General features: G+C 51.7%; 6 protein-coding genes across 11 annotated transcripts; 3 read left to right on the forward strand and 3 right to left on the reverse strand.

Annotated features, from left to right (window-relative positions):
• Positions 1-9,348: 9,348 nt before the first annotated feature.
• Mmp15 (matrix metallopeptidase 15) lies at positions 9,349-31,056 on the reverse strand. The gene is made up of 10 exons (XM_052728372.1): positions 30,304-31,056; positions 18,610-18,758; positions 17,717-17,842; positions 15,961-16,268; positions 15,481-15,642; positions 14,445-14,698; positions 13,924-14,062; positions 12,289-12,439; positions 12,024-12,139; positions 9,349-11,070 (listed from the first exon to the last, which is right to left on the reverse strand). The coding sequence occupies exons 1-10, from the start codon at positions 30,451-30,453 to the stop codon at positions 10,655-10,657; spliced, it is 1,971 nt and encodes a 656-aa protein (XP_052584332.1). The 5' UTR covers positions 30,454-31,056; the 3' UTR covers positions 9,349-10,654.
• A 4,632-nt stretch (positions 31,057-35,688) lies between these two features.
• Usb1 (U6 snRNA biogenesis phosphodiesterase 1) lies at positions 35,689-49,786 on the reverse strand. 5 transcript variants are annotated; one of them, XM_052727320.1, is made up of 7 exons: positions 49,565-49,786; positions 48,509-48,675; positions 45,583-45,766; positions 40,903-40,956; positions 39,752-39,857; positions 37,944-38,027; positions 35,689-36,687 (listed from the first exon to the last, which is right to left on the reverse strand). In XM_052727320.1, exons 1-7 carry the CDS (start codon positions 49,672-49,674, stop codon positions 36,583-36,585), a joined length of 810 nt encoding a protein of 269 aa, XP_052583280.1. In that variant the 5' UTR covers positions 49,675-49,786; the 3' UTR covers positions 35,689-36,582. The 5 variants fall into 5 exon arrangements, with proteins under 5 accessions (XP_052583280.1, XP_052583279.1, XP_052583278.1 ...); XM_052727319.1 differs by having other exon boundaries at positions 49,547-49,786; XM_052727318.1 differs by having other exon boundaries at positions 35,689-38,027.
• A 15-nt stretch (positions 49,787-49,801) lies between these two features.
• On the forward strand, positions 49,802-58,108 carry Znf319 (zinc finger protein 319). The gene is made up of 2 exons (XM_052727314.1): positions 49,802-49,849; positions 52,323-58,108. Exon 2 carries the CDS (start codon positions 52,576-52,578, stop codon positions 54,319-54,321), a length of 1,746 nt encoding a protein of 581 aa, XP_052583274.1. The 5' UTR covers positions 49,802-49,849; positions 52,323-52,575; the 3' UTR covers positions 54,322-58,108.
• On the forward strand, positions 49,856-86,754 carry LOC128103185 (cyclic nucleotide-gated cation channel beta-1-like). Of its 2 annotated transcripts, none has more exons than XM_052727315.1 (13): positions 49,856-50,524; positions 74,051-74,271; positions 78,239-78,314; positions 78,584-78,650; positions 79,359-79,467; positions 79,613-79,658; positions 80,279-80,324; positions 81,589-81,664; positions 82,295-82,334; positions 82,715-82,862; positions 84,220-84,295; positions 85,516-85,552; positions 86,276-86,754. In XM_052727315.1, exons 2-13 carry the CDS (start codon positions 74,059-74,061, stop codon positions 86,299-86,301), a joined length of 960 nt encoding a protein of 319 aa, XP_052583275.1. In that variant the 5' UTR covers positions 49,856-50,524; positions 74,051-74,058; the 3' UTR covers positions 86,302-86,754. The 2 variants fall into 2 exon arrangements, with proteins under 2 accessions (XP_052583275.1, XP_052583276.1); XM_052727316.1 differs by having other exon boundaries at positions 79,616-79,658.
• Positions 60,876-65,914, reverse strand: Tepp (testis, prostate and placenta expressed). The gene is made up of 7 exons (XM_052727322.1): positions 65,692-65,914; positions 62,940-63,001; positions 62,527-62,701; positions 62,214-62,275; positions 62,043-62,107; positions 61,835-61,867; positions 60,876-61,015 (listed from the first exon to the last, which is right to left on the reverse strand). Exons 1-7 carry the CDS (start codon positions 65,912-65,914, stop codon positions 60,985-60,987), a joined length of 651 nt encoding a protein of 216 aa, XP_052583282.1. The 3' UTR covers positions 60,876-60,984.
• Positions 86,755-94,298: 7,544 nt separating the features above from the next.
• LOC128103182 (cyclic nucleotide-gated cation channel beta-1-like) lies at positions 94,299-136,968 on the forward strand. Its single transcript, XM_052727313.1, has 21 exons — positions 94,299-94,560; positions 97,679-97,766; positions 98,144-98,201; positions 100,095-100,362; positions 105,575-105,737; positions 108,019-108,126; positions 109,652-109,809; positions 111,379-111,534; positions 112,631-112,839; positions 115,016-115,066; positions 115,502-115,588; positions 116,453-116,517; positions 117,301-117,423; positions 122,196-122,337; positions 122,983-123,142; positions 123,975-124,072; positions 124,165-124,248; positions 126,959-127,077; positions 127,575-127,721; positions 132,490-132,709; positions 135,423-136,968. The coding sequence occupies exons 4-21, from the start codon at positions 100,140-100,142 to the stop codon at positions 135,729-135,731; spliced, it is 2,622 nt and encodes an 873-aa protein (XP_052583273.1). The 5' UTR covers positions 94,299-94,560; positions 97,679-97,766; positions 98,144-98,201; positions 100,095-100,139; the 3' UTR covers positions 135,732-136,968.
• The last annotated feature ends 1,907 nt before the right edge of the window (positions 136,969-138,875 follow it).

Below are 138,875 nucleotides of genomic sequence, written 5' to 3' on the forward strand. Positions count from 1 at the left end.
CTTCTCTCCAGTCCCCAAGCCCAGCCCAGTTTCTTACTAACTTCTAATCTACTATTTGAATTTGCTTACTCTAAGGAATTCATACAATTCTGCCCTTCCATATGGGGCTCATTTTACTCAGCATGATGTTTTCAAGGTTTACTGATGTTGGAGCATGGCTGAGAATTCCACCCCCTTTATGGCAAAATATTCTGTTCCTTGGTAAGACAGATCTCATTGTGTTTGACTGCCTGTTGAGGGACATATGGGTGGCCTTCATCTTCTGGCTGCTTCTGGCCTGTGCTTTTGAGTCTTAGAAACAGGCAGAAGAGCTAAGCCCAGTCTGGGGCACAACTGGCTGTAGAACCTTTAGGAGGTTACCCAACCCCCCTCTTGGCTTGCTGGCTACCATGAACACATTTCCACCAGGATAGAGCAGTATAGACGGCTGCATGGTTGAAACCTGGAGCCTTGGTGGCAGTCTTGCCTAGTGTGCAGGCCACGTGGGGTTTGTGGATGCTCCTTGACTGCTCCACAACTCAGTGGTGCCTCTGGCTTCTAATCTAGGGCCATGAGTCCTGTTCTGCTTCCTCGGGTTCCCCAGACTCAGAATTCATTTCAGGGGCTGCATCTGTGCCCGGAGGAACAGCTGGAATAGCTTTATGAGTAGAGAAGTTGTGGTTCTCCTTTGCTCTCACTTCCTTTGCTCACATGTTTGAGATTCTTCTGGCTCTTAAGTTGTGTTCATTTTCGGTACTGTAGAGTGCACGTCTTTATACATATAAATTCCATCATGTATTAGTGCTGTGGGACAATCTTTTTGTACACTATGAATATGTATTATTCTCATTGGTTAATAAAAAGCTGATTGGCCAATAGCTGGGCAGGAAGAGCTTGAGCAGGAGAGCCAGACTAGGAGAATTCTGGGAAGAGGAAGGGCAGAGTCAGAGAGCTGCCGGCAAACACAGAGAAGCAAGATGAGAATGCTGTACTAGGAAAAGGTACCAAATCACATGGCTAAGCATAGATAAGAATTATGGGTTAATTTAAGTGAAAGAGTTAGCTAGTAACAAGCCTGAGCTATTGGCCGATCATTTATAAATAATACTAAGCCTCTGTGTTGGTTATTTGGGAGCAGGTGGTTGGGACAGGAAAACTTCACCTACATATTAGTTCCTTCATTGATGGACAGTTGGTTTGCTTGCAATATTTAATTTTCCCAATCAGTACTACTATGAATATCCAATACTTGCCTTTTCATGAATATATGCATGTATTTTGTTGAATAAAGCTGCTGGGCATGTGGTATCTCTATGTTTAGTTTGGACAAACGATGCCAATGGTTTTCTGATGTTATAACGTTTCTTTTTGGTTTGTATTGGTTTATTTTGTTCTGTTTCCATGCTGAAGATAGAAAGAAGAGCCTTATATACGTTAGGTGAGTGCTCTACCACTGAGTGATGGTCCCAGATTTTCAAAGTCATACTGTTTCAGTCCTCATCACCGCTATATGAGAGTTCAGGTTTCCCTGAACCATGTCAACACTTAGTATTGTCATTATTAGCACTTTAGCCACTCTGGTAGATTGGTTGCTATGGTATTGTGTTATCTTAATTTCTCTTTGCCTGACAGCTAGTCTTTGAAGGTGGACTTGTTTTCATCTTTTTATTGGTTTCTGAGAATTTGTTTCCAAGTAAAGTAATGGCCAAGTGATCTATGAGTGTTTTTCTGAGGGCCTTTTTTTTTTTTTTGTCTGTTTTGCAGAATTACATATGCAGTTTTGCTAACTAGTCTTTTCTCCAGGAGCCTTGCTCTTCCTTGTTTCAGGGACACCTGGTGAGTGGACATGGTCATTCCTAGGTACTTTCGAAAGCACTCTTTGCAGATTTGCTCACAGTGTCTGCTTGATAAATCACAGCCCTGGGGAAAAAATGACTAAATCTGAATTAAATACCTTCACCTCCTTTCTCTCCCTAAGGAGTTCTGCTGGGTGACTGCCACCAGCACCCAAATTAGAAATTGTTGAGGTCATTTCAGGCTATTGTGCCTTCTTCAAATAGTTACTTCCTTGTTTGAAATAAAGGAACCAGGAAACATCAGGTAAAAGCAGTGCTTGTATGAGAACTTGGGCAGACAGGGACTCCCCCCTTCTCCAAGGAATTGTTTTGGAGAGGAAAAAAAAAAAACAAAAACTTGCCTAGTATTCCAGTATGGGGGTCAGGGGAGACTAGAAATGCCCCGATACTAAATACCCTAATTCTATACTCTAATTTGGTCATAGCCATCCAATAGATGACTGAAGAATCATTTAAAAACAAGACGAGGGGCTGGAGAGATGGCTGAGTAGCAAGGAGCACTTGCTGCTCTTGTAGAGGACCCGGGTTCAGTTCCCAGCACATGATAGTTTATAAACATCCATAACTCCAGCTCCAGAGGGTCTGCTTACCCTCTCCTGACATCTGCCAGCACCAGGAGCACAGGCAAGCAAGACACTCATCACGTGCACAAACCTAAAAAAAAGACATGAAATGTTTCTGAAAAAATAAGACAAGGCAAACTTATTCAGGAGAATACAGACTGTAGAGGGGAAAAGAAAAATCCCCAATCAGGGATGGGGCAGATCAGCGTGCCATGTGGATACGTCTCTTTCTTGTAATACACATAATCTATCTGAATGGACCAGCCAGAGGTGAGAAGGGGGTGGTCCTACAGGGAGAGGACAGTGGGATTCCTTTGCAAACTATCTAGATCATTCAAAACATTGAAACATCCACGTGCATTTATTATTTAAAAAACTAATTAAAAATGGAAAACTTTGAGATACAGAAGTGGAGAATAAAGTTATCCTCCCAAGAAATTTGTCAGTCATCTCCCCTGGGCCCTTCACTGTCACCTCCAAAGCCACTCACACTTCTAAGTCAGGCATGCTCAGGAGGCCAAGGCAGGAGGGTCCTAAGTTTGAAGCCAGCCTGGGCCACACAGTAAGATCTTCTCTCCAAAAGAACCCTGAAGCGGACCAAACAAGAAAATCACTTTTCTCCCTGCCTCCCTACTTTTGGGGTGTTCCAAGGTGAAGAGCTAGTCACGGGGTGGGGATGTCTCCTTTGGGGCTTTCCTGTCACTGTGAGGACACATATATGGCAAACCCCAGGCTGACCTCTCTGTGGAGCACAGTAAGCCTGGAAGCTCGTAACTTTTCCAGAAGGTCTTGGTGCTTTCTCTTTTTACAAACCATTATTTAAAAGGGAGTGGCGTGGGGGAGTGGAGGCCAGAGGACAACTTGCAGAAGTCGGTTCTCACCTTCCCTCAGGTGAGTTCCAAGGACCTTTCGGCTTGGTAGCAAGTGCCTCTAACTGATGAGCCATTTCTTTTCTGTTTGTTTGTTTGTTGTTGTTGTTGTTGTTGTTTTCTTTTTCTTTTTTGTTTTTGTTGTTTCGAGACAGGGATTCTCTGTGTAGTTTTGGTGCCTGTCCTGGATCTTGCTCTGTAGACCAGGCTGGCCTTGAACTCACAGAGATCTCCCTGGCTCTGCCTCCTGAGTGTCGGGATTAAAGGCGTGCGCCACCACCGCCTGGCCTGATGAGCCATTTCTCCAGCCCCTAAAACATGCTTTTTTTTTTTTTTTCTTTTTGGATAGAGTTTCTTTGTGTAGCCTTGGCTGTCCTAGAACTAGCTCTGTAGACCAGGCTGGCCTTGAATTTACAGAGATCCGCCTGCCTCTGCCTCCCGAGTGCTGGGATTAAAGGCATGCACCACCACCTCCCAGCTAAAACATGTTTTCTTAGTCAGTAGAAAAACAAGAATACAATCCAGACTGGGTTATATTTCTTTTTACATCAACATAGCCACAAAATTAAATTTTTTGTGTGTGGTAGTTTGAATGATAATGGCCCTCATAGGCTCATATACTTGAATGCTTGGTCATTAGGGAGTGGTACTACTTGAGAGGGATTAGGAGGTGTGGTCTTATTGGAGGAAGTGGGTCACTGGGGGTGGGCTTTGGGGGTTTCAAATGCTCAAGCCAGGCCCAGAGTTTTTCTCTTCCTGTTGCCTGCAGATCCGGATGTAGAACTCTCAGCTACTTCTCCAGCACTGCGTCTGCCTGCACGCTGCCATGCTCCCCACCATGACGCACTCAATCTCTGAAATGGCAAACTCCAATTAAATGCTTTCCTTTATGAGTTGTCATGGCTGTGGTGTCTCTTCACAGTAATAGAACACAAAGACAGTGTGTGTGTGTGTAGTGTGTGTTACATGCTTATCGTTTTTTAAATTGTGTACATTATTCTTTTTAATGAAAAGCCTTGGGGACGCAGGTGTCTAGAGCGTCTCTTTGTGCATCCTGGGGAAAGTTGCTTGAGAGACAGACAGCACATATTTCAGACTGGGGCCACACGGCCACTGTTGTTACTAAACTCTTTCTGCTTTGTAGCCGAGACAGCAACAGACAACAGACATGGAGGGGTGTGGCCACGCTGCAAAGGAGCACTGTCGAAGCAGCTCGGAGCTGGGTTAGGTCAGAAGTTCTTAGCCTGCAGTTCCTGCCATCCACGTTCAGCAGGCGCCAGCGTTTGCAGAGTGGATGGATGCACTGAGAAGGTTGCTAGCAGTGGGGACAAGGGTGTTTACTGAGTGGAGGTCAGTTTTCATGTCACCTCAGCCCTCATTCGCTGTGTGACAGCCTTTGCCGTCAGTAAACGGAGGCAACACTCCCGCTTGCCAGACTGCACGGGGCAGATGAAATGTTACAAAGGTCACCGTCCTACCTGGAACAGGAACAGAGGTCCCATGGGCAGCTCAGGGACGGAACTGCCACTTCTTAGAGGTCTGGTGGCCTGGGGAATGTCAACTTGGCACAGGAAAAGAGGGGGCGGGGCCAGCCAATAACATGACCCGAAACACAAACAGTCCCCAGAGAGGGGCCGAAACTCTCAGGTTAGTGAAAACACGCTCGTCAGGTTTCTGTGCTACCTCTGAGCAAGACCTGGGAAGGTGGCCTGGCCTGGTCTCAGTTGGCAGTACTGACAGGAGCTGGCAGGAGCCCGGCTGCTAGAGGAGCCTTGAGTGCCCTAGACTGCTGATTGGCCAGGTCGTTTCCTCAGAGCCAGAGGTGACATATCAGGGCCAGAGCATGTCCCCTGGAGGAGCCTCCCATCTCACTGGGGACCACCTAAGACTCACAAGCTCTCTCCGAGGTGGCCTGCAAGGGCAATTTGGAGGTGTGTGTGAAAACAGACAATACACAGGGTTGAGGCTCTGGGAAGCTCAGGCTCTTTGTAACTGTGTCAGGGCTTAGGCTCACTCTAGACAGCTTGAACGATGACAATTTTCAAGACCTAGAAAAGTGTAGTCAGGGCCCTAGGGCTCTATGGGGATGGCAGGGGGTTAGGCCATGGGTATCTATCTCTGCCTGGAGAGGGAGGGAGGTTCTCCTAGACAGCGGGGAGCTATTGACAGAGGGAGGGACTGCTAGCAGAGTTCTGGCGGCTGCTTTAGAAGCCATGTTTGCTCCCCTGGGCACGTAAGTGTCCTTCAACTAGAGAGCTAGATTCCCAGTGCATGGACCTGGGTTCCTCAAGGAAACTCTGCGTGGGGAGAGTCCTGTCTAGAGAGCAGAAGACTGTTCCAAGATCAGCAAAGGGTCTGGGGACAGCTCAGTGGGTAAGAGTGACTACTGTCCAAGCACATGGACCGGAGTTCAAATCCACAGCACCCACTTAAAAACCCAGGCGTGGCTGTGTGTGCCCATAGCTCCAGCGTGTGCATGGGGAGTGGGACAGCAGAGGCAGATACCTGGGATCTCACTGGCCAGCCAGCCTAGCTGCAACCCCTTCCAGAAGTTCAGCGAAAGACCAAGGACTAAGGTGAAGAATAGAGGAAGATACTCAAAATCCTCCTCTGGCCTCCGTACGTGTGGAGGCCTCAGGCATACACCACGTGCATACACACACACACATCCAAAATAAAAATAAAAAATAATTTAAAAGATCAGCAAGAGGGGCTGGAGAGATGGTTCAGTTAAGAGCACTGGCTGTTTTTCCAGAGGACCCGGGTTCAATTCCCAGCATCCACATGGCAGCTCACAACTGTCTGTACCTCATTTCAGGGGATCCGACACCTTCACACAGACAAAACATGAATGTGCATGAAATAAAAATAAATAGAAAAGATCAGCAAGGGTTCAGGGCCTGGAGACCTTCAATCCCAGTACTTGAGTTGGGGATGGTGCTAAGAGAATTGCAAATTCGAGACAAGCCTGGGCTACATGAGCAAGACTACCTCAAATGCAACACAAACCAAACCACACGGGGAGGATTCACAGCCCAGTCAACCCTCCCTCTAGGCCTCAGTATCCCCATCTGCTAGAGCGGCCGAGTAGCTGGGGACCACAGGTTTTAGGACTGTTTTGGGTGGGCTTTGGGTCACAGGGGGGCACAGCTGTCCTTCTCAGTCTGGGGACTAGGAATAATTCCTTATCAGGTCCAGCCTGTTGCTGTGGTATTCTAGGTATGGATGACACCGGATGTCCAGGAGGAGCCTGGGTGCTGGCTTAAAAAGGGGGGAGTGGAGGCTATTTCTGGAAGTCTGAAATGGGGAGACACGTGGGTGTGGGAGGTGTTGGGTACTCAGGGAAGAAACCTGAGCTAAGGCTGGAGTCCAGCCCTTGGGAAGCTGCACCAGCTCTGGGGTGGGGCAAGAGAAGGGCCTGACAGCTGGGAGGGACCCAGTGGGACCAGAATGTCCCTCCTCCCGGGCACCTGTCCTCAGGCTCCTCTGACCTTTGGCCCCATCCCATAAACACTTCTGGAGAGGCAGCAGAGAAGCCCTAGTGCCCAGTGCCCACCCCACCCCCATACCAGCATTCCCAGTAGGGGGTATTCATCACAAACCACAAGACCCACCCCCCCATTTTTCCTAGCACCAACTTTCATGTCTCAAGACTGTTTGAATTAGACATGGCTGTTAGTGCCATTCTACAGATTGGGACTTGGGGCTCAGAGAGGTGAAGTGACCTGTCAAAGGACACACAACTGTCAGTTACGGAGCCACAGTGAGCCTCTGGGTGCCTGTAACCATGAACAGGCTGAGTAATGAGTAAGACTAAGTACTAGGTTAGCCAGAGGTGGGAAGAGACTCAGCTGCCTTAAGGGTGGAGGGCAGGAATCTAGGGAAGGCCAGAGACATAATCTGGGTCTTGAAGATGTACAATTTAGAATGGATGAAATGGATGGGGAAGGGTTTTCTCAGGGAGGGAACAGCTTGGGCAAAGCCTCAGACAATTGTGACGGAAAGAGTAACCCAGCCAGGGTCACTGCTATTTTATGGGCTATGAGGGGGTGGGCTGAGGCGGCTGGACCCTGACAGTGTCCTGATGCCTGGAACACCCAGGGCTTTATAACAGCTGATGGGTAAGTTTCTTGGGTTGAGTTTGGTGGGGACACCAGCCTGTGGTCCAGGGCTCCAGAGGCAGAACTGTAGGATGTATGGGCAGAAAGCCCTGTGTCTCTCAGACCTACACAGAGGCTCCTGCAGAGCTCTGGGTGGACAGGAACCCTGCCATTCCTTCTGCTCTGGAGAATGGCTTCTGTGTGTGCCAAAACAAAAAGGCTTTTCTGCCAAGGGGAGGAGAGGAAGCAGCCAGGCTTGCTCAGTCCAACCCCAGCCTGAAAGGAAGCTCTGTCCCAGGCCCTGGAATCTTGGATTCACAGAATGAAGAAGGCTGGGGGTGGGTGGGTGGGTGTCTAGTCCCTGTCTCACTCTTCATCAACATCAGGTGTGCCAGGCAGGGCAGGACAGGGTAGGGGTTTGCCAAATTGGTCTGCCCAGGTCTGATCCGAGCATGGTGCTTCCCAGCTGTATGGCCTTGGCCAAGTCACTTAGCCTCCAGACCCATTTTCCTCCTGAATAAACGGTGAGCGGGAGCATCCTGGTTGGTCAGGTTCACAATCACAGTCACACGCAGACAGGTCAGTGGCAGGTTCTTGCCACCCTTTCTTCATGGAGCCTGAGTCAGGGCAAGCTCCTCTCCTGTAGCCTCGACTTGGGGGCAGGAGGGAACCCTAGACACCTGAGGCTGTAGCTCTAAGTGTCATAGACAAGTAAAGATTGGAAATACCCGGCTGGGGATGATAGTGACTCATGTATCTTCTTGAATGTCTTATTTAAAACAAAAACAAAAATAAAACAAAACACACACAAAAATACAAAAGACCCCCCCCCCAAAAAAAAAACAAAACCAAAACTAAATTTGAGAACTAGTAAAATATCAAGGAAAAGGGATGTTGAGAGAATGGCGGGGAGCCCGATTTCTTGGGCCATAGCAGAGTACGGATGGGTGGTTCATCAAGCAGTTCTTGAGGAGCCAAGGCCTTTGTCAAGCCTTTCCTCTGGCCTTGGCTCTAAGGAAGAGCAAAGAAGGGCTACAAGAGCAGGGTCTTGTTCATCTCTAGGTCCCACCCTGCCTTTCACCTGACCTGTGGCTTCTGGTCACCCCAAGATCACAAGCAGAGGCAGTCTAGGCTGGGGTCACAGGCTTGGGCTTCTATACAGGAAAGTCAAGATGGCTCCTCCCAGGTCCCTCCCAGGGCTGTTGTCTGAGTACCCAGTGCTGAGCTCAGTGCTGCTTCCCGGATGAGCCAGAAGCTCTGGGCTTTGAGGGCCAGCCCTTCCAACCCTCCTCAGCCCATTGCCATACAAAGAGAGGAAGGGGTGGGGCAGGGGAGGGGTGTCGGGCAGGGAGCATTGTTGAGGGGCTTTGCCGATGCTGTAGCAGCCCAGCCTGCTGGGTGATGGAAGCGAGGCTCTGACTTGGTCTAGGATTGAGCATGGACGCAGGATTTTAGGTGGACCCCAGTTCACCAGCCACACCCAGGCCCACCACACCCCAGTTCCTGCAGTCTTGGGGCCTGTGGTGGGGTTTTCCGCCCCTGCAAAGACAAGGCAGTAGGTCCTAGTGTGCTTCATTCTCTGAACATGGAAAGTTCTGGAGGCAAAGTGGCCCCATTACCCAATTCTCTCCAGGCCCATCCCTGAGCTCTTGTTCAAACCACCTCCTAGGCTGCCCAAAACCCAGTCGAGGTGGGTGATTGGGTGGCCTTGCCTGGCTCTTCCCACCTCTCCTAGATAGGGAATAATATGGGAAAGTGGGCTGTCCTCTCTTAACACCACCAAATGCCAAATAAACCCAGTTCTCAGACTCAGCTGAGAATCTCCCATGCTCTTCCAAACCCCGGCCCTCCTGGACTCCATCCCAAAGGTCTTACCAAACCGGGAGCAGGGTCTTCCTCAGGATCCCAGCTTGGCCCCGACCCTGCCAAGCAGGTCTTCCTCACGGCATGCTACAGCCTAGGTTTACAAACGCAGCCACACTCGCTGGCTGTACATTTAATCAGTGCAGATTATTTACAGAACTAAACAATGGGGGTGGATGCCGTCCCCACCCCTTGCTGGCTCTCAAGTCCTGCAGAGGTGATGTCCAGAGTGCTGCTGGACCCCGACCCCACCCCCGTCCAGTGCCAGGCTATGAGAATCCACTGCTCAGAGAGAGGTGGTGGCCCAGAGGATCCTGGGTAGTGGTGGCCCTTCACTGTTCAAGGCTTTAGGGAGGCAGAAGGGACCAGAGCCAGCCGTACAGTACCATTTCCCACAGAAGCCTCCCGCTGACTCCGGAAAGAAAAGAGGAGGGGAGGCCTCCTTTCACCCTCAGGACAGACTTCCCAGGCCATAGTGGATTCCTTTGGGGGTTCTACAGCCTCTGTGTCGGGGGAGCTGCTGGCCTGTGCCTAGTAATGTCATGTGCGGAGAGAGATCTGGAGGGGAGGAGGCCCACACGTCTGGTCTATGACATCCTGGGCATCCATACATCAGGCACTGTCTGGGGACCTCTGGTACCCTAGTCTGTGTGCTTGCCAGCCCCATCTCTCCAACGGTTGGGACAAGGACAGCAGAAGCCAGAGGGTGAGGGAGTGCCCAGCATCCTGAGACCTGTGGGGGTGAGGAAAGAGTGTGGGCAACCTAGGGAAGATGAGGCTAGTCACTAGCATCGGGAGGGAGCGGACAGGCTCCCTTTGGTCCTTGGTGAGACAGGTCCAGGGCCCCTTCCCAGAGGGAAAGAGCTGCAGGCCCAGGGGTGTGTGGGAGCTTCTGATGGCCAGGATCGGGGAGGGCTTTCAGGCTTCTGGGCTCTCAGAAGTAGCCTAAGAAGGAGCCAAGCCGCAAGGTAATCAGGATGGCTCCTGGGCCATAGGCTCTTTCTAAGGCAAATTCAGGAGGGTAGAGCCCCGGCTGGGCTCCTTCAAGGCAAACACAGCTCTTGTCACGGGAGGAGAGGTTCAGGCTGAGGAGAGCCAGAGCTGAAGAAGCTTCCCAACCCTCTGCCACCTTCCAGAGGTGAGCCTCTGTCCCTTAGTCCCTGTCTGGAGCGGCACACTCAGAGAACTCCAAGCATCGCCTGACCCCAGTCAGGAAAGCAGAAACAAATGCTGAGACAAGGTGCCAAAGAAAAAGACACCTGGGCATAAATAAAGGAGGCGGGGGGGGGGGGGGGGGGGGGGGGGCAGGACTGACAGGGGAATGTGTGTGGCCAGGAGGGGATCCCACTGGGCTGAGGAAGCTTCTGGGAGCCACACACCTGCCCCTGCGGACCTGAGCACCGGGTGCTGGGGGCGGTGCGTGATCACACCCACTCCTGCAGCGAGCGCTTGCAGTAGAGCAGCATGCGGGGTGCGCCCTTGCGCTGCATCTGCACCAGGGCAAAGGCCAGGCCCAGGATGCACAGCAGCAGCAGCAAGGGGACCAGCACCATCACCACGTTCACGGTCCGGACCACCTCCTCCATCTGCACCACCACGCGGCTGCCCTCGTCCTTGTCACCCGCCTCCTCTTCCTGGCTGTCCCCGTCCGCCTCAGGCTCCGCACCCCCGTTGGGGTTGAAGGGTGGACGAGCCACATCGGGCCATCGTGGTCGGGGCTCCACGTGCTCCTGGCAGCCCATGAAGTCCCGCAGGATGGATTTGGGGTGGCCGGGTTCCATGCGCAGGCGCTCATTGTTGAATTTCCAGTATTTGGTGCCCTTGTAGAAGTAGGTGTAGGCTATAGGAACAGACAGGCCAGGATGGCTTCAGGCTGGGGAAGGCATGGAACTTGGGGGTAGAGCACTTGTGGAGCCTGTTAAATGGTCTCCCAGCACCAAAGCCAAACCAGAAAACAAACAAAAGAATACTCTTCCTCGCTTGCTTGTCTGAGTCTTCTCAAATCTGCTACTCTGCTGAGGCTTGGGGGACAGGTTGGGTCCCCCAGCTTCTTGGCTAGGCTGACAGGGCAAAAAAGGGGCCCACAGCCTGCCAGGGTACGGGTATCAAGGAACCCCACTGTTCACCCCAGGATTGGCTTTATTCCCAACCATAGGGGCAAGCGTGACTGTGTGGCCTTGGGCCGTCATGGACCTGGGATGAAACCCAGTGCTGCTCTAGACTAGCTCCTGGCCTTGTATCTATCCCACTGACAGCAGGAAGGGCCAGGTTTGAAGCAAGGGTCGTTACTGAGCGCAGTGAACTCAGGGCGCCTGCAGAGTGACATGACCGCACACAGGTCACGTGATCGGGCCGAGCATTGGCAAAGCCGGCCAGTCTGCCCTGAACATGAGCGTCCCAGATAAAGAACCAGACACACAGGGACCCTGCTGGAGCACTAATAGGGTCACAACTCCTGTCACTCAGTTACAGTGACAGATACTAGGCTTCTCTTGCAGGTCTGTGAGCACTACCCGGAGAGGACCCTGCTCCAACACCGAACCAGGCCCATCGCCCTGAGGCTCTCAGTTCCTGAGCTCCGGCTCCGGACATAGACAGGCATGGGTGGCCTCTCCAGCTGTGGGGCTGGAGGTCCATCCAAAGAGGACAGTAAGGATGCCCGGAAGGCGGGACGTTGTGCTGGAGAAGATCCCAGGCTGCAGCAGGACACAGCTGGGTCCTCCTTCAATGTCTCCACAAGGACATGGGACCTTTGGCAAGTGCTGGGCCCTCTGGGAGGGGCTGGCCTGGTACCTGCATCATTGCTGAGGAAGGCCCCTTTGGGAGAGTTGGGGATCCCCTGCCAGACGCTGATGGGCTTGGGGTAGCCAGGGTCTCCATGTTGTGTCTCCTCATTGAAGCGCCAATACCTGTGACCAGAACAATCAGGCTATGAACCTGGAGCCCTGCTTGGGCCTTAGTCCCTTCTCCCCATTGGCTCTCTTTGGGCAGATCTGAGGATGCGGGGGCCTGGCTAGAGCATCCTCCTTTAGAGGACGGGGCATAACAAAATGCTTACCTGTCTGCTTGAAAGAAGAAGGTGTGACCTGTGGGTTCCCACCAGATGGCTGTGTCGATGCGGTCATAGGGGATGTCTGTACCGTAGCTGCTCAGCGGCTGTGGGTAGCCAGGCTCCAGATTGGCTTCTCGGAAAAGCCAGTAGCGGTTACCTGCACAGGGAGCAGTAGGTTGTGTGAGGATGGGCCTGGGTTGGGAATAGAGACGACAGAGGAAATGCTTTTCTGGGTCCACAATCCATTCACACCATCACTGCCCATCCTAACACATGTATGCACAGAACCACAAGCACTCAGCATGATACTCACACACGTATCTATGCTCATGGAAACCCATGAGATACTCATTTCTCTGTGTACAAGTCGGCTGCTCCCACCCAGCCCACCCACACACTGTACATGGATGCCCCTTCATTCCACAGGACACCTCCTCTAGGCCTGGGAGCTATGTCCCTGAGATACTCAAGTGGCCCTTATGGTGCCAGATCTGGAACTCCCCACTTCAGTATGAGTCCAGTCCTGTATTCAGAGGGTTCCTGCTGTGGGGCCAGAGATACAGCTGATCTATCAAGGGGTACTGCCCCCCTACCCAGGGCCTTTTCTCTGCAGACAGACTGCAGAGATCCTGGCAAAGTGGGTTTGAGAACCTGTTCTGTTCTTTTCCTTCCTTCCTTCCTTCCTTCCTTCCTTCCTTCCTTCCTTCCTTCCTTCCTTCCTTCCTTTCTTCCCTTCTCTCTCTCTCTCTCTCTCTCTCTCTCTCTCTCTCTCTCTCTCTCTCTCTTTTTGTTTTTTTGAGACAGAGTTTCTCTGTGTAACAGTCCTGGCTGTCCTGGAACTTGCTCTGTAAACCAGGCTGGCCTTAGACTCACAGATATCTTCCTGCCTCTGACAACCAAGTGCTGGGATTAAAGGCATGCACCATCACCACCTGGCAGTAATTTATTTATATTTATTTTATGTGCATTGGTGTTTTGCCTACATGTGTGAGGGTGCTGGATCTCCTGGAATTGGAGTTTTAGACAGTTATGACCTGCCATGTGGGTGCTGGGAATTGAACCCAGGTCCTCTGGAAGAGCAGCCAGTGTTCTTAACCTCTGATCTGTCTCTCCAGCCCCATGGGGATCTGATCTTTTTTTTTTTTTAAGATTTATTTATTATGTGTACAGTGTTCTATCTGCATGCATGCCTGCATACCAGAACAAGGCATCAGATCTCATTTTAAATGGTTATGAGCCACCATGACATTGCTGGGAATTGAACTCAGGACCTCTGGAAGAACAGCCAATGCTCTTAACCTCTGAGCCATCTCTCCAGACCCAAGGGGATCTGTTCTTCACGAGGACAGCCTGTTCTTATGAGAACTCATTCTCAGGAGAACCAGAAGCAGGGGCGGGGACGGTGAGGTGGGGCTCCCAGGCTGCAGAAGATGGCAGAGATACATCCTTAATTTCAGGCAGTCCTGGCCTTCAGGGTCTATCTAGGCCTGCCTAACCCGCAGCCTCTGCCTACCTCTCCGCTCACACCTTGCTACCCCTGGGTGTTGAGCAAGCCCACAATGGGGACTGGAGATGCAGGATTCTCTTCTAGCTAGCAATATGGCAGAAAGGCTGCCCAGGCCTCTCACCGTCTTGGCTTACCTTTGAAAAAGACAAAATGTCCATCCTGGCGCTCATAGGCAGCACTGATGTTCCCCGGCAGACCACGCCAGAAGTGGCCAATTGGCATAGGGTAATTGTCCAGAACACGGTTGTGCCGGACTCGCCAGAACCAACGGCCCTGTGGAAGGGGGTGGGTATTGATGGGCAGCACGTGCAGGATGCTTTGGCTGAGGGTGGGAGCTGTGCCTACACTGTTCTTCCCAGGTCAGGGATGATCTACCAGAGAGGCCATCAGGTCCTGAGGAGCCAGGCAGTACCTGGAAGGCCAAAGCAGCTCCAAGGAGGGAGCTCTGGGCTGGGGAGCAGGCACCTGATTGCCGTGCAACCCTTTGACAAGTCCCTTGTTTTCTTGGGTTGGTTTCTTCCTGGTCTAGGGTTTGGTCGGTACCCAGGAGATGTTAGCAAGGGAAGAGCTGGTGGGCTTAGAGAGGTCCCGTGAGGGTGGGGTGGGAGCAGGCTCTGGGTTGGCTGGAGGAGGCACCGGGAGGGTGGGGCCAGACCTTGAACACAAACATCTCTCCACGCAGCACAGCCACTGTGTCGAAGTTGCCATCACAGATGTTGGGGCCATACTGGTCAGGCCTCTCTGTGGCCCGGGGCTGGGGTGGGGGCCCTGGCTTGGGGGGCCTCTCTGGCTTCCCACCTGGATGTGGTGGCTGGGGAGGCCGAGGGGGCTGGTGGTCCGGCCGTCCTGGCCGTCGGGGCCTCACAGTGGGGAGAGGCTGGGTGGGCTGTGGCTTACCATCTGGGGAGCCTATAGAGAGGTGAGATCAAGAAGTGAGAGCAGACCCAGAACCTAGCCTGGATGCCAGGTTCCCCTTACATACAATGCTGAAGTCCTGAGCACACCCCCTCCAGGTACAAGGCCTTGTCTACCCCACAGCAGACCCCTTCCTGGGCTACCCCATCACCATCCATGGCAGAGGCAGGGGTAAGCCTCCTCCACACGATCTTTTTCTTAACCTCTCTGCTGGGTGGGAGGCTACCTGCCTGCTTTCCCTGAGGACATTCCCCTTACCATGCTGGCCTACTCAACGGGGCCCTAGGAAGGAAGGCACCTGCAGAGTCAGGAGCATGGCTCTGGCCCAGGCTGCAGCAACTTAAACTCTACCTGAGGCACAGCTCATTACTGAGCTGCTGGGGACACAGGAAGGAGTATCTGTGAGGTGCCACCAGAGGAGGGTTCGGTGTGGACACGGAGGCACAGGCCCTGACTGGAAGAGCTGGCTTTGGGGAGACCTGGCCACTGTAGATTTGTTGGGTGGAGTCTGGGCTGGGTAGACAGCTGTCTCAAATCCCCTGGAAGTCTAGAGAGTGCTGGGGACAGACTCAGACTGTGGGTCCTGGGGACCCTGGGACACCCTTAGTCTAGTAGGAATACTGTCAAGGACAGGAGAGAAATAGGGTGGATCATCTGCATCCTCTTGCAGCTCTAGTCTGGGGCCACAGTGTGGGCTCTGGCTAAGTGACTGGGCCTCAGTTTTCTTCTACAGAATGGGGACAGAGTCTAGGGCCAACTGGTCACAGCCTACTCACCATACAGCTGCTGGATGCCCCGAAGGTCGTCCTCAGGCAGCTGGAAGTTGTCAGTGTCCATCCACTGGTAGAACGGTGCCATGATGGCACTGGGGTTGCTTGAATGCTCCAGCCCGAGTGCATGGCCCAGCTCATGCACTGCCACCAGGAAGAGGCTGATTCCTGTAGTGGGGGCATGTACGGTCACTCTGGTTCATCCTAGGCCCTCTGGGATGCCATGGACCCCACTTGTGCTTCTCTTGGATGGGGCTGAGCTGTTCTGGCTTCTGGCCTCTAATTTCCCCATCTGAGAAATAGGCCCAGCATATCCTTCTCTTCCAGCCCTCCCTTGGTGGGACAACAGATTGAGACTAAGTACAGGGCTCCAGAGATATGGATAGGGGACATCCTCCCCTCTGGAGCCTGAAGCTACTGAGCTGGATGGGCGGCCTATCTTGGGCACTGCCTGGCCTGTTCCCAACCCTGGCCAGCTGTCCTCACCATGCAGGTCAGTGCTGGAGAAGGTCCAGGGCTCATCTGCGTCGAAATGGGTGTCCCCACCCAGACCAGGGCCGGGGAAATAAGCGTGAGCCAGAAAGCCACCCATGCCATCAAACGGTGAGCTGTCGCCATGGAAGCCAGAGGCGAAGAGCACCATGATGTCAGCCTCCTCCCGCCTTCGCAGCCGAATGTCATCATAGGATACTTCCTGGAAGACCAGGGGCGTGACCTGCTCCCATACGTGGAAGGCCCTGCGCACTGCTTCCATTGAGTTGTACCAGCCCAGTTTCTCTGTGTAGTTCTGGATGCTGCAGGGGGGCCAGGGAGATGAGAAGGGACAGGCTTGTGGGATACTGTTGCCGCACCTTCCTGAGAGCACACAAAGCTGCCACACCGTCCCCGGGTATGAATTAGAACTTGTCACACCCAGTAATTCATTAAACTCTGACTCTGCGTTTTCATGGCAGAAGACAAGCAAAGATTTAAATTAAGAAAGACAGTAAGGCTGGGCGGCTGTGGTGGTGGCACATGCCTTTAATCCCAGCACATGGGAGACAGGGGCAAGTGGATCCCTGAGTTCAAAGCCAGCCTGGTCTACAGAGCGAGTTCCAGGATAGCCAGGGCTGCATAGTGAGACCCTGTCTCAAAAAACCAAAAAGAAAAAAAAAGAAGAAGAAGAAAAGAAAAAGTAAGGGCCTGGGCATGGTAGTGCAAGCCTGCACGAAATCCCATCACTTGGGAAGGGGAGATAGGAGGATTGGGAGTTCAAGGTTAGCTCCAGCTACACAGCAAGCTTAAGGGCATCCTGGGAATAACACGAGAACTTGACCTTGTCTTAGTAAATACCCGCCCCCCAAACTCCAAATCCCAAACCAAAAGAGAGTAAAAATAGTAAGTAAATGAAAGTACAGGTGCTTTGTGGCCATGGGGTGGGGGTAGATGAGGTCTGGGAAACAGGCCACTCTGAATGTTGACCCCAGCACCAGGCAGACCCTAACTTTAGCTGTGTGACCTTGGACATTGGAGTAGACAGTCTCAGTTTCTTCATTTGAAAGATAGCAAGAGGGGAGGGAGCAATACTTTCTTTGTGGGGTCCTTGAGAAGATTAAGTAAATGCTGCATGAAGGTCACACAGCTGGGGGCAGTGGTTCTCAACCTTGCTAACGCTGTGACCCTTGAATCCAGTTCCTCCGGAACTTTATTATTTCATTGCTACTTCATGACTTGTATCTTGCTACGGTTATGAATCATAATGTAAATATCTGATATGCAGGATATCTGATACGCAACTCCCGTGAAAGGGTCATTCGATCCCCAAAGCGGTTGTGACCCACATCTTGAGAACCACTGGCCCAGAGCCTGCACATGAGAAGTACAAAGCCCACACCCTCCCTGGGTGGATTAGACAGAGCTGCTGGTGCAAATGTCTGTCAACTGCAAAGGGGGATTTGACTGGGTGGACCAAATTCACTCCAGGATCTCAGGCCTGAGTGAAAACAGAACACTTGACCCCCACATCTACTGACCAAACTGACTCAAGAATCCATCTGGCCACATCAGGCCAGTCTAGCCTGCAGCTAGCTGGGGCCAGGAAAGGACCCAGTAGGGGATGCTTGAAAGAGACCTGGCCTTCCGCGGAGGGAGTCTAGACTGTGAGCTGGGACCATCAGCACAACTAGCCAGACCCCTTCTTGGAAAGGAATTCTGAGTCCCCCTGAGAGGGGCAGGGCAGCTCCCTTCCCAGCTGGACCCATACCTGAAGGTTAGGTGGTGACTGTTCCATGTCTTTCCTGTCAGGGTGTAACGCTTCCTCCGACGCAAGTTGGCTTTCACACGTACCCCAAACTGATCAGGCACCCCACAGCGGGGCCGCTTCATCCACCTGGACCAAAGATACAGAGGGGTCAGCTAGGGGTCATCTCTTCCAGGCAGCCCACCTCCTTCCAACTCCCTCTTGCTTCCCAGTTTTCCCTCACAGGGATGTGCTGGGGGTGGGAGACTCTCTGTTTGGCTTCCAGAGCGGTGAGTAAAGAGATTCCGTTTTCAGAAGACTGAGCGTTCAGCAGTGACTCAAAAGGTGTGCTTCTCTCTGAGTGTAACCCAAACGTGGGATGGGTGCTCTTGAGGCCGCCTGTCCCAGGAATGTCAAGCTCTGTGCTTCTCAATGTATCTATAGGTCCTGTCACCTCTAATAGAGCAAGGCCTAACTTGGTTGTCCCATCCAGGACTTCTGTACTGCACCTTCCCATTCCCATGCCTGTAACAGACATCACTAATCGAACATTATGCTCTTCCTGCCAAAGCTAGATTACATCTACTTCATCTCTTTTTTTTTTATGTATGTGTATGTATGAATTTATGTGCACTGTGTGCATCCAAGTGCTTGTTGAGGCCCTCTCAGATCCCCTGTCTGATGTGGGTGCTAGGAGCCGAACCTGGGTTACCGGCTTGAACAGTCAGTGACCTTAACTCTCCAGCTCCTGTCTTATCTTTAACATCAGGCTTCAGGCAGCCATTCTAAACAGTAAGACTACGAAACCATTTACCACTCCTCATCCAGGCTACTCTCCTCTGGAAACTCCATACACCAAAGACTCTCAGGGCAGGAGGCCCCTGGGATCTGGGAGGGGGTCACATGGAGGGACTCACGCCTTTGTCTCTTCATCGAGCACGCCCGTGACTGGGATCCCATAGAAATTCTGCATCTCCGCAAGGGCAGAAGCCAGGATCTGGGCAGAGCGCATGGTGGACATGTGGCGGCTAGGCTGGGGTAGGTAGCCATAGAGCCGCAGCCAGTTCTGCAAAGAAGCCAAACAAGGTCTCCTCAGTCACTACTCAGAACCCTCCACGACCTCCCAATGCAAAGGAAAATTCAGTGCTTCCAGGGCCTATAAACCCCTGACCACCAAGCCCCAGCTCTCAGGCTTCACTCCTGTAACCCACTAGCCTTGGGGTCATCACACTTGCTCTTCTTGCTGCCTAAGGTACTGTGCCCTCGGCCTGGCACATTCTTCCCTGGCCCCTCCTGGGTGGGACCCTTCTGCTCCAGGCAGGCTGCTGGGGACCCTCAAGTGTTGCAGACTATTTGTTTAACTATGTAAAGATGTGTTGCATTTGTTTGATTAAATAAAAATGTGTTGCTGTTTCACCTTGCTTGCCTAAGGCACCTGATTGGTCTAATAAAAAGCTGAACAGCCAATAGTGAGGGAGGAGGTATAGGCGGGACTTCCAGGCAGGGAGAGTAAGGAGGAGGAGGAATTTGGGCTCAGGGAAAGAAAAAAGAAAAAGCGACACGTCAGGGGCCAGTCAGCCAGCCAGCCAAGGAGGAACAGGAAAGTAGGACATACAGAATGAAAGAAAGGTAAAAAGCCCCAAGGCAAAACATAGATGAATAGTAACAAGTTAATTTAAGTTACAAGAGCTAGTGGGAAAAGCCTAAGGTATGGCTGAGCATTCATAATTAATAATAAGTCTCTGTGTCTTTATTTGAGAGCTGGTTAGCGGCCCAAAGAAAATGCCAACTACCCTCAAGTATTCAGAATCTCTCTCTCTGTTGAGATTTTATTCTTCTTTCTCTCTCCCCTCTCCTTCTCTGTGTCTGTGTGTGCATATGTGTGCACAGGTGCCTGAATATGCCAGAAGAGGCCACTGGATCCCTTGGAACTAGAATTACAGGCAGCTGTAAGCCACTGGATACAGGTTCTGAGGACTGAATTCTGGTCCTCTGCAAAAGCAGCAAATGCTCTTAACTGCTGAGCCATCTCTCCAGCCCCTCTTTTTAATTAAAGCATTTTTAGTTATGTGTGTGCATGCAGGTGCCCATGGAGTCCAGAGAGGGTGTTGAATCCCCTGGAGCTGGAGTTATAGGTAATTGTAAATCACCTGAGATGGTGCTGGAAACTGAGCTTGGGTCCTCTGCAAGAACAGTACATGCTCTTAACTGCCGAGCCATCTCTCCAGCACCATTTAAAATGGAATTTTGACTGGCTTGATCTTATGCTTGATCTTCGACAGACACATCATGTCTGAAAGTGGGCATTTCACAACTCTTCCCCACCCACCAGCTCTTAATTCTTCCTGCACACTCTTCCGCTGATCCCTGATCTGTTAACACAGATGATTCATCCACAGCTGAATACTCACAGTTACTTACACTTGGCACTTTGACCAGTTATGAGCCTCTGCATTAACCACTACCCACTGTGCAAAGAGACTTCTCTGACCAACACAGATCTATGGGTTTAAATATAAATATTTAGAAGGCAGTCCAACAGCATGACTGTTTAATGTAACAGCAGTAGGGTTAGCCCTAGAGCCTATGATTTTCCCAGTCACCAACCTTTTCCCTGCTCTGCCACGAATTGTTTATTTTAATTTGGAAAAGGGTCTCTAATCAGGCTACCCTTCACCTTGCTATGTAACCAAGGATAGCCCTGAATTCCTTATCTTCCTGCCTCCACTTCCCAAGATCACAAGTGTGCACTACCATGCCTGGTTGCATGCAGTGCTGGGGCACAAACTCAAGGATTCATGCATGTTAGGCAACCATTCAACTGACAGATTGACATCTCTGGCTCCCACTGTCCGGGCTGAATCTGTTGCTTCATCTGCAGAATGAAGACCAATGTCTCGTTATGGGGTGTCTTAGTCACTCTTGCTGTGATGAACCACCACGACCAAAGAGCCTTGGAGAGGAAAGGGTTTATTTGGCTTCACTTCCGCTTCACTGTTCACTACTGAAGGCAGTCAGGACAGGAACTCAAACAGGGCAGGAACTTGGAGTCAGGAGCTGATGCAGAGGCCATGGAGGGGTGCTGTTTACTGGCTTGCTCAGCCTGCTTTCTTATAGAAAGGATGGTACTACCCACAATGGATTGGCCCCTTCCCAAAAATCATGATTAAGAAAATGCCCTATAGCCACATCTTATGGAGGTATTTTCTCAACTGAGGCTCCATCCTTTCAGGTAACTATAGCTGTGTCAAGGTGACCTAAAACCAGGGTGAGATTTGAGGGGCAGAGACCCAGAAAAAGTACTCAGTACACAATGAGAGTGTTTGGTTCCCTTCTAGAACTTACCAAGGCAATCCCATCCACCTGACCATCTATCCATCTGTCACTCACCCATCACCCACACTTCCAGATGTTCCTGTACTCTCTGACTGTGCCAGATAGCATGCCAGCCGAGAGCTGTGGGAGACATGGCCATCTAGAGCTTATAGGCTCCAGGAGACGGTGTACTTGGAGGAGAGGGCTTCACGGCTCTCAAGTCCATGAATGCACCAGAAACCTGAAGCAGCAACTCCGGTGAATGATTCTGAGAGATGCTAAGAAATACTAGCCTGCCTCATGCCCTCAAGGCGGTGAGGGGATGGTACCCAGATAGAAGCAAGGAAGCAGATGTCTTCCTTGTCCTTCCCACATGTACTTGGCCACCTGGAAGGCCCACTTTCTATGTTGTTCTAGAAAGGGGGAGCTATATGCTGAGGGACCCCAAGGCAAGACAGTAGCTGGACACAGTAGATGCTTTGGGCTGACACCCACATATTGGCTCACTCGGCCCAAGTTCGATAGGCAGAGAGCAGCTGAGCCAAGTCCCAGACTGGCTGGCTTGCAGTTCCACTCGGAGGTCCCAGGGCCTTGGAGGGTGGCAGGCAGAGCAGCAAGCAGCAGCTTGGAGCCGAGAAACGAGTGTCAGCTCTGTACAGATAGAGTGGGGCCACGCCTATGCTCCATAAAAGGGGACTGGATTGGAGCCTGCTTCATCTGTGAGGTTCTGCAAGGATGAAGCAGCAAAGCACCCTGTAAGTGTTGTGATGAAGAGACCAGGGGCTCTGGCTGGCAACCTTGCTTCTGCCAACAGGGCGGAAGAGTCCAGGCTTCTGGTGAGACTGGCCTGGCTGGAGCAGGCCCAGGGCCTGGGGCAGCTAGGGTCCTCGGAGGGAGCAAACCCATGGTTTCCCCCACTAACTCTCTTGGGGATTCCGACCCACGGGGTAGTAATGCTGCAACAATGTCTTGGTTCTTCCCAGGCACTGAAACTTCCCCCCGCCCCCCAAAGCTCCTACTGCAGGTTCTCTTCGCCTTTGGACAGTTTTCCTGAAGCCTCATGGAAAGATCCAATGGGCAAGGCCACCAGACTAATGGCAAAAGGCATGGAGCTGATGTGTATGTGTGTGTGTGTGTGTGTGTGTGTGTGTGTGTGTGTGTGTGTGTGTGTATGTGTGTATGTGTGTAGGGGGCGGGGTGGCTGCTAACAGATGAGGGCACCTTCGTATCACCTATTTGCATAAGGTAAAAATATCTCCAGTGCAAGCAATCAGAGTCACAGAGGAGCTGATTAGCCTGTCTGCAGAGCTCGAAGAGGGACAGGCTGGGGACAGAAGCTCAGGAGGAGAGGGGAGCTGGCCTGTATGCAGCAAAGAGCTTCAGAGATCTGCAGAGGTCTGGCAGAAGAGTTGCTTCATCCCAGAGCCAGCTCAGGGGCTGCCAGGCAGGTCCCAAGGGAACCTGGTGGCCCTCCTTCACATAGTCAAATGCCTTGAAGTCCCCAGGAAGCAGAGTTCCCATCTCTCTCTCAGCTGTGCCTCGCAGCCACTGCTGGGGTGAAGATGACCCATGCCACTCTGGGACAGGGACTGGTGAGCACAATTGCAGCCTCCCAGCATGAGGTGAAGCCGACGCCAGCCTGCCTCTGGCAAACACGTGCTCAGGGTGGCTGAACACCAAGTGTCTACAAATCTGCCAAGTGGCAGCAGCCACAGCCTTGGGGCTTCTGCCCTTTCTAGTGTTGGGAGTAAGCTCCATCCCACCAGCACGGTAGTCAGTACTGGGCATAGTAAAGGAAGGATCCTAACCCAGGGCTTGTTACCCTTTCCATGAGGGCCACTGTCCAATGACAGAGTAGGAGGGCTCTGAAGAGGCCAGTGGGCCAGGAGGCCTCTCCCATCATTAGAGCAGAGAGTGTGTATGTGGGGTGTTCCTGGGCGGGTGTTCGTGACCACTAGGGAGGCTGAGACCCACTGCCCTGGAGTCACAGCTGTGCTAGCCATTGCTTGGGGCTTCAGCCCTCCATCCTACAAGCATTTATTGATGCTCCAGGTAAGTGACTTGATCCCAGGCAAGAAGACAAGGGACAAGTCACAGGGGAGTTCCTGATCCTCAGGAGAGACTGCTGTGGGCCATGTCGTGCTCACAACCACTCCTGAAAGACAAATACCTATCTATTCTCATTGGGCTGGGAGCAAGGTTCAGAGGCGGTGAGCTGCTCTGGAACAGGCCTGGTTGCAGGAGGTTTCTGTAGCATTCTCGGTTCCTTAGTCTAGTATGCTGGGCTCTGGCCCTTCTCAGGATCAGCACAGCACAGCACTGGCCAGGGCACCTGATCCTCCCTCCTCACACCCAACATCTCTAGCTGAGTCTGGGCGCTGAGCCAGCTGCCCTCCCCCAGGCCTGCTGAAGCAATGTGGAGGGACATAAGCCCGCCGGGAGGACTTGTCTGAGAAGGAGCCCCCAGATCCCAGGTCAATGCTGTGCCTAGAACAGCTATTGGAGTGGAGGCTGGGGCCAGAGCCATTGCTGTCTCCACAGCCTGCTCCTGGGGCTTACAGCAGGGGACTGACCAGGAGCACAGCAGCCCCTCCCCCAGGGCCCTTATCAGACCCCGGTGATAAAGACAATCTCAAGGGCTCTGTTTTATCTCTCAGCTCAGCTCCCTCGGTAATTTGAGTAGCCCCAGGCCAGTTTTGCCCAGCCAGGTACAAAGGGAAGCTTGTCAGGACCATCTAAGATGGATCGGGCCCCCAGACCTTCCAAGATCTTGTGAGGTTCCCCCTCTTCCATTCTCTGCCTCTGAGGATTCTTGGGAACAAACCAGGGCTCACCTGGCTCTGCTCTGTCGGTCATACCGGAAGGAACAGGCACCGAGTAGAGTTAGTTCTGGGATGGGGACTGCAAAGGATAGGGCTTTGCTCTCTACTAGCTCACTGTGGGATGGTGGGGGGTGGTTTCCAAAGCCACCAAGCTCAGCCACCTCCCTGAGGCAGGGCCACAGATTCATCCAGCCGGACATTCCTGCCCTAGACAGCTCATTCCATCTGTGCCAGCAAGGACCCTTAGAAAGGTTCCTCAAGGCTGAAAAGAAACTAGCCTTGGCCATGGGGTGACATCTCTGTCCAGGCCCTGGTTGCTTGTTCATATCAAAGACCTGTGAGAAACTGTGGCTAAAACAACTCTGAACCTCAGTTTCTGCCTCTGCAAAATGGGATCATGAAGAACAGGGCTAAGAGCCTGAATGACTAGACACCAGGCCAGTAAAGGAAGAGAGAATGAGCTGGGCATGGTGGCACATGCCTTTACTCCTGGCACTTGGGAGGCAGAGTTCAAGACCAGCCTGGTCTACAGAGTAAGTTCCAGGGCTATACAGAGAGTGAAGGGCTCCAGCACACCTGGTCATGGCAAACATGTCACGGACAGGTTTTGCCTTTTACCCTCCTCCCCATTCCCTCTACCTGCTAAACCATAGACTGCACTCCTAAAGCTAGCCCCCAAGGTCCACTTCCTCCTCCTGAGGCTGACCACCAAGGTCCAGCTATCAAAGTATTGAAGTCCAGCAATCAAAAGCCCCCCTTTGACTACCCTAATTAACATGCCCTATCAAAATTAATCAATTCATCCTAACACGGGTTTTCCTCCTTGACCTTTATAAACTGCCCTTTGCCTACGGGAGTTGCATCTGTCTCCTCTCTATCCAGAGGCAGTCTTTTGTCCCTCTGGAGCAAACATCCTCCCCCTCCTACCTCGTTCCCTCCCCTTCTCCTTCACCCTCTCTCTCCTGTCTTGGTCTCTATTCTCTGCCCTTTGTCCCTCTGGGGCAAATAAATTTTTATGCTGAGAACTTGGTCTTGGGGTGTCTTGTGCCAACTTGGAGGTCCTTTCAGAGAGACCTTGTCATAAACAAACAAGGGACTGACTAGACTATCCAATTCTTGTTGCTTCATACTCCCAGGGCTAGCATGGTCCATTTAAACAGTTACAGGACATGTGCATTAAGGAAGCCTAACAAACTTCTCACTATGAATTTGAGATCCTTCTGCCTCAGCATCCCAAATCCTGGGATTATAAACATGTATCATCAAACCCGGACCACCATGAGTCTTTAAAGAAATGCACACACACACACACACACACACACACACACACACACACTTGTATGTGTTTGTGTGCATGTGAGCATCAGCTCAAGTGCTTTTGGCGGCCAGCAGCCTTAGAGGTAGTTGTGAGCAGCCTGATGTGGATGTTGGGAACTGAACTCTGGGTGCTCTGCAGTTTGCACCCTTATCTGCTCCCCGAGGCATCATCCTCTCTCTTACCTTTCCAGGCCCGTGATTCTCCCTGCCTCCAGCACGCGGGATGGATTTACAGAGCTGGAACATGTGAGGCAAGTGCTCTACCTCTGAGCTCTATCCCAGGCCATTTTTTTTTACTTTTTATTTTGAAATAGGGTCTCCTTAAGTTGCCAAGGCTGGCCTTGAATTCACTTTACAGCCCAGGCAGCCCTTAAGCTTGGAGTCCTCCTGCCTCAGCCTCCCAAGCATCTGAGATTTCAGGCCAGTGCCACCAGGCCCCCACTCCACTCTGGGTCTTAAAGAAAGCTGTAGGTGATGATGACTCTGGGGGACTTCCAGCCAGGGAAGCAGGAAGGAGGCAGCTACCCAACCCGCCCCCACAAGCCTTAACCTGAAGGAAAAACAAACGGGTCCTTTGGCCTGTGGGCGGGGAGGGGTGGGGCGGAAGGGGCCTTTGTTTGCCAGGAGTTTTCAAGGTTGGCTAGAGACCAGGCCTGGAGTATCACCTGGACCTTCCATTGCAAGTGAAGGTTCCTAGATAAGGCTGCCCAGGGCCCAGGGCAGGGGCTGGCTGGGAGTGGTTACGGAACAGGGCAGCCTTGGCAGAACCCCTGAAAAGACCTTCCCCTCGGGGTCAGTCTCTGCAGGCTCCTGCTAGCAGAAGGTGGAAACTCAAAGGGTTCTACCTTGGGATTTGACCTTTAACCCAATCTGAGGCTCCCAGAGAGGAGGCTCTGAGTTCAAACCTCGGTTCTGCGGTCCCTAGCTGGGTAACCGGAGGTGCCCTCTCTCACCGGGAGGGACTAGTTTCCTCCTCCATATGCAAAGAGTTAAGAGGAAGATGAAATGTGAAAATGCTTCTAGAATGTTCCTGGACAGAATTGGTATGATGGAGGTACTGAAACAACCCTGAACCTCCTGGGCAGGCTATGCACTGATAGCATTCACTGCGCTGCCCAGAAACAGAATAAACTTCCCCATAATTCCACCAAGTAGATACTATGGTTATTCCCATTTTACAGGCAAGAAAACTGAAGCGCAGACAGGCTCAACAACTTGCCAACAACGAATGCCACAACCATTTACTTCTCAGCTGTTAATTTTACCAAGGGCTGTGATGCTGTTAAGTGCTAGACATGGAGCTGGGGTCCTCACCTCTCTATGGGTGGTACCTGAGTCTAAGGGTCAGCTTCAGAGAGTTGATCCAGACTCTGCTCTCCAGGCGGCATAGCATTGTGGGCTCAGCCATCAGTGGCTACGGAACATGGTACATCCAAAGATGACTGACTGGTGGCTCCTCACCAACCTCTTCTGACAGCAGAGGAGGTCAAGCTGGGCCTTTTGTTTATTTCCTCCTGTTGCTTTGAGACAGAGGGGATACAGAGGGAGGTACCCCTCCTGCCCCAGGGCAGACCCATCTCTACCACACTTGCCTGGGGCTGTACAGCCTGACACTTCCCTCTGAGGGCCTAGCCCTGGAATTGCTAGTCTCCAGGTACTCAGAACACATGTCCTTTTGGGGAGCAGTGCTCAGGAGCCCTAATTCTCAAGTCCTCCGGGGGGCTCTTCTAGCAGGAGGTGCCATTGTGCTGAGGCCTGGGGGTGCTCAGCTACCCTCAGGGTCTCAGGGCCTCACATTTATCTGTGGATCTCCCAGGATCCTCTTGGCAATGAAGAAGTGTCTGAGCAGAGTGTTCCCACCCCTCTTTGTTTCTGCTGACTCATAGAACATGGTACCCAAGTAAAACTGTCCAAGGGGTTCTTTTCCTGCCTCAGTATCCACCTAAGTTTTGGGGATGCCACCTTTGAATTGGGAGTCTAGGGAATAGTAATCATCATGGTAACTAACCTCAGACTAACTAACAATGGCAAGGACCATCTGGATCCAGTCACAAAAGAGCCACAAAGAGACAGCCAGAACCAAATGGGGTGGCAGGATGGAGCTTTCCACATCCATGGCATGCCATTCTGAGCTGGCACGAGTGATCTGGGTGGTATAGATTGCTTTTGGATAAAGTTTTAGGGGAGAGGGTATGGGCATGTTTCCGTGAGGTTTCCTGCCCACATTCAGGGGTGTCTTTTAGAAGTCTCCTTCCTCCTTGGGGTGTGGCAATGGAAAGTGTGCGTGTGTCCAGGGGTCACAGTGGCAGCCAGGTCCATATGCTTTTCCAATGAAGACACATCAGAAGGTCACTGATAGGCGAACCCAAGGACACAGGGACATGTTAAGGGCTGATGTGAGAGATGGTCCACATCCAAGTTCATCACTCCAGCTCTCCCATCTCGAGAATGTGTGGAGACATAGTCTCCCAGTTATCCCTACTAGGAGCCTACCCTTTCCCTTTAGGGAAGGCACTGGGAACTCTACAGTTTCTGTGCACAGTTAACATGGGAGAGGAACCTAGAGGGGCCATCACTGGCATCCAAGAGGAGACGGTCACAGTGACCCCAGTCAGACCTGAAGAACAAAAGGAGAACTCTAAGGCCTGGTGGTGGCCTTAGGACTAGGGAGGCAGAGGCAGGCGGCTCTCTGAATTCAAGGCCAGCCTTGTCTACACAGAGAAACACTGTCTCAAGAAATATGAGGGGGGGGGGGGAGAGGGGAGAGAGAGAGAGAACTCTAGTTCTAGAGTCCAGCCTCCTTTTGCTCATCTTCCTCAGTGGTCACGTCGGGGCAGGAAGACCTGTGACACTATTCAGGGAAGGTGGGAATGTCCAGTTTTGGTGTTGGTGGCACCACACCTCTGGACTCTGGCAGCCTGAGTCACTTCCGTGAGATAGGCTGAGAGCACTAAGCTTCGAGAAGGAACAGAAGGAAGAGAGTTTCTCTAGTAAAAAGCAAAGGTACTCAGATGGCCAGGTGTGATAGCCACAGAGCAGGATGGGATCCTGATGGGGTAACAAAGCGGGTATCTCATCCAGGTGGGGTTCTAGAACACAGTGCCTGTCCAGGGGACAAAATGGGAAAGCTAGGGAAGAGGCGCTCAGGAGTAGCTTTTCCAAGGAAGGCAGGCTACTGGGAGCTGCTGCAGGTGTGGGGCAGCTCAAAGCACATGCCAGTTTCTGGTTCCTTGGTTTAGTGAATTCCTGTGGCTGCCACCTGGGAGGGTGAAATGAGGTGGGTGTTGGCCTGGGCTCAGTTACCAATGTACTCATAGCCATGAGCTGACCAGAGATCTGGAGCTGTGGACTCCCTTAGGTAAGAACCAAAGCCTTTCTCAAAGGAAAGGGTCTGTGGACACTGTGTAAGGCAGGCCAAGTCTAAGCAGATGGACTGGCCATCAAGGCTTAGGGACTCTTTGAGTCCAATTATGGCCAGTCCTGAGGGGTCTCCCAGAGCAGCCTGCTCTCCAAAGTCAACTCTAGGGGCTAAGACAGCCATCTGTAGCTTTCCATTCACTGTGGATTCCAACAAGCAACATTTCAGGGTCCTTTCCAGCACAGCCAAAATTGTGTCTTGAGTCAGTCCTAGCCAGGGCCACCACGGTCCTTTGCCATGGAGGTGGAGGACTGTGGGCACACTTAGCTTCCTCAGTTGGAGGAGATAATGGGAGAACAGCACACCAAAGGAAATGGCATGAAGTTCCCCAGCCTAGGTCCCAGCAGCACCCAGATCATGGCCATCCAGGAGGCCCATTCACCATGCACAACCACCAGACTCCAGCTTGGTCTGTGCAGGCCACAAACTCTAAGGCAAATCTGTGACTTGAAATTCTTTGGCATCTGCTCCTGTGGCAGTACCATGGATACAAGCAAACACAATTCCTACCAGCAGGAGCCCACTCACTGGAAGCCTCTGTCCCTAGCCCTTGTGAATTGGGTTGGGGCAGACTCGCTCCCTGAAACTCTCTGACCTGAGGAGGAAGAGGGTAAAGCATGTGGAGGACTGACTAGCTGTGAGGTGTAACCAGTCTCTGCAAGTTTTTATTAAAATAGGGTGGGTGGGGGTGGGGAGTCAGTCTTCCACTGGAAAAGTCTCTCAGGCAGACCAGAAAAGTGGGGAAGCCTCCGGGGCTGGGATAGCAGACTAAGCTGTCTGCAAATACAAACAGCAGTCTGAGGCCATCGCTCCAGGAAGCCCAAGGGCACCAAGGCCCCAAGCCTACCAGGTTGCAGTTCCTGGCTCGTCCTCTCTCCAGACTCTACACCTAGTCTCCCTTTCTCCCAAGGCTGGAAAGAATGGTCTTTAAAAGTTCAGTGGTACCCTGGGGTGACCGAGCTAGCGCTGGAGGGATACACTGGAGCGGGAGGTGCTGGTTGGGACTCTGTGCAGGGAGACCGCGCGTGGCCACTCGCCGGACCAATCCAGAGAGCTGCCAGCATATGGACGTCAGTCCGGCTTCCAGAGAAAAGAGGCGTGGAGTCTACCCTGTTTCACCCAGGCCTGCGCGTAGCGGCACTGGTGGGAAAAGTGTTCCAGGAGATAAGGACTGTTCCTCAGACCCCACCTTGCGTGGGAATGCTCCATCGCAAGAAAGTCGCCAAAGCATCCGTGCAACCGGTCATTTGTCTGGGTGGTTCTCACCCATCCCCCAACCATCCGGGCCCGCCAGGCAACGCACGATGTCACCCAAAGGAGTGTCAGCCCAAGTGTGAGCGCTGCGGGGCTCCTGCTCCGCCTGAGCTCTTCCCACCCACAGCCCCCCGCCCAACTCGCAAAGCCCACAGTGCGCGGATCTGGCTCTCGAGGAATCGGTTCGCGCAAAGACTAGAGGCGAGGGCTGGGGGCTGCGGAAGCGGCTGTAGGGACTCAAGCTAGGGCGGGTCAGTGCCACGAGCGGCTTCAGCGTGCCGAGCGGCTGCGAGCCCCGTTCGCACAGGGCTTCGGGAAGAGGCGCGCTGCAGAGCTCCGGCCAGGGAGTGGCAGCCTGCCAGCCCCGCTTTCTGCCCAAGCTCTCCAGTCCAGATCAGCCCTCACCCCCGAGGTGGGGTGCGTCTCCCCGACCTGCAAGCTCCCGGGGCGGGCGTGGTTCGCACCACGTCCCTCCGGGTTCTTACCTCAGCGGCGTATACTTCGGCGTCCTCAGACGCTGTACCGCGGCCCAGGCAGTCCAGAAGCACCAGTAGCAGCGGGAGCAGCCAAGCTCGGCCGCCGGGGCAGCTGCCAGTGCAGCCCGGCCGTCCAGACGCGCTCCGGTCGCTGCCCATGCTCGTCGTCCGCCAGCCGGGTCCTGAGCGCTCCACGCGGGGCTGGCTCGCTGGCCAGCGCCAGGTCCTCGCACGCGGCTGGGAAACTTGCGACGCTCCCTGGCTCCCGGCCCTGCGGGCGCGCGGCAGATCTCCGGCTCCCGGTGCGTGCGGGAGCCGCTCAGGTCCCCTCTGCAAATTCCCAAACCCGAGGAGAAGCGGGCAGGGCAGGTCGGGGCACGCGGGGACCCGCCCGCAGGAGAAGGGGACCGGCCGAGCAGCACGCCGCAGAGACTCGCAGTCTTGGCGCGGTGCGCCCTGGCCCCGGCCCCGAGCGCAAGCACAACTCCAGAGCCTTTGTCTGGCTCAGCGCTCCGGCCGCCCGGTCCCGCGGCGCCCCCTGCGCGCCCTGCTCTCTCTGTCCATGCCCGGGGGGCCCCCCGCGCTGCCTAGAGCGCGCGCCTCCCTCCGGTGACTCGGCTCGCCGCCGCGCCCAACCCGGCCTGGATCCCCAGGCAGTCCCCGGAGGCACGCAGGGAACCGGCCAGAGAGAGCGACGAGCCCGCCAGCCAGCTAGCCAGCGCCCCGCGTCCCCCGCGAGTTTGGCTCCGCAGCCCTACTCCCAGTGCGCGGCGGGAGCCGCGCCGCTCTTAAAGGGCCAGTGTGCTCCCTGTGCGCAAACCTAGGCGGAGGCTGGGGGCGGTTCCTAACCCGAGGCTTCGTAGTAGCAGGTGCCGGCTGTGTTGCTCAGGCACGTGGGTGACCCTTCTCATCTCTCCTGATGCCAACCAAACTCCCTAGCCTGCTTTGCTCCCGTCTCTGCTTCTGGGGAGCAGGGGTGACCCCCATAACTTGACTCTATTCTGAGGCAGGGCCAAGGACATTCAGATAGAGGGGGGCCAGAAAAGGACTAGGGTAAGGACGTGAAGTCCTGTCTTTAAACTTTAAAACATGACAATAAAACTCCGAAACAAAGAAGTTGGAGGGGCAGGTAAGATGGCTTAGTGGATAAAGGCTCTGGCCACCATCAAGTTTGTCAAGTGTGGCAACAGGAGTTCGAGCCCCAGGACTCACTTGGTGGACCCATAGAACCCGTGGCACACGTGTGAGCACACACACATGTAATTTTAAAAACAAGCCCCGGAGTGTCTTAGGCTCTTTATTAAATTTCTAAGACGCCAAGTCAGGGGTTAGGGCGCAACCGAGAGTTCAGGCTTACAGGGCGAGGGAATCGGCATCCCCATTCCTCTGCTGCGTGAGTGAGTATGAGAAAATTACTAGATCTTTCTGAGTCTCCATGTTAGGGTGAGGGTTCTGGCTCCTAGTGTGCACCCATTTTGTTTCCAAGAAAAACCACTCCACTTGGTCTCTGTTATGTGAAAGTCAGTGTGTCGATGAGGTTCATCAGAACGCTGGGTGGAAAGGCAAACCTTCCCGGGAAGTTTGGGGTAGACTTTTAACTTTTACTCCGGTGTGGACACTAAGAGGGTCGAGGGCCCACGGAAACTTCGTCCAACCCAAGGTCAGCCCTAGTGTAGTGAACTGGAGCGACTGGAATGCCGCTTGACCACAGGAACCAGGGTGGAGGGCAGCAGACCTCATCACCTCCCTACAGACAAACAGGAGCTTACCTCCCCCAGGGTAGGTCATTCCTAGACTAGGCTCTCCGGGTGCCCCAGCTCCTCTCATCTCCCAGAAACAGGAGACCTGGCAAAGCACCTTAGAAAGGGCTAGTTCGAACCCACCCACCGGGCGAAGGAAGATAAAACGTGCCCGGTGCCTGACTTAACAGCTCATGAAATGAAATTGGGGTTTGGAGAAAAAAAATAGAGGTAGTCTCTCTCCTTTCCACTGATGAACCTCCCTGAGGGGTCCCTCATCTGGGAAACTGGCTTTCAAATTCTCTAATTTGAAATTTGATTTTGAGAAATGTCCAGTGTCTGACACACAGCAGCCCATTTAAGTCAGGTGTACTGCAATTGTTTGCAAATTTATTCCTGACCATTTTTTAAAAACTGAAGTTTATAAGGTTACCTAATAATAAGTAAAATCTCGATGGGTAAACATAAATAAATAAATAAAATCTCAGGTATGTAGGCAAGGTTTGAGAGACTGTGGTCAGTCGGGTCTGGCGTTTTCTTCCATTGCCAGTGTTCTGGTGGGCACTTCTGGCTCAAGGAAATGGTTTCTTATGTGAGGAGTCCTACAGAAAACTCTGAATTCGAAGCCAGGTCTCTGGATTCCTGCTCAGTCTACTTTACTGGAATTGGGAACATTCGTCTATTTAGGTTTACCTTCTTACTTGTAGGAGGGTTCAGATCCAGCTAACGGCTGAATAAGTGGGTTCTCTTCCTCAGTGAAGTTGCTGTGGGCTAGAAATAGGCCTGAGATGATGATACTCGGGTTACCTAGTTAGAAGGGTTCCCCAGGCAGCGTCCACTATCAAAGGTGAGGCTGAAGCTGAGGGAAAACCTGGTTAACTCTGCAGCTCCACTTGCTAGTCATTGCCCGATTCTCCCTACCAGTTTCAGAAGTATGCAGCTACGTGCTTCACTCCCATTAGCTTTGCTGTGAGTGACCCCTCTGATGAGAGGTCATGGGAGAACAGGTTGCCTGCTGGCCTTTTAGTGCTTGGAGGCAGCTCAAAAGGGCTGGAATGGGCAGGAGAGATGGCTCAGTGGTTAAGAACATTTGCCTATCTTTCAGAGGATGCAAGTTTGGCTCCCAGTACTCACATCAGGTAGGGCAGAACCATCCGCCTATGACTCTAACTCTGAGGGAACCTGGCCTCCTTTTCTGGCCTCAGTAGGCACCCACACATACATGTATACACACACACACACACACCATCTCTGGTAGGGCTTGAAAGTGCAGAACTGTTATGCCTCTTTCCCTTACCTCCAATCACTTTCTCCACGCCTCAGACCGCCCTGTTTCTTTGCCCCGTGAACATCACTAAAGCCTGTGGTTGGGAAGGCTGACTTGAAGCTCTCCCCCCCTCCTCACATCTGGCCACTTACCACTTCAGTGATTGCTACTGTGCCAGGCTGGCAAAACAGAACCCTTTCGGTAATAGGACAGCCTTTTGGACTCTGGGTACCAAGAGAAGGTATAAACAAACACACCAAGTACTTCCCCTCTCTCTTGGAAACAAAGCTGTGGAGGTCTAAAGAGGCAATGGAGAAGGTCTTGGTACCAGGTGGAAACCAGCCAGTGAGGCCTGGAGATGAGCCTTTCCCTGCGCTGCAGGGGAACATCTGAGGATGCCAGTGCCAGATGTGTTGATCCTGTACTCTCCCAAGCATGACAAAATCCTCGTCAAGAGCAATCCTTCCCTGCACACTGCCCACCTAGCGGTGGACGAGCCTGTTCTGGTCTTCCATCTCCAGCTGTCTCTCTGGTTTCTAGAACACTTCTCTTTTGGAAGGAAGCGCCCGGGCTGCTTCTGCACTGTCAGCGGAGTGCTTGCTGAAGGCACTCACTCCACTCTGGAAGCACACTGCATGTCTGGGTGCCCGCCAAGCAAAGGCTGCCAGCTTACATGCCCATCCCCCGGCCCCAGCTCAGGCTTCCTTCCTCCGTTGCCACCTCCGTTCTCTATTCAAGAGTTGCTTATTGATCTTGGCCTGTTTCTCTAAGTGGCTGCACTTTTAACTGCTCTCAGCACAGACAACCTGCAGAGCCACATCATCTCCCGGGAGGGGGGGGGGGGCAGCCCTCAGTGGTTTGGACAAGTACAAGGTTAGGGATGGGCATTCTAATCGGCACACCTTGCCTGCTTTCCCTTTACACTCAGAGGGCCAGACCTGGATTGGTCAATCCAAGGGTGCAATTCAGGACCTGGAACAGAGCAGGTGTCAGGAATGTGACTTGTGAAGCTAGGGTTACCGTGTTGCCTGCAGGCTAGAAAACATGCCTAGCTTCTTCTCCATTGTGGCTTCTGATGGCACTAACACCAGGCAGCAGGTCAGGTGAAGCCAGGATGCTGGTGTGGTGGCACTGGAGAACAAGGCATGATTGTGTTCTCTAAGGCTAGGGAAAGGCAGGGTTGTGAGGGCATGAATCACAGAGTGGGAGCCAGAGCCATAGGCCTGAGCAGGAGGCAAGTGTAGGGATGGCCGAGGCTGCATCACGTGGGAGCTGAGGCCAGGGTTGAGTCAGGCCCTAAACAAGTCCTCATGTCCCCAGGCAAGTCATGTCACTGGTCTTCCATAGCCATCACCTCTACCCAGTTTGCCTTCCTCAGGCTCGGCTGTAGGGAGGCATAGCTGAGAAGACCCTAGAAGAGCCTTAATCTCTGTGTTGGAGGAGTGGAGGTGGCGATTCCTTGGGACATGCCAACCCCTGGGATTCCATGTATTACATGCAGTGTCACTTCATGAAGTCCTGGAAGACAGGGTAACCCCACCTTCTTTCCTTTTTTGTGTGGAGGGGGGATGTTTGTGTATGTGTGCGCAGAGGTAGGCAGGCATGGGTGTATGGGTGTGCACACAGGTGTAAGCCAGAGATCAATCCTGGGTGTCTGTTGTTCCTCAGGAACCATCCACCTGGTTTTCTGAGACCGAGTCTCCCATTGGCTTAGAGCTTGACAAAAAGGTGGGGCTGGCTGGCGAGTGAGCTCAGGGATCTTTTGGTCTCTGCTTCCCCAGTGCAGAGATTACACTGTTTGGTGCCACAGCATCTTTTTAAAGTGGGTTCTGAGGATTGAACTCGGGTCCTTATGCCCACAAAGCAAGAACATGACTGACTGAGCTAGCTCTCCAGCTCCACTTTTTACTTTCTTTTTTTTAATTAAAATCCTATGAGCATGGGTGTTTTGCCTGCATGTATGTGCACCACCTACATCCCTGGTGCCTGGGGAGCCAGGACTGCAGTCACAGAGGCTATGAGCTGCCACGTGTGTGGAATCAAATCTATGCCCTCTGGAAGAGCAGCCACCTCTCCAGCGTCCCCAAGCCAACATTTTCTTTTGAGTCACAGTTACAACAGAGGGGCGCTGAGATGGCTCACTGGCTGGAAATACTGTTTGAGAACAGACAACCATGGACCCCACAAAGGGTCAGGAAAGAACCGACTCCTGAGAGCTGTTCTCAGAACTCATGCGCCTGCACACACACATATACACTAAGATAAATAAATACATAAAAGTCCTGAAAGTTCTAACAGCCTCCCAGAGCCCCCTGCACTGTGAAGCTAGCTGGAGGGGAGGCAGAGGCATCGCTCACCCTCAAAATAGGAGTCGTTTAAAACAAGACACCACATTAAAAAAGCAGATTTTATTTGTTGAACATAATTTAAAACTGTAAAAAACCCTTTCTTCGCCCATCACTAGAAATCCCCATGACAACTGGAGAGGTTCTTTGGTTCTTTGCCCTGATAAGAGCTTGGTGGAAAATAAAATCTCCTGTGCCTCTCTGACCCTCGCCACCTCCCACGACACCCCCACCCCTGAAGAATGCTCAGCCACAGGGGTAGGAGTATTTTGCCTGGAGGAAAGGTGCCTCTGTGCTTCTTTGGGAAAGCTGATGGGGGAAACTAGGGGTCACAGGTGTTGGAGGCCTGGCCGGCAGCCAGAGCCAGGCCAAAATGAAACATCTGCTGGGCTCTCCCCAGGCACCTGGCTGGGTAAGTGGGAGGAAGGAATGGGAAAACTGCTGCTGACCACAAATTAGCACCTTGTGCCCTGGCCCTGAAATGACCTCTTCTGGCACTGGATGGATGAAGGGAAAAAGTGATAAATAAAGGAGATTCAAAGGAGGGTGAGACTCACTGGAGCCCCCAGTTTGACAGAGGTGAGTCAGGGCACAATGATTTTAAAAACTGGTATGATGGCCAATGGCATCAAGATCACTACAGTGGAGAGACCTCAGTGGGGACCCCACTGAGTGTGGGTGAGCTCCCCAGCAGGGCTCATTTCTTTTCCTAGGCTAACAGAAGAATCAGAGGTCCGGGCTGCCCTCTACTGGTGATTTCTGGAAATGACCACACCACAGCAGCAACCTATCAACCTACCACCCAAAAGGACCAGGAGAGAGGAGCCCCTTAGAACAGTGCTAAGTGTGTGATTATCACACTTCTTGCTGGGGCATCCCCCAGACGGCAGCAGGCTCCTCCATCTCAGTTGGTCTGTAGAGAGGCATGGGACAAGGTTCACTTCAAAGGCACTGAGAAGAATTTGTTCCCAGACTTGCAGCGGACCTGCTCAGCCAGCACACGCAACAGCATCTCGGAGTCTTCAAACTCATCCACGATTTCCTTCAGCCAGCAGCAGGGAGATGACAGCCATGTTAAGGGAAATCAGACCCAGAGGCACCACAAACACTACCAGTCCGGTAAACTGGGCAATACTGAAAGGGACCTAGGTCATGCAGACTCCAGGCTCTGCAATCATTATCTTGTCCAATCACCTTATAATCATGTGAGGTAGGGCCCATCACCTCAGCTTACAGAGGAGGACCCACACAGTGCACTGGGGCAGTGACTACCATGAAGTTTGGTTTAGTTTGGGACTGGGCTCTCCTGGAGCTAAGACATCACAGCTCTTTGCATCCTTCCACATGATCAGGCCGAGGGGAAGGTGCCCACAGAGATGATGGCCCGTGGCCTGCACAGAGTTTGACTTGCAAAGTACTTTTAAAAAATCCAAATGAGGCACTTGGGAGGCAGAAGCAGGTGGATTGCTTAAAGTTTGAGGACAGAATGGTCTACAAAAAGAGATCATGTCTTGAAAAAACAAACCAAAAAAATTAATAATACATGAGTAAATAAAATCCAAGTCAGTTGCCAACACTGGAAAATCAGAAGATTTTCCATAAAAATCTGCACATGAAAATATGGATTTCTGGCTTTGACTGAGAAAAACAGGGCCGTGCTGCTGCCTGCCTTCAGGCCCTGCCAGGCACTGGGCACTGCGAGTTCTTCCAGGGCACTGACAGGAAGGTCACCTATCAAAAGGCAGCCAGGCACGGTGGCACATGCCTGCAGTCTCGGAATCTGAGCTAGAAGGGCACTGCAAGTTTGAGACTTGCCTGCTCTACAGTGAGTTCCAGGCCAAAAAGGAGACGTTGTGAGAACCCGACTCAAAAGTAAAACCCAGGATGTAACAGGCTCTGGGGGCTGGAGGTTCCTGGGACCTGGCATCCTTCCTCCATTTACAACTGCCAGACCCAAACCTCTGACCTCAGATAAATGGCTGGGGCCGAGGGGGCGGGGGCGGGGGGCTGACTCTCATCACATGTCAGGTGTAAAGCCGGACACCCAAAGCCCTAGAGATTTTGTTGCAGTGCAGTTCTGCTGCCCGGAGTCTTGGGGGGGGGGGGGGGCAGAGCACCTGCAGAGCTGCTTAGCTCCCAGATGTCGCTGCTGCTGGCTCAGGGGTGACATCTGAGCAGGAAGTGGGGGCTGAGGTCTCCTGCAGATTTAGGTTTCAGTAGCCAGTCTTCCCTTTCTGTCAGGTGCTCCTCCCTCATCTTTGGAGCTCGGTGCTCTGTGTCCCTTCCCTGGAAATTTACCTGTAGTTCCCGCAGACACTGTCCCTCCAGCTGGAGACGTGCGTCACCCACACACCAGGCCAGACTGACATGAAATGAAGGGTCCTGGGGGGAAACAGGGAATCAGGCCATCACTGGATGCCATGGCAGGCCCATCCATCCTAGCAGCTCTAAGACAGCCGGTCAGGTCTCCCTGTGGGATCCCTGGTGTGCCCGTAGTGCTGAAGCCATGTCCCCTGCCCACACAGACAAAATGGCTTGGTCCCCACTACAGACTGAATTGTACTCCTCCCCAAAATGCAAATAGTGAAACCCCCAATGTGATGGTATTTGAGGCAGTTAGGGTTAATGAGGGCACAGGTGGTGCCCTTGGAAAAACAGATGTGGATGGGCAATGGCTCAGAGGTTAGGAACACTGGCAGCTTTTCCAGAGGACAAAGGTTTGATGCCCAGCACCCACTTGATGGTTAACAAGCCTCTGTAAGGAGTGTCTGAAACATTAGTTCCAGGGGATCTGACGCCCTCTTATGGCCTCCAAGGGCACTGCATGCACATGGTACGCAGCCATACAGGTAGGCAAAACATCCATAAGCACAAAAATAATGAAAAATTAAAGAGATGGGTAGAGAGCTGTGTGCTCCTTTCCCTCCATGAGGGAAGGGCACAGTGAGGGATGCCTCTTACAAGCCACATCCCTTATCAGAAACCAATCATACAGGCAGGCACCTTAATCTTGAAACTTCCAGCTTCCAGGGTTAAAGGCATGCACTACCATGTCCAGTTCTGTTTTGTAGAATAACATTTTGAGGTGTGCTACTTTTGTTTATGTTGCCATTTGTTTAACTCTGTGAAGCTGTGTTGTTTTGCCTGTCTAAAACACCTCATGGTCTACTAAAGAACTGAATGGCCAATAGCAAGGCAGGAGAAAGGATGGGCGGGGCTGGCAGGCCGAGAGGATAAACAGGAGGAATCCAGGAGGAAGAGAGAGAAGCAGCCGCCAGAGAAGGAGGAGGACTCCAGGGCCAGCCCCCCAGCTACACTGCAAGCCACGGGGTAAGATTTACAGAAGTAAGAGAACGAGGAAAAGCCCAGAGACAAAAGGTAAATGGGATAATTTAAGTTAAGGAAAGCTGGCAAGAAACAAGCCAAGCTAAGGCCGGGTGTTTATAATTAAGAACAAGCCTCTGTGTGTGATTCATTTGGGAGCTGAATCGGGCTCCCAAAAGAGCAAAAACAAATGACAACAGTTCTCATTCTATTTTCTGATCTAGGACAATCCAGCAGAGGCCATACTTTTCAGATTAAATGAACAAACCCAAAAATGTCAACAATTTTGAAGAAACAATAATTATCTCTATTCAAAAATAACTGCACACATGGCATGGTTTTGAAAACACATTGAATAAACCAATGGCCTTTTAAAGCTGTGACACTCAAGCTGGACTCTGAGTCCTCAGAAGGATAGAGGGGAGGTACAGCAAGGATATGAAGCTACAACTCTTCCAGAGGGTCAGTTTGCTAAGCGTTGAGACAGCTACTTAGGAAAAACAAAGCACACATGGATACCTTACAGAGTAGAAAGCACAAATCTAACATGCACAAACAGCTTTCTGATGTTGGACTTGGGGTAGACTACAACTTCTGACACCCCCAGACCCCAGTCCTGTGGGCTGGCAATCAGGGCTCCACATGGGGAGGTTCTGGAGGTCTCTTTAGCTTGCCTCTGATGGGGCTTCTCTGAGGATGCTCTTTCTAGACAGGGCAACGGAGCAGCAGCTCTGTGGCAGAAACAGTGATCTCTGTTCATTTTCCTCAACCATGTGCATTACCTGGTAGAAGGTAGTGAGGTCAAATTCCTGCATGACTCTGTCCACCGCTGAAACCATGTCCAGGAACTGGGCATGCCCGGAACTGACCTCAAGCCCAATGAAGGTCCTAGGAAGAGGCAGTGGAGACAGTAGGGGTACAAAATGCAGCCTATGAGAGCGCAAACCACAGAAGTAGAAGTAGGAGGCATCCAACAGGAAGTCCAGGGATTTGGGTTGTGGTTCAGCCCATCTTCCTGTGCATGCCCCTGCTGCTCCAGGAACCAATTCTTTCAACCCCCGCCCCCCCCCCCCCCCCCCCACTTCCCGCACCTAAAAACCCACCTTCACTGGATGTCCCCTCATGTCTAAGAGTCCCTGCAGGGGAGCCTTCATCTATCACTGCAGACCGCGCCCTCTTGCCCCTCCACTCTCTGGCAGACTCCTGCACTCATCACCCTCTCTGAGCCCTGCTCTCTGGTACCCACTGTCCCCCGGCAGGTGCTGAGAACTGCTGTCTTTAGGAATTAAATCCCCCTGAACCGCATCTTCAGCCAGCCCCATCCCATTCTCAAGGAAACACTGCAGATCACCACCACGGTGGTCTGCTATCCTCCTCTGTACTGTCTGGCCTCCCACTTCCAACCCTCCTCCCTCAGAAATGCTCTTGTCCAAGTGGCCAATGATTATAATGATCTCTGTGTTATCAACGGCACGAATCCTGTCCTCGCTAGCTTGGCAATATCTGACACTTGTTGACTCCCCACTCCTGGAAACCCTTATATAGCCTAGGATGAAGGGAGGAGGGAGCCCTTTCGGAGCAGCTGAGAGGAGTGTCCCTGTGAATGGACTGGACAAGGAGGCCCTGCAGAGAAAATGCCCTTTTTGGGGGCGGGGGCGGGGTTGTTGTTGTTTTGAGACAGGGTTTCTCTGTGTAGCCCTGGCTGTCCCAGAACTCGCTCTGTAGACCAGGCTGGCCTCGAACTCAGAGGTCTGCCTGGCTCTGCCTCCAGAGTGCTGGGATTAAAGGCTTGTGCCGCCACCACCGCCCAGCTGGGTTTTATTTATTTTTAAAAAATAAAAATTTTTCTTAATTTTGGGAATAGATGCCCCACAAATATATGTGGAAAAGGAAGTATATCCCCTCTATCTTTGCAATAAAGTCAGGGACCCACCTGGTTTTCTCTTGGTTGGTATAAATCTTTACCTGGTTGGCAGTAAAGAAGAACCTGAAATTTAAAAGAAGAAAGATACTTCAAGAAAAAAAAGAAAGTAAAATAGTACTTTTTTTTTTTTTTTAAAGGTTTTTCGAGACAGGGTTTCTCTGTGTAGCTTTGGAGCCTGTCCTGGAACTCACTCTGTAGATCAGGCTGGCCTCAAACTCACAGAGATCCGCCTCCCTCTGCCTCCGGAGTGCTGGAATTAAAGGCGTGCGCCACCACCGCCCGGCTAGTTCATGTTTTAAAAACCAGCATTTTCAGCTGAGAGGGGTGATGGATGTCTACAGTCTATGCTCAGGAGGCCAAGACAGAAGATCTCAATTTGTAGTAAGAGTCTATCTCAAAAAACAAACAAGCAACATCAATCCCTCTAAATACCTCCCCCAAACAGCACTTTAAAAATATAATTAACTGATTTTACAATCAATATTGTTATTCCATGATTTAAGTTGAAGCTACCGATTTTACTGACCAATAGCTTCACCTGTGTGCTGTGTAGCGTGTCGTGCACCTGAGAAAGTCATTCGTCGTGTGGGTGGAAAGTTAGTTGATATGACCCTGTGATGTAGGCCCTACAATTATAGACACGAAAATGGACCTGGTGAGGCTGAATGTGGCAAGGCAGGAGTTGAGGCTCAGTCCATTTGATCGCAAAGCCCTTGCTCTCACCTAAAAAGTGAGTCTCTGTTGAAGTGGGTCTGGTGGTAGAAAGTAGGGCAGAAACCCCGCTCACTCAGCACCTGGATTGTTACACAGGGTCCAGAGTTAGAGCTGAACTATCCAGGTCTGGCCATCTCAACTCAAGAAACTGAGGGCTTGCAGCTGGTTTAGCTTAACTAAGGACACAGGGCAGCCCATGGAGCAAGGACAACATCAAATCCGTTTCCTCAAAGACACCAACCCAGCGGTACAGGGGCTGCTCTCTAGTCCTCAAGTGAGCAGGGCAGCAGGCTACACACGTCCCACAGAGAATGATACCTCCTGCAGTGACTCCTGGGCAGTTTCCAGAGGTCCCAGCAAGGTGCACACTTTGTTAAAGAACTAGTACCCACTAGGAGGCTGAGGGAGTGGCTTCCCACCAGACCTTGGGAATTCTGCACTGGCTTCTCACCTTGCCTGCAGTCCACCTGTCAGCCTTGTTACCATGACAGTGCTGCCAATCACTGAGCTTGAATGCTAGTTTGTCCAGGAAACAGAGCTCCAGTAAGATAAGGGCAGCATTCTCTAGAATAAGGGGAAAGGGCATTTCCACTCTTTACTTACAAAGGGGACGTATGAACAGAGTCAGACTAACCAAAGTCATTGCCATGACTTCTGCTGAAACTAATATATACAGGAAGGATTAGAGTTCTGATACCAGGACCCAACTAACAAGTTGAGTATCCTGTGTACACCTGTAACCCCAGCTATAAACTGGACAGAGATAGAGGATCGCTGGGGCTTGCAGACTTCCAAGCCTAGCCAGGAAAACACAAGCTCCAGGTTTGGGAAAGGCCCTGTCTCAAAGGAATAGGCAGAGAATGACAGACGACGACGACAGCTGATGTGTTCTTTCGGCCTCCACATGCACAGAGGCAGACTGACACACACATGCATGAACACGCCTTGTTCATACACCCATGCACACACACACTTTACACTTTATTTTTCTTATTTGTTTGTGTATGTCTGTGCACCACGTGTACAGAGTGCCTATGGGGGGCCAGAAGAAGCCATCAGAGCCTGTGGAACTAGAGTTACAGACAGTTTGAGCTGCCAATTGGAGCTGGGGACTGAATCCAGATCCTCTACGAGAACAGCCAGTGCTCTTACTGCTAAAGCATCATGTCTCAGGCCTAATAAACACATTTCAAAGGAGCCTGCAGGGTGGAGGAGATAGCGCAATGGGTTAGTAGCCGGACAGATGTGAGGACGTGAATTCAAAACTCTGGACCCCACGTGAAAGCTGGGCACAGTAGTGTGAGCATTGATGGGACAGAGATGGGAGAATCCCAGATGCTCATGCACTAGCTGGTCTGAGACACACAGCAGAAAAACAATAAAGAGATCCTATGGCAAGCAATGTGGAAGGTAAGGACCAACACCTGACTTCTACATGCATGCTGGGGAATGTACACACCTGTCCTCACATATAAGAAGATGCATACACACGTACTGGTGGCTCCCTTGTCATTGAGAGAAGGAAGTCAACCTCGTGGGACAGAGCTGAGACAGCACAACTCGGGTAACATCTCTGGCTACCTCCATCTCTGCATGCATGAAACTAGGGCTGTCTCTGAACCCATCTGTAATTCCCTTTGGGTGAAGCCAATTTAGGTTGGGTTCTGGCACCTGTGATACAGCTGGTAATACACAGCTGGCTTAATAAATCTGATAGTGGCAAACACAGTGGACCAGAATGAGATGCGCTTCATCCTGGGTTTCTCACCAGCTGACCACAATGGAGCAAATTCTTTCCTCCTCAACCGAAGGGGGAGCTTTTCCATTTGGAAGAGCCACACTCCAGAGTTCCTGAGCCTCAGGCCCCCTAAACAGTGGAGTTGGGGATTCACTATAAGACTTCTATTTCCACCCATTTCAGGCCTTCAGAGGGGTGTCTATGAAGGAAGACTCTGCAGACAGAGCTGGAGAGATGGCTCAGAGGGTAAGAGCATTGACTGCTTCAGCAGAGGACTGGGGTTCAGTTCTCAGCACCCACACAGAGGCTCACAGCCTTCCATATATCTGATGCCCTCTTCTGACCTCCACCAGCAAAGCACACACATACACGCAGGCAAAACACTCATACAGGGGCTGGAGAGATGGCTTAGCGGTTAAGAACACTGGCTGCTCTTCCAGAGGACCCAGGTTCAATTCCCAGCAACCACATGGCAGCTCACAACTGTCTGTAACTCCAGTTCCAGAGCATCTGGCACCCTCACACAGATATACATGCAGACCAATGCACATAAAATAAATAAATTATAAAAAAAACTCATACAGCAAAATAAAAAGTATTTAAAAAAAAATCAGGGCAGTGGTGGTGCACGCCAGCATTCAGGAGGCAGAGGCAGGTGGATCTCTGAGTTCGAGGCCAGCCCAGTCTACAGAGTGAGTTACAGGACAGGCTCCAAAGCTACACAGAGAAACCCTGTCTTGAAAAACCGGGGGGGGGGGGGGGGGGGGGGGAGACTAAGATTAAATTAGATTCAGAAATCCACTAACAAGCTAGTTTTGTTATTGAACCAGCCCTCGGAGGACCCAGAGAAGCCCCAGAAAGGACCTCTTCACTCCTGCCCAGTCCTGAGCAAGCACCTACTGAAGCAGTGGAGAGCAAAGTCCCCGGAGAAGGCCATGAGCATTCAGAGAGAAGCCACAGTCCCAGGCAGAGGGGCTCTGGCTCCAGAAGAGAGGAGGGCATGAGGACATGTGAGGGTGAATGCGATGAATCCTTGGACCATCAACAGCAGCAGGATCAGGTGACTCCTGACTCTAAGGGATCCTGAGAACAACTGGAGGAGACCTGGACAAAGGGCAGGCAAGGATTTCAGTAGCAGTGTAACTAGGTAAGTGCAGAAATGGAGTGGGCCAGGTAAGTGGAGAAAGCTGGAGTGGGCCAGCTGCAACCTTTCCAAACCCTGCCCTATGGGTCTCTTCTGTCACTCTTCATTTATATCTTTTAAAACATCCTTTGTTTTAAACAAAAAAATAAAGGCGGGGGGGGGGGGGGCTGGAGAGATGGCTCAGAGGTTAAGAGCACTGGCTGCTTTTCCAGAGGTCCTGAATTCAATTCCCAGCAACTACATGGTGGCTCTCAACCATCTGTAATGAGATCTGGTGCCCTCTTGTGGCACGCAGAGATATCTGCAGGCAGAATCTTAAAAAAAAAAAAAAAAAAAAAAAAAAGAACAATAAATAAATACCCTTCCGTAAGGGACACAGTGCTTCTGTAGCATCTCCACCTCTCTCTCTCTCTCCTTTGTAGGTCCGTGTGTGGTGGCTTATGCCTAGCCCAGTACTCAGGCAGCTGAGGCAGGATTGCTATAAATCCAAGGCCAGCCTGGCCCAGGGTGCCTGCCTGCCTCAATCAATCAATAAATCAAATTCTGTGTGACAAGTTGGAAATCTAGGCAGTGAGCTGTGTTCCTGAATTTTGTGAGTCCTTCTAGCAAATGGTCACTAGGAGGCAGCAGGGCTGGATCGTTGGAAGCTCTGGTCTGTAACAAAATCAGAATTCTTGGCTAACCTAGGGACTCAATGTGAGCTGCATCTACTGTGGAGGGCAGCCTGTGGGACGAAGCCCTTAGCCTGTGAGGCTGCACTCGGGGACGTTGGCGTCGGAACTGAACGGAACTGTAGGCTATCCAGTCAGTATCTGGAGGGTTGCAGAGTGTTGGTGTGGGAAGAGCTCTTACATATTTGGCAACAGAAGTGCTGGAAATCCTAGAGTGAGTTTAGAGGCAGACAGCGGGGTCTCTGTGCACAACCCAGAGGAAGAGCAGTCGAGCAGCTTCTGTGAGGTGCCTGCACCACACGGGACGGGCCACAGCAGCCTCGGGTCTTTAGGTCTGCTCTGCTAGCTTGGCACCATTCCTAGCTCCAAGCACACCAAAGCCCAGGAGGGGAGAGGCACGGACAGAAGAGGGGAGTGCTCACCTTTGGAAAGAGGCCATGCGGTCTTTGAGCCCCTGCACGAAGGGGAGGATCCAGTGGTGACGGAGAACCACGCTCTGAGACAGGCTGAGGTGGAACTCCTCCATCCGCACCAACCGGGGCACGAATGTCTGAGCTCGGGGCAGCAACATGTCAAGCAGCTCCAGGAACTCTTCCTTCGCTTCATCTAGAGAGAGTAGGGAGAGTGGACTGGCCTCAGCCAAGCTGTCACAGGTGAATAACAAGCTGGGAGAGCAGAGAAGCCCTTATTAGCCTAGTTTCAGGAGTCTCCTATGGCTGACAGCCTACCAATATTTTAATGTGAATGTCTTCAGATAAATTTACTATGATATGTGTGGTATGTGTGTATGATATGTATGGGCACACACATGATAGTACTTCCCAAGGTCCCTCTAAGTGACACATTCAGACCACTGTATTGTTTATTAGTTATGAGGATTAATAAGACCAACTTTATTAAACTTAAAAATGTCTGTTCTATAAAAGACACTGCCAGGAGGGGGGAAAAGCCCCAGACTGAGAAATACCTAATAGGGAATCCAGAAAAATATAGAACCTCTAGGTAAGAAAACTAGATTAAGGGAGGTGTTCACCATCCCAGCTCAGGCAGGTGGATTTTAGTGAGTCTGAGGTCAGCCTGGTCTACATAGTGAGTTCCAGGCTGTGGGGGCCCACAGAGGCTCCCTAGTAAGGCCTTACTAAAGGTCAGATAATCTGAGCTTGCTTGACCCAACAGGGCTGCATAATAGGATGATTTGGCCAGGGGTGTGGTTACTGGGTGTTTTGAAGGGTCTACACTTGGCTGTACGTTGTGCTTTGATCTTGAAACGGGGAGGTCTTTTGCTTCTCTCCTTGCTGATGTATAAAAAGCCCATTAGAATAAAACTCGAGGCAACTGGGTATTGACCCAGGGCCCTCTCAAAGCTATCCCATGTCTCTGTCTTTCTCGTCATCTCCATCTATATTTCTATCTACTACTTCCTCATTCCTCTCTCTTCCCTCCAAGAACCCTTCAACAGGTTGGAGCTAGTCTCCTACACCAGGCCACCAAGGATACACAGTGAGACCCTGTCTCAAAAAAGAAAAAGAAAGGAAGGAAGGAAGGAAGGAAGGAAGGAAGGAAGGAAGGAAGGAAGGAAGGAAGGAAAAGTTCATTAAAATATAGGCCCCAAATCCTAATATACAACTTGCCAAGGAAGATGGACAGATAGCAAAAAGCATATGAAAGATGCTCCATATCAGTCAACAAGGGGAAAGACTAGTCTGCACTGCAGAGTAATGGCAGTGCCATGTGCTGACAAGGGCACTCTCATTCATTGCTGTTGGAAATGTAAAATGATACAGCCATTGTGGGGGACAATTTGGGTTTCTTGAAAAATTAAACATACTGTTACCATACAGTCCTAAAATCCATCAGTCACACTCCGTATCATTTTACACAAAGGAGCCACTGAAACACGACCACACAAAAGTCTATAGCACAATGCACATATTTTATTATTACCTTATTTTTTTGAGACAGAGTCTCACTACATAGCTCTGGCTGGCTTGAACTCAAAGAGATCCACTTGCTTCTACCCCTGAGTGCTGAGATTAAAGTCATGTGCTGCCACACTGGGCCAGCCTAAAGCATCTTTATGCATATCTGCCCAAATTTAGGAACAACCAATATGCCCTTTAGTAGGTGAACGTACTGTGGTAGAGCCAGACAATGCAATATTAGTGAGCACTAAAAAGAAATGAACTGTCAAGTGTGACGAGGCACAGAGGAACCTCAAATGCACGCTACTAAGCCAAAGAAGCCGATCTGAAAGGGCTATATATACTAAATGATCCCAATTCTGTGACATTTTGGAGAAGGCAAATTTGTGAAACAGGTGTTGGTGGAGGGAGGGGATGGCTAAGTCGAGCATGACGGATTCGTATAGCAGTGATACTACTCTACATGATAGTGTAGATGCACATCTTGTTAAGTTTGTGTAAACTCATAGCATGCACAACACCAAGATTTATCCATAATACAAACCGTGAAGTCTGCTGATTATAATATGGGCTCAAGCCAGGTGGTGGTGGCCCACACCTTTAATTCCAGCTCTGGGGAGGCAGAGGCAGGCAGATCTCTGAGTTCTAGGGTAGCCAGGACTACACAGAGAGACCTTGTCTCAAAAAAACCAAAAAGAAGTGGGTTCATCTGCTGTGAGAAATGTAGCACTGACGGTGGATGCTGATAATGGGCGTCTACATACAATTAGAGCCGTCACTTTGTGGACTGTACTAAATTGACACATGTAGATGTAACCAACGGTCTTATCAAATAAGAAACACAGAGCCAATTCAGAGAAGAAAACCAAGAGGTCAGAGCTAAGAGCCTCACCCTTCCTGATTCAGGGATCCTCTCCAGCCAAGAGAGCTCTCCGAAAAGGGACCTACTTTCTGTGTGTGTATGTCTTTATAGTCTTTCTGTTCTGTCTTCTCATTGGTTGTAAACCCAAACATGTGACTGCCTTGTCACTGTCTGTATGTACCGCCCTCCAGGTCCTTAAAGGCGTGCGCCACCGCCGCCACGCACTTGCTATGGCTCCAATAGCTCTGACCCCCAGACAACTTTATTTATTAACATACAATTAAAATCACATTTTAGTACAAGTAAAATACCACCACAGACACAGATTATCTGAATTAACCTTCTGAAGAGATAGATATCACCCCACTTTAGAGGTGTAGAAACGGAGACCCTGAGAAGGCTAGTAACTTCCAGAACACTCAGTGGAGCGAGGTCTGATTCAGCCTGTCACCTCCTCAGGGCTGGGGTGGGATGGGTCCAGGATACAGGGGCCCTGGTTTCTTCCTCCTAGGCACAGCTAGGAGGTACTTGTTTTGGGCCATCTGCCATTAGTAAGTGACTCACACGGTATGTAGATGTGGGTGGCCCAGTTGCCCCGCTCATGGGGAAAGGTCCGAATGCGTCCCCCATGTTTTGTGCTGTCATCCTCAGGCCCCTCCTCGGTGCTAGAGAACATGCTGAGCACACTGTCAGGCACTGGAAACCTCTGAGTGGGAAGGGGCTTCTGGCCACTGCAAAAGAAGAATGAACAAGCATTGTTTCCCTTTGCACATACAACAAAAGTTCTAAGTAAGCCCTTATGCACAGTGACTCTTTCTACATAGGCTGCCCTCAAACTTGATCCTCCTACCTCAGCCACAGAGGCTGAGTATGGATCTCCAGGCAGGTGTTTGAGCTTCTAGACAGCCACAGCTCTCTAGAACTATTGAAGTCTCCCAGCTACTCTGGGAGCCCCTCAGCGGGGCTCTTGATCCCTATAGGAAACACTTGAGCAGATAGCTGTGTGGCGTGGAAATCCTTATTACCTAGCAGGACAGGCCTGAATTGAAGTAGCTCTGTGATCTTGTACATTAATTTCCTTGTGTGTAAAGCATATTTCTATTTGCTAGAGCTCTTGCGCAATGAACTGCCGACATACCGCACTCAGCAAAGGCCGGTATTTAAGAACCTAGGGCCCTTGAAGTATAAGATTCCCACGGGTTTTGCGCCAGTCCGGAGTGTCCAGTCTCCAGTATGGCTCCCAGTGGCCGTTCACTGAGCATTTACTAGACGAATGAAAAGCTTTGGTTATTATTGCACTGTGTTCAAATGAAGAGACAGATCTTGGAAGAAACATGTTTGCACACCAAAGGAGAAAAATGCAACGGCTAGGGCTTGTCTTGAACCCGTGTCCTCGCTCTCAACCTTGCCTTAGCCAAGGGGGTAGGAGGGTGCCATTTTGGGGCTTTGTCCAGGGTGTGCTCTGAATCCTCCTTTCCCTCGACGTCCCTTCTTTTCCTCCCGGGGCACCGACCCACCCTCCCGGTTATCCCGGAGGCTCGGGTCCCACCAGGGTTTCAAAAAGAATCGCGCCCTCGCGATAGAAACTTCCTCGCTCCTCACCCACGGCGGACCCCAGACCTGGGCTTGCTCCGCCCCGCGGCGGCGGCGGCGGCGGCGGCGGCGGCGGCGGCCTCGGCTTCATCCTCCGAGCCGCTGCTGCTGTAGCCCACCAGGGGCGCCGCGCTCATGGGGCCTTGACCACAGGCGGAATCCGCGGGGAACCCAGGCCGGCGCACCGAGTTCCGCTGAGCCGGAAGTGCTCTCTGGGGCGGGACCTAGAGTAGCTCCACCTCGGGGCGGGGCCTTGCGGCGGAGGGGGCGGAGCCCAGAGGACTACCGCAAACTGCGCCCGCCGGCTACGCGGTAAGTGCTGCAGGAGCCTGCTGGAACGCTCGGTCGTCCTAGTGCCCCAGTGCGGGTCCGCTTGTCAGACCTGCACCAAGTCAGAGCCCCAGGATCTCAGGGTCACTCCTGAGAGAGCTGAGCTGCACGTCAGCTGCAGAAGACCGGAGGGGCGGGTGGGGCGGGCTGTCGCCAGCAGGGACAGGGCTGCAACTGGATCCGGGCGTCTCAGCTCTGCAGGTTTCCGTGATCGGATCCCGAGGCTCCAGCCCCGCCCCTCCGTACCCACAGGCTCGGGCCCGAGGGCCCGCGGGTCCCCGGCAGGGGGCGGCCTCGCACCGTGCCGCCGGCTCCTCCGCAGCCGCCGCCCGGGCCGCGGCTCCTCCCCCGGCCCCGCCTCCCCTGCCTCGCGCCGCCCGCCAGTCCGCCGGTCTCTGCAGGATCGTCGGTCTGTCCGCTCGCTCGTCCCTCCGCTGCCCGGGTCCCGCTAGCCCGAGTGCGCGAGTCGATTCGTCGGTTCCGGCCGTCGCAAACCCGTCTCTCGCCCCTGGGCTGCCCGCCTCTGCTACGCGAGGCCGGGGATTGGCGGGGCGCGTAGGCCGCGCCGCCGCGGATGGAGCCGGAATAAAGAGGCAGCTGAGAAAGCAGCTGGTCTCCGCTCGCCCCGCGCCTGACCCCACGGGCGGCCTGGAGCAGGTGAGCTGCAGGGCATCCGGGGCTGCATCTGGGGGCCACTCCAGTGCCCACTGCACCTCGGCAGAGCCTCCTGAGCTCTGGGGCGGCCCAGGCTAGGCCTGGAAGCACAGTCGCTTCCCGGGCACGGTTTAAGGCTCTGGGGCCTTCCTCGGCCCGAGCCACCCCTTTCTCAGGCCTTTCCCGGGCCGCTGCGGCTGGGCCATCCAGAGCAAGAGCTGACAGGAGGCAGCCCAGCTGGGCCTGATGGGAGGTGACCAGCTTTCATTCAGTTACCCGGAGAAGAAGGACTGGGGTGGGGCGCAGGTGGGGGTTTCTCCTTGCCTTCCCTCCCCTCCCCTACTCTCTCCTGCCCTTTGCGGAGTGATCTGAAAGTGTTCCTGGCTTCACCTTTCTGGAGAAGGGTCAGAGTAGGCAGTGGGGTTGCTCCGGGAGGTGGGGAGTGGGGGTCGCCGCTGGGGCTGACAGCCATTCATACCCCCCCCAAAAAAAATAATAATAACAATAACAACAACAACAACACACAGTTGGATTGGTACAGTTAGACCAGACAGCGTTCAGAGCAGTCCACCTCTTATTTCTACCTTAGGAACGCTAGAATGACCTGCTGTAGCTGCTTGTTCATACTTCTTGGTACTATACCAACGCAGCAGCGCCTTTATTCCTTCCTTTCCCAGGAGATGCTGAGGATGACAACTTTTAGCTTGATTCTTTTGTTTCTTCAGCGGAACAGTTAGAAGCCAGACTGGCTTGTGGGGTCAATCTCTACCTTCTTCCTCTTAGAGAGAAAACTTACAGACTTTTCAATCTTAAGTGGCAGATGAGCCGAGAACCTGGAAAGGTTGCCTTTAGTTCCAAAAGTTCCTCCTTCTCTTTATGCTGCCTCAGAGTGGTGAATTAGAGATTTGCTGGGGTTGGGTGGGCTTTATCTTCCATTGATTACTGTGAGTGTTTTGGACCTGGAGGAGAAACACCCTGTGGCGAGCTTTATCATGTATAACTCAGGCAAACAGGACACTTTCTTACATCGTGTTCCTCTGGGAGATGATTAGAATAGAGAAGTTCAGCTTGAAGGATCTCCACGCTGGGTGGAAGATTTCCACGCCGGGTAGAGGATTCCCGGGCCGGGCAGAGGGTGGGGGGTCCACGCCGTGTGGGTCTATGAACCTCTCATTTAACCCTGCTTGCCAGTAGTTGAGGGCCCTGCAAGGCCATTCATCCTATTATAACTAGAGATACATGTGCCCAGGGAAAGGCCTGGAGTGCAGGTGAAGAGGATCATGGACCAGTCCCTTGAAGGAGAGGGTTTTTAGGTAGTCCTTAATACTGATGTCTTTAATATTAGCTCCCAGAGTCCGTTTGCCTTAGGACTGGTGCCTTGGGGGTGTGGCTTCCCTCTGCTAGCCAGCTTCTCTGGTCTCTAAGTAGTGGTGTCCTCATGTTAATGTGAAAGGGGCTGGCAGGCCTTTGGGACAGGCCACCCCAGACCCTGTGAGACACCTGACTGAATAAGGCCATATGGAAACTAGAGGGGATTTGTGGAGGCTGAGATGCCCTGCTCGAGAATGGGAAATTGAAGAAAATGGCCATGGGAATAGCTCCCTTCCCCTCTGCATGGAGGAGTGGAGCTGCTACCAGACTTCTTGGATACTATGTGAAGGGGGTAGGTTTGCAGCCTTGAGCATCTCCCCCCCCAAGGTAGCTTATGTCCATGCAGTGAGTGTAGGCGGCAGCACAGGAAAAGGGAAGGGAAGGGCCACTTGTTCCTACCTCAAGTTCACTGTGTCTCTCTTCCCTACAGAGCCGATTACTGGGGAAGGCAGAGCCTTCTTGGCATTGCTGGGACCCTGTCTCGAAGAGCCCCTGTCCTGTAAACACTGCCTTGTAGCTCTCTTCTTGGCTAATGACAAGGGCTATCTGACCAGTCTGCTCTGTGCCTTGTGTGAGGTTCTTGTCCGCCCCTGAGATCCGGTAGCTTCTCTCTCAGGGTTGGGTTCACCTTAAGCGGGAAACTGAAGCCATTACTGTCCAAACCCAGTTTCATCTTCCCAAGCATGTCGGAAAGCTGGCAGCAGCCGCCACAGGCGCAGCCACAACAGCCGCAGGCACCACAGCCTCAGCACCATGCAGAGCCACCACCGGCCCTGGCTGAACACTCGCTGCCCCCAGGAACAGCTGAGAACCCACTGGGCTGTGCTGTCTATGGCATACTTCTGCAACCTGACCCAGGCCTGCAGCCCCCACAGCATGCACCTCTGCCAGCAGGGGAGCCAGGCCCCAAATGTGGTGTGTGTGGCCATGACCTGGCACACCTCGCCAGCCCACACGAGCACCAGTGCCTGGCAGGCCATGACCGCTCATTCCAGTGCACACAGTGTCTCAAGATATTCCATCAGGCCACCGACCTGCTGGAACACCAGTGTGTGCAGGCTGAGCAGAAGCCTTTTGTCTGCGGTGTCTGCAAAATGGGCTTCTCCCTGCTCACCTCACTGGCCCAGCACCACAGCTCCCACACTGGCATGGTGAAGTGCTCCATCTGCGATAAGACCTACAAGCCAGCTGAGGGCGCTGAACCAGCCACCACTACTGCCCCGTCGCTGCCCCCAGCACCTCCACCCACTAATGTGGCCCCCGCGGAACAACCCGAAAAGCCCTATAGCTGCCCCATCTGCCAGAAACCCTTCAAGCACCTGTCGGAGCTCTCCCGGCACGAGCGGATCCACACTGGAGAGAAGCCGTACAAGTGCACGCTGTGTGACAAGAGCTTCAGTCAGTCCTCCCACCTGGTGCACCACAAGCGCACACACAGCTCCGAGCGGCCCTACAAGTGTGCTGTCTGCGAGAAAACCTTCAAGCACCGCTCCCACCTGGTGCGCCACATGTACGCACATTCGGGGGAGCACCACCTGTTCCGCTGCAACGTGTGCGAGCTGCATTTCAAAGAGTCCTCCGAGTTGTTGCAGCACCCTTGCACCCCGAGCGGTGAGCGGCCCTTTCGCTGCGGCGAGTGCCAGAAGGCCTTCAAGAGGCCATCGGACCTGCGGCAGCATGAGCGCACCCACAGTGCCGAGCGGCCTTTCAAGTGTGACCTGTGCCCCATGGGCTTCAAGCAGCAGTATGCGCTGATGCGGCACCGGCGCACTCACAAGACGGAAGAACCCTTTAAGTGTGGCCTGTGTGAGAAGGGCTTTGGGCAGCCCAGCCACCTGCTCTACCACCAGCACGTGCACACCCTGGAGACCCTCTTCAAGTGCCCCGTGTGCCAGAAGGGCTTTGACCAGTCTGCTGAGCTGCTGCGGCACAAGTGCCTGCCGAGCTCCACAGAGCGGCCCTTCAAGTGCCCGGTGTGTAACAAGGCCTACAAGCGGGCATCTGCGCTGCAGAAGCACCAGCTGTCTCACTGCGCTGCAGCGGAGAAGCCTCTGCGCTGCACCCTGTGTGAGCGCCGCTTTTTCTCCTCCTCGGAGTTTGTGCAGCACCGCTGTGACCCTGCCCGGGAGAAACCACTCAAATGCCCGGACTGTGAGAAGCGCTTCAAGTACGCTTCCGACCTGCAGCGTCACCGGCGGGTGCACACGGGTGAGAAGCCCTACAAGTGCCCCAACTGCGATAAAGCCTTCAAGCAGCGCGAGCATCTCAACAAGCACCAGGGAGTGCACGCCCGCGAGCAGCAGTTCAAGTGTGTGTGGTGTGGCGAGCGCTTCCTGGATGTGGCGCTGCTCCAGGAGCACAGTGCCCAGCACAGCGCGGCGGCCGCAGCTGCGGAGGGCGCCTACCAGGTGGCGGCCTGCCTGCCCTAAGGCCCGGGGCCACCACCTGCCCTGTCTAGTCTCGCCTGCTTGCAGCTGCATAGCAGCAAGCCTGTCAGCCAGCTCCCTCCTCGGTGAGGACCGAAGGGTCCTGGGCAGGTGGAGGGTGTGCATGTTCAGTACCGGCACCAGCCCGGCCATCGGAGGAGCCAAACTGCTGTGGCCAGACCAGATCCCACTGACCCCTTGCGCACGACAGGACTTGCTTTCTGAGAGTCTGCTGTCCTCCTTACCTGTAAGGAACTTGAATCCCACCTGTAGTCAGGTACCTCTCTGCCCCAGGTATGAGGGATGCCAACCCAGCCTTCCCAAATTGTTCAGCCTAGTTAGAAGCCAGGTGGCTTGGCAAGAAGAAAATAGGGTTTCTCCTCAAATTGTTTTTTTTTTGCGGGGAAAGGCCAGCTTTGTGACAGTTCTGGAGACTTAGAGTGTAGACCGTGAGCTGCAGTCCTCTGACTGCCCAGCTAGAATGAATGTGCCCCAACCCGAGTTTCTGATAGTTAAGCTATGTAGGTAGGATAGGAGTCTTTGGGCAGGGTCTGCTTGGAGATGAGGGGTCCAGTCAGGGTGGGGGAAGCAGGAACATTCCATGACACCCTCAGGTCAGCCCGTGCTGTCGGCAGGGAAAGGGACAAAAGCAGCCTGTGTGCTGAGGGTGATCCCGAGTCTGTGGAAGCCCCCTCCTGGCTGTGAGTAGTTCTAAGCTTCAGGGAAAGTAACGTTCCCTTTGAGCTGCTGTTGTAGGAGGGGAGGGCTGTTAGTCCCCTTTCCCCCCTAGCCTCATGTCGGAGGTGGGGAGGAAGGAGAACTAAACCCATGATTTCCCCAGTAGTTATAAACAGGTCCCTTCTTCCCAAATTGTGTGAACCAAAGTGTCGGGGGCTCAGAGTCGTAGCGTCAGCTTGTCCCAGCCCTGCCTGAGGGCCCAATGGAGTTCTGAGTACCCAGGGTGAGGAATGGCTTCTCACCCCACAGAGCCCTTCTAGCCCATGGATTCCATGAGCCATCAGTCCGGCTGTGGGCTTGGGCCCTAAGGATCTTCTGTTGCCAAAACAACCTGCTCTCCTTTGAGTCCTAGAGTCTTCTTAGGTCTTTGGCTACTCACAGCCTGCCTCCTATGACAAACTTGGGAACACAGGGATAAAGGAGCCTGTGGGCAGCATTCTTAGCAGGTACATGATCAACTACATCACTGGACGGCCAGAGCCACCTCAAGAGCCAGGAGGGCCTTTGTTGTCAAAGTCATCATTCTGAACCCAGCCCTGCCCATGCCCTTCTCAGCCCCCCTCTCCCTATCCATGAGTCTTGAAAGAGGACTGACCAGCACCCGAGCCAAGGGCCAGATGGGTAGGAGGATACCACACACCTCTCCTCTGAAAGTCCAGCTGGCCGCATGCACCTGCTCTGTCTGCCCAGGTTCTCGCCTGTGTCCACAAAGGCAGGTTAACACTCCTCTTGGGCTGAATCTTGGTCACAAAGCCTCAAAAGACTGGAACTCAGGCTTACAACAGTCCAGTCCTACTTGCTAATTTTTTCCTTTCATTTTGCATTCTAAAAGCAGTTTGTTATACTATTCATAACATTGTATAGCATAATTTCATGTCATTTTGGATCATATATAAATATGAGAGTTTGGAATTTTTCAAAGGATGACTCCATTTTAGGCAGCCATGTTGATGTTACCCCACAGTGAGTTTGATGTGTTCTCTGGAAGTAAAGCGTGGCCCGCTGCCGCCCCAGCTCTCCCACCTCTTCTTTCCAAAGGGAACGATGGGAAAGGCAGAGGCTTACACAGGCCAGAGTGGCAGGCTGGGGCTAGGCTTGAAGCCTGAGCTTTGAGGCTGTGTGACCTTGGACTGGTCACTTAACCTCTTAGGGACACAGTTGCCTCATCTGTCAAAAACCAAAAAACAGATTGGGAGGTTAACTTACCTCGCTGTTGTGAGAATTGCATGGAGACATTGTTGAGACTCTGAGGGAAAGCTATGGACAAGCTGATGGGAACCAAGTGCAATATACCTCACCCCACCTGACTTTAAGGTTTAACCATAGCCCTTGAGGAGGGAGCTGGACCATGAGAAACCAGCAGCTCATGAAAGGCCAGAAGCTGGAGATGGCAAAACAATTTATTCAGGTGCTTCCTGGAACAGTGGTAAACTCACCTAGCCCAGCTAGCCTGCTCTACCATTCGGTCTGCCCTGCCGTGATCCCTTGGTAGACCAAACCCAGTGCCTTTACCTCAGTCCTTCCACACATTTTTTACTCCATTCTTGCCCATAGCAGTCTGTCTGCAACTCACATACTTTGCATTTCTCAAAGGTCAGGGTGGGGCTAGAGAGGGGGAGAAATAGCCCTCAACCTGGCATCTGAGAGCCAAGGGCGCCCTGTCCTAGGTAAAGGTAGGAAGTTCAAAGGACATGGAGCTACCTATACCACAAGTGTTTCTAAGACTGTGACCCAGACCCCATGCTTCTCTCATCCCCCGTGTGGCCCTGAGAAGCCAGGAGGTTCCTTCCTGTCGCTTCTACCACTCGGCAGCTAACAGCAAGGGACCTTTGTGTCTGTGCCGTGCTCAAGACCCAGCTTGTTTTCTGGTGTGGCCTAGATAAAACTGCTTGGTGGCCAGCAATGGCCTGAACATTCCTTTGTCCAGACCATTTGGAGGCCCAGGGATTGTCAAAGCCACACAGTGGTAAGTGGCCTGGAGTTCCACCTGCACAGAGGTGCAAGACAGGCAGTGTGGTCAGGACATCCCTGACATTCTGGCTCCAGGTCACTTTTCTAGCTAGGACTGTCCCTGACACCCAATCTGGCTAGGGGATCAAGGCAACAAAGTGCTCCCCCTGCCCCAGCCAGTGTTTAGCTCCTTGACAGATCCAAACTACTGTTGTCCACCTTCCCAGGCAGGCAGAGAGGAGGGTCCTTAAAGGGCCTGCACCTCCTTCCTGGCTCATAACCCTGCTCTTCCTCCAGAGCAGACTCCCATCCCATCCTGGACTATTGACCCTGTGGCAATCCACCCAAGGCCCCCCGACCAGACTCTGGTGATGAGGTCTGCAGCGTCCCATCCTGAAGCAAGCATTTTGTTTCTGAGAGGTCACACCCCCAGGAAGAGCCCTGGCTTCTGTCAGTCAACATCTCCAGAGGTTTCGTGTCCTGTAAACGTTGGTCTGTGTAGGGGCAGGCTTGTGGGGTCTCTCTCTCCACTATGTCCTCACCCCACCGTGGCTCTGCATTCCTGCCGTAGTTCCTCCACGACCATAACCGAGCACCTGCTGTTTTCAGGCACAAAGCAAGAACTGCAGATGAGAGTTTAAAGGGTTTCGTGAATCAAGGAGTAGGGCTGAGGAGAAGGCCCGGTTAGTGCGGTCCCTGCTGCTCAAGCATGAGGACCTGAGTTGGGATGCCCAGAGCCTGTATGGTTGTAACCCTAGGCTGGGGACACAGGTGGGGGACTGACAGGACATACGAACATTCCTGGAGCTCCTACCAGTCAGTCTAGCCATTTGGTGAACACTGGGTACAGTGAGACCCTGTCTCGAAAAATGAGGTGGGGAGTGATTGAAGATGCTGATGTTGACCTCTAGTCTCCCCATGTCCATGCACCCACAGGCAAACACAAAGCAAAAATGGCCACTGACATCTGGGACTGGAACCTTCACCACACCCCATCTCACTTGGGCCTGTCCTGCTGTCAGCCCCAGACCCTGGACTATGATGCACCTTCCCCATGTTGCTCTGTAATAAACACTACTGTTCCTTTGTAGTAGAAATTTCATTCAGTCCAAATGTGCTTGCATTGGCTCTGGAGGCCCCAGACCCCATTCCTGAACCTCATAATGGTGGTAAAAGGAGCTGGCAACCAAGCCCTACTGGCCAGAGATGTGAATCCCCTGAAACAGCCGAGGCCCCTGTGCTTGTGGTCTTGAGAAGAACGGGAGGAGGAGCATGTGAGGCCTTTTGAGATTGGATAGGAAGGGGTGGGGAAAGCATTTCTGGTGGAAATGTGGCTTTGAACAAAGTTTGGGAGACAAGATCCTAAGGTAGGACAGACCAGCAAGGAGGCATGCTGGGGTCTGTGGTAAAGGCCAGGGAACTGAATTGTGTTCAGGTCCAAAGGCCTAGAGATGAGGTCATGCTGTCTGCACTATCCCCAAGGTTACAGCAGCAGTAAAGATTTCTGATGGGATCTGTTTATAATGAGCCATGAACCCCTGAAGAGGAGGGCAAGGCCGTGAGGTAGTAGCCACTGCTAGTACTGAGAGCAAATGTCCTTCTCAGGCTAGTCTCAAACTCCTGGGCTGTTTGTCATGCCTCAGCCTCCAGATCATCTGGGACTGTATGTGTATGCCTTGGCTTCTTAGTTTTCTAATGGGACATCCCTTCTAAGCCCTGGTCTTTGTCCCCAGTCCCAGGAAGCCCCCGTGCTTTCCTCCCCACACGTGGCCTGTTCGTCGGAGCAGGAAAGAAGTAGAAGGCAGTGGTCACAATCCCACTGCCTTCGATTCCCAGCAATCACACCTTCCTCAAGCCCATTTATTAGATGTATGTGAATGAGTGTTTTACCTGCGTGTATGTATGTGCACCACCTGCGTGCCTGGTGCCCCTGGAGGTCAGAAGAGGGGGCTTATATCCCCAGAAATTAAGAGTTCAGATGGTTTTGAGCCTCCATGTGGGTGCTGAGAACTGAACCTGGGTTCTCCAGAGCAGCAGCCAGCACTCAGCCTCTTCAGCCCCAAGTCCATTTACTTAACCAGCTATACAATGGATTTAAACGACTTACCTCATGGGGACTGTGAAGCGCTTAAAAACTTAATAAAAAGTATGTACACAAGTGGTTTTGCTTATGCTTTCTATGCCCTTAGTTCTTAGGCACAGTTTCTGTTTCTTGTATTTATAAAGTTGGTGTTAGATGCACAGCCAGTGGACAGGAACCTCAATTACTGCTGTGGGCTGACCCTTGCGGCGTCCTGGACTAGAGGAATGTGGCTTGGGCTTTAAAGGGCTTGGCCTGCCTACCTGTTTTTCCCACTGGACTCAAAACACTAGTAAAGCCGGGGTGGCCGCTTGTCTGTGTCACCTGAGCTTCAGTAGATCGCTGGCCCAGGCAAAGGCCTCAAAGCTGGGCCACATTATGTGGTGAACTTTCCTAGTCAGACTGGGTCAAGGACGCAGGCCCAGAAAAAACAAATTAAATAAATCCCAGTCACCCAGTTCCTCCTTGCCAGTCAGCGTGTTCGCTAGCATTCCTGTGACCATTCTCACCCAAGGCAGGACGGCAGCATCCCTGCTGGGAACCTTGGGCACGTCCATTTCTTCTCTGTCATTTGGAAGGAACACCCCAGGTGGCTCTGCCATTGGCTTCCCAAAGCTCTCCACTGGATTTGCATGAAGGAGGCAAATCCTCCCCATGTCTCTGCCCTGTTGTCAGCAGAACACCAAATCCTAGAGGATGATGTATTCTGACCCGTGAGGCCATTTTCCTCCCGATTCCTTCCTCCTGAGACCTTAGCCTTGCATGCAGCCACCGTGCAGTGGATTCAGGAAGGAAAGGGAGTGAGTGATGCGTTCCTAACCCCTATGGATGCCAACTTTGCTGAGGATAAGACGAAAACAAGGGGTCTATCCTTGGAAGACACAACGGCATGTGGACATGTGACTTCGAACATGATTTCAAGTTCGGGGGTATCTCAGACTCCAGGGAAACTCCAGGAACAGAAATCCCATTCTGAGTTCTTGAGCTTAGTGGCTATTTGTCCCAACTGGGACCTCTCCCTGCAGTTTGCCCTCTGGCGGGGTGAGGCATGGAAGGCCCAGGAGCTATGTACAGATGCCAGCTGCCCTAACCTAGCACTAGGCTGTGAGACCCTCTTCACTGGGGGTTCCCCTGCACCTAAGCCATCATGGCCACTATCACAGAAGGGGCTCAGGACTAGGGTGTATGTTGAGGGAAAAATGAGGGCTAGTAGAGCAAATGGCCTTCTATTTAGGCGATAAATTTCTAGTGCCTTGAAGAGCCCAGAATGTTCTCACACACCTCATCCAAGTTTATATTTGAAACCTGCTGCTTCATAGGGAATAGATGGTACAAGGCTAATCTGCTCACTTCCCTGCAGGGAAGCGCTGGGTACCAGGAACCCCCAAAGCACACCAGTATGGTAAGGACTCCAGGGAGGTGTCACAGATCCCTCTCTTGGCCCCTCCTTTTCTCGTAGTGCTCAAACTCAGGTGGAGGTTGCAAATTCAGGATCTTGGTTAGGGGTCACAAGTAAGGGACCAGGAGCATAAGAGAAGCCCAGATCCCAGCCTGCCTGTGCCTCAACCCCAGCTAGACTTGAGGCTTAGGTGCTGACAGTCTACCCAAGGCCACAAGACATCCTTCACCAGCCCCTACATACCCTCTTCCCATTCCCCAGGAGTTGGCGAAGAGCAGACAAGGGTAATACACTATCAACTGTGTTCCTGACCCTTCCCCAGACCACCCCCCCCACACACACACAGAGGCCTCCGACCTCTCCAAAGAAGCATTATGTTTATTTCTTGAACTGAACTCCTGGGGAGATGGGTGGTGCCACCGTATGCCCTATGTCCTGCTAGGGGACCTGAGGTGGCACAGTCCAGCCACAGAGGGATCAGCCTTTCCCCCCCCACAGATTAATGCCAGGGAGTCAGATAGTTAACGCGACTGTGGAGAGAAAGAGAGGTGAGATGAGGACTCCAGAGTGCCCTGAAGAAAACTCACGTTTTTCTTCCCTCACTCCATCCCCACCCCAAAGCCCACCTCTCTACCCCCAAGGATCTAAAAAACAGTTTCCATCTAGGCTATGTGCCCAAGAGCCTTCAATGGCTCCCTATTTCCTTTTGCATGTTTTTGGCTATTTTCTTCATCTCTAATTTACCTCATACTATTTCCCAATGACTCCTCAACGTCAGTTGCTTCATGGGTTTTCAATCATGTACGAATCTACTTTGGCATCACACAGTAACAAAACCCAAAGTTTTTCTGTGTATGGGCTGGGGGAAGGCAACTTTCAGGAATAGGAAGGGGCAACACTCTGGATGCTACAAGCTAGAGGTGAAGCGGAGTGTGTGCTGTAGGGAGAGACAGAGTGTATGGTTGTGCGAGTGGGGGCAGGTGTGTGTGTGTGTGTGTGTGTGTGTGTGTGTGTGTGTGTGTGTGTGTGTGTGTGTGTGTGTGTCTCGCACCACGGAGTCTGCCGCACAGGGTGAGGCTGGAGGGATGCATTAGAGTTTCTCATCAGCACTTCCACTTTGTATCTGACCCTGTTGGGGGCGCTACCATGCAGCGGGAAGCAGATGGCAGTTCCTTCCTTCTCCATTCTCCCAGGTCCCCCACCTTCCGGCCTCCTCTGGGCCAATCCTGGTGGGAAATGCACCCCTAGCCCCGGCCCACTAAGCTACAGGTTGAGCGCTGGTCGAGCATCCTCAGGCCCCGCCCCCAGGGGGCGTGACCGGCTGCGGCCAGGGCGGGGCCATTGTCTACCTGTAGTGGGAGCCAAAGCGTCGGAATGCGTTCCTGCAAAAAGAACGGAGAAGAATCCTGCTGAACTCGGCTCCCAGAGCTTGAAGGTGCCAGGCACCCGCTGACAGGTGCCGATTTGGTAGAAATTAAGTATCTACCCAACACCTACGATCCCCCTCCCCTGCTCAGGGATTGGGGTCCCGAAGGGGTCCTGCGTGGTATCACTTACAGCGAGTCGAAAGGCATGGGCTTCTGTCCATAGCGGTCCAGGCTGGGGTTCTGGTTGAGGCAGTACTGGGGCGGGCCACAGGGATGGGGACCCGTAAGCCCTCAGGGCGCGGACCCAAGCAGCCACTCCCTCCCAGCCACCCCGGCCGGGTCAGCGTGCATCCTTCCCTACCCGCCAGTTCTGGGTCACGTCAGGCTTCAAGTACCGCACCGCGTAGCCACTGAAACTCTCCACTGTGGAGAGAACCCACCTTGGGGACCTAGATCCGAACAAACCTGGCCCGCCCTCATCTAAGCCCCGCCCCACCCGAGCCCTGCTAGTCTCTCAGGCCCAGCCCCAGCGGCTTCCCCGACCCCCCACCCCGGTCCCTGTGCCTGCGTTGCTGGTCCTTGGACCCATGAACCTCATCCTTGCTTTCGACGCGCCACCGAACTGCAGGAGATCCCCTCCTCTCAAGAGCGCCCCTTGTGATTGGTAGACTGACCCCTTTTGTTGGCGCAAGGCAGCTTGAACTCCCCGGACCTGGACACGAATTTAGACCAATCTTCGATGGCACGCGTGTAGCAGGGCCAGTCGACCCGGTTGATGCCTGGCGCGATGGGCACCATCTTCCCTTCGCGGTACTTGTGGCAGAGCTTCCGGCCGGTCGCTGTGAAGTCCTACGGAATGATGGATCGGAATGGCAGATGCAAGATCCTGGGGCGCTTCTTAGGCCTGAGCTGACATTAAGCCCATTGAACTAAGGGAATGCAGGAAACCAGGGCCTGGATTGGCGTGGAAGTCCCAGATAGGCAGCTTATATGCTCAGGCATTAAGGCCTTGAACCAGAGATGCCTGGGCCCGGGTACAGACTGGTGCTACTGAGCCCATCCAGGGCTGAAGACAAAGGACACTCACCAGGCATTGCAGAGGTTTGTTGGGGACTCCCAGGAGTGTGAAGTGGGCCTTGTTAAAGTCATCTGTTGAAAGATGATAAAGTTGTCTCTTTCGGGAACCCTTACAGGCCCACACTAGAGGTCCACACTATGCACCTTAAGAGAAAAATGTTTTGCCAGGTGTGGTGGCACATGACTTTACTCCCAGCTCTCAGGAGTTCAAGGCTGGCCTGATTCTACGTATCACGTTCGAGGCCAGCCAGGGCTACATAGTGAGAGTCTGTCTCAAAGGAAAAAAACAATGTTAGTTTTTATACATTTAAGATAAAACAATATTGCCGGGCAGTGGTGGCACACGCCTTTAGTCCCAGCACTCGGGAAGCAGAGGCAGGCTGATCTCTGTGAGTTCGAGGCCAGCCTGGTCTCCAAAGCGAGTTCCAGGAAAGGCACAAAGCTACACAGAGAAACCCTGTCTCAAAAAGCCAAAAAAAAAAAAAAACACCCAAAAACAAAAACAAAAAACCATAAAACAATATCGATATCTTTTACAATAAAACTCAATAGAGATCAATATGAAAACTTAGAAGTACTAGAAAAAAATGTGGACAAATTCCTCTATAAACCTGGGACAGAAGCTGGGCAGTGGTGGCGCACGTCTTTAATCCCAGCACTCGGGAGGCAGAGGCAGGCGGATCTCTGTGAGTTTGAGGCCAGCCTGGGCTACAGAGCAAGTTTTAGGACAGTCAGGACTACACAGAGAAACCCTGTCCTGAAAAACAAAAAGACAAAACAAAACAAAAAGGTCAAAAGTCAATAGTACATGGTTCTCCAGGGCCTGGTTGGGTAGACAGATGGAACTAGAAAAGATCAAGTTGAGTGAAGTAACCCAGCCCCACAAAGATAAACGCCACACATTCTCTCTCCTCTGAAGTTTCTAGCTTCAGGTCTTTGGATGGGAGTCCATAACCTGGAGTAACGACGGAAACCAGGAAAATAAGAAGAGAACACAGGTGGGAGGTGACAGAGAAGGAAACAGAGTACAAGTGAGGTGAAGGAGGAAGTGGGAGAAACAGAGGGCCATTGATGGGGGGGGGGGTAAACACAGATAGAGGGGGGAGGGATAGAATAACAATAAAGATATCATACTATTATTTAACCACATAAAAATACCCATAATATGGGCTGGAGAGATGGCTCAGAGGTTAAGAACACTGGCTGCTCTTCCAGAGGTCCTGAGTTCAATTCCCAGCACCCATATGGTGGCTCACAACCATCTGTAATGAGATCTAATGCCCTCTTCTGGCCTGCAGGCATACATGCAAGCAGAATACTGTATACATAATAAATAAATAAATCTGTAAATTAATTAATTAAATAAAACAGGGTTTCTCTGTGTAGTTTCGGTGCCTGTCCTGGATCTCACTCTGTAGACCAGGCTGGCCTCGAACTCATAGAGATGCGCCTGGCTCTGCCTCCGGAGTGCTGGGATTAAAGGCATGCACCACCACCACCCGGCCTCCAGGGGAGATTTTAAGGTGTGTTGGTTAAGAGATATTGTGGTGTTGTTAACTTTCCTAGATATGGTAATGGTATCCTGTCATGAAGGAGGCTGTTCTTGCCATTGGGAACTACCTGGCAAAGCTTTGCATACGTGTGTGTGTGTGTGTGTGTGTGTGTGTGTGTGTGTGTGTGTGTCTGAGAGAGAGAGAGAGAGAAGAAAAAGGAGATGAGGAGGAGGGAGAGGAAAGGGGGTACAGGAGAGAGATGGGGAGAGAGACAGATGGAGAAAGGGAGGAAAGCCAGAGCGATGGCGTGTGAATACAAACGCACTGAACAGACCTTGGGGTGGACAGAGGGAAAGAGCAAAAGACCGTGTTTCTATATTGAGTGTGGTGGTTGTGGGCCACCAATCTCTGCTGATCCAGAAGTTGAACAGGGAGGATAGCTTGAGTCCAGGAGTTCAAGGCCAGCCAGGACAACACAGCAAGTCATTGTCTCAAAGAAAGGATGGCATGGGGAGGTAGCTCAGATAGTGAGGTGCTGGCTGTATAAACACGAGGACCAAGCTCTGGTCCCAGCACCCACATAAAAAGCTGAGCGTGGTGGTGCACACTTGTCTTTATAGTGTGGGGAGAAAAGACAGGAGGATCCCGATGTGTTCTGGCCAGCCAGTCTAGCTAGCTGACGAACAGCAACCGAAGAACACCACCTGAGGTCATTCTCTGAATTCTATGTGCACACACACACACACACACACACACACACGCACACGCACACGCACCGCTTGAGCCCTCCTCTACCCCATGACAGGCCAGTAAGAAGATCAGGCATGTCTGAGACAGGAGGAGCAGAGTTTAAGGCCAGCCTGGGCTACATGTTGCGATGCAGTAGGGGAGACACCTCCAGAATTGCAAGCCAAAGAAACCCTATTTTGTTAAAACCTAAAGGAAATAAAAGAACACTGCCACCCACAGCAGCAGCCCAGGGTCATCTGCTGATCAGCCATGCAGTACAGGCAACCTGCTCCTCACCCTTAGTTCATATTGCCTCACATAGCCCGGGGAGGCAGACTCTGTACGCTCTCCATTTTTCTACTCAGGAAGTAGAGGCCAGACCTTGGAGGAACTTTCTGGAAGGGAGTAGAGAGCTGGACCGACCTCTATCATTCTTTCACTTGCCCCCAGCCTTTTCCGCCAAGATCTCTATCTTGCGAGCAACCCTTGCTCCAAAGGCAAACGGGAGACCCTGAGCTGCGGGTGGCCACATGGCCTGACCTTTGGAGCAGTAGGTGGAAGACTGGGAGTGCTCATCCGAGAGGCAGCCCTTGACAGTGTCCATATCCATGCGCCGCAGGGTGGGCAGGATGGGGTGGTAGAGTTGGTGCTTCACGCCGGCAAGTGGGTTACGCACGCGCTCTATCGGGAGGAGGATGGCTGGCGAAGCGTACACGTGGGCGGAGCCATCGTCCCAGGGCTCCAGGTCGATGATGCGGGCCATCGCTGGGGAGCAGAGGGGTTGAGTTAGATGCCCTTCCATATAGGCACATGTTCTTGGCCTGTGTTGATTTAACTTTTCGTCAAGCACTGATTATCTTCTGTGTGCCCGGTGATTTTCAGGAACTCCACTTGGGCAGCAGGGACATCCAAACAACAGATATATGTGTGCCTGCACACACACACACACACACACACACACACACACACACACTGCACCTAGGGCTATGAGGGAGGTCAGCACAGAGTGTGTGTGGGTCTGAGAGGCCTGAAGTTGGGGTACCCCAGGAATTGTGAGGTGAAACTTAAATATTGAACAGGAAAAAGCCACAGTAAAGCCATTTAGGATGTAGCTTAGAATGCTGTGTGGCTTGTGACACTAGGTAGCCAACTCTTGGCTATATCTAGCGTTTTCCCTAAATGCTACAGATAGATGAGACTGTTTTAAAGGGGGAGAAACATGACAGATCTGAATTAGAAAAAAAAATGAATGTCTACCTAGTGCCTCTCTTTTAAAAAGCAGACATACCCTGGAATCCCCCTTTAGTTATTTACGCCTTAGTGAGAATGTGTTGATTTTACTCCCCGACCCCCAAGTTAGAGGTGAGAGATGGAGATGGGAGCTAGGTAGGCAGGAGAAGAGAGGAACTTGACCGTGGAGGATCAGGAAGGGGCATGGTGATAAAGTATGGGAAGCTGTCTCAGAGACGACGCTACATGAGGAAGGGCAGGAGGGTAGAACAGAGAGAAAGGAAGAGCGCTCCCTGCAGTCATCTACCCACAGCCACTACTACCTCGTCTGCAGGGCCCAGGCCCAGGTACACAGGCAGGGAAGGACCTTCTCCTTTTCTGCTGCTCCGCGGGCAGAGGAAGGGAGACGGGCAGGCCTTGTGGGCAGCTGCGGGATGAGGAGCACCACAGAGACAATGACCACTGCAGCCTGATTGTGAGGACGCTGCAGCTCCCAGGTAACCCTGTCAACACAGGCTGCAGAGCTCCCTCGGCACTTGACACCCAGTCCCTGAAGCTTGGGGTCTCCATGGCTGCCACACCAGCCAAGCATCTTAGGAAATGTCAGAGCTGGGGCTCTATGGAGGTGACCTGGCCACACCAGGGCAGGGATAGTTGCTGGGCCCACTCAAGGCCGTGTCACTGTGCTTGCTAGCTCAGCTTGACACAAGTTATAGTCACCTGAGAGGAGGGAATGCCAATTGAGAAAAGGCCTCCGGAAGATTGGGCTATAGGCTAGCCTGTAGAGCATTCCCCCCCCCACCCCCCTTCTCGACAGGGTTTCTCTGTGTAACCTTGCTGGAACGCACTCAAATTCACAGAGATCTGCCTGCCTCTGCCTCCTGAGTGCTGGGACTAAAGGTGTGCGCCACCACCACAAGGCAACTGTAGAGCATTTTCTTAATTGGTGATTGATGGAGGAGAACCCAGCCCATGGTATGTGGTACCATCCCTGGACTGGTGGTCCTGGGTTCTGTAAGAAAGCAGGATAAGGGCTGGAGAGATAGCTCAGAGGTTAAGAGCACTGGCAGCTCTTCTAGAGGTCCTGAGTTCAATTCTCAGCACCCACATGGTGGCTCACAACCATCTGAAATAAGATCTGGTGCCCTCTTCTGGCCTGTAGGAATATATGTGGACAGAACACTGTATACATAATAAATAAATCTTAGGAAAAAAAAAAAAAGAAAAAGAAAAAAAGAAAGCAGGATAAGCGAGCCATGGAGAGCAAGCCCTCCATGCCTCTGGATCAGCTCCTGCCCTGTTTGAGTTCCTATCCTGGCTTCCTTCAATGATGAACAGGGGTTTGGAAGTGGAAGCCAAATAAAGCCTTTCCAAGTTGCTTTGGTCTTAGTGTTTCATCATAGCAATAATAGCCCTAACTAGGACAGTGACACTCTAGTACTACTGCCTCTCTCTGGCCCCCAAAAGCACTGTTTGTGTTAGGCAGGGACCCTAGGCTCTGCAACAGGGCTGCTTGGGAGCCTGGAGAGCCTCTTGTCCCCATCCTGTCTCAAGGAAGAGGATGCCAAGCTGTCTTTGGTCTTTGTGGGTGGAGATTAGCCAGGCTCCAGGGTCAGGGCAGGGATCAGGCAGAGTGGTGGCCTCAGCAGGCCAGGGATTAGCAGGTGATACTCTGCGCACCCCCCCACCCCTCACATCCCCACCCCCCCACCCCCGTTCCACTCCATCTCACTGCCTGGGGAATTGCAGCCTCCCTCCTTCCCAGGCTGTTGATATCCTAGCTCAGAACTCAAAGTCCTGGGTTTAGAACAAGACATCCCAAGGTTTGGAATCCTGGGGCTGCCTATTCTTTTGCATATACTGGCATATGGTTTGCATATACTTACATGCCTTTCAGAATTCCCTGCTGTTAGACTCTTGTAAGATTTGGTGCTGCTCCTTAGGGACCCAGGAACCTAAGGAAGACTTCCTCATACAGAAACTTGCCCAGTGCTGACCCCGATTAGCACCCTAACCTAAAGACCAACTCTTTTTTTTTTTGTTTTGTTTTTGTTTGTTTGTTTGTTTTCCCCAAGATGGGATTTCTCTGTGTAGTCCTGGCTGTCCTGGAACTCGCTCTGTAGACCAGGCTGGCCTCAAACTCAGAGATTGGCCTGTCTCTGCCTCCTGAGCGTTGAGATTGAAGGTGTGCGCCACCACTGCCCCACAAGGTCCAACTCTTAGTGGCGCACACCTTTAATCACATTACTCAGGAGGTAGAGGCAAGCCTCTGTGAGTTCAGGCGCAGCCTGGTCTACATAGTGAGTTCCAGGCCAACCAGGGCTACATAGAGTTATCATGTCTCAAAAAACCCAAAATTTAAAAAAATACAGAAGGCATATAAACACATAATTTAGTAATTTATAAATTGAGACATATCCTCCACCCCCAACACTGGTAACTGCTACTCAGGTCCAGACACTAACTTGGCAAAAGAGTTTAGTGGTATCTTAAAAAGTGGAATATGAAATAAGCATGCTGGCATACAGCTACAACCTCAGCACTCCAGAGGCTGAGTTCAAATCCAGCCATGGCTACATGGTGTGTGAGCCTGTGTTGTTTTGAACTATCCTCCCAGCCAAAAAGCTGCCATCTTGGGGAGTTCTGCTGTGCCAATTTGCAAAAGATTATCTCCGCTGGCCTGGCTGACAATTTACATCCTGGGTGGGATGAGGGGGCATGTCACAAGATTCTCACCTGTGTGTATCCAGCCACTCTCTACCATCTGCCATGTGCAACTCTGACCTAATTGCACATGGCCTCAGAGGGGCTGGAGTCTCTAGGTGAGGGAAAACCCTCCTAGGGCAGGCCAGCAAAGCTGCTCATCTATGCAACTATAAGAAAGTATGGGAAAAGACTTTCTGCTGTAGACTCTTGGGGGAGGAGCACCCACACTCCAGAAATAACCCCTCGCCCATGCTCTGTACGCAAGCCTGATAAATGCATTGGTTCCCCCAGAGTGAACTCTGGTGGAATTGTGTTGGGTTTGTTATTGGGACCTTGGGAGAGGAGGAACAGAAGTTGCTTATGTTTCCTCCAGGGAAGGAATTTTAGCAACATCCTGTCTCTGAAAAACCCAAACAACAAGGAAGGGAAGTTTACAATATGGTTGCTTCGTATGGAAGAGCCTACCCTAGAAACCGTCTGAGAGAAGTGAACACGTGCTGTGAAGACTTGCACACAGATACTCAGAGCAGTGTGGATCGTAGTCAAAAGGTGGAAACAAGCTTGGTGCCCATGGCCAGGAGTCAGACACAAACTGTGGTGTGTCTGGACCACATAGCCATCACCACCTACGGGGAACGAGCCCTTCCCAGGCACCACCTCTTCTATGGCTTTGATCTTCTATTGCAACGGTGAACAGTACATTTCTGTTCCTTGTAAATTACCTGGTTTAAGGTGTTGTGTTCAGTAACCCTGGTGCAATAGGTCAATGGGCTTTAGAGGAAGCCCTAAACTAGTTTCATTCAACAGGCTACAGGCTGGCTCACAGCTAGGCACACCGTGAGAGCTCCAAAAATTTGTCCCGGATGGTCAGGTTAAGTGTCTGCCCCTTACTGAACGTCTTGTGACCCGGAACCAACCCAGGTGCCACCACCTCATAGAGCCCCTCTGCCCTGAGCCACTGCCCTTTGCACCTCCCTCCTCCTGGATCTGTATTTCTTCTGAGAGTCCAGCCTCAGTTTACCAATTCGGTCAGTTATCAGCCAGGCCTTGGAACCTGTAATGGTCAAGACCGTTAATTTTGAGTTTCAACTTGGCTGATTAGGAATGCCTAGAGAATTGGTAAGTCATGACTTCTGGGTGTGTCTGGGAGAGTGTTCCAGGCAAGATTGGCATGTAGGTCATCAAACTGAAGACTCACCCCCCTGTGTGGGTTGGAACTATCTGCTTGGTTAGTGTCTGGGAGGGAATAGGACAGTGGAAAGAGGAGAAACTGTCTCCGACTCTTCTTCCTTAAGTGGGTGTGGTTCTTCCTGCTGCTGCTGGCCTTGGCCTCAGAGTCTGGGTCCTTTGGCCACCTCGGATGCTGTGTCTTGCACTAGCCACCCTTCAGGGACTCTGAGGCCTGAGACATCTGACTGGGACTGTATCCTAGGCCTTCTGGTCCTGAGACTTCATACTTTCTTGGTTCTCTTTCTCTGGAAATGCTGATAAATACAGATTTTGGCTAAAGGCCCTGTCCTGGGCCAATGGTTCTTGCCATAAAGCTCAAGCTATTAAAGACTCTCCAGAGAGCCTGCTGAGTCCCAGCACGGGTGCTGGAGAGTACGGACACACACCTGTCCCTCTGACTGAGCTGATGGGCTACTGTCATCTTGAGGAACCTCCCAGAACCACACAGGCATCCAGGCTGTTCCTTGTTCGACAGCCTCTCTCTGGCTTTGTCAGTGTGTGGGAAGCCGGGCCCCGGCACTGGGACAGTTTTCCTAGCCATGCATAGGGCCCTAAACCTTGTATCCAGGCTCCTGTTGGACACAACTTGCTGTTGGCTTCCCTGGGCACCAGTCATCTTTCTACCCTGCCCCCCTTTCTGCACATGCTAATCCTTTGCACCCGGCCCATGCCAATTAATCCTGGCTGTGTCTGAGAGGCCAGCTGCAGGGACATTGAGAAGGCAATTCCTGCTAGCAGCTGACATCTGAACAGGTAATTCAAAATGAAGTGGGAGCTCAGCAGGACTCCTTGGGAGACCCCCATGCTCACCTTCTAGCAAGGCATTTAGGAGATGAAGTAGATGTGGCAGAAAGTCTGTGGTGCCTCCTCCCATGGCTTAGACTTTGGTAGCTTTGGGGCAGCCCGAGAAATGTAGACTTGACATCCCCATAGGGTTTGGGAGAACCTAGGAATCTATATTTTCTCTAGCTCCCCAGAAGATTCTCAGAATGCTGGTGGTTCAACACTAGAGTTTTCTGGGTGGCTACCCCCAGGTCCTTTTCCTGCCTCAGCCTCCCTCTTTCAAGTTGGAGGGCAGCAAGACGGGCCTCCAAACTCCCATCCAGGGGAAACCTGGGCTAGGAGGCAACTTCCCTAGTAATTTCCAGACAGTTCGGAAATGCAAGCCAGGATTATTGCCCACTGGTCCTACAGTAGAGTCCAAGAGAAGGCAGTCAGGGCCTAAGGGCAGATCTGAGAGTGAACTCATCTTGGCCGGAGCCACCTTAGCTAATTCCATTGGCCTGAGGATAGCTATGCCCCTTACAGGGAGTAGGGGAGGGCAAGATGGTCAGGAGAATGAGTATTATCAGAGGGATGTGGGAGCAGGTGTCGAGGAGGGCTTTCCTCAGGTCTGGTTCCCGGGGCTGCCAGTCGCTGGCTGGGGTCTGTGCATTCTGACATCCCAAACATGTGACCTTGGGAGGAAGTCGCTGTGTCCACACACCCCCAGCCAGCTGGGAACTAGAAGAACTCAGTGGTTATATCTGGCCCCGGGCACTTTCCTGTATCTGATCTGAATCCACAGCTTAAGCTCTGTCTCCATCGAGGCTGTCCTTGGGAGAAGCTGAGCCAGAGCTGAGTCAGAGGTCAAGCGGCTCAGCAGGGGCTCTGGGAAGCCGGCACTGGGGCAGGGATCCCTGGCCAGGCGGCTACTTTTTTCAAGGGTCCAGGCAGAGACGGGAAAGGGAGATAAAACCTTGGGTAGGCTTGTGTCCTGGGTGGCCTGGCACAGTCCTGTCTACATGTCAGCCTGGATGGTGCCCCTGAGCCGTCCTGCGGGAATTTGGTGTCACAGAGCTTGGCTCCCCATTTGCTTAACATCAATGAGCTAGAAACTGGTCGGAATGTCATTATCAACTGTGACAGAGGTCCAACTGGCATTTTATCTTCAAAGTTAAAAAAAAAAATGATAAATGCTGTTATTTATTTGTTTATTTAATTTTGAGACAGGGTCTCACTGTGTAGCTCTGGCTGGCCTGAAACTTGCTATGTAGACCAAACTATCTTTAAATTCACAGAAATCCACCTGCCTCTGCCTCCTTAGTGCTGGGATTAAAGCACCTGGTTAGTGTTATCTTAGACAATACAGACTTTCTGTTAATAAGTCCCTAGTATTTCCTTTCTGTCATGGGCTTCTGCAGCATAGGGCATTCCACAGTCTGTGCTGGCACTCAGCGCCTGCCCCTGTAGTCATGACCACCTTTATGAAGCCCTTAGCATGGGCCAGTCACTGGCTAGCAGCTGATGTCTGAACAGATAACTCAAAATTAAGTGGAGGCTCAGTCACTGGTCTGAGAATGTTGCTTTTCTCTCTGTTTCTCTGTCTCTGTCTCTTGGATTTTTTTTTTTTTTTTTGGTTTTTCGAGGCAGGGTTTCTCTGTGTAGCTTTGCGCTTTTCCTGGAACTCACTTGGTAGCCCAGGCTGGCCTCGAACTCACAGAGATCCGCCTGGCTCTGCCTCCCGAGTGCTGGGATTAAAGGCGTGCGCCACCACCGCCCGGCTTGTCTCTTGGTTTTTTGAGACAGGGTTTCTCTATGTTCCTAGCTACCTGGAACTCACTCTGTACACCATGCTGGCCTGGAACTCAGAGATCCACCTGCATCTGCCTCCTGATTGCTGGGATTAAAGGTGTGTGCCACCATGCCTGGCTTATCTTAATAGATTTTATCCTCACACTCTGCTCACAAGGTAAGGACTATCAATGTTGCTTGTTTTTTGTTCAGGCTGATCTGGAACTGCTGGTTGGTCCTTCTGCCTCCACTGCTCAAATGCTGGAGTCTAAGTGGGTACCACCATGCCTGGCTTCAGGGCCCCCACTTTACATACAGGCAAACAGAGACAAAGGGAGTCTAACTGATCTGCTCATGACAATGCTAGAGCACGTTCCTCTCCTGTTCACATGAATGTACTTCCTCCTCTCTGACGGTCCCACATTCCCCATTATTGGCTGCATTGCAGTTTACTTAATGCAGACCTTACCCATGAGGAGCATTCAGATTCTTTCCAGTATCGAGCCTCTGATAACATTGCAGAAATATTTTTATTTATGTATGCTTTATTTGAAATCCCCCCAAAATTGTTCCCTCAGCTTGGAAATGGATAAGCAAAGTATGCAAAATCCATACCATAGAATACTACTCCACAAGAGAGGTAAATGAATTAGTGAGAGGAACACAGAAGAATCTCAAATGCATGTGCTAAATAAAAGAGGTCATACTCAAAGGCCACACATGATATAGAAATTCTGGGACTTCTATATCTGGAATTCTACATTCTGGAATTCAGACTGCAGGGGCAGGAAGCAGATACGCATTCCTGGGGCTAGGGTGGAAAGGGGGATGCTCATAATTGCAGAAACTCTTTTAAAGATTAATTTTTAATGTGTATGTGTGCATATTTCATGTATATGTGGATGCTCATAGAGGCCAGAAGAAAGTATTGGATCTCATGCATCTGGAGTTATAGGTGTCTGCGAGCTACTTGCTGTGTAGCTACTGTGCTGGGAACTAAATATGGGTCCTCTGGAAGAGCGGCTGGTGCTCTTAACCATGATACCATCTCTCCAGCCCTGCTGCAGGAATATTTTTAAAGATGAGGTGTGGTAAAGGGCATATGCAGCCCACAATGTGGCCATGATGAGGAGCGTGCCTGTGAGCATTCTGGTGCCCTTAAAGACTCTCTCCATTACAGGCATCAGGATGTTGGGCTGGGTCCAGAAGGTGCTGCCTCAGCCTCCAGGGACCCCTCAGAAGACCGAGGAGGGAACAGAACCACTGCCAGAACCAGAGTTGGAGCCTGAGGCAAAGCCAGAACCTGAACCAGAGCCCCAGCTGGAGCCAGAACCTCAGCCAGACCCAGAGCCAGAACCTGAAACAGCCCCTGAAGAGGCTGTGCCAGAGGTCCAGACCCTGGTGAGGGGCGAGGGTGAGGAGGGCAGGCTGGTCTTGCTGTTCAGGGACTCACAGCGGGGGGGCCACCTGATCCCCATGGGCTTTCTCAAGAAAGAAAGTGGGAGCCAGCGGGAAACGTGGCCAGTGACTCGGTGCACATCTGAATGAAGCCACTCAGGCCCAGAGAGTGGACAGGCTTGCTCAAGGTGGTCTCTGGGAAAGGTGAAACAGGCTGTGTACAGGGCCATGCCATGGTTCTCAGTTGCTCAGCCCCACCAGCTACAGCGTGAGCACAGCTGTGCGGAATGTGTCACAAATGGGCATTGGCTGTGTGCCGACAAACTTTATTTATGGGACAGGAGAGGTGGTTCAGAGGGCAAAAGCATTTACCATGCAAGCACGAGGACCTGAGTTCAAATCCCCAGAACCTAGGTAAAATCTGGGTGCAGTCGTATAAACATCCATAACCCCAGGACTTCTCCAGGGAGCTGGGAGCAGAGAGGAGAATCCCTGGGAGCCCATGGGCCAGCTAGCCTGGCTAACACATTGAAAAAGCCATGAAGAGACCCTGTCTCAAAACAAGGTGGGAGGCAAGGACTGATACCCAAGGTTGTCCTCTAAACATGTACATGGTACATGCATTGTATACATATACACTCTCTATTTACAAAAGCAAGCAATAGGCTATAAATGTCTTGTGGCCATATTTGTCAGCCTCTGGAGTCTAGACCAGAGAGAGACACTCTAGACTCTGGTCCATGATTCATTTATTACCAGTTCATGAGGAGATTCAGAAATATCTCCAGACTAGAAGCACATTACTTCCTTCAGTTGGTAATTATTTTGTAGGAACATTTTCTCAATTCAAGAAGGAGGAAATTAATATAGGTTTTTAAAAAGTATTTTTAAAGATTTATTTTAAGTATTATGTATAAGTGTGTGTGTGTGTGTGTGTGTGTGTGTGTGTGTGTGTGTGTGTCTGCTCTCATGAGTGCAGTGACCACAGAGGCCAGAAGAGGGCATCAGATTCCCCAAGGATAGTAGTGAGCCTGACAGGGGAGCTGGGATCATGAGTCCTCGGCAAGCAGCAAGTATTCTTAACCACTGAACTACCTCTCTAGCTCCTTAAACAGTATTTCATTTTCCAAGTGTCTTTTAACATTAGTGCTCTAAGGATAACAACAATAGACATGTTAGAGTGGGCAGGGGTGGGGAGGGGAAGCCAGGAGGCTTTAATCCTACACAAGAACTACAGGCAGCTAAGGAATTCCGAAAGCAGGAGAAACAGCCTCCCCCACTGAAGAGCACTTCAGCTGGTTCTCCGATACCAAATGGCCAGCCCTGAAAACATGCATACAAGTACCATTTACAGACTGATTGCATTTATGTGTTTAGGAATATATATGTATACACACTGTGTATATAACAAAAATAATGAATAAAGAGGCCATGAATTTGAAAAAGAGAAAGAAGGGATTTATGGAAGGGTTTGGAGGAAGGGAAGAGAAGGGAGAAGTGTAGTAATTATATTATCTTAAAAAATAAATAACTTAAGGGGGCTGGAGAGATGGCTCAGAGGTTAAGAGCACTGGCTGCTCTTCCAGAGGTCCTGAGTTCAATTCCCAGCAACCACATGGTGGCTCACAACCATCTGCAGTGAGATCTGGTTCCCTTTTCTGGCCTGCAGGCATACGTGCAGGCAGAACACTGTATACATAATAAATAAATAAATCTTTTAAAAATAAATAAATAAATAACTTAAAAAAACAAAAGAGCTGAGTAGTGGTGATGCATGCCATCAATCCCAGCACTTGGGAGGCAGAGGCAGATGGATCTCTGTGAGTTTGAGGCCAGCATGGTCTATAGAGTGAGTTCCAGGACAGCCAGGGCTACACAGAGAAACCCTGTCTCAAAAACCAATAACTAACTAACTAACTAATTTTAAACAAGATCAGTGTTCCACCGAGTACATGCACTTTGGGACATGACACAGATTTTTAAAAATGTATTTCATCTATTTATTGTGTATGCATGCGCATGAGAGTACAACTCTCATGTAGGACATGTCCTCGGGGTGGACAGCATGCACCTTTACCCACAAAACCATCACACCAACCCTTAGTTGTTGTTTTTTTTTTTTGTTTTTGTTTTTTGTTTTTTTGTTTTTTTTGAGACAGGGTTTCTCTGTGTAGCTTTTCGCCTTTCCTGGATCTCGCTCTGTAGACCAGGCTGGCCTTGAACTCACAGAGCTCCACCTGCCTCTGCCTCCCAAGTGCTGGGACTAAAGGTGTGCGCCACCACCGCCCAGCATCAACCCTTAGTTTTTAATCCAAACTGTTCAATCAACATGGGTCGGTTGGCAGTTTGCGCTGGCGCTGGTCCATGTGCCACATACTGAGGAACATTTTTCTAGCATGTTCCTTCAAGCATATCAAAAACTTGCCTGTTCAACATCTCATCCCTTCAGGGGCCTGATGACAACTAATTTAGCAGCTTAATTAAGCAGATTTCATTTAGCTTCTAATTGATGCTAGATCCTGTGCTTAGAGCAAAAGGCATAAAGAGGAATCAACCAGGCATTGTCCTTGGGAGTCGTTAGACAAGCGCCCATCAGCTCCTTCTGCAGGAGACAGAGAAAGGGACTGAGCTCCAGTACTGCTTTTGGAACTTACGGGAACTCACAAGCAAGGGTCATTTAACCTCCAGAGTTGGAGGCTGGTGTCGTGTGTTTAGACACGGAGCCTGATGGGGGAGTTTTAACTGGGGGATACAGAGGCAAGGTATTCCTGGAAGAAGGAAGGTTGTGCGTGGGCTAGTGCAGAGTGTGTTTAGGAACTGGCTACAGGGTGTGTATGTGTGTACATGTGTACGAGAATATGGTATATTCATGATGGTATACTGTGAGCACACATGAGTATTTCAGATTTGGGTATGCATGCCTATGGGTGTATATTTGTACGCATATGCATGCATATGTGTTTATTGTGTGCACATGATTCCATGTGTATGTGTATGTTTCTGAGTATGAGCTTATGTGTTTGTGTGTATACATGTCTGTTCTTACATTTGCACATCTCTGTATACATATGTATTTTATATGCGACATGTATACTTGTGTATATTTTAGATGTGTATATATTTGTATATGTGTATGTGTACATATACATGCTTATAGACAAGCTTGCATAATTGTGCAAATGCCTGTTTATGTGTCTGAGCATATACATGCATGTGTATATGCAAATTCCTGTCTTTATACATATGCAAATGTATCTGTATGCACATGTGTTTATGTGTATATACACTGACATGTCTACATGTGTGTATATGAACATAGTTGTATTGCTGACATGTATATATGCAAGTGTATTTGTATGAATGCACTTGTTTTATACATTTGTGCATACATGAGTATCACTGCTGTATGCATAACAGTGTGATATGCATGATCACATCTATGTGTACATAGACATAAATGTGACCTCAGGGAAAAATGGGCCTCTTGGGAGACCAGATCTGAAGTGTGGGACTCTTTTCCAGAGGCCTGGAAACCTGCCCACTGTCCTCCAGGCCCAGGTCCGGGTGTACACCTTTGGATGTCTGCATGGATGCCATGCACTGCTGTCTGCAACTGCACACAGCGTGCAGGCGTAGAGGAGGCTGCAGAACAGGAGGAGGCAAACCCGCAGAGGCAGGAAGGGAACTTAGGGCACCAGGAGGAAGAGGCCTGACGGAGGAGCACCTCTGTTCTCCAAGTCTGTCCTGAGGCTCCTCCCTCTTCTCAGGCCACGGAAACAGCCTGGGTGCAGAGACCCCCGTGAGGAAGGAAGGGCCCTGGGTGGAGGGTGAGTCCGGCAGGACTTACACAGATGACCCTGAAATGAGTCACTGACCTTTGGGGACTGCAGGTCCCTAGGGTGAGCCAGAGGCTGCCCTTTCTGCACGGGCAGCCTCATCAAGGCTTACCGGTCCTGTTTGAACCCCACAGCCACCTGAGGAGCCAATGGAAGGGGAGGAGCCAATGGAAGGGGAGGGCGTAGCTGAGGCTGGCCCTAGCCTTCAAGGTGAGTGCTGGGACCCAGGCTGACTGGGCAGGGGGCCGGGGTCTCCTCTCAGAGCCTAGCAGCAGCTCACTTCACAGATGATGAAGTGGAGGCTCAGGGAAGTTTGGTGTGGCTCCTAGGGCCTTTTCAGTGGAGCTGAGCTGAGAAGCTCACCTCTAACCCCTCAGTGGCCTCCTTCTGCCCTGCCTCTGACTTGATCTCCCTAGCAAGGGAGAAATGGGCCTCTCTGGGGTCCACATTTGAAATATGGAACATTCTTTTTTTGCCAGAGGCCCAGGAAACTGACCCTCCTCAGCCTACCCATCAGGCCCAGGTTGCTGTTGCCAAGGTGAACAGGTACCATATCACCCTCTCCTCTTGCAATTGCCCCTGCAGGGAGCCACTGGTGTGGAGGGGATAGCTGTGAATCAGGTCCGTGGCCGTTCGATAGAGGCCCAGAGCATCAGGGCATGGTTATGGGAACTTTCATGGAGGCTGGGGTGGTGGTGCTCTGAGCATAATGGGGATGGTGGTCAAGAGAGAACAAGCCATGGTAATATCGGGGAGCCAGAATGGTATCAGTGCTGGGGTAACTTCAGAGAGCAGCTGGAGCTGCTGATTTCCCAGGGAAGTCAGTGTTCCTGATGCTTAGCCATTTTAATCCATAGAGTTCGGACCAAAGCACATTTTGGGCTGGGGCTGACGAAAGGCAGGAACTCAGGATCCTCACACGAACAGATCAGTCTCGGTCTCTGCCTCCAGAGATATTCTAAGGGGAATCCTTTCAGAGTACCAAACATGAACGCTGGCAGGAGCAAGCTAATTGGGGTATAGAGAGAGGCTGGCTGGGCTGTGTGGAGCACCCGGAAGGCAGGTTCCAAAGGTCTCCCTCACCTCCTTGGCTAGGGCCTGGAGGGTACCCTGTGTTGAACAGAGAGGAAGTGAGGTTGGAAATACTCACCAGGGGAGACAGGCTTGGTTCATGTCAAGTCCTTTGGGATAGATGGGCTACCACTCTGACGGTGTGGGGACTGACAGTGGACTGGTGTCCCTATCCCTTGGCAGCCCCAGCGCCTGGCTGCTGACCTGGTTCTGGAAGCACATGGAGAAGGTGGTGCCACAGCCTGTCTGCAGCAGCAAGAACCTGGCCGCCGGAGTGGGAGACCCAGATCAGGTAAAAAGGGCAGTGTGACGTGCAAGGGCAGGGTGATGTGCAAGGGCAGGGTGACATGCGGGTGGAGGAAGGGTCGGCAGAGGGTTGTGGGGTCAGGGAGGCTGCTCCTTGGACTCCCTGTCACGTCTCTGTCTGTCTGTCTCAGCAGGCTGGAGCACAGATTCTGGGACCCAGTGGCACTGGGGAACCAGGTGAGACCAAAAAGCAGGACGGCTTTCTAAGGGTGGGACCCTCTAAGAGGAGACCGGGATGGGCCTGGAATTGGGGAGAAGTGGGGTCCGTGGGAGTGGCCCATCCACTGGCCCAGAGTGGCCTGATTTGAGTGGTCTTAGTGCTGCTTCAGGCTGACCTGGGGTTCCAGGCAAGTGTTTGCTCTTGATAATATTATCCCCCCACTTCCTCTCCGCTGGCTTTCTCCTCTTCCCCCCCCCCTCTCCCCCCTTTATCATTTTCCTTCCTTCCCTCCTCTTTCTCCATTGACTTCATGGATATTTTTTAATTTGTCAATTTATTTTTTAACTGATACATAAAACATAACAGTGTGTTTTAAGGGCTACTGGTGATGTTTTATTCCCCACCTGCTTTTATAATCAGATTAAACCCACCTGTGTCTGTCCTCAGACAATTCTCATTTCTTCCGGGTGAAAACGTTCGGTCTCTTCTGTAGATCTGGAGACGTGCAGGGGTCAGCTGCTGTCTGTACCCACCTCTGCTCAGCCAGGGCTTGTGACAATCTCTAAGTGCAGTCTTGTACCCCCTGGGCAATCTTTCCTCATCCTGCCTCCCTGTCCTTTATTTCCTGACTCTGTAGGGTCTGCAGATGGTTCAGATGATGCTTCCGGGGCTCAAGATACTGAGTAAGTCTTTGTTAGCTAATGTCACTGTCGTCTGTAGTGGGCCAAGCAGTGTGCAGAGGGGAGAGCCTGGGGTTCAGGGCAGGGGCTATTGCCACCTCCCACGTGACCTGAAGCATGTTTCTTCCCTCTTTCCTTTCTTTTTCCTTCCTTCTTCTCCTTCTTCCTCTTCCTTGAACCCTCCTCCTCCTCCTCCTCCTTCTTCTTCCTCTCTCTCTCTCTCTCTCTCTCTCTCTCTCTCTCTCTCTCTCTCTCTTTTGCTGGGGGTGGAGTTTGAGACAGGCTTTCTCTGTATAGCCCCGGCTGTCCTGAAACTTGCTCTGTAGACCAGGCTGGCCTTGAACTCACAGAGATCCGCCTGCCTCTGCCTCCCGAGTGCTGGGATTAAAGGTGTGCACCACCACACCCAGTCTCTTCCCTCTTTTCACCCCCACTTTTCTTACCTGTAGCATGGGGTGGTGTAATCCCCACGCTGTCCACGTTTTCCGCTGCTTGCTGGAGCCTCTGTGTGGGGCCACCTCTGAGAAGGAAAGGGAGTATGGATAAGCTCTGTGCAGACAGACTTCTGGGCGTGGGGCCTGTGTGGCACCTGGAGGCAGGACTTGGACCCCCACAGGGAATGTGCTCCCTGGTTATCTCAGCCTCAAAGTTTAGGACTTCTCAAAAGAAGCTAGCTGCCTTATCAGTGAGGGTGTCAGGCCAGATGGGGACAATGACACATTGGGGAGCCTGCTCAGGGAGGGGCCCTGTCCACTCTCAGCCACCTCTGCCTGAGGTAACTGCAGAGCCTCCTGTGTTTTATGAAAAGCCACAAACCAATCTGGATGCACGGGCACACACCTGTAACCAATAACTCCAGAACTGGGGAGGCTGAGGTTGGGGAGTCATGAATTTGAACCCAGTTGGGGCTTTATAGCTAGACTCTGTCTCAAAAGCAAACCAAACAAAAAATAAGTACAAAATAAAGCTCAAGGCTAGGATTTTTATATAAAGTCCTTAATTAGTACCTATTGCCAGTTACGAAGTTTTCAGGTTGTCATGTCCCCAATGTCAGCCTGAAGGACCACTTTGTGATTTCCTCAAGAAACCCAGACTCATGTCTTCCGTCCCAACCGTCTCTTTCCATCCACCCCTTCAGTCATTCATTCCTTAGACGGCTGGCTCCTTGCTCCTGGTGTAGAAGGCTGGCCAGGCCTAGACCCCAGTGGGCAGGAAGGTAGCTCAGATGGCCCTTATTCAGGCCACCCGATCTCTGACCCTTCTGCAGGCCCAGCCTGTGGCTGCTCAGGTGGCTTGAGCAGAATCTGGAGAAAGTGCTGCCTCAGCCCCCTAAACCCTCTGAGGTAAGTGATGAGTTGGGGGTGGGCAGCTGACCAGCAGGGAGGGTTGAGGCCCAGGGAGTTACCCACTCCAGCCATGGCCAAGCCCCAACATCCACTGGAGAATGGATCTTCTCCTTGGAGTGTCTTCCATGGGAGGAGTGACTGACTAGGGCCTGGGGACATTTAGGAGCAAGATAGAGCCACTGTATTAATTACTTTTCTTAGTGATGAAACAAAATTCCTGAAAAAAGATGCTTAAAGAGTTTATGTTAGCTCACGGTTTAAAGCGGGTGCCATCTACCGTGGTGCTGTGGGGAACCACGGCATCTGCAGTCATGAAGCAGACAGAAATGAGTGCTAGTGGGTCTGTCTGTCTCTCTCTTAAATCTTTTTATTGAGTCTGGGACCCCAATCCATGACATGGTGCCACCCACATTCAGAGTAGGTCTTCCTTGCTGAGTTGAACCTCTTTGGAAACTCCCTAAAAGACCTGTCCAGAGGTGTGTCTCCTAGATGATCCTGAATCAAGTTAACAAAGGAGATTAACCATCATGGTCCCACCACCAGCACCACGCACACATGTGTGAGCGCATGGGCCCAGGGCCCAGCTCATCAATGTGAGGTACAAGCATGACCCTTTCTGTCTTCCAGGCCTGGAGTGCTGAACCTGAGGCTGCTGTCTTGGACCCAGGTACAGAGGACCTGGGAGGGGCTTCCTAAGTAGTCACAGGCTGGGCTCCAGGGGAACCTGAGTGTGTGTGTGTGTGTGTGTGTGTGTGTGTGTGTGGTCTCAGGGAAGCCTTAGCGCTCAGCCAGGCAGGGGACAGTTCAGTCCTTGCTAAGACTGGAAACCCCACGCTAGTCAGACCTGGGACTCCAGTGGCTAGAGTCAGCTGGACTTCACAAGCTTGGATAGGTCCCTTTCCCTTCCTGTACTGTTTGATGTTAGGGTGGTCCCCAAGGGGCTCTTCACCCAGCCATGTCAAGTCTCCACATCTGGCCCTTTATACCCGGGAGGGATTGGACGAAACCCTGTTATGGGGTCTTTAGTGCTGGCTCTCCTACCCTCAGATCCTCCAGAACCCCCGATGGAGACAGAGCCCACAGAGATTCCCTCCCAGCCTAATCCTGAAACCCTGGAGCCTGAGGAGGAGCCAGCTGTAGAGGCCCAGCCCGGCTTCCAGGTCTCTTCCCTGCCACCACCTGGGGACCCTGTCAGGTGAGCTCCCGAAAGGCCACACCTCCCAGAGGGAGCAGGCTCAGTGCTTGGCTCTAGCCCAACACTAGTTAGAAAGTTGAAACATGCGCTTGGGAGAAAACTCAGACTCCCCAGGCAAACCTCATCAGCCAGGCTGGGGAGTGTACTTTTCCTTTAAACATCAACCAAGGGCCCACCTGTAAACTCAGGAAGCTGAGGCAGGAGGATCATAAGTTCAAAGCCAGCTTGGACTCTATAGTCGGATCTTGTCTCAAAACAAGCAACACACACACACACACACACACACACACACACACACACACACACACCTATCAAAAGTAAATTGCAAATATTCTTTTACATCTTCCCTTTTTTCACTTAAGAAAGTAAGTTCCCTAGGGTCTGGAGAACTGGCTCAGTGGTTAAGAGTGCTTGCTGGGCAAGCTCACTGCTCATGCTGGGCAAGCTCACTCCTCATACTGTGCTAGCTCACTCCATGAGTATGAGCACCAGAATACAGATCCCAGCACCCATGTAAAAGTGAGCATGGTCCTGTGCAGGACGGTAACCAACCCCAGCACTGGGGCAGAGGATGGAGACAGGGGGATTGCTTGCTGGCTGCCACCCAAGCTGAGAAAACTTAAGCTCTCAGTTTAGGCAAAGACTTTGCCTCGGGTTTATGAAGAGACCTTGATCAGGTTTGTGGAGAGATCCTGTCTCTGGTTTAGGGAGAGACTCTGCCTCAAAGGAACAAGCAGAAAATGATAGAGGAGGGTACCTGCCACCTTTCTCTGGTCTCTGCCCCACTGCACAGACTTACACACCTGTTCATGCGCGTAAACGACAGACAGACACACACACACACAGACACACACACACACACACACACACACACACACACACACACTTTCTGAAGAAGTCTCTCAGAGGTGGTTTTATACACCAGTTCAACTTCACTCCATCAATCGCTGCAAAGAACTACATAGCGCTTCGTTTATTTAACCGCACAGGAGCACTTAGAACTGTTTTACACTTTTCCTGCCATCAAAAACCTTGTACACGCCCTGCTTGGTTACCAGGAGCAAATGTGTGGACTAAAGGCTACATGCTTCTAAAATCCGGTTGGGTGCGGCCCAGTGCTCATGTGCTGGGGTGTGAGAGAGACTGGAAATGCATATCTGAAGTGAGGTGAAGATGAGAGCTGAGCTGAGCTCCCTGCTAGGGCTGCCGGGGAAGGATGGGGAGGGGAGGAAGGGGCCTTGAGGGTTAGAGACCTGGGGCTGGCTTCTGACCCGACCTGCCTCCTGGCAGACTTGTTCTGCCCCGATTCCCCACCCTGAGTCTTCCCGCCTGGATTCAGCTCATCTCTCCACTACAGGCTGATTGAGTGGCTTCTACACAGGCTGGAGATGGCCCTGCCACAGCCCGTGCTCCATGGGAAAGCTGCAGAGCCGGTGAGTGGGCAGCCAGGCAGGAGAGGCCCTGGCCGGGTGGTGGTGAGGGAGGAGTCTTGGGAGCTCAGATAAGGGTTGGATGGTTGGCACGGGTCCCTGGGGAAGGGGGCCACAGCAAGAAGGGAGCCGTCAGTGGCAACTCAGCCTTGGAGCTTGCCTGTGTGCACACATTTGCTCAGGCACTGTAGCCGCAGCAGCGGTCAGGAGCTGACAGTCTAGGGACTTCTACAGGGGTGGTGGAGCTCAGAGACGGAGTCTCCTGGAGCACCAAGGAAGGCTTGCTAGCGGAAGTGACCCCCAAGAATGTACAAAGATTCAGAGACCAGGAACGCTCCAGGAAGAAGTGTCGTTCCCAGGAAGCCCACAGGCTCCGTGAGCGTTCCTGGCAGCTCAGGGCCCAACGTGGGTGATGTGGAAGCAGGGCCTTGCTCACCTCTTTCTTTTCTTCATCAGGAGGCTAGGGCCTGATTCTCCTTTCTGGGGGACAAGTCACATCTCCATAGAAGCACTTAGAACTGGCAAGTGGCTGTGTGACATTGGCCCTGGTCCTCTGAGAACCTTACTTTATCCCTCCTAATAAGTAGGTGAACAGTTCTGTTACCACCCAAGCCTTGTGAAAAAAAGGAAAGAGCTTTGAAAGTAAGCCAGAGAGTGGTGGGCCTGGACTGGTCCTAGGCCTCTGGGGCCCTTAAGGTCCTAGCCAGCCCAGCACTTCTGAGCAGGCGCCTTGCTGAGGTTGTTTCAGGGCACCCTACCTTGTCTCAGAAAGCCAAGTACCCTATTCTTCCCTCATTGGCTCTAGGACTAGCAAGGATTTTCTTTGTTTAATGGGAGGTGTGCCAAGAGCCGGACACCCTGGGTCCATACCTAGGTCTGCACACTTCTCCCTTCCCAGCTGGCTCAATGCTGAGGGAGGCTGAGCAGAAGGTACTGAGAACTAGCCAGGCTAGTGTTTCATACCCTTCATCATGCAGAAGGGTATGCATGAGGTGCAGAGTGAACCGGCTTCAGAGATTTCCAAGCGTATAAGGGGCAGGAACCATTAGCTAATGAAGATGTTGCGATGACCGAGGACTCTAGGGACCGTGGCAGCAGGGGAAGCAGGTATAGTAGGGAGAAGACTTCCAGGTATTGGAAGGAGAAGATGGCCGTTCCATAGAGTCACAGGAGAGAGGCAGGTGAAGCAGCCTCGGCAGGTCGACTCTTTTCTCTCCATGCAGGAGCCTGGCTGCCCTGGGACATGTGATGTGCAGACCAGTAAGTATCACACTCGTGGGCCCCATGTTCACTCCAGGGAGAGCCGCTTGATACACTTAGGCCTGAGTTTGAGGCACAATTAGGGTCTCCCAACCTGGAATTGAGAGAGCCCGCTCCCGCTCAGTGTCTCTGGGTAGCAGTGGTGGAGCGGGTGGCTAGAGCTTTTCCTCTTTGGCTTCTAGCCTCTATCAGGAAAACAGCTGTGAAGCCAAGTCCACACCCTTCCCTGTTGGCAATTACCCAGAACTGGGGACTGGACTCTGGAAGCTGGGCATGTGGGTTCAGCTGAGCAGAGTCTAGGTTGGGAAAGCGGTGAGGGATGGGATGTTCTTGGGAAACAGATTCTTGGGACTCCAGAGCCCTTGAGTTGGGATTCCTTCCCTGTGATGAGTTGGAAGGTATGTGGCAACATCACTGAAAGACAGAAGGGTGAGGTCAGGCAGGAGACAGGCAGGGGCAGCACTACTGGAAATGGGTAACCTAGTGCAGGTGGTAGATGGACATTCATGTATTCATTTATCCATCCATCCATCCATCCATCCACCCACCCACCCACCCATCCATCCATCCTCGGCTTGGCCACTCAGATGCCCATTCATCCATCCATCCATCCACCTATCCATCCATCCATCCATCCATCCATCCATCCATCTGTCCATCTATCCATGCATCCTCTATCTGTCCACTCAGGTGCCCACATTTCTGTCACCTCCTTTGTTTCAGGGGTGACAGCAGCTGGAGGCCTCTGAAACATGGGAGAAGGGGACCTGGGGAGCCCATGGACAAACGGATGGATGGATGAAGGACAGAAGGATGCTTCAAGAGAAGACCTTTTAGGGGGCAATGACTGCTAATCTCCACCCTCCTTGAATAGTGAACCCTAGACAGGACGGAGGAAACCAGAGTCATTATGTGAAACCCCAGAGCTTCCTCTTGGGGCTCTTGGCCAAGGGACAGCACCCTGACCAGAGCAAGAGCAAGAAGGACTTCCTGGTGGGAGACTATGGAGAGCCCTATTAAGACCTCGGTGTTCAGTGTCTGAGCATGCTCACACCGGGGCACCTGGTACCATCCACACTGCCTCAGGACCCTGTTTCCCTGCAAGTGATTCTCCCAAGGTCTGCCCTGGTTCTCTCTCCGAGAGTCAAGGACCACCACCAACTGTGACATTGTAATTGACATTAAAGAGTGTGACTTTGCACCTCAAACCTGCCACTGCATGGTATTCTTAGGACAAGTCTGAAAGAGGCCTGTGGGTTGTTTTTTTTTTTTTTTAGACAGATTCTTGTTGTACGTTCCAGGCTGGCCTCCAGCTCTCCCTCCTCCTGCCTCAGCCTCCTGATTGTTGGAATTGCAAATATACCCCACAACCCTGGAGTACTTCGGTACTAAAAACAGGCGAGTTGAATACAATGCCTGTGGTACTGGGGTTATAGGATGGAGGAATTGGCCAGGGATCCTGAGGTCCCAGTGGCCCCTAGATGTCTTTATTTAGATTGATTTTGAGACAGAATTGTCAACCTTTAAAAAAAATCAACTTTCATGCTGGGCCATGGTGGCGTATGCCTTTAATCCCAGCACTTGGGAGGTAGAGGCAGGCGGATCTCTAAATTTGAGGCCAGCCTGGTCTACAAAGCGAATTCCAGGACAACCAGGACTATACAGAGAGACCCTGTCTCAATAAATAAATAAACAAAAATTAAAAATCAGCTTCCACAGAAGGGCCAGGCTTTTGTCAGAAACAGGATGCTCTGGCTGTGATGGCCTACATCTCATTGTGCTCATGAGAAAGATCTGAACAGCGGCTGTCACCTGCAGGCAGGTGGCATTTGTCCCTTCATTTACATACGCCATGTGAGTTTGCAGTGAGAAAGGGCAGTCTTACAGAGAGAATAAAGTGGGAAATGCCTGGAGGTGAGGGCAAGGGGCTGGAGAACTCTGGACACATCAGCCCAGCCGACCGGGATCCCAAGCCCTTGAGGATGAAGTCGAAACTAGAAGTTTAACACTCTAGGCAATGGGGAGCCACGGAGGGTGATTGAGAGGGGATTAACTTCACAAAGATTACTCTGGGGGCTGAACAAGTGCTACAGACAGGAGATGTTCTCAAGGCAGGACCGTATCCCACATGACCAGGCTCAATCATGAAGAATGCCCCACCTCCAGACCTCATTGTTGGGGTATGGGCATCCTGGGAATCTACATTTTCAAGAGGCACCTGCCTCCCCATGTGATTTTCGTGATGGCAATGCCTGGGACCATATCTTCAGAGATGTGTGTGGTGAGGGAGGGCCCGTGCTTCAGAGCAGAGTAGGTGGGAAGAAATGTAGCCTGGAGTAGAGGAAAAGGGCGTCATGAGCTACTCCTGCTAGAGAAGATAGATTGACGCACAGGCCCTGGCTTTCAAGAAACCTGAGGCCAGAATGTTTGGCCTGGTGAGAACCTATGTGCCCAGACTTCCTGGAAGCAGGAGCTCCTATCTCAGTGGAAAAACTGTCTGCCACTGACTGGGGTCAGAATCTCATGCAGTGGCCCTGGGGGCAGACAGGTGGCTGACTGGAAAGTAGCATGTCCATGAAAGACTCCAGGGGTGAAAGTTAAACATGGTCTGAGCCAGTATTGGGCTCCTGGGTGGGCTGTGGAGAACAAGAAGTAAACTACTTCTTGATCTAGAGAGGACCCAGAGCACTGCAGGCAGCCACTTCTCCTAGAGGCCTGCAGGACTCCCACCCATGGCCCCCGCTGGCTACACTTCATCCTTGCCAGAGTTGTGGTATATTTGGCTGTAAACAGGCACATTCTAAGGCACCTTGTAGCCCTGCTGCAGAGATGAAGAGAGGAAATGCTCCCGAAGGGCCAACAACCTCAGAGCATCTAAAAAGAGTTCACAGGAAAGGAAGTAAGGATGGTAACACAGGGGACAGCAGTACCCGGTGGGGCACCCCGTCCTGGGGAAGTGCTCACGGGCATGTTTATTGCCTGGGATGCAGTGGCACCCTCTCAAAAGTTTGAGGCCAGCCTGGGCTGCATAGCAAGTTCCTATGTCCCCAAACCAAGGGAGTCACCATTACTAGTTCATGCTTGACTTGAGGGCCACCAAGACCCCTGGAACTTTTGAGAAACAGCTGGGGTGCAGGAAGTTTCCCCTTTCCTCCTTGATTAGGGTGAGCTGGGTTTCCCGTGAGATGTCCTGAGCCCACTTCCTTGTTTCTTGAAATGGAGTCTCCCTGTGAAGCCCAGGGTGGCCTAGAACTCACCACATCTCAATCCTCCCTATAGAAATCCCCTTGCCTCTGCCTCTCAAGTGCTGGGATTACTGGTGTGAACCACCACACCCAGGTGTCTGAACCTACTGTCTAGCAGGCTCACATCATTTTCTAGTCAGGGGTCAGGATACATGGAGAAATGTTAAAACTTACAGGCACCTGAAATTGTTTTCCATGTCCCGATGACAAAGTCACGTTGTCTCAGACAGTGGAGATCTCAGCCTAGAGGGAGAGATAAAGCTCCTAGAAGCAGGTGCTGAGCTCATAGACATGAGACAAGAGACGGCACCCGGAAAATAGGCAAGGAGTAGGTTTTGTTTGCACTCCTTGGGACAATCCACTATATTCTGTCCCTGGAGGTGGTGAAGTGTCTAGTCTGGGTCCTCTGACATCAGCTGTGATGCTGTGAATAGAATATTCTTTGTGCTCTGGCCAAACCTCTAAGAAGGAAAGCCCTGATAGGAAGCAAGCTTGGTCAGCTGTAACCAGAGCTCTTTCCCAAGAGGGGAAAGGCAGAGAGTCATGGGAAGAGGCTGAATGAGTGACTGTGTTGTTTGAGGCTGTCCCTGGGGCATTGAGCTGGCTGCGTATGATCCTGTTGGTAACCCAGCCAGCTAGGAGCCAAGGCCCTGGGGTAAGGCCCCCAGGATGGACCCCCAGGACTGAGGGGTCACAAGCTACCCTCCTTACCCCACAAATGGCTCCTCTTTATCCTCTGCAGTCAGCATCCTCCCCGTGGACCAGGTGGAGCATGATCTTGTCCTCGAGGAGGTGGACCCCTGCTGGGAGGACATCCAGCAGGAAGACAGTGCCAGTCAGCGGGAAGACAGTGCCAGCCAATGGGAAGACCATGCCAACCAGCAGGAGACAGAGATGGCTCCAGTTTATGAAGAAGAAAGCGAGGCCATGGTGGAGATGCCCAGGTGGGAAAACAGAGAAGTCCTGGAAAAGGAGTCAGTGCTTGAGAAGGTACCAGGCATATAGTGTGGAATCCTAAAGTCATAAAAGGGCCCAGTGCAGGACCACACCTGCCCCTCCACTCTCAGCACCTGCCCACAGCCCCTGGGCACAAGGCTACCAGACCCCATGCAAGAGGTAGGCTGGGGACAGATACACATGGAACCCTTGTTCTAATTTGGTTCTGTTACTGTGATGAAACACGCTGCTCAAAAGCAGCATAGGTGAGGAGAGGGTTTATTTCTGCTTATCCTTCCAGGTCATAGTCCACCATTGAAGGGAGTCAGGAAGGAACTTGAAGCAGAAACGGTGGAGGAATGCTGTTTGCTGGCTTGCTCTCTAGGCGTATGTTTAGCTAGCTTTTTACATAGCCCTGGGCCACTTGCCCAGGGAATGGTACTACCCACAGTGGGCTGAGCCTGATCATAAATTAATGATCAAGACAATCTCCCACAGACATACCCAAAGACCACTCTGACCCAGGCAGTTCTTCAGTTGAGTTCTTCAATTCAGTCATCCTTTCAGATGACTCTAGGCTGTGTCAAGTTGACAATTTTGGCTAACCAGGACAATCCCTCTCTGTTTTGTTTTTATTTGTTTGTTTTTTGTTTGTTTGTTTTTGCACAAAAGATGGCCTATCATGTGTATTTATCTACCCCTTGTTATATTTGGTCATAATTCACTAGGTGGAAATCATCCTCATTGTTTTCATATTGTATAGTATACGGTTATATGGCTAGACCATAATTTGTTTGTTATTTTGTTTGTTTGTTTTTAGACAAGGTCTCACTATGTAGTCTTGGCTGGCCTGGCGCTCACTATGTAGACCAGGCTGGCCTTAAACCCACAGAGATCTGTCTTCCTCTGCCTCCCAAGTGCTGGAATTAAAGATGTGTGCCACTGAGCCCAGCTTTAACATGCCTTCCACTGTTTACTGCTCTAGTTGGAGGCATGAACCCAGGAGAGTGGAGCCTAAAAATGAGGCAGACTAAAGTCTTATGCAATAGCCAACTTTATTCAGAGCATCAGCCAATTTATACTCCAGAGTTAAGAAGAGTCACATGAGTAAAGTGTACAATCACAAGGGTAAGCTGCACGTGGCAAAAACATGTTTTCCCATAGAGGCATATAAACAAATAGCAATATCCAGTCATAATGAACAATCTGAAGTACACTCATTCCTCTCCGCTACATCTGGGAGGGGCACAAAAGCACATTTCCAGAACAATTCCATGTTTGTGAAGAAACTGAGGTCACAAGACTCTTGTCTTGTTTTCTTGGGGTTTTCTCACAAGTACCCAGAATTCCCTTTGCACGACTCCATTCTTGGACTGTGTTCCGACTCTCCTCTGGTGACATTTAGGTTGTGGGTTAGTCATCTTCCTGTTGTAATCAGATACTCAAGGTCACCAACGTATAAAGAAAGAAGGTTTGTTTTAGCTCAAAGCTTCGGAAGAACGTTTTCAGTCCATGGGCAGTGGCCCTATGACTTTGGGCCCACGTTGAGGCCTGGTGGGGGAGAGCAAGATGATGGCTTTCATGTCAGAGAAGCATTTGAAAAGAAGGGACTGTCACGATGAGCAGTTCAAGCTCCCGACCTGCATTGCTAAGAAATACGTAAGGGGAAAACGAGGCTCACTGAAGCTCAGAGCCGTCCTCAAGTCACCCTCAGGACAGTGTAGACAGGTTGTGGCTGGTGAGGGGCTCTTGGGTGGAGCTGCTGGAAGTCCCAGGACACATATCAGAGATGGGGAGGAGGGCTGGAGCAGCACTGGAGGGCTCACCTCTTGCCTTTGCCCTGACTTAGGGAGTTGCCCCAGATTCAAGAGGAAAGAGAAGATGAGGAGGAGGAAGAGGAGGAGGAAGAGGAGGAAGAGGAGCCTATGTAAGTCACTTGTCCCGGGCAGTAGGATTAGGGGATCCTGGGGTGGGTGTTTTCTGTCTTAGTTCTGTGCTGAGCACTGTTGGGCATTGACCAGAGGACTGGGAAAACTGGGGTCCCCACTGTGCTCACAATGAGCCCTCAGTCCGACATCCCCCCTCCAACTCACACAGGTGCACCCCTGTGAAATCTGAGACTTGAGCCGGTTGTTTTCACGACCATATCTCAGATGCCCATTATACAGTAGGCACTAAATAAATGTAAAATTAATGCATGCATGGATGCGTGAGTGAACACATGCATTGAGCTCACAGTACTTCTCTTTTAACAGCAAAGCCAAGGTTGTCTCCCCTTTGTATGCATGTACACACACACACACACACACACACACACACACGCCAATGATCCTGAGGTGGCTGCTGATAGTGTCTACAGCCGCCTTGGGTTCTGTTCTGTTGTCCAGTAACGCTTGATTCCCACATCCACACAGAGGTGGCATTAGAGTCCACAAAGTACATTTTGAATAAAGATTAAAACATGGAAGACTGATCCCTGACTGAGTCAGGAGCTGGAGACTTGGTGTAAGATTTGGCAGAGGAGGGAGCTGTGGGCTGGGAGGAAGCAGCGAATGAGTGAGCAGAGAGCACAGGCCAGGCACACACTCTCAGAGAGGGTCCGTGAAGAGGGTCTGAAGGACTCCACCAGCGAGGGAACGCGGGGTGAGAAGAGCACACAGTCCGTGTTCAAAGCGGACTGCCTCTGAAGCAGGTTACGATAGCCTTGGACCTGGTTTCCGAAAAGCCACAGGGGCACTGGTGGTCTGTGAGCGGGAGGGTGGTATAGCTGGCAGCCGTCTGGAGAGAGGTACGTGCAGGGAGGGCAGGGGAGCAGCTGCCGTGGACAGGAAACCTCTCCATCCCTGGCTGTAACCCCTTGCCTTGTCTTTGTGTCTGTCTGTCTGGCCGCTGTCACAGCGCTGACCCCGACCTGTGACCCTGGGTGGTCTTCTCGGCTAGAGCTTGCGTCCCGGCAACACCACAAGTGTTCAGAGCAGAGCTTTGCTCCAGAATGGTGCCATGGCTGTCAGCAGGGTTACCTGGCAAGTGGCTCCCCTCTCCGGTGCCACCTCCACAGCTGTAGGGGGCTGACAGAAGCCCTTGCAGAGGGGCCACAGCGATGGTAGTCAGTGGGTGCAGTAGGGCCTGTCTGGAGCAAGGGCCCATTGGTGACCAAGTCCTTGTCCCCGCTCAGGGCTACTTCATCCCCAGTCGAGAAACAGTTAGCCACAAAACCAATGTAAGATCGATGTAGAATCTATGGGGTGACATCAGCTCTCGGGGCACTCTTGTTCAGTTTATTTTCGTCTTCCCAACCATGACAGGAGCCACACTTTCCTCTTGCCTTCCTCCAGTGATGAGGGAACTCATCGCCTCTCGAAAGCTATCTAGGGACTGGGGAGATAGCTCAGATCTATCTCTAGAATCCACACCAATGCCAAGTGACGTAGCAGCCTGTCTGTAATTTAACCCTTGAAAGGTGGAAGTGAGATTCCCAGAGCTAGCTGGTTAGCCAGACCAGTCAGCTAAGGCTCTGGGTTCAATTGAGAGAGTCTCCATGAATACAACAGGAAGCGATGGAGGAAGGCCGCAGGCCTCCACATGCCACAAACCTGTGTGTACACACATAGAAACATGCCTATGTTTGTGCACATCCACCATACACATACATATGCAAACAATTTTTTAAGAGTAAAACTTTCTGAGCTGGGCATGATGGCGTATGCCTTTAATCTCAGCCCTCAGGAGGCAGAGGCAAGTGGATCTCTGTGAGTTGGAGGCCAGCCCGGTCTACAAAGCAAGTTCCAGGACAGCCAGAGCTGTTACACAGAGAAACCCTGTATCAATCAATCAATCAATCAATCAATCAATCAATAAAAAGGTTTCCATCCCATTCCTAGCACCGTGAAAGTCTTTTTTTTTTTTGGGAAAACTAAGCATGTGCCCCACCCCCCACTTCAGTCCTCTGGGTCTTTCCCTCACACTGGAGCCAGGTGGGAGTGCAGGCTGCTGTGTGCTCTGCATTCCATCCACCTATACACACAGTGCTGGCTCTGAGTTACTCTCCCGCTGACCCTGTGCGCCTGAAAATTCTGGCACATGCCCCTGTTCTTGAACTGAGACACCTCCAAAGGCCAATGGCCATATAGGCCCACACAAATGTATATGTGTGTCCTCAGACATAGTGACATGTGTATGACACACACTGGCTGCACACACTCACATACACATTTACACACATGCATCATCGCACCAACTCACATGTGTGCACAAAGGTACTCATGTACATGTTTGCATGTGTCTACACAGCTCAGACACCTCAGGCACACATACATCCTTACAAGTAGACACCCCCAGTTTTAAATTAAGAATTTAAATTGGGCTCTGTGGTGACAGTGAGTGGTCCCAGATACAGAAGATGTGAAGCTGGGGACAGGCTGGGCTGGGTTGTTACTGTCTGGGGAAGGATGCCCTTGGCCAGCTTTGCAGAGACACAGGTTACTGATGACGTGAAGGCCCTGGTAACGCAGATGGTCACCTAGCAACCCTGTCTCTGCAGGCAATAGCTCTGCTTTTCCTAGCAACCTTGGCCCATGGTCCCCACCTGCCCTCTCTGGAGCGTTCCTGCAGTTCCCTGCCAGGCCATTGGTGTGGTTAGAGGTAGGAAGGACCAGTGGCTCCATGCTGAGTCAGTCACAGCATCCTAGAAGCTGTTGTCCCGGCTGACCCCGGGTTCTTCACAGCTCCACTCATATGCTCCAGTACCAGGCTTGGCGTGATTGTCCCAGCCCCAGGCTGACCTACTGCAGCATGGGCCCCCCTACCAGCAGAGCCCGGGAGAACCAAGTAGGTGGCTGCTCCCTTCTCTGATCGTTTATCCTCTCTTCCTTCTGAGCTGAAATTTCAGAGGAGGAACATGCTGAAGGTGACCCGCAGACCTGAACTTGGGGGGCATGGCCTGTGGTGGGTGGGGAGGAGTCGGCTGCTAGACTTTAGACGCTACCATGGCTATGGCATCTTAACCCTTAAGCCGGGGCCTGCTGGAAGCCTGCCTCAGCGCATCTCTGCGCTTCTGCTCAGAGATCCCTGGGGCTTGGGAACTTTCTAGAAGTTGAGGGGCTACTGCTTCCAGGCTGGACAAGAGGAAGCCATGGCAAGTACTGTGCATACTGTTGAGTGGGAGCAACATAGCTTTGGAACATGGCCCCCTCTGCAGCCCTTGGTAATGTGGACAGGGCCACTGTTGTGCTTGTAAGTTGCTTTGCTAACCGAGGTTGTTTATCAAAGCATGTGTGCAGTGTCCTAACCTGCTGCCCAGGCTGCCTCTGGGATTAGCCGTAAGGATACGAGCAGTAATAATAAGAGCTGCCAGATGCCGGAGAGACAGCAGGAACACGCCAGGTCCGTTACTGAGCCCACTTCACAGAGAGGGAAGTTGAGGTTCAGAGCTGTGTTCTTGGCTGCCCTGCCAGGAAGCGCAAGGCTGGGTCTGGCTCCTCCAAAGTGAAAAGGCGACAGAGCCAGCATCTCACTGTGTTTAGAGAGAAGCATCCAGAATCCTGAGATAGCACCTGGCATTCTTATGGCTTTTCCATTTCAGGTTCCCTGACCCTCTGTCCTCAGGCAGCCCATGCAGGGCCCTGTCTTTTTGACACAGGAATAGAAGAGGTAGCTTGGGGTTTCCAGACATGGTGGCTTGCTCAAGGCCATAGAGACTTGACACTGGATCTGGACGAGGAGGCCTCTGGCTAGTGCTAGGTGCTGCGGATGGAGCCCTGTGGCTGTTTCCAGAAGAATCCCCTCAGACCCTCATGCGGTGCAGGAAGCCCAGCTGCATGAGGCCAACTTCTGCTTGTGGTGGGAGGCATGGCACCAAAATATGTTAGGGATGCAAGAGAATATTAGAATATTATTTTGACTGAAACTAAGGCCTCATGAGTGTCAGACAAGCACTCCAACCTAAGAAACTTTTAATTTCTTCTAAAAAACAGACTCAAAGAAGAACTTTTAGATTTAAGAAAACATTGCAAGTTATAAATTGACATTGTTTTCTTCAGACAATGCCACCAGGAAGTAATTTTAAAAAATTTTTAGGGGTGAAGAGATCCATATCCCAGCACATGGTCAAAATCTGATGTGAGGCAGTGGACTGACTCTCAGGGTGGTGGCAGAGCAAGCGTCTGCACCTGGACTCACCTTGCAAAGACTGTGTGACCACAGGGTGTCTCTGGGCCTCTCGGAGCCCATGTTTCCTAAGCTGGGATAATGTCCCCACAGCCCTGGCAGGGTTGTTTGGATAAAGAAGCAGGGAGATGGTGATGTTGCAAACAGCTTGGCACAGACCCTGGCACCCAGTTCGTGGAAGCTGCCACGGCCATGTGATTACAGGCTCACTCATAATCCCGGGCAGGAGATTCCATACAGACTCCACTACATCCTGTCTCAGTGCCTGCTTACCCACCTTGGGAGAGCTGAGACATGGCCCTGTGGGTAGATCCGACACCTTGGAACATCTGCTGTGAACCCCTGGGGACAGGGCTCTGATGAGGAGGCGGGGCTGTCAGGAGGTGGGACCTAGTTCTAACTACAAAAGTCACATTAGAATCTGGGCTTGGCCGGGCGGTGGTGGCGCACGCCTTTAATCCCAGCACTCGGGAGGCAGAGCCAGGCGGATCTCTGTGAGTTCGAGGCCAGCCTGGACTACCAAGTGAGTTCCAGGACAGGCGCAAAGCTACACAGAGAAACCCTGTCTCGAAAAACCAAAAAAAAAAAAAAAAGAATCTGGGCTTGGAAGTACATGCCTGGAATCCCAGAACCAGGAGGATCACAAGTTCTAGGCCAGCCTGGACAACATAGGTCCTGTTCAAACACACACACACACACACGCACACGCACGCGCACGCGCACGCACAGACATGTGCACTCACATATTCTTAAGCCCTTAGTTCTGAGTTATCATTCTAACATAGGGGTCACATCAGACATCTAAAGGCTCAATTCTAACCTATTGACTGAATCTCCTGTGTGTGTGTGTGTGTGTGTGTGTGTGTGTGTGTGTGTATGTGTGTCAGGGTGTTTGAGAAAGATTCTTATGTAACTCAGCCTCAAAGTTGCTATATAACCAAGGCTAGTCTTGAACTTCTAATTCTGCCTTGACCTCCTGAGTGCTGGGATTGCTAGAGCCCAGCTCTTCTATGCTAACATAGCATCCAATATCAGGACAGTCTACCTGAAAAACCTGGTTCAGATTCCTCCGGAAAATGAGGAGATCTGATACCCCTGACCCCTCATTCCAAACAGAGTGGGGTCCCATTGACACAAACAAGAGCCCTTCTGTTTGCCTCAGTCTCCTCCCTGCCCCTCCCAGGGCCTCCACCACCCCAGCCCTCATATACACTTGCCGTCTGGGCCAGTGACGTCAGAGGCCTTCAGCATTGCACTGTTGGCGCTGAACTCATGGGGAAGCAACAAGGGCCTTGGGTTAAGGTCACCTCTGTCCACCCACCCCCACACTGGGGATGGAACCAGGGCTTTTCACATGCTGGGCAAGTACTCCACTGCTGAGCTGCGTACCAGCCCTTGCTTTTCTTACATACCTTTCCTTGCCTACAGCCACCAAGGTTTCCTTCAGACTTGTGGAAACTCAGGGTATATATTCTGAACAGGTTTCACCCCAGAGATGCTTCTTTGAACGTCCCCTTTGGTGTCCTCTTTCTGGACCAATCCTCTCCCCAGTCATCCTTGAGACCCAGTGTATAAGCCATTTCCTGGGGGAAGCCCTCTGTCCCTGCATAACTGTGGCCTTTACTGCAGCCCCTTGTCTCAGACAGGAGACGATCAGTGTGGATGTGACACCTCTGACGTCTCTATGTCCCCTGTTGCTGGTCAGCGTTGGCCTCCAGCAGGGGTTGGAAATGCCAGCCTCCACTAACACTGGCTCTTTCCTCTGTCCCTTGGGCCACAGTGTCCTGCTGGATAGCTGTTTGGTGGTGGAGGCTGATGTGGACCAGTGCCAGCTAGGCAGGACACAGCCACAGATAGCATCACTCCAGGTAAAGTCCCAAGCCCCGGGGACCTGGGGCCGTTGATGATGGGGTAGCAATGGGGTTTGCTGGTGAGCTGTCCATAGGACAGAGAAGGCTGGGGCTGAGATTGCAGGGGGATCCCCAGGGGCTGGTGTGTGGAGAGAGGTGTGGGCCTGGAGTAAAGATTCAGGAGGTGGCTGCTTGGGTAGCTCTGTCTCCTTGAACAGGGCCTCACAGGGGTCCCTGGGTTTAGGGCCTTGGACTTCAATGCACACTGCCCTCTACAGGTAGTAGGTCACCTCCTTGGATGGCCCAGGAGATGAGCTACCCCCATTGTACTGGGTGGGGTAGGAGTTGGAGGAGTCCAGTGAGGCACCCAGTGTCCCCTCTACGTGTCTCTGCAGGAGCTGCCCGAGAAGGAGGAGGTGGAGGAGGTAGAGGAGGAGGCCACCAGCTCAGCAGGTAGGAGTGACGTTGTATAAGGATGCCTGGGGGACTAGCGGGCCTGTGGCAGCTTGGGTGGGGGCTTCTTCCATACCTTTCATCTCCTTCCTGCCTGGGGCCCCTCCATTCTGTCCTGGGCAAAGATTCTCTTCTGTGTCTTGGGGCCACATTATTTCAACTAGATGATGTAGTTCAAAGACACTGGGAAAATAAATGATGCCCAGAGACTGGGGGAGTCTTGCCCTGCCAGCCCCTCAGGCCACTTCCTCTCAGGAAAAAATGTAGCATAACCTGTGCAGAAACCCTAGGGGTAGAGGGTGCAGAGCCTGTAAATGGCATGACCACGCCCCATCTCTGTGGTCACACCACATCCTTCTGAGCATGTCCTGGGTGGGCAGCTCCATCTGCACCCAGCTCTGTACTGTGGTCCTCTCTGCCACCCCAATCCCAGGCCTGGTGCCTTAGTCAGTGTTCTATTGCTGTGAAGAGACACCATGACTTCAGCAACTTCTAAAAAGGAAAACATTTAATTGGGGTTGGCTTACAGGTTCGGAGGTTCAGTCTGTTATCGTCACGGTGGGGAGCGTGGCTGCATGCAGGCAGACATGGTGTTGGAAAGGTAGCTGAGAGTTCTACATCTGCATTGGCAGGCAGCAGGAAGAGAAGAGGGACACTGGGCCTGGCTGGAGCATTTGAAACCTCAAAGCCCACCCCCAGTGATGCACTTCCTCCAACAAGGCCACACCTAATAGTGCCATTCCCTGGGAGCTGTGGGGGACTGTTTCATTCAAACTACCACACCTGGTAACCTCAGAGATGGGGTACTAAGGAGGAGGCTGGGTCAGTGCCCCTGGAAGGAGGGCATCCTGGCCAGCATGGCTGAATTCCTAATGCACCTCCATGGTCTGTTCTTCAAGCTGCTGGCCCTTGAGTTGCCTGATGAGGCTGATAGATTATTTTACAGATAACAAAACTAGGGTGTGATGTGTCCCAGTGTAGGCAAAAAGTGAAGGCATAAACTACATTGGCTTCCAGCTCCTCCTTGCCGTGGGACCTGGAGCTAGCTTTGTCGAAGTGGAGCTGTGCTAGGACCTCCCACACAGGCTGAGTGGCAGTACAGCCTATCACTCAAAAGCCTTCTCTATTGACATCAGCACTCACCTGTGGGAACCTATGGTGTCCAGACTGGACCCTGGGCATCCACATAGAAGTGAAGGCTAGAACCGAAGAACAGGCTGGCTCTGTCCCCTTCCCCAGGTAGTCTTGGAAAGTAGTGCCCATCGCTACTCAAGCTGACAGCCTCAGTGTCTCCTAGAAACTGGTTAGAAATGTAGAATTCAGATCCCACCAAGCCCCGCGGAGCCAGAATCTGCCTAACTGTCTGGTGATTTGTCTCCATGTTGGCGTTTGGGGCAATGGCTTTGAGTCTCACTCTTGGATAGCTGGAGCAGTGGGCATCAGGACCATGTAAGCCTCTTCGAGGGATTCTAGCATGCAGCCCATTGACCCAGGGCCCTAGCGTTGTGTCTGCTTCTGGTTGGAAGAAAGGCGAATTGGATGCAGGGTTTCTTTGAAAAGGAAAATCATTCTGAGCTCAGCACATTGGAGCCTGGGTTCTGAAGTTCCAAGTCTTTCAGCTCCGGATTCTGAGTCTGGCATCTTTTGAATCTGACGTGGGGAATACTCCTGTGGCTGATCAGCAGACCCAGGGCTCCAGGGAGTGCCTTGGAGCTATGGGGAGGACCATCTATGTCACTTGGTGATGCTTTTAAGGTTGAGCATTGGGGGAAAAAATGGTGCTTCAGACCTGAGCAGGGCTGATAACAGCAGGCAGGTATTAGTTTGGTCAATATCAGTGCTTGGAAGAAGCCCTACTGGCCCCACCTTCCTCAACTCAGCTCCTGATTACAGTCCCCAGGGCCACACCTCTGTCTGCCACCTTCTGGACCCAATACCATGGCTAAACCAGGCCTGAATATGGAGCTGAATCGCTTGGTCCAGGACCAGCCACCTGGCCAGGAGGGCCCCAGGCCCGGCCCCCCAAACCCGGCCGAGCACCTCCCCAATGTGCCCAGCTATCATCCTACAATCACCCGCATTCCTGTCCTGGTTTCCCGGAGGACAGCCTTGTCCAACTCCAGCTTCGCCAAGGGGACCAGGAGCTCCATCCGTCGCCTGGGTAGTGTGGTCTCGCCCCAGCATGCTTGGGATGTGGCATAACAGGGTTTTTGCATGGCTTGGGCTGTCTTCCCACCTGTGTGGCATGCTGGGGGAACATGCTTTGCATTCATGGAATTCCCCTTCCTCTAAAGATCTCCCTCCCGCTTTATAGTGACTTTCGGGCATTCAGTCCTTTTCTTTCCATATGCCTAAATTTTCAGTTAGCAATTTAGTTCTTCAACTACATATACTTTCTGCAGGTCATCATTTTATATAGGCAGTCATTCCTACTCTAGTTTTTTTTTTTTTTTAACTGAGTCTTTTCTCTAGACCATGAAGCTTGGGGAGAACGCTGGTAGAAGGGGTAGGGGTCACTCCCACCCCTAACTGAAGTGCTGTGGACAGTCAATAGCTTCTAGGGGAGGAGGAATCAGTTTTCTTTAAGGATATGGCTCCTAGTAGGTCAACTATGTTCTGATGGATGGCCTCCTACTCAGGAGTTTATATGAAGAGCACAAGTTGGAGTTGATAGGTTATTATAAAAAATAAAAAGGACATGAAGTTGGGGGGAGTAGGAAGGTGGGGTGAATCTGGGGGGAGTTGGGAGTGAATATGATCAAAATACATGGCATGAAATCCTCAAGAATTAATAAAAATGTTTTTAAAAGAAGGAAGAGAGGCCATGGAAGGAGGGGTACCAGATGGTGGAGTGATGTGAGGTCCATTGTAGGCAGACTTGCCTGCCTGTGAGAGTCTACTGGGTCTTCTGAGGGACATTGGTATCTACTGATTCAGGGACAGTGGAAGCAGGCAGGTGCAGGCAGGTGCAGGCAGGTTCAGGCAGAAGAAGCAGGCAGGTGCAAACAGGTGCAGGCAGGTTCAGGCAGAAGAAGCAGGCAGGTGCAGGCAGGTGCAGGCAGGTTCAGGCAGGTGAAGCAGGCAGGTGCAGGCAGGTACAGGCAGGAGAAGCAGGCAGGTGCAGACAGGAGAAGCAGGCAGGTGCAGACAGGAGAAGTAGGCAGGTGCAGACAGGAGAAGCAGGCAGGTGCAGGCAGGAGAAGCAGGCAGGTGCAGGCAGGTGCAGACAGGTGAAGCAGGCAGGTGCAGGCAGGTGCAGGCAGATGTAGACAGGAGAAGCAGGCAGGAGAAGCAGGCAGGAGAAGCAGGCAGGTGCAGACAGGAGAAGCAGGCAGGTGCAGACAGGAGAAGCAGGCAGGTGCAGACAGGAGAAGCAGGCAGGTGCAGGCAGGAGAAGCAGGCAGGAGAAGCAGGCAGGAGAAGCAGGCAGGTGCAGACAGGAGAAGCAGGCAGGTGCAGACAGGAGAAGCAGGCAGGTGCAGGCAGGAGAAGCAGGCAGGAGAAGCAGGCAGGTGCAGGCAGGAGAAGCAGGCAGGAGAAGCAGGCAGGTGCAGGCAGGTACAGACAGGAGAAGCAGGCAGGTGCAGGCAGGTGCAGGCAGGTGCAGACAGGAGAAGCAGGCAGGCGCAGGAAGACCAGGAGAAGGGATTCTTGGGGTTCAGTGCAGATTGAGGGCCTGTCCAAACTTGTTCCTGGGCTGATACTGCTCACTGGCTAATGACAAAGTACTTGGGGAGTACAGGTGCCCCGAGGTAACCTCTGTCCCTTTCTGCCTTGGTTTAAGTCAGTCTTCCCACTCTGCCTTTGATGTGAAGGACGGCTGTGCTGACTCTGGGCCAGGCTGTCTCTGAGATCGGAGCAGGTAGGAGGAGCAGGACTCTCCGTAAGAAAGGGCCTGGCTGTCTTGTCTCCTCTTCCTGGCTGGCGATGGGCACAGAATGGGGTGAGCTTCTCTCTGATCATCCCTGCAGTGAAGGGTGACACCCAGGCTCTGTCTGCCGGCAGCTGGGCCCCAGCCTTGCTGCTCCACAGGACCCGACTTCTGCCTCTTTTGCTGGATTTTCTCCTTCCTATTTTTATCTAGTTGTACGTGAACAGGAAAACTTTTAATGACTAGCCAAAGGGAAAACTGGCAAGGCTTGCCGGAGACGGAAGGTGTCAACAGTTTGATTCTGTGTTGCAATGATAAAATGCTGAACAAAAGCAACTTGTGGAGGCAAAGGGTTTATTTCAGTTTACACTTCTGGATCACAGTGCATCACTAAAAGAAGCCAACACAGGCTCTCAAGGCAGGAACCTGGAGCAGAAACCGTGGAGGAGTGCTGCTTACTGGCTCGTTCCCCTTGGTTTGCTCAGCTAGATGGCTCCCATAGCAGTTAGCAATTAAGAAAATGCTTCCCAGACATGCCCACGGCTAATCTGATGGAGGCAACTCCCAATGGAAACTCTCTCAGGTAAGTCTGGGCTCTGTCCAGCTGGCAGGTAAAGCTAACTAGGAGGCTAGGCCTATCCCAGCACCCAGGAAGTCTGACGCGACAAATCAAGACTCTGCCTCAAAACAAACAAACAAACAAACAAACAAACAACAGCAACCCCACCGCCACCCCCACCCCCACCAACCCAGAAACAGAAATAGAAAGCGTCAATAGGACTAACCACAAATACATGGGGGAAGGGATGGAGCTGAGTTTCTTGTGAGATACAGAGCCTGCTGAAGGCTTGGAGCCCAGAGGGGCTTCCTCTGTGCCAAGGCCACAGAAGCATTGACCTTACTGGTCCCCTCTGCACTCAAGACGGAGGGAGAGTGACAGTGGGGTGTCATGGTCTCATTCTCTGTCTCCCCTTTTCTGGTCTGTGCGTCTGGAACCGTCTATGTCCTCCCTGGGGTTTGGGGACTCTGGCTGGGAAACACTCCCAGCAGTACTGTGCCAATGTGCCTGGTACTGTGATGCCGCACACGAGGGTTTTAGCGCTACAGAAGACAACCCAGTGCAGCAAGAATGGTGTTCCTGGTCTGGGTGTGGTGGTGCGCATCTGTAACCCCAGCATTTGGGAGTTAAGGCTAGCCTGGGTTACGTAGCAAGACCTTGCCTCAAAACAAAAGGAAAACAGCCAATCTGGCAGTTGGTTAGTTATGCCTCAGCACTTCTGAGCTGGGTCTGAATCTGCACTGAAGCAGGTTTCTATCCTACACTTCCCTTCTCCACAAGACGGAAACTGAGTAACACTGCTCCGCAGAGCAGCTGGGGAGGCTAACCCGCCCTGCTGTTCTGCTGAGAGCCCACAGCCCCAGACACTTAGGGAGCTGAAGCGAGAGTGTTGGTTGAACCCAGAATACACAGCAGCTCAAACCACAGCAAGACCCCATTTCAGGGGCTGGTGAGGGAAGGGAATAGATGTTAATACTCAACATTTAAAAACAAATATAAGAAGCCCAGCATTAGTGGCACATGCTTTTCATCCCAGCACTGGAGAGGCAGAGACAGGCAGATCTCTGTGAGTTCAAGGCCAGCCTGGTCTACAGAGTGGGTTCCAGGACACACCTGTTAAGCAGCACTGTGGAGACTGAGGCAAGAAGACTGGGGGTTCAAGGCTGACGTGGGTTACATAGTGAAACCCAGGAAGGAAGGGAGGGAGGGAAGGAGGGAGGAAGGGAGGGAGGGAGGGAGGGAGGAGGGAGGGAGGGAGGGAGGGACGGACGGACGGAGGGAGGGACGGAGGGAGGGGGGAGGGAGGGAGGGCAGGCTGGCCAGCAATGTGGTTCAGTCGGTCAAGGTGCTTGATGCCAACCCTGGTGACTGATTCCCAGAATGGAAGGGGAGAACCAATTCCCACAAGTTGTCCTGTGACCTACACACACACACACACACACACACACACACACACACACACACACACACACACTCACTCGTGCACACTTGTGCACACTCGCGCACACTATAGTATGTGCTTACATGTAATAAATAAATGTAATTTTTTTTTTTAAAGACAGGGTTTCTCTGTGTATCCCTGGCTGTCCTGGAACTTGCTTTATAGTCCAGGCTAGCCTTGAACTCAGAGCTCCACCTGCCTCTACCTCCAAAATGCTTGGATTAAAGGCATGTGCCGCTAAGCCTGGCTTAATAAATGTAATAAATTAATAAGTCCCTGAGCTGGATTTGGTGAGGATGGAACATACTGTATACATCCCGGGCCTGGAGCTGAGGCTATGCTGGAGGCAGCGCTGGGACCCTGAGGTCTAGCCTTTAGGGTCCTTCCTCTTCTGCTCCCATGGGGACTAGCGGGCAGTGGCTGAGGCCTCTCCTCCTCTCCTGAGCCTGGAGGACCTCTCGTCAGTCTAGCGCCGTGGTCACAACCTTCCCAAGGCTACGACCCTTTAGTGCAGTTCCTCATGGTGTGATGAGCCCCCACCATAAAATTATTTCGTTGCTACTTCATAACTGTAATTTTGTTACTGGTAGGACTCTTAATGTAAATATCTGATATGTAACCCCAGTGGGGGTCCAGGCCCACAGGTTGAGAACTGCTGAATTCTAGCAAATGATGACCTGCCTCAGTGTTCAAAAAAACTTTCCCATTCTTGCTGGTCCTCCTCTGGTGTGTGTTGGAGGGAGGGTCCGTATGACTTACCAAAACAAGCACCCAGGTCTGAGGGCCCCTTCCATTCCCATTGTATAGCTGTAAGCTGTGCACTGGACTTCCTGTGGTGACCCTGAGCAGAAACATCCCAGGGACAGTTATTTCAGAGTACCTTCCCTGCCTTGCTGTGGAGCAGGCTTGCAGCCCGCTACCTCTAAGGCTCCCTGCTAGAAGTCAGCCCTCCAGTGCCTCTGAGTCCTCAAGGTGGCGCCATACACAAACTCCCTAGGAAGTACCTGATACTGAAGACTGCCCAGGCTTGTCAGAGGTCCAACCAGACAGCAGATGACTTCTAGGGGCCCCTGGTATGGATGCTAATACCCTCCAAAGCAGATTCTTAGGTAAACACGTGACTAAAACAGCAAATACATCTGAATTGGAGTCCCTTCAAGAATCCGAGGCCTTGGTTCCTGCCCTCCCTACAGGCTTGGAAGATATGGTTTCTCCTACCTTGAGAGGGGAGCAGATGGGCCTGCCTGTGTGACACTTAGTCCCAGCCTCCCCAAGTGGCTGCTGCTTTCCACACTGGGAAGCTAAGGGAGAATTTTGGGGCATTGATGCTGGATTTCCAGCTCATGGGTTTGGGGCTGGGGTGGTGATGCACAGAGGGCCTCAGGCTGCATGGAGCTTGGCTGGGGACTGCATGGGGGAGGCGTAGCCACCAGAGACCCTCCAAACACAGTCCCAGGACCTGGCCTCTCTCTCTCTGACTTTCCCCTCCTTCCTCTTCCCAGTACCAGCCACGAAAGAGCACCCAGAGGTCCAGGTAGAAGACACGGATGCTGACAGTCGCCCCCTCATCCCAGAGGAGAAGTTACCTTCACCAGAGAGACCACCACCCTCTCCTACCAAATCTGACACCCTCAGGGTCCCCGGCTCCGATGCAGCAGCCCTCAGGTTAGCCGTGATGATTTGGCTTCTGTCCTCACGGTGCCACTAGCCCATTTGTCATGATGGGAAACAGCAGGGCTGAGATCTCCGAGTCAGCAGGTGGTCCTGAGAAGTATTCTCAGCACCCTAGCTCAGACACCCTCACCTGTGGTACAGACGGATGCTACTACAGAAATGCCGATGTTTACACTACCCTAAACGTGACAGCTAACTTCTGTCCCCTCTTTTATATTGTTTTATTTTACATTTTGGCAGAGTATTGCTTCATAAATAGCACATATGATTATAAATTGCCAGAGTGTTAGGTCTTGTTTATTTTTCCTCTCATTTTTGTTTCTAGTCCAGGACCTCACATACTAGTCAAGAGCTCATACTCCCAGCATCTCTTAACAATTTAAACATGTGGTTTTTATTAATATTTTTATTTATTTAGTGTGTGCATGGTCCATGGCATGTGTGCAGGGGTCAGAAGACAACTTTGTGGCCATCGATCCTCTCCATCTACCTTTACAAGATTCTGGGGATTGAATTTAGGTCTCCAGTTTTTCATGGCGAGCACCTTTACCCACAGAACCATCTCATCCACCAGCACCCAGGGTCTCCTTTTTGAACTGAATCCATTCCTGTGTGCCCTTAGCTGATCACAGTTCTCCTGAGTTTGGCACACTGAACCCCGATCCTCACAGCTGGGCAGACTCCGTAACCACATTCTCTTCCAACACTCTTCTTCTCTTTTTTCTTCTCTTTCCTTTTCTCCTTTCTTTTCTTTCTTTTTTCTTTTTCTTTTTCTCTTTCCTTTTTTCTTTTTTTTTTTGAGTCAGTATCTCACCATGGAGCCCAGGCTTGCTTTGAACTCACAAGCTTCCTGCTCTGCTCCCCCAGGGACTGTGGAGGTGTGCCATTATACCTATCCATCCTAACTTCCTTTATGTGTCCCAAAGGACCTTTCTATGTGGGTCCATCCACATGCATTCTCATGTGGGGTTCACTCAAATTTAGGTCCTAAGCCCTCATCCTCTTGTTCCCTGCTCTTCTGACCCTCACTTGACAAGCTGATGGATTGCCTTCATGTGCTAACACGCCTATCTATGTCCCCAGACTCTTGGTTCCGTGTGCTAGCACTGGGCATTTTGTGTTTATATGCTAATCCAAGTCTTTGGGAAGTGGCCATTCTTCCTTTCTGCATTCATTAGCTCATGTTCAATAGCACATGAATCGAATCTCAGCACTCAGGAGGCTAAGGCAGGAGGATCACAAGTTTGGAAACAGCTCAGGCCACATGACAGGACCCTGTTTAAAAATGAAAAAGACAATGAGAGAGAAACACACACACACACACACACACACACACACACACACACACACACACACACCAGACAGGCACACATAGAGCTACATAGACACACAGGAAATTATCCCTAGATGTTGGCCTGATCTGCATCCTCCAGGTACCATCTTTGTGTTTCTGTATTGACTTACTCTGCTCCACCCTAAGTAGATCTTTCTCTGAGGCTGGGGATGACTTTCTTGATAGTGTTAAGAAATGTCTGTCTTTCTCTCTTTCCCGGGTTTTTGGATTCCTCCATAAAGCAGCTCATCCCCACTCTTGAGGAAGACGGTGGGAAGGTCCAGAGAATTAGCCCTGAGGATGCCAACATCAAATAGCACCAAGGGAACCTCTTGCTCACAGCTCATACCACCCAGGCTCTGACCTGTGGACCTTCACATCTAATCAGACAAGATACTAGTAGCTCCAAACGCAACAGCCTGTGGTCTTCCTGAACGACAGGGGCTCCCCTTGATAACTTAGGCTGCATTCTCTAGTTAGACTAGAGCATAGACTTAAGAAGGGGGAGACTTGTTCAAGGTCACACCGTGACCTGGAGACTGGACTCCACGTCTTTGTCTCACAGCCGAAGGGTTGAATGAAATGAGGGTGGGGTTGGGGAAACGAGATCAGAAATAGGAGGCAGAAGGACAGAAGGACACTTAGGCAGAGACTTAGCTAAGGGACAAGCACCTCTTTATTTCCTTGGGTAGATTCAGTGCCGCTTATAGAAAAAGAGATGGAAGCAGCTTAGCATTTAAGTGCTGTGCCAAGGTCAGACTCCAAGTTTACCTGATGTTAAGTCCATGCTGCTCACTGTGGGCCAGGCCACTGAGAAGTGTTCAAACACTGAGGTCCCAAGACCAGGCTTTCTCTCCTCCCAAGAACCAGCTCGAAGGCAGCCATTTTTCCCTTAGCCAGCCTTCTCTGAAGGCCCCATACCTGTCTGGGTCTCTACAGGAAGAAGCTACCTTCTCATGAGGATGAAGCTGAAGAGCTCAAGGCACTGTCGCCGGCTGAGTCCCCAGTGGTTGCCTGGTCAGACCCCACCACCCCACAGGAGGCTGAGTAAGTGGAACCACTCCTGAGTCTCAGAGATGTCAGGGTTGGTTTGGGATGAGCAGACCAGGAAAGGAGCAGAAACTGGGGTGCTTTCAGAACCCCACGAAGGTGAACTTTATGTTTTAGAGCAGTAAGACAGGAGCAGCTCTCCTGCCCAGGGCTTTGCCAGTTGGTTGGGAGTAGGGGTGGGGGTGGGTGCAGGGGGAGGCAGCAGGAGAGGGAGGTTGGACGCTAGGCCAGATATATTCTTTCTAGCTAGCAACAGAGAGGAAGGAGTACCTAGGCAAAATCTCCCCTGCCAAAGATCTTGGCACTGAACCCCAAATAAGTCAGTAGGAGGAAGACCTAGGAGCTTGTTAAATCAGATCCTGGGCTCCACACAGCCCTGGATAGTGGTCCCCAAACCTGCATTTCCATAGCATTCTGGTGACTTCAATAGCTGGCGTGTGGGACGTGGCTGGAGGTCATAGTAGCAGCATTGGAAGCTGAGTCTCCGGCATCTAATTGTCCCCAGGACTGGGTCATGATCAAGTACTTTCCTGAAGGTTTTCAGTAACCCTGGTTGATTTTAGTGCCTAGCTTGGGACACTGGCCTAGACACCCTAACAGGCTCTCCAGCCGTGACCCTTGTATTGACTACAAGAAACTCGAGGTTGGCCTGCCTCCTTCCTTCTGTCTTGCTTCTATCCATAATTTTATTTATTTGTTGTTATTGTATGTGATGTCAGGAGCACGTGTGTGCCATGGTACACATTTCGAAGCCAGAGAATGACTTTGTGGAGTCACTTCTCTGACGTTTACGTTGGGTTCAGGATGAGCTCAGGTCGTCCGGCTCATGCAGCAAGCACTTTATCTGTGGGACCATCTTTCTGGCCCTCTCTCCATAATTCTATTCACTTTGTACTTATCAGAGTCATGAGAAATTCAGGAAATCCCTAAATCTTACACAGCCTAGCTGACATTTTAACACAATGGAATTATATTTTATGTGACAGAGCAGGGACATGGTTAGGATTTAACATAAAAAAAAATAGCAGGAATCAGACATAATAATAAAAATTACCCTTGGGATCATGTAAGGAGGTCAATATGGAGACCCACATATTAGTTATGTAGGCTAAGCTGCTGTAATAAACAGACCCTGTTGGTTCAGTGGCTAAGACGACAAGATGTCTCGTATATTACAGTCCCATCACTACTTGTGTTTCTCAGGTCAGTGGAAGGCTCTGTTTTATGCAATCATTTAGGAACCCAGGTGGCGGTGACTCTGCTATCTCTATGTAGCTTATAAGACATTCTGGTCAAGACTAGAAAGAGAAAACTTCAGCCACACATGGTGGCACAGGCCTATAATTTCAGCTACTCCGGAAGCTAAGAGAGTGGAATGGGTCTGACACTGTCAGGAAAAAATGAGTTGGATCGGCCTCCCTTGGGCTCTGCTAGAAGTGGAGGCATAGGCATTCCTCAGCATAGGCCTGGGGTCCTGTGAACCCCTCCTGGTTGGTGTTTAGCCTCAGCCTTGTTCCCACAGTGGCCAGGACCGGGCAGCCTCCACAGCCAGCCAGAACAGTGCCATCATCAATGACCGGCTCCAGGAGCTGGTGAAGCTCTTCAAGGAGCGGACGGAGAAGGTGAAGGAGAAGCTCATTGACCCCGACGTCACCTCTGATGAGGAGAGCCCCAAGCCCTGTGAGTGGGCACAGGGGTGGTCATAGGCCAAGGAGGGGGGTGCCAGAAGAACCCCAGCACCTACTACTGGGAAGGCAGCACAAGCAAATGGTTGGGGTGTATGAGAAAAGCTCAGACCCCCAAACTCTGAATTTGGGGCTTAAATGAGTACTCAGGAGAGGAAGAAGGCCAAAGGCGAACTTGGCCTTCCCACAGCTGGTGTCTTATAGACTCTTCTGCCTCCTTCTCCCACAGGGAGGGCAGCTGGGATGTCTGTCTCAGGGATAGCACAGCTGCTCTGGAAGCAGACAGGGTCTCTCTCTCTTCCCTCTTTCTGTCCCCCCCGCCCATAGCCCTGGCTGTCCTGGAACTCACTTTGTAGACCAGGGTGGCCTCGAACTCAGAGATCCTCCTGTGTCTGCCTCCTGAGTGCAGGGATCAAAGGCATGTGCCACCACCACCCGGCAGCAGGCAGTCTTTATGTTCAGAGGCATTCATGCCTTACTGGGGCCAGCTGTATATCTCTTTCTATAGCCCCGGCTGGTCTGGAACTCACCCAGTAGCTCCAGGTTGTCTTGGAACTCATGGCAATCCTCCTACATGCTAGAATTACAGGTGTGAGCCAGCATGCTGGTCAAATGTCTCCTTCCTTGATGGAGAAGTCTGGCAGGGTGATAAATGCCTGGAATCCCTAGCACTTGGGAGTCTGAGGCTGGAGAATCACAAGTTTGGGGCCAGCCTGGACTACATCGTGAGATACTATCAGAAACAGAAAGACAGAGAAAGAAAGTGGAAGAATGAACTCGAATATGTTTCCTTTTCTCTTTCTTTGTTAAATAGAGTCTCACTGTGTAAGTCCTGGCTGGCCTGTAACTCACTTTGTAGACCAGGCTGGTCTTGAACTCACTGGGATTCACCTGTGTCTGCCTCCCAAGTGCTGGGATTAAAGGTGTGAGCCACTATACCCAGCCCAACACACAAGCTTTTTGTCAGGGATACTTTCTAGGTTTTTCTGACAAGGGTTGCACACTGGGACTCAAAGGCCCACGACAGGTTATCAGAGACTGACTTCACAGTCCTAACACTACAAACACAGCTGTGTTGGACCCCTAAGGGCCAAGGCACAGTGTCACAGACCACAGGAGGCCGAATCCCAGCCAGATAGTGGAGCTGAGCCCTACTCTGAGAAGTCCGAATCAACATGTCCCCAAGTTGGTTGAATCCTTCAGCATTCTGAGTAAGGAAGATGGGAGCATGGGCACAAAATGCCCTGCCCACCAAAGGAGCAAGGGGTCCTCTGACACACAGACACAGACAGACAGACACTGAGATGAAGCCTGCTCTCGAGGAGCACCTCCTGACTGGGGTCTAGGAAGAGCTGCCAGGGACTCCAGACTGCTGTGGAAGGGAGGACCATGGAGTTCTCTCCGGAGGAGCATATTGGCTTCTGCACTCAAGAGTTTATGAGCAAGTCGTGCGTTAGGAAGTGTGGAGACCCTGCAGTCCCAGCTCTGTGGGTGGGACTCTTTTCCCTACACCCTCTACAAAGCCTCAGGGCTGGGTCAGACGGTCACTGATGTCATCCCACAGCCCCAGCCAAGAAGGCTCCAGAGCCAGCCCCAGCCCAGAAGCCCGCGGAGGCAGAGGCAGCAGAGGAGGAACACTACTGTGACATGCTCTGCTGCAAGTTCAAGCGCAGGCCCTGGAAGATGTACCGGTTCCCCCAGAGCATCGACCCACTGACCAGTGAGTGCCCTTGGAGGGGGTCCCCCACATGCACCATGAGAAGGGAGGCAGGGTCCAATCCCATGGACATCCTTGGTTCATGATTCCTTATATTTTCCAAAATGATTCCGCATGTGCTTGCCTGGTTCTTTAGCACAAGTCCCTGGGTTGGGAACATAGGCCACACCCATTTTACAGATGAGGAAGCTGAGGCACAGAGGAATGAACGACCTGAAATACAGACAGTTAGACTCCTCACCTTGCCCTTGCCCAAGTCTTCTCTCTAACCTGGCCGTGTGGGCTCAGAGCAGGAGCAGGGTGGAGTTCATCATAGTCTGAAGTGAATTCCCGAGATCCTCTGTAAGCCCATCCCATAGTCCTCCAGTCCACCATCCTCCACATGTGCACTGCACTTCACAGTTCACACTGGAGCTCCTTGCCTCCTCGGCTGGTCATTTCCTGCGACTTTGACAGGACCAAGGCAGGAGCCAGAGAGGAATTTCTTTAAACAGGGAGTCACTCAGGGGTAGGTCCCCAACTTTGGTGTCTACTGGGTTTCTAAGATACCAAGTGATCTCTAGTCTGTCCATGTATCCACCCACCTGTGTGTCCATCCATCTGTCTATCTCCCATGTGTTATTTGCTTCTCTGGATTTCCTAAGACAGAATATTTATTGTCAAAAACTGTTCATGGGCTGGTGAGGTGACTCAGTGGGTAAATATGCCAGCCAGGCCTGACAATCTAAGCTCCATCCCCAGGACCCACATGGTGAAAGAAAAGAACCAGCTCCCGAGAGTTGACCTCTGACCTCCAAAATGCTCTATGGTACCCTTATGGCCCCCCCCATAAATAAATGAATGTAATAAAAAAATTTTAAAGGTGGAAAGCAAAAAGGTGTTTCCACTTAGCCATCTGTTATCCAGTAATGCCACCGTGCCCCCTCCTCAGAAGACTCTTTCAGGGCCTATCAGTGACCTCCATGTCCACCTATCCATTCACCCACTTATCCACCTGTCTGCCCATCTGTCTGTCTTCCATGTGATGAAATCCACACGCGGTTGCCCGGGTGAAGCGCCCTCTCTTGCTGGCCTTCAAGTCTGTCCCTGTCCTCCCCAGACCTCATGTACATCCTGTGGCTGTTCTTCGTGGTGATGGCCTGGAACTGGAACTGCTGGCTGATTCCTGTGCGATGGGCCTTCCCGTACCAGCAGCCAGACAACATCCACTTCTGGCTGCTGATGGATTACCTGTGTGACTTCATCTACCTCCTGGACATCACCATGTTCCAGATGCGCCTGCAGTTTGTCAAAGGCGGGGACATCATTGTGAGTGACAGGCAGGTGGAGGGGTGACCAGGGCAGACCCTCTAGCCAGGGCCTTCACGGGACTGACCCTTAACACTGTGACAGGTGATAACATGAATGAACAAGGAAATCCCGGGAGCAGTTGCGCATGTTTTTGTTGGTTTGTTGTTTTGCACCTCTTGCGTGGGTTCCAATTATACACATTAGTACCATTCAATGATGAGTTGGTTCCCAGACCATCTGATGGAGTTAAGGGAGAAGTGGTCCAGAGAACAGCATCGGGGCCAGGTGCACCTGCTTCAGATTCTAGCTGAAGCTTCAGTGTGGAACAACTCCCCTGAGATGCAAGTATTGCTGTAAGAACTAGATGGTGCATGCAGAGTGTGGGGCACAGGGAGTGCCTCCTGCAGAGGGCACAGTGATGATCTGCTCTGTGGCTCAGCCTGACCCGGCCCCTTACGGTGAGGAGACCAAAGCCCTAACTGTGACCCTGGTAGTGTGACCCATGCCTGTAATCCTAGCACTCAGGAGGTCGAGGCAGGGAGAGCTGAGTTCGAAGCTAGACCAGGCTGTGTAGTGAAAGCCTGTCTTAAAAACACAGTGGCTGGGGGTCGGGGGAAGGGATAGAAGAAAGGAAGGGAAAGAGAGGCAGGCACCCCAGTTCCCGTTGCTGTGAGCAAGTCATTTTCTAAAATTTCACGTGGAGGGCTGGGTGTGTAGCTCAGTGGCACTTGCCTAGGTCCCTGAGGCCCCGAGGTCCATCTTCACTACTGCGAAGGGAACAAAAGAAGTCCACACCACTGCAAGGGTGGGCTTTCTTCTAAAACACTTCCTCTAAGTGGACTTTCCTTCCGGATTGGAGTTTCTTTTGATAAGGGGTATCGACTTGCTGTAAGTATCCATGGGAGAAGTCAGGCAGTTAGCATATAGAAGGGGCCCGATAAGGAGTCAAAAATATTAGAGAGAGCTTTTAGCCACTTTCATTACATTGATAAGAATTAAGAAGGACCCAGGCAGGGCTGGAGAGATGGCTCAGTGGTTAAGAGCACTGGCTGCTCTTCCAGAGGACCCAGGTTCAATTCCCAGCACCTACATGGCAGCTAACAACTGTCTGTAACTCCAGTTCCCTGGGATCTGACATCTTCACACCAATGCACATTAAATAAAAGTTAGAAGAAGAAGAAGAAGAAGAAGAAGAAGAAGAAGAAGAAGAAGAAGAAGAAGAAGAAGAAGAAGAAGAAGGACCCAGGCATGGTGGCACACACTTTTAATCCCAGTATCCAGGAGGCCAGCCTGGTCTACAAAGAGAGACTCTGTCTCAAAACAAAATGAGTTTAGGGCTTTGGAGAGTTGGCTCAGCAGTCATGAACACTTCCTGCTCTTCCAGAGGACCCAAGCTCAGTTCCCAGCACCCACATTGGGTAGCTACAAGGGACCCAATGTCTTCTTTTGGCCTCTATGGACACACACACACACACACACACACACACACACACACACACACACACACACACATCACATGAAGAAAAATAAATCTTTTAATAAAAATCATTAAATAAAGACAAAAGAAAATCAATAGTGCTATGAAGATAATTACTAAGCTGTGTGAAGTAGAATTCATCCATGGTTGAGGTTTTTGAGTGCCATCTTAACGGTGTTGTATGATAGTTGGTAACGTAAAATTTAACAGTACAGAAGTTAAGGTTTTGGACGTTGTACCATATGCGTTGGATGCCATGATGCTAAGCCAACAGCTACTTTACAGGCTGCTGCAAATGCTATTGTTAATGACAGGCACCATGAATTAAAGTGTGATGTGAATCCAAAATGCTTGAGGAGCCTGTGGTAACCCTAGACAGCATATGCCGGAAATGAAAGTGTTGGTAATAAGCAAGGAGTCCTTGGCCAGCCTCTTCCCTAGCTCCATCAGAGCAGTGTCCAGCTCCTCACAAATCAAGTGGCTAGTAGTCCTGGGAGGAGCTGGGAACTGAGAGAATAGGCCTCTACTTTCCTCCATCCATGAGATCAGTCTGGCTGGTGACTCCATCAAGGCTCATTCCCACGGTTAGTTTACCCACCCGCAACCACAAGTCCTTCCCAGCAGTGTGGCTGCATGCGCCTGGGCGGGCACCCTGGCTCTCTCTGGTCAGAACTTAACCTAACACCATTTCCCCATCTCTGTGCCTCCTTCTTCCAGACAGACAAAAAGGAGATGCGCAATAACTATCTGAAGTCTCGCCGGTTTAAGGTGTGTAATGGGGGGAAGTGGGTGGTTGCCGCTGGGTCTCAGAGGGCCTGAGTATGTGGGGGCCTGTGTCATGTAGTTCCTGGCACATAAGGGAGGCTAGCCTCATCTTTCACGGGAATGCCCATTAGACCCTACGCCTTCCGGGACAGCGCAGGCTGGGCGGCCCTCCCAGAACACCTTTCCAAGTGTGTGCCTCCACCTCCGATTAGGCAGCAGGGGGTTCCTTACGTTGGTTGGTGACAGAGCTCTATTGGAGATTGGCACCATGGACTGTGAAGCCACACAGGGGTGGGTGGTTGGAAGCCTTGTGCCCTCTCATCTGAGGCTGTCCTGAGCATTCGGACCCTTCTCTCTGGCAGATAGAGACATGCCCCTTAGCCCCCTACCCCCAAGGTTCTGTGCCTTATCCCCTGTGGTGCCCCACTGGGATTTCAGATGGACCTGCTCTGCCTCATGCCCCTGGACTTTCTCTACTTGAAACTCGGAGTGAACCCTCTCCTTCGCCTGCCCCGCTGCCTGAAGGTAAGATTGGCAGGTCCCCGAGGCCTTCGGTTCCTCCGTGCTTGGCATGGGCACTGCCACTTGGGGAAGGGAAGGTGTGCCCAAGAGGAGACCCTGGGGAGGTGAATGCCCTCTAAGCATGCCTTGGTAAGAAGCTTGTTATAGTTGCTGGTGACTTGGGGACACTTTTGTTCATCTCGGATCCAGAGACTTTACAAATTCTAGCTCTTCATTTCCATGACTTGAATGCTGTTCTTACCATCTTAAGGAGAGGAGAACACAGCTAGGCAGGAGTGGGGTCTGGATTTGAATGTAGGCAGTCTAGCTCCAACTCCATCCCTACAGAGCTTCTCACGGAAGGGACTTCTGCTTTATAATGCACTCCATTCAAAAGATGGGGAAATTGGCCCTTGGAACGGCTGGGTGACTTGCCCAAGGTAACAGGAGTAAGGGTGTGCCAAGGGCAGATCTGAATGCCCAGCACCCATTTTATCAGTACTCAGTGTCGTTCCACTTTTTTTTTTCTGACACTCACTGGCTGGACCCAGGGTCTGAGGAGCATCTGCTTCACAAAGGGTGGAGACCTGGCAAGTGTCCTTGAATGTGGTCAGGATAGATGGCCACTCAGAGCACTCAGGATTTTCTAAATGGACTTTTCTAGCCAACCAATTAAACTTACTATTCGCCTTACATGGTATTAGTGTTCTTTTCCAAAGACAGTAAATGGGGAAAATTACTGACAGGAGAATCATTCTAACAGTGGTTACCTGGAGAGAGAAGGCAAAGAAGGTACCCGGTAGCCATCGGGTAGGGTGGGAGGCAAGGGTAGTGTGCCATGTCCTCAGCAGGCACGGGGCTACCCTGACACCCTCCTCTCCTTCCTAGTACATGGCCTTCTTCGAGTTTAATAACCGCTTGGAAGCCATCCTCAGCAAAGCCTACGTCTACAGGTGAGAAGTCCCCGTGCACACATGTGCACATATGCATGTCAGCGCACACACACACACACACACACACACACACACACACACACACCCCATACCTCTAGCCTCCCTTTTCCAGCCCCCCCACCCCCCAGGCCTCATGGCCTCCAGAAGCCAGGCCTCTTCTTGGCCCAATCTCTTCTCTGGAAGAATATTTGGTTTGTTTGTTTAATAAGACCCAGGAATGTCTTATTTGCACACACACCCAGTACTGTGACAAGGACTCTCACAGGGTGACTCCAGTGACAAGTCAGCATTTCTGTGTGGTCCAGGGGAGCGAAGCTCCTTGTTCCTGTCTCCGGAAGCACAGGGCTCGTCGTCACTTCTCTGCACACACCTGTCTCCTCCCCGCTCCTCCTCAGGCCGCATTTCCCCTTGGACTTCCCTACACCCATCTGTACAGATTTCTCTGCCGCAGCTGGGTTGAGTGCAGCCATGAATTTTGACAAGGGTCCAGTCAAGTGCCCTGGGTTCAATTCCAACCCCCTCCACAAAGAAAAACCTGATGACTAAGTGGTGGGTCATGCAGTTGACTGCACCTTAGAATGAAAGGAATCGGCACAGGAGAGAGGAGAGTATGACTGGGTGTCTGCCTGGGTGACTGACTGGGCAGGGTTACGCGGCTCCAGCAGGGAAACCCAGGAGGTGGCTTGGGGACGCTGAGGTCTAGTTCATTCCCTGAAGCGCTGCCCCAGGACGAGGTGTCACCTCCACGGCTGTGCCTCCCTCCCTCCCTCCCTCCCTCTGCAGGGTCATCAGGACCACGGCCTACCTGCTCTACAGTTTGCACCTCAACTCCTGTCTTTACTACTGGGCATCGGCCTTCCAGGGCATCGGTTCCACTCACTGGGTTTACGACGGCGTGGGGAACAGGTGAGCCAGGCTTCCCCCGGGGCATCACATGGGCCTCTACGGTCCAAGACAACCTTGCTCCTGAGGAGCCACTCATGGCCAAGGTTCTAGGGCCAAGTTCTCCTTTCCCATCCATCTCCCTAAGCGAAGGTCTCCTGGGAATTGCAAGTGCCAGGAGAGGGTCTGGGCATGAGACGTGTTAGAAAGATCTTCTCAGTACCCCCAAGTCCAGTAGGGTTGGCAAATATACCACACAGACTTTAGTGTGAGGAAAGGTTCAGGGCAGGAAACAAGGGCTCATGGATAAAGATGGTCCCCATAATGTCCTTCCTCATATAGGAAAAAATGGAAATGCCCCTCAGGACCAAAGAAAGAGGATTGCAGGAGGAAGCGGCCTGGTTTCAGAACATCTATGTGATATTGTGTTATTTTACCTCCCTGTGGGGGACCTACTTTTTCAGATTTTAGCATTTCCAAATTTGAGTTATATGGATAATCCATGTGTATGTTTAACATGATATTTATTTTTGTACAAAAAGCTGAATTTGGGCTGAGGATGCAGCTCAGTGGGAGAGATCTTACTTAACAGGCACAGGGCTCTGGGCTCAAACTCCAGTACAAAAAAAAAAAAAAAAAAAAAAAAAAAAAGCTGAATTGACTCACTGGTGTGCTATGCAATTACTGCGTCTTAGAACTGAAGAAATGATGTAACTGGAGAGTGTGTTCCTGGTTTTTCTCCCAGAGCCGGCAACAGCAAAGAATTGCATGTGGCATTACGCATGCATATGTATCCAATATGATGCACAGCAAACAGCAGACCTTAGTTGGTTCCCCAAAGCAAGGCTGTGCAATTTATGCAATATTACACTATGATGTGACTCATGCACACAACTTGAAATGTTTTAATAGCCACACTATAAACATAAAAGGAGGTGAAATTAATTTTAGTGATGTATTCGGTTAATCCCAATGACAAAATTATCACTTCTACGTGTAATTGCTGTGTTAAGCTTGAGTGACAGATGGTTGACTAGACAGTGACGCGCTTCCTCTATACCTTTCAAAGCCTGTGCACACTTCACGCCCACAGCACATCATTGTACGTGAATCTCTGGCCTCTGGCTCCATTGCCTCCTTATGATATATACATATTTTAAGTTCTGGGGGTAGGACCCAAGGTTTTCTGTGTGGAAAATAAACAAAATGTTTTTAAGACAGTCCCTCTAAATTGTCCAGGTTAGCCTTGAATTGACTCGATAGCTCAAGTTGGTGTTGAACACTCTACCCTGACTAGCTTCCTGAGTGCTGGGACGCTGCTTAGGAGTCTTGTGAGGAATGGAAAGAACAAAACAAAACAAAAACAGTGAGTGTGAGTGTCTGACTGGTGCCTGGATGCTGGGTCCGTTCCTGCCCCTGCTGTGAAAGCCAGCGTGCCAGGAAAGGGCTCAGAACCTTGCCGCTGGAAATTCTAACGACCCAAGCCTGGAAACAGAAGCTCAAGTCTGAGAATCTGTCAACTGTTCTAGGTAGTTTTCTGGCTTTCCTTCAATTCTCAAAGGACTCTGTGCTCAGAATCTAAGAGCCCTTTCTCAGTGGCAGGCCAGACTGGCAACCCTGCAAGGAATGAGCAGGAAGGAGAGGTCAGCAGAATTCTGGAACCTTCTTCCCAAGGACCCAGGGGTCCAGGCCTGCTTGCTGACACACTTTCTTTCCCAGGGGAGTCCTCCAGGGACCCCGGATATGTGGACAAAGTGCAGTGACAGAAATTCTTCAAAAACTTCAATAGCATAAACAATAAGTATAAAATTAGCCACCGCCTCCTGGGAGCCGCTGTGTGCTGGAGCAAGGAACCTTGGAAAACCAGTTCCTACCTGTGGCACAGTTCACTGTGCTCTGTCCCAGCCTGCAATGCTGAGCAGGGACCCACCCCAGGAGGTCCCAATATGTGCCATGTCTGTGGGAGATTACTCCAATTAGAAACATTTAGGGGAAAGCCGGGGCTTTGAGGCCACCACTCCTCCACCTTCTGTGGTTCACTACCTAGCTGCCTGAACACTCAGCTTCCCCCACAGTTGGGTTGGCTAGATGGGGAGGCAAGGGCGGGGCCTGCTCAGATCTGCCTAAGTTGCTTCCTGCGCCCTCTGGTGACCAGTGTTGGTTATGGCAGGCATTGTCCAGCCCGGCTGGTCTGTTGTCATCAGATGTCCAGGCTACTGGAGAATGAACCTGCCTAAGACCTCCCAGGCAGTCTGAGACAGAGTGGGTGTGCATGCACGCCCTGCCACAACTCCAGCCCCTTGGCTCCCTCTCAGCATGAATACACGTTGGGTGCTTGTTCCCACTAAGTAGGAAGCGTCTGGAAGACATGGCCAGTCTGCTCTGTTCTCCACGGCAGGTGCTGGCGGGCACAGGCACTGTGCAGGCCGTGATGGCTGACTTAGGGCCTGGTCACTCTTCTAGCAGCTCACTTCATCCTCACAGCTGCCTGGAAAGAGTGTTCCGCTACTGTGCCTGATTTATGGAGGAGGAGGCCAGCTGCAGAGAGTGGAAATTGATCCATGATAGAAAAGAGCTCTAGGACAGTGGTTCTCAACCCGTGGGTGACCCCTTTGGGGGGTCAAACGACCCTTTCACAGGGGTCACATATCAGATATCCTGCATGTTATTTATATTATGATTCATAACCACCAAAATTACAATTATGACGTGTCAACGAAAATAACGTTATGGTTGGGGGTCAGCACAGCATGAGGAACTGTAGTAGAGGGTCACAGCAGTAGGAAGGTTGAGAACCACTGCTCTAGGGCCTGTGCCTTTACCTGCACTCTGCGTAAGCAGCAGGTGAGTGGAGGTGGGACGTTCCAGGAAAGTCAGCTTGCCTGGTCCAGCTGGCCTGCCTCCCCTTGCTGACTTCTGGAAGGACTCAGGCTGGAGCTGTGGTCAGGTGTACCAGGCCTGCTTCTGTGACCGTTAGACAAGTGCAGGGTATTTCCTGTGCCTTTTCCTACACAGCAGGACCTCACCACTTGTACTTCCTGCCCCAGGGACCATGAGCTTATACCGGGGTACCTGAGGGTGTATGATTGCTTAGGGGAGTAGACTGTGCCCTGGGCTCTTGTCAAGTTCTGGAGTGTGTCAGCTGGAGACCACGAGTCCCTTTGTGGGCCTCAGTTTCCCTTTGGGGAAAATGGTGAGGAAGGACAGGGTCAGAAGAGATACAACTGATGGGTATGTAGTGCACACCCAGACAGGCAGGTCTCTGGGAGTTCGAGGCCAGCCTGGTCTACATAGCAAGTTCTGGTCAGCTGGGGCTACATAGAGATACTCTTCCTGTGTGTGTGTGTGTGTGTGTGTGTGTGTGTGTGTGCGTGTGTGTGAGAGAGAGAGAGAGAGAGAGAGAGAGAGAGAGAGAGAGAGAGAGAGAGAATAAGGATGCAGTTGTCCCTCAGTGGCCATGGGGACTGGCTCCAGGGCCCCTGAGGACTCCGAACTCTAAGGAGATTCAAGTCCCTTATGTGAAATGGCATAATGTTTGCATGTGACCTGCACAGACCCTCTCAGAGAGAGCTCCATCTCTAGAGCCCTCACAATACCATACCGTACAGAGACTGTGATAGTTGCTGTACTGCATCGTTAAGAAACAGTGACCAAGCCGGGCGGTGGCGGCGCGCGCCTTTAATCCCAGCACTCGGGAGGCAGAGGCAGGAGGATCTCTGTGAGTTCGAGGCCAGCCTGGGCTACAGAGTGAGTTCCAGGACAGGTTCCAAAGCTACACAGAGAAACTCTGTCTCGAAAAAAAAAAACCAAAAAGAAGAAAGAAAAGAAATAGTGACCAAAAGTTTGTACATATTCAGTAAGGACACAATGCGTTTTCAAATCAGAGGGTGGGGTGACCTGAACCCAACTAGATACATTTCCCCCCAAATGTTTCCCATCTGCGGCTGGTTGGGTCTTCAGGAGCAAGCCCTTCAGCTGTGAGGGCCGGCAGTATCTCCGGTTTTGTTTTCTTTCTCACTTTCGGTGAGTCAACACCACAGGGGAGAGCCAAGAAAAAGACCGGAAACCGAGGGAGCCGGCTCACCAGGGCCAGTCTGTCTTCCTGCCAGCTCTTCCTTGTGTCTCCTGGAACCTCCTTGGCCCTGCTGGCCTCCCCTTTGCTGACTTCAGGGAGGAGTCAGCCTGGAGCTGTGGCCAGGTGTCTGCTGGAACCTCAGTTCCATATTCACGTCTCGGGGTAACATGTTCTCACAAGGCCGGAGCAGAGCCTCGTGTAGCTACAGTTTACCCGCCAGTCCCACAGCTGCTCAAACCCAACCAAGTAAACACAGAGACTTATATTGCTTACAAACTGTATGGCTGTGGCAGGCTTCTTGCTAACTGTTCTTATATCTTAAATTAATCCATTTCTATAAATCTATACCTTGCCACATGGCTTGTGGCTTACCGGCATCTTCACATGCTTTTTCTCATTGTGGCGGCTGGCAGTGTCTCTCGAACTCAGCCTTCCACTTCCCAGCTTTATTCTCCTCCTTGTCCCGCCTAACTTCCTCCTGCCTGACTACTGACCAATCAGTGTTTTATTTACCAACCAATCAGAGCAACACATTTGCCATACAGACCACCCCACAGCAACCTCGGCCACACCTGGTAGCATTTGAAGGTGCTGCTGGAGGTGGAGCCATTTTCTTGCACCTGTGGCTGTATGGGGTCCCTCTGGGTGTCTGAACCAGGATCGCAAGGTCAGCTGGGCTGTTCCTGTAATGACCAAGGTCCCTTCTCTCATCTCTTACTAGTTACATCCGATGCTATTACTGGGCTGTGAAAACTCTCATCACCATTGGAGGACTGCCTGACCCCCAGACACTCTTTGAAATTGTCTTCCAGCTGTTGAATTATTTCACAGGTGTCTTCGCTTTCTCTGTGATGATTGGACAGGTAACTGGGGTCACACATCCAGGCACCTGTGGCTCCCTTACCCCAAGCTGGAAACTTCCCTGTGTGTTGTGGCTTTGGGATTGAGTACAGGGAAGACTCAGGCTGAGCCAGGAGCCCACAGCATTTGGGGCAGGAGGATGTCTGTGTCCCAGGACAGCTCAAGGTCTTCCCGTTTGAATGTTAGTCCCTTTGGGGAGGACGGTAAGCCAGGTGGCTATGTGGCTTTTTCAAAGGCTGGTGACCTGGGCTGTGCCCTGTAAGGAAACCCTTTGGAGTCTCTGATATGATGGGTAACTTGTGTTCTAGTCAGGGCATGAGGCAACAAATGGAGCCCTCAACGCAAACTCGGAAGGGTCCCACTCTGAGAAACAATATGCTAGGCTCAGCGTTCCTCTCTGGGGAGAGTGTCTGTACACCAGAGTCAGCCTATTCCAATGAGACATCCCACCCCAACATTCTGCTGGGGACCTGAGATGGCCAGAGAGGTCTGCAGGCTTGCCCCCTGCTTCCAGGGTCCATGTGTGGCCGTCTGTGTTTCTCTCCCTGACTTACCCCGATCTGTGTACTGCTACATAACCAAACCGTGTCCTACCCAGCTTGGGCCCAACACTTCCTTGACCTCCCCTCCCTGCTGTCTTACTCCAGATGAGAGATGTGGTGGGGGCCGCCACAGCGGGGCAGACCTACTACCGCAGCTGCATGGACAGTACCGTGAAGTACATGAACTTCTACAAGATCCCCAGGTCTGTGCAGAACCGTGTCAAGACCTGGTATGAGTACACCTGGCATTCACAAGGCATGCTGGGTAAGACTGGCCAAGTCCCAAGACCCTCCACCTCTCCTGATCAACCTTCACCTGATTCCCAGAGTGACCAACCCTTCCCGTGTCCTCTGTGTCCTGAGGGGTCTCTCTTGGCTGCCCCGCCAGCACTGATATTAGAGGGACCTCCGGAGGCCAGTGAAGACCCTGAAACACCTGAAGAGCTTGTCCTCCGGACATCTCCTCTTGCTTCATCTACCTTGAGATGCAGCTCCATCCAAGGCAGAAGCCATTTCCACCAAGGTCGCAGCCAGGCATGGCAGCTCAGACCTAGGGTCCCAGCACTTAGGGGGTTGCTCTGAGTTTGAGCCAAGGGTGGGCTATGTAGCCAGACCTTGTCTCCAAATGAGCGGAGTGGTAGGTGGGCCCATGCGATGGCTCAGTCAGCGGAGGTGCCTGCTGCCAAGTGTGAAGACTCAACCTCAGACCCTTGGACCCCGACAGTAGGAGAGAGCTGACCTCCACAAGTTGTCCTCTGACCTCAGTGTGTGTACTGTGGTGCGTGTGCATACACACTCACACATACATACGATGTTAAAAAAAAATCAAAGTGGGGGCGACAAGTGTTACAGAACAGGGGTTACTGATACAAAAGCTAGATGGGGCATCCAAGTCAGGCTTCCGAGAGGAGGTGGCGTTAGTCCTTAGTTTTGAAGGATGAGTAGGAGTTTGGAAAGGAGGGGATGGTGTTCCTGACAGGCTCCCTGAGGCAGGGGAAGCTGAGCTGGCTGAGCCAGTGCAGGGCCTCACGTGGTTGTGTGTGGTATGAGGGGCAGGTCTGGCCTGACCCCTGACCCCTGCTGGGTCTCCTTCTCAGATGAGTCAGAGCTGATGGTGCAGCTCCCAGATAAGATGAGACTGGACCTGGCCATCGATGTAAACTACGACATTGTCAGCAAAGTGGCGCTCTTCCAGGTACCGTCCACAGGCGCCCTTCGGCTAGGGGATTGGGACAAAGCCAAGCCCCTGCTTTCCTCTAACAGACTCCTCCCCCTCGGTCTGGACAGGGCTGTGACCGGCAAATGATCTTCGACATGCTCAAGCGCCTTCGCTCGGTGGTCTACCTGCCCAATGACTATGTGTGCAAGAAGGTGAGCTGTGCGGGGGGTGGAGGGGGGTGAGGGGGGTGGGGGGGTGGAGGGGGGTACGGGTGGGAGGGGGGTGTGCCTGCAGGGCCTGCGAGGGTGTTTGCTCACCCAGCACAGGAGCCCCACTACAGAGGAAGTAGCGTGCCCTGGCAGCCTGTACGGAGAGCACCTGCTGTGGAGGGTGCCCTGGGCTCTGCCAAGTGCTTCCAAAGCTCCCTTCACACAGAGGAGCCAACCTTGCAGAAAAGGGATGGAAGGCCTCTGGACCCCACAAAACTGCTGCCGGGGTCTCAGTCTTTCCATCAGGAAAGTGGGTGGTTTACAGCCCTGAGGTGTTTTGTGAATTTATTTAAGTGGAATTAATCCCTAACCTTTAAAAGTTGGAAGACTTCACGTCAAAATCCAAATGTCTGGATGAAGCAGAACATTGGCTAGCTCTGGGCCCCACTTTCCACGATAGCAAGAGTCAGCATAGGGGTTGATTGTCCCTAAAGGGATAGGTGACACCCTGTCTGATACCACGGGCCCCACCACTCTGTACCACCCCACACCAGGCTCCCTTCATTGCATTGAGTCACCTAGGAAACACATATGTTAGAATCTGGCCCTCGACAATGTAAAGTCCTTTGTGCTCCCTGCTGAGGGGTCCAAGGTTGCAGCAAGGTCACCAGGGGCAGGGGATGGGCAAGTTTCAGGTCTTTTGCACAGAGATATTAATAAGTTTGGGTGAGTGTGTGGGGTGAAAATATTCTAAGACTTGGGAGCCTCTAGCCCCTGTCAGATGGGTTCAACCTTTTTAAAAATTATTATTTATTATTTTTGAGACAGGGTCTTTTCTATAGCCCTGGCAGTCCTGGAACTCACTTTGTAGATCAGGCTGGCCTTGAACTTACAGAACTCCTCCTGCCTATGTCTCCTGAGTGCTAGGATTAAAGGTGTGTGCTGCCATGCCTGGCTTTAAAAAAAAAAAGTCTTTTAAGGATTTTACTTTTACTTATTTGTATGGTCCCCTGGAAGAGCAGTAAGTGCCCCTGACTCCTGAGCTCTCTCGCTAGCCCCACCTTTAAAATGACTTATTGCCGGGGCTGTGGGTCTGCAAGGACAAATGTGTAGAGGTCAGAGGACAGCTTGAGGGGTCTGGTTCTCCCCTCCCACCACGTGGGTTCTGCAAATCAAACCGCTCCTCAAGACCGACAGCAAATGCCTTTGCCTGCTGAGCCATCCCTCGAGCTCATTCTCCAGTTTGGGGCCACATCCGTAGCTACCCCTGGCCAAATGGGGCTCAAAGAGCTGCAGGTTGGGCATGTCTGTTAGGCAGCATGCTAGGCAGCGGCGAAGTTTCTGGAGGTGAATTGCCGAGCCAAGGGAAGAGAATGAAATTCAGAAGGTTGAGCATTTAAAGCTGCTGTCTTGGGGCAGGGAGAAGATTGGGAAGGATAGAGTGCTTTATATGGTATTGGGGCCACTTCCTAGTGGGGCCGCGCTGGATAGGTGGCTTGCCCTCTCCGAGTCCTGTTCTTCTTACGGATGAAGTATAGATATTGATAGTGCCTTTTTCATGAGGTGGCTGGGAAGACTGAATAAGATTTGCCTGTTTGGCACCAAATAGGCTCAGTTGCTCTTACTGTTTTCTGTGTGACTTTAGAGTTTGTGGCAGGTGAGAGGTAACTCAGGTGTTGGGGCACATGTGTGAGCAGCGCCCTCTGCTGCTGGTTCCTCTGTGACTCTCTGAGGCACTGGGATTTGAACCCCCACACTTGGATCCCTTGTAAGACTGAAAAGAGAAAGAACACCAGATTATGACTGCGGGTGATGTGCAGGAACATTTGTGGAGTAAATTAAAGTGTAACAGGGTTCCTGTCACTCCTTTTAATCATGACCTGTGTGATTGACAGGTGGCCGCCAAGGCAGGGTCTGGGAAGGCATGAGAATTGGAAGATGTACGGCAGGTTACTGTTTCTGATTGAATCCAGAGCAAGTCATCTATTCATCCATTCCCTTAGTCATTCATTTGTTCTCTTATTCATTCATTCATTCATTCATTCATTCCTTTGGTTTAGCTTGGGGTTCAGGCTACTGTGTGTAAGGGCTGGCAGACCAACTGAATGCCCATTTCCTCAGGTAGCAAGATGTTCATCTTCTCTTTGGCTCTCTTCACCTGTGCGTGTTTTCTGTAAGAACGCCAGTTGGATTGGATAAGGGCCAAACTACTCAAGTAGGCCATCTTAATTGAATTACATGTGCAACAACCGTATTGCCAAATAAGGGCCTATTGGGAGGTTCTGGAGACTAGGATTGCAGCAGACAGAGCCTAGGTCTGGGGACGGAGATCAACCATAGCAACTGTGTGCCCTGGAGTCAGGCTGTCTGGATTCAAATCCCAGCCCTGGTTCGACCTTGCGTTACGATCTTGGTAGAACATAATCTTATCCTAACAGGTTCACTGGTGTGATGCACACCCACCAGCGTTAGCTTAGAAAACACGCTGGGGCCTGCGGGTCTCCTGACCATTATTATCATTCCTATCTCAACTGGCCGAGCTCCTGAGGCACTGTCCAAGTGGGAGTTGCGGAATAGTGTCACACCCAACATTCAAAAGACAAGACAGGGGCCAGGAGGGAGGCGACCCCCACACACCACACGATCTGGTGGTGCAAGGCTGAGGCAGCTTCAGTGACCACAGAGTGTGGGACTCAGCCCTCTTCTGTTCCAGGGGGAGATTGGCCGAGAGATGTACATCATCCAGGCGGGGCAGGTGCAGGTGCTGGGCGGCCCGGATGGCAAGGCTGTGCTGGTGACACTCAAAGCCGGATCGGTGTTTGGAGAGATAAGGTCAGTGGTGGCGGCGGCGGTGGGGGGTGGGGGAGGGGACAGGGGGAGGGGGACGGCGGGTGTCAAATGCACCTTGGCAAGGGCTGGGGGCTAGGATCAGGGGGAACTACAGTGAGTACAGCACTGGTTCCAGCCAGTATGTGTAGGATGGGTGCTGCCATGATGTACCATGAAGGGGGGGAAATACGGAGTCTAGTGAATGTAAACAAAACCCAAGCCACTAGGTGATGTACGCCTGTAGTCCCAGTTACTAGGGAGGCTAGCGAATCAGCCTGAAAGAAACAGTTAAAATTCTTTAATCCCAGCATTGAGGGGGCAGAGGCAGGAGGATCTCTGAGAGTTCAAGGCCAGCCTGGTCTACATAATGAATTCCAGGACAGCCAGGGCTACATAGTGAGACCCTGTCTCAAAACAAAACAACATCAACAAAGACCTAAGACAGTCTCTCTAAAGCACAGCCTCCAAATGGTCTCATTCTCCTCCCTTTTCTATTCCAGCTTGCTGGCCGTAGGGGGTGGGAACCGGCGCACGGCCAATGTGGTGGCCCATGGGTTCACCAACCTTTTCATTCTGGACAAGAAGGACTTGAATGAAATTTTGGTGCATTATCCTGAATCTCAGAAGTTACTCCGGAAGAAGGCCAGGTACAGAATCCCTCTTTCTTTTTTCTTTTCAGGTTTTGAGCAATGCTTGGGAGAAGCAGGTTCTTTCGTGTTGCTGTAATACCGTTGTGAACATCAGAGCATTTGCTGTGGAAAGCATACTGTTCTCTCTCATCTCTAATCCATGTTGAAATTGTCTGGTAGCTTTCTTCTTCCTGGAACAAGTCAAAGGCCCTGTCCTGCATTAGTGTGCTGAGTCTGTCTCCTCTGACCTGGGCCAGTTCCTGATGGTGTCTGTCTCTAATGGCTTTGACCTCTTTGCAGCCAACGGGCCAGCTAGGTTTTAGAATGCTCCTTGGATTAGGTGTGTCTGGTGTTTTCTGGTGATGTTTTCTTGGCTCTGCATCTGATGCAGAAATGACCAGGGGTGAATGTGCCCCTCAAAGCAGCACACATGGCCTGAGTTTTTCCCAGGCAATGAGTTCACCTCAATCACATGGACACGCTTTTCTGTACTACAAAGTTACTATTTCTTTGTACTTGACAAGCAATTAGTGAGGACCTCTTTGGAACCGCATAGAAGTCCCTGCTCCTCTCCACCACCACCCAGCCAGCTTGCACCTGGCACTTGGTGGACACCAAGCTGCCCATAGCTCCTTGCTCCTCAGTGGTCTCTGTGAGGCATCCCTGTCCAACCTCCTGCCTCTCACTCCTTGGCTTACACTCTGCTATAGGGAAGAGCCTCCCGCCTCTCCTGGTGCTTGTTTATTACATGAGCAGGCATTGCTTTGTGTTAGAACACCTGTAAGAGTTATTCTGAGGCTTCCGTCACTCTGGTGTGGCCAGTGAGAACTCTTGACTTTTGTCATCCTTTGATGTCCCATTTTAATTCAACATTTCCTTGTGTCTATGGAAAATAACAGGCGCAGCAAGGCAGCCTGGCTAACCTTGGGCTCCCCCACCAACTGCCCCCTCACCCCGGAAATGGCATTGTCTCCAAGGAAGTAAATTTCTTCTGGTGGAAAATGTTTGGAGGAGTTTCGTGGGGCACGGGGGTTGGGGATGAAGCCCAGGGCCTTACCCATGCTAGACATGTGTGCTTTACCACTGAAATATCTAGCGGCAGCCCACCACTGGTTTTTAGAAACCAAGATGGAGGCCTGGTGTGGTGTCTCATGCCTATAATCCCAGAGGCAGAGGCAGGAGGATTGCTGCAAGTTCAAGACCAGTCAGGTCAGCGCTTCAAGTTCCATGCTAGCCAGAGCTCCATTGTGAAACCCTTTCTCAAAATAATGAAGTAAAAGTGAAATTGAAAGAAGCTCTGAACCTGGAGGGTACTCACTGTTGCGGGGTTCTACAAGGCTTTCTCGTGAATGGAGCTAAGGATACCTCACACCTGTGTACATCAATATGAATATTTCCACATATGTTGCACATACATGTCCACATTGATTTTTCTGTAGATAGTGATGAATTGATAGATGTATAAAACAATTTCAGATCAGCCCTTCAGTTCGTTCTAGCCTCCCTTTCTATGTTTCTAAACCTCCTTCCTGATACTGAGACATTTGGCTGCCTTTATCCCTGTTGCATTTATTCATTTGTTCAGTCCGATGATAACAATGTTTCAGAATGTTTAACCCATCCACTGTACGAAAACAAGCCTTCCAAGTAGAGTTCATATCCGACAAAGTTAATTTTGCTTGCGCCTGGAGTATCCACGGTAAAAGTATTGTGTTTGAAGTTATTTGGGTGAAGGGCTGGAGTATGGCTCCGTGACAGAGGCCTTGCCTGGTGTGCCTGGGACTCTGGACTTGATCCTCAGCAGGGGAGCGGATAGGCATTTGATTAGTTCTCATGCAATGCACCGGGTTGTTTTGTTTTTGTTGGACTTACATTCCGTTTTAAGGCTGCAACCACCCTGACTGTAGTTGATGTTTTTGTGACAGAGTCTCTCTGTGTAGCCCTACCTGGTCTGGAGTACAGAGAGATTCACCTGGCTTCCCGGTGCTGGAATTAGAGGCATGGTGGTGCCTTGCTAGCCTTGAACTTTTGAACTTCCTGTCTCAGTTTCCTCAGTGGGAGACCACAGGCAGGTGTTGCCGTGACTGGCAGAACATAAACTATTAACAGACTCCCAAAGCACAAAGCTGTCACAAGTTTTCCTCAGCTTGTCACCTGCCCCAATAAGGGGCTAAATGTGTTAGGTTTGTTTGGGGGATTTTTTTTGTTTCCTTCCTTCCTTCCTTCCTTCCTTCCTTCCTTCCTTCCTTCCTTCCTTCCTTCCTTTCGTATCCAGGGCCTCGTGGACAGGTGCTCTAATACTGAGCTTAACCTCCAGCCTCTAAGCTTACTGTATCTGGTTTGGTACTGGGGCAGGGTCTTCTAGACTGTCATTCCTGCTGTTTCGTAGCTCAGTAAGCACTGCCGTCTCCGTCTGCCTGCCTCAGCTTCCCAGGTAGCAGGGCTCCCAGGCCGGCGCTGCCTGGTCTGGCTAAGCTCATTAGATCCCAATGTTTGCTTCTCCGGCGTGTTTACTTTGTCAGAAACAGGCAGGCCCACACCGCTGTTTTCTTACTCTTGTTATGGGGATGGTAGCATATTGAAGAGTCATCTGCAGCCACAGAGCACCTCCCTTGGCAACTGTGAATAACAATGCAGGTGTATGTGCACCTGTGTTTTAGTTTTGTATTTGGAAATTGGTTATTTTATTTTTAGAAAAGCAGACTTTTGCTTTCTAGTGCTTCAGATGAGGTTTCAAATTGAGTGACTAAGGAAGCACCCTATGGTATAGAAACCCACAGGCACCGGGGAGCCGGTTAGGGGGTTAAAGATTCACAAACAGGCTCTTGGTAAAGGGTTCGCTATTTCCTTTCCAATAGAAAGGGACTGCTGCAGGTGGGCGTGGTCGGAGCAGCAGGTGGGCGTGGTCGGAGCAGCAGTGTGACCCAGGTTCTAATAGTAGACTCTTGCGATCACTCATAGACTTACACGGGGTGGCCGTAGACTTAGTTGCCTAGCGTGCGCTCTAACTGGGGTCAAACAAGGTGGCACTCTGTCCCTGAGAAGATCAGCTCAAAAGGAGGAAAAGCTTGTTTTGACTCTTGTTGGTTTTAAAGGTTTCCATGTTTGCCTGACTTGAGTGCTTTGGACCTGTGGTGAGGAAGGCCCTTGTGGTGGGGACATGTGGTGGAACAGAGAGAGAGAGAGAGAGAGAGACAGAGACAGAGAGACAGAGACAGAGACAGAGATAAGAGACAGCTAGAGGATAGACTGGAATCACAGATCCTTTTCAAAGAAACACGCCCAATGACATTTTTTTTTTAAACGTATGTTTTCTCTCTCTGTTTGTCTTTAAAACTGACGTATGTTTTAGTCCTTGCTCTCCTGCTTCAGGCCCTTTCCAGAGCAGAGGCCTGGGTCACGGAGAATTCCATTCATGTGGGCACATCTGTCTGCACCGACCCGAAGCAGAGCAGCTGGCACCTGCCAGCAGCTGTCCCCTCCACTGCTCCTTGTCACTTCAGCACCACACTGAGCCTGCTTGCCTCCTGTCATGCATGAGTTATGGGCTCACAAGACACAGGTGACAGTGCCCAGGCTGCTTGTGAGCCAGCCTGCTTCCAAGGCCTCTGATGGATGATCGAGCTGAGTCTCCGGGGAAACCCAGGGGGAAATGCAAATCTCAGCTGATTACTATCACTGCACACAATGTAAGCCCATTGGCTCTGATTAGCTAAGCAGCCGGCAGCGGCCTCATTAAAAAAACGAAAAACAAAAAAACAAACAAGTCGTGCTGGAATCCTGATGAATGAATTTGCCAATTAGCAGTCTCGCCCACTGGACTGCCAAGCTGATCATCGCATATTCATAGCTTGAAAAATTCCCAGTAAAAGGCGCAGGCTCTGTTTGATGGAAAATTCTATCCTTATTCAAAGAAACAGGGTGCTGGGTCACAGCTGATCCTGTGTCTGGTTTCACCAGGGCCACTTCCTGGCAACCTGAGGCATGTCACTCCCTGCACCTATTCCGAGCCTCCATTTCCTCAGTTTTCAGGGGCACAATAATCCCTGCCAGATAAAGTGGAGAGGGGGCCAGGATGACTTTTTATAACAACCCCTGTTGTGAGAACTAGCCAGAGTCCCAGGAGAACTAGATCACTAAAGACTTCCCAACAGGCCCCGCCTCTAAAAAGTTCCATGCTCCCTCCCTCCCTTTCTCTCTCCCTCCCTCCCTCCCTCCCTCCCTCCCTTCCTCCCTCCCTCCCTCCCAATATCACCCGAGTCTACGAACCCTTGGAGATGCCCTCAAACCATATCTGAACTATAACCGTGTCCTTCAATCTGTCCATTGTGACCTCAAGCAAGGTAATCGACTTCTCTGAGCCTCAGTGTTTTTTTATATTTTTTTGAGACAGGGTTTCTCTGTGTAGCTTTGGAGCCTTTCCTAGAACTCACTCTGTAGACCAGGCTGGCCTCGAACTCACAGAGATCTGCCTGCCTCTGCCTCCCGAGTGCTGGGATTAAAGGCGTGCGCCACCACCACCCGGCAGTGAACCTCGGTGTTCTTATCCCTTCGGCTCAGACAATAAGCCCACCTCATTATGGCAGTTCCAATCATCCGTCTATGCCTAAGCACTCAGCACTGTGCTTGCCCCAGCACAAGCACCCCGAAATCACCAGCCAAAGGCACCAACGCTATTGCCACCCCCGCCATGTAGGGCCAACGCAAAGGGTTCCACGCAGGCGCAGGCGCAGATGGGCTTCTCCCCACTGCGCTTTGGATAGAAGAGGGTGTGGCTCTCTTTCAGGCGCATGCTGAGAAACAACAACAAGCCGAAGGAAGAGAAGAGTGTGCTCATCCTGCCCCCACGGGCGGGCACCCCGAAGCTCTTCAATGCCGCCCTCGCTGCAGCAGGAAAGATGGGTGCCAGGGGGGCCAAGGGTGGCAAGCTCGCCCACCTGAGAGCCCGGCTCAAGGAGCTGGCCGCACTGGAGGCGGCGGCCCGGCAGCAGCAGCTGCTGGAGCAGGTAACATGGTTGGGACCTGGCTCCTCCCCCTTAGCCAGTTTGCTTCCGGACCTCCAAGAGCCGACCACACAGCCATGGGACCTTCTAAGTCTCTTTGACAGCAGCAGGCCCTGTTTGGTTCAAACCTGGATCATAGCTCTCATGGGTAAGAAGCGGATTGCAGGGTTGCTACGAATTCTAGGCCAGCCTGGGCTACGTAGTTTCAAGGCAGCCTGAGCGACATTATGAGGCCTTGTCTCAAACAGTCCCGAAGTAAGACATTGTGTTGACCGAATAGGAAAGTAAGAGGATTTAATAATTGGCGAGTTCAAGTGTGGCTGGATCTCAAGTGGCGGAACTAGTCTTCCCATCCGCCATCTCTCTCTCCTTATCTGATGGCTCCACATCCTTTCATGTGGCAACCCTAACAGGAAGTGCATCTTCCCCGGAGAGTAGAGCCAAAGTCCCCAGGACTCATTGTGCTCAGTCAGTGCTGGGCCACATGCCAGTTCCTGAGCCAGTGGGGCAGGGAGGTGTGTGTCCCACACCTGCCCACTCCTGGACTGGCAGTCCTGAGTGGGTTCTTTGGGGAAGGTTTTGGGGCTGGTGGGAGAAGTGTGGATAAGCTGGGAGCATCCCTCCCCAGATGACAGTGGTGTTCTATTTAATCGTGTCCGTGACCATTTAAATGATTTGGAAGGAAAAAAAAAATCCCGTAGCTATGCACAGTGACAATGGCTTCCACTCCTGTGACCCTAAAGGGACGTTAAAAAAAGGGTTTTCTTCTTCTGTGATGGAAGCCAAGAAGACCTATTAGAATAACAGTACTAATTTCACCTGCTCCCGACAGTCTGGAAGCAGACGGCAGTCTGTGTGGCCAACAGAGAAGCCCAGAGAACTCAGCCTCAGTCCAGGGGTGTGAAGCAGGGGACACATTCAGGGCTCATTTGACAGCAGACGTTGGGCAAGTGACATCAAAGCCACCTGGGATTCCAGGACATTGCCCATCAATGGCCCCAGACAGAGGAAAGATGTGACTGCCGTGATGGTCAAGGTCGAGTCTGCACGTTGGAGTCTTTGTGCTGGCTGCTGTTTCAGGGTTGAGTGAACATGAACCCAAGGACTCTCTCAGAGCGGCAAAAGGCTTCAGCTAAGACAGGTTTCCGCTCCTGTTCCATCAATGTTCTAAGAAAAGTGTCCTGTGAGATTTAGAAAGCCGGAGCAGAAGGGCAGTGAAGGAGCTCTTTACTAGACAAGCCCAGAGGCTCTGGCACTCTGGGAAAGAGCCCTGCACTCTCTGAGACTCAGAGGACTCGCGATAGCATGCAGGACCGCAGAGGTAAAGCAGTGGTTCCTTTTTCAAAGTATTTGAACATGGCAGAGCATGAGATCGGCCTTCCCGTGATTCTCCCATTCCTGTTTGTATCTCTCGGCTTCAGAAGTTGCATCTGAACACCCTGCCCAGGGTGGAGTGTCTTGAGAATTCAGGGTGCCCACGCAGGGCAGAACAAGTGCAGGAAGACATGCAGAAGCAGGGCAGAAGCAGCAGCAGGTCTCCAGAGCCGCTTTGGATTCTAGAACCATCCTGACTCCTCCCCCTTCTTTAGTACTCACGACTGTGCAAACTACAGGGCTCTCTGCTCCACCCAACCCCACTGACTGCTCTCCCTTGGGTCTTGGGCAGCTGAGCATCTTCTAGGGTTGTTCCCTCTCCACTGCCTTCCTTACAGAACTAGGGTGAAAGAGCAAGTAGGTGAGAACCTGGGGATTAAAAACAAAAGCTCCCCCCAATTACTTATCGATGGCCAACAACACCCATGGAGGAAGTACTAGGGGCTGCAGCTGCCACCAAGCCCCTGGACCAGGATCACCTCAGCCTAATTTTTCTGTTATCCTACCCCATTCTTCTGTAAGGGCTGCAACCTTTGGAACCTTCCAGAAAGATGGCCAGGCCACAGGGTCTCCTGCCCACTCAGCTTTACCTATGTGCTCCAAGTTTTTCTCACGACCCCAGAACCATTCATTACTAATAAGAAATGTGGGTGTATAGCCAGGCGGTGGTGGCACATGCCTTTAATCCCAGCACTCAGGAGGCAGAGGCAGGAAGTTGAGTTGGAGGCCAGCCTGGTCTACAGAGTGAGATCCAGGAAAGCTAGGGCTACACAGAGAAACCCTGTCTTAAAAAAACCAAAAGAGGAGGAGGAGGAGTGGGTGCCAGGGTGGCTAAGCCTTTGAAGAGGCCAGCGCTCATGGTTATCAGCTCCCCACATAAATTGGGGAGATGGATCTGTGCTCGAATGCACAACTTAACACAGGCTTCCAGTCCATAATAGTCTAAATTATCCCTAAAGAGCCGGGCAGGGTAGCTCACACCTGCAGTCTTAGCATCCAATCGATAGGCTGAGGAAGAAGGACCCTGAGTTCGAGGCCAACTTGTTCTCCACACCAAATTTAAGGTCAGCGGGCTACATATGGAGACACTGTCTCAAAATTAAACAGATCCCCAAGATTTACCCCCAAACATGCTGGCCTTTCATCCTCAAACTTCAATCAGTCAGTACTACGTTGTTTCTCCTATACTATCCTGATGCGGCTCTGCTAGGCCAGCAGCTTCCACCTCCTGTGTGCCACTGTCCTCTGGAAGTCCCCGAAGGTGGGGGCAAGTTGGCTTGAAAGATTCCTTTATGCCCCTTTGGAGAATGTTTCACCTCACTCTCTCTCTCTGGGGTTTCAGGCCAAGAGCTCGCAGGATGCTGGGGGAGAGGAGGGCTCCGGAGCCTCGGACCAACCTGCGTCCCAGAAACCACCAGAACCGGAGAAGCCCCAAGAGCCCCCAGCGCCCCAGGAGCCCCCGGCCCCGCGCTCTCCACCGCCGGCCCCGGCCCCGGCCCCGGCCCCGGGGGAGCCCGAGGGAGGCACAGGGGAGGAGGCAGCTGCGCCCTCGGAGCCCTCGGTGAGGATCCACGTCAGCCCCGGCCCGGATCCCGGGGAGCAGACGCTGTCGGTGGAGATGCTGGAGGAGAAGAAAGAGGAGGCCGAGTGAGGGGCCTGCAGTGCCTCGTGATCCCCATGATCCCCATCCCGGGTGGGCGCCCTGCTGTGAAACCACCCGCCTGGACAAGCTTCTTAGCCCAAGGGCACCTCCTCACAGGCCTGTTGTGGAAACCCTCAAATTTCATCAAATGGTGGTGGTGTTCTTGATCCGTGGAGCACACATACACACACATACACACACACACACACACACACACACAGAGTTGCTATTTTCAAGAAGAAAACCGCCTTGCACTTTTAAAGGGTTTTAGGAGGGCATAGAAGAGGGCTCCGACATCAGCAGAGCTCTACTAGAAAAGTCGAGGGTTGGTGATATGGCAGGGTCCCCACCAGAACCCACCCTTGGTCTAAGTGATAGGGAAGAACTGGAGTAGGGGCGCACACCTGCAAACCCAGTACTGGGGAGGCTGAGGCAGGAGGATTCTTGGTTCAAGGTCAGCCCGGGCTGCATAGTGAGAATCTGCCTCAAAACAAGCCAATAGCAAAACAGCGTGGGAGTTCCCAAGTTCCTGTAAGCATCTGGATCCCAGAGCAGTAAACACAGTCGTCTTCGGTGACGGCAGAGCAGGGGATTGGGTACTCTGCACACTGCGGGTAATGATGATTGGCATTTTTATCTTACCCTTTCCAAGTTCTGCTTATTTTAGTAGGTGATGACATTCAAAGTTCTCGGTGCTATTCCTGGCACTCATCCTCCCTGGCCACTCTGGAGCCCCAAGTGACAACTGTAGGAAAAAAAAAACAAAACTAGTCAGTACTTAGAGAATATGCTTGTAGCTAGGCGTAGTGGAGCACTAGAGGCTGAGGCAGGAGAATCACAAGTTTGAAGTCAGCCAGGGATACCTGACAATATCCTATCTGAAAAAGAGGGGAATGCACTGGTTCATTGGTGATGACTACGGTCCCCTGTTCAGATGTGTGGTGACATTTCAGCCACTGTTCATCAGTGAGCATTTGGGTTGTTTCCAGTCTCACATTATTAAGGATAACATCGCAGGGCGTTGAGAGGTCGCAGTGGGTAGAGGCCCTTGCCACCCACCATGAAAGCTTGATGACATGAATCTCAGAAACCCCTGCGAAGGGGAAAAGAATCAGCCCCACAAAGTTGTCTTCTGACCTCCACACATACCTGTGGTGCACACACACACACACACACACACACACACACACACACACACACACGCACATTCGAGAGCTCACAGTAATAAAATTTGTCTTGTACAGAATGGGGTTTGCCTTACTGTAGAGCACTTGCCTGGCCCTGGGTTTGATCCTCAATACCAAAAGAAAGAATCCTAGACAGATCTAATCTCACTGGTATACCTTATTTTTTTTTTAAGCAGGGTGAGCGTGGGAGTCTAGTCATATTTTTTTTAACCCTAGTATCCTCATGTAGCATTGTCATATCTGCAGCCTAGAATCTGGAGCCCAGGACATAGAGAACGCCTCTGCCTGCGGCAAGTATTTCAGATGTTCCTATAAGGTAAACTTGCCGCCCTTCAGTAGACGGCAGAATGTTTCCTGACCCTGCCACTGTGAGGTCCTGCTTCCTTCTTCCTGACCCTGCCACTGTGAGGTCCTGCTTCCTAAGGAATCTGTTCTCTATGGATGCACCCCCTCTTTTAGATGCTAGTCCTTGAAAATAGACTGCTTATTATATAAAGCGAGAGGTTCGCGGGATTCCTGGGAAGAACATTAATTTTGAAATGAGATCAGCAGTGTCTTAATTTTACCGAGCTCTCTCATTCAGGGTAACACGCTCACAGAACCCTGATATTAGGTCAACTGAGTTGGAGACAGGCATTAATCTCCAAATCAAATTGGACTGGCTGGGCACTGAGGCTTAAATGACACAGCTCAGAGACGGCTGTAATCCTGAAGTCGGGACGTGTATGTGTGACTGTTGAATCTCCCCTCTTAATCTCCTCAGTGTGTCTTGCATTTTGGTAGATAATGAGTCACACGCCATCGCTGTTAATTAAAATCAAGAAGCTGTTTAAAACTTCTTTATCAAAATATGCTCAGCCACGGGTCTAAGCTGTTTTCTCAGTAAACAGGAAACTTTATGTACACACCAGCTTTCATAGTACACTGAATTTTAATTAAAGTGTTTAGACAAATGTTCCTGGGTTGTGGATTCATTTTAAAAACTAGGAGTTGGGACCAGGTATGATGGTGCCCACCTGTAATCCCAACACTTAGGAGGTGGAAGCGGGAGCGTCAGGGGTTCAAGGCCAGCCTCAGCTACTATTGAGGCCAGCTAGGTATACATACCTTATCTCAAAACAAAGAACGACAAACCCCAAACAAATGAAAAACTGCAAGTCTGGCTTGGTGGCATGTACCTGTACACCTAGTACTTAGAGGCTGAAACAAGAAGGTCAACCTGGCCTACCTAAGGAGACCCTGTCAAAAGACAAGCCAACCAAAATTGGCCAGTGAGAGGAACCAGTGGAGCGGAAGCAGAAGCCTCATCCCAAAGGTAAGCCAGGTGACCATGGAAAGGCAACTGCCAAGCCTGTCTACAGGACAGGCTCAGGGCCCTTGAAAGCGTCAAATACCAGTTGGGAGTTCCGGTGAGACACTGGCTGCTCCTGAGGGAGGGATTAGCAGCGCGTAACAGATCTGTTTTACGGAGTTGTGGCTGGCCATTGTTTCTGAGAGGGAACCTATTGTTTAAGACCAAACTTCCCCATAGGCTTGATTAAAAGGAGCAATCACAAGTAAGGAAGCTTGTGATGAACACCACCCCCACCCCCACCCCCACCCCCACCACCACACACACATACACACACACACACACACACACACACACACACACACACACTCCTGAAGTCCCAGGAGGCCATCACAGAGAGGGGAAGGGCCAGCCATTGACAGGCTGGATAGTTCAGGAGGCAGGAGGTTTGGCTTTGGCACCAAGGGTACTGTGAATACATCCTCAAGTGGCCAAGAGCTGAGCCCATCTCCTGACTGGAGAGTGAGTGTGGTGGTTTGAACGAGAATGGCCCCTATAGGCTCAGGTATTTGCATGATTCATCCCCGGGTGGTGGTGAACTGGTCCAGAAGGATTAGAAGGATTAGGAGGTGTGGCCTCGTTGGAGGAGATGTGTCACTAGTGGTGGGCTTTGAG

The sequence above is a fragment of the Peromyscus californicus genome, unplaced genomic scaffold (genome assembly GCF_007827085.1).
Source record: "Peromyscus californicus insignis strain IS unplaced genomic scaffold, ASM782708v3 Scaffold_8__1_contigs__length_139910024, whole genome shotgun sequence".
NCBI classification, from domain to species: Eukaryota; Metazoa; Chordata; class Mammalia; order Rodentia; family Cricetidae; genus Peromyscus; species Peromyscus californicus.

Excerpts from the sequence above, each read along its gene's own strand:
- Mmp15 (XM_052728372.1), bottom strand. The coding sequence starts at position 30,453 with ATGGGCAGCGACCGGAGCGCGTCTGGACGGCCGGGCTGCACTGGCAGC. Across the intron at positions 16,269-17,716 it reads AGTCACCACCTAACCTTCAG|CATCCAGAACTACACAGAGA; the intron begins GTATGGGTCCAG and ends GCCCCCCTGCAG. Across the intron at positions 11,071-12,023 it reads CTTCCTCAGCAATGATGCAG|CCTACACCTACTTCTACAAG; the intron begins GTACCAGGCCAG and ends CTGTTCCTATAG.
- Usb1 (XM_052727317.1), bottom strand. The coding sequence starts at position 49,674 with ATGAGCGCGGCGCCCCTGGTGGGCTACAGCAGCAGCGGCTCGGAGGAT. Across the intron at positions 48,676-49,546 it reads AGGTCTGGGGTCCGCCGTGG|TGGCCAGAAGCCCCTTCCCA; the intron begins GTGAGGAGCGAG and ends CTTCTTTTGCAG. Across the intron at positions 40,957-45,582 it reads CGCATGGCCTCTTTCCAAAG|GTTCTTCTTTACTGCCAACC; the intron begins GTGAGCACTCCC and ends TTTAAATTTCAG.
- Znf319 (XM_052727314.1), top strand. The coding sequence starts at position 52,576 with ATGTCGGAAAGCTGGCAGCAGCCGCCACAGGCGCAGCCACAACAGCCG.
- Tepp (XM_052727322.1), bottom strand. The coding sequence starts at position 65,914 with ATGGCCCGCATCATCGACCTGGAGCCCTGGGACGATGGCTCCGCCCAC. Across the intron at positions 62,108-62,213 it reads ACGTGACCCAGAACTGGCGG|TACTGCCTCAACCAGAACCC; the intron begins GTAGGGAAGGAT and ends GGCCCGCCCCAG. Across the intron at positions 61,016-61,834 it reads CGCTTTGGCTCCCACTACAG|TCGCGTTAACTATCTGACTC; the intron begins GTAGACAATGGC and ends TTCTCTCCACAG.
- LOC128103185 (XM_052727315.1), top strand. The coding sequence starts at position 74,059 with ATGTTGGGCTGGGTCCAGAAGGTGCTGCCTCAGCCTCCAGGGACCCCT. Across the intron at positions 74,272-78,238 it reads TGCCAGAGGTCCAGACCCTG|CCACCTGAGGAGCCAATGGA; the intron begins GTGAGGGGCGAG and ends TGAACCCCACAG. Across the intron at positions 82,335-82,714 it reads GGCTGCTGTCTTGGACCCAG|ATCCTCCAGAACCCCCGATG; the intron begins GTACAGAGGACC and ends TCCTACCCTCAG.
- LOC128103182 (XM_052727313.1), top strand. The coding sequence starts at position 100,140 with ATGGCTAAACCAGGCCTGAATATGGAGCTGAATCGCTTGGTCCAGGAC. Across the intron at positions 112,840-115,015 it reads TCAAAGGCGGGGACATCATT|ACAGACAAAAAGGAGATGCG; the intron begins GTGAGTGACAGG and ends TCCTTCTTCCAG. Across the intron at positions 122,338-122,982 it reads TCTCTGTGATGATTGGACAG|ATGAGAGATGTGGTGGGGGC; the intron begins GTAACTGGGGTC and ends GTCTTACTCCAG.